Consider the following 144179-nt stretch of genomic DNA (forward strand, 5'->3'; position numbering starts at 1 on the left):
AGAAGGCTATCAATGGTACCAACTTGACTGTATTCACTGAGTACAAAACTAATTAATTTTTAAAAATGAGAAAAAAAGATATTTCCCTAGTGTACTACTTCCTCCAGCTAGACCCCACCTCTCAAATTAGCCCCACTAGACTAGGACATGAGCCTATGGGGAACATTTTGTATTTGAATTGTAACAGTTCTAGTCAACAGCCTAAGCACAATTATGACCACAATTGGAAAAAAATAATAGTGGTTCTCAAACACATGCTTCTTTTCAAAATGTTTCCTTTGCCCAACTTTCAGCTCCACAATTACCCAGGCCCAACATACACTTCCACTTAAATTTACATGTCTAGCTCTATACCTTACTCAGAGGTAGGAGGATCACCATGAGTTCGAGGCCACCCTGAGACTACATAGTAAATTCCAGGTCATCCTGAGCTAGAGTGAAACCCTACCAAAAAAAAAAAAAATTTAAAAAAAAATAAGCAAACCAGTGCCCAGATTCCCTCAAATACTTACAATCCCATCCCTCCTAGAGGAGGACTATCAAATAGTTAAACTAGCTTTTAGTCCTTTAGTCTCTGTAAATGTCTTTTGCTGTATAGTATTCCAAGATGGCTATAAAAGCATTAATTCTAATGAAGTATCAGAGTATTGATAATAGTGAGGGTAAGTTGTATGAAAATTATATAACATACAAAAATGTTAGACATGCTTCTTTTTGGGGATACAGCTGATTCAATGAGTTTTGGATGCCTGAAAATTTGATATAACTTTTTACCTTGGTCTCTTCCAGACATATTGTAAAATAACTTTACTGGGGAGAAGGGGTAGACTATATGAGGTAACAAATGGAAAAAAATATATAACCTAATTGATCATAAAGACTTAGTTTGGGTTTTTCTTGATTTTTGTTCCAAAACAGAAGCTTCTACATTCAAGATGAGTGAACATTTCTTGATTAAGTGCAGCAATGTGTTGGTAAACCAGCTCTCAAAACAAAACACATAAATGAACAGATACACACAAAGTTTCCAATTTTGGAAGTATTTGTCATTTTTTAAGGAGTCAATAATCTTACTAGGGCCATCTTCAAGCTCCCAAATATTTTACAGCTGGCTTGCTAAATTTCTAGCTTGTATAAACCAGTATATATCAACACTACCACCCCTTCTGGATGCCACCATGCCTGGTAGTTTGAAAGACAAAAGCCCTGATTCCTGATATCAGTGAGCCTATAATGTAACATAGGCACATATATATATATATATACACTTAGATTAATTGCCTTGATTTTTTTTCCCCAAGAGACTTTTATATGAGCCTGGGTACTTACTGTGATTTTGGGTCCATCAAGGTAAATACTGTTCCCCAAAGGTCTAATTCTCAAAGCCTAACAGGTTGACAATTTGTTAATAATGCAGTAATCATGACATCTCTAAATGTTATACCTTCTTATACCATCTCCCAACCCTACACTCCAATAAGGTTTACCATTTTTTCAACATTAAGGCATTTGTGGCTAGACATAACTAGTCTTTCAGATAGTTAAAAACCATTAGCAAAGAAATAAATTACACTCCCACAGAAATTCTTTTGATGGAACAAGATAAAATTGCTCTAGAATTTTGTATTATTTATGAACAAATCACAAGAGAAGAGGTCAGCAAATTGAGATTGGTGTAGGAGGAAGGATGGCATTGAGATGGTGTAGGGACCCCTGCCCAGAGTATGTACAGCATGTACTGAAAATGCTTGCTTGCTCCTAAGATCAGTGGGTAATCTCAGCTGTGGTCATGTGGTTCACTCAGCAGTGAGGTCAGTGAAGAAATCTGCACAGACTTCTGGCTTCAGGAATGGGTGATGTCTTTAAGGCTTAGACTTGTTTTGCAAGTAAATTTTCAGAGAAATTGTGGGCCAAAGGTAAGAATGAGTGAAGGGTGTATTTCATAAAACTTTCATGAAGAGGTAGTCATTGTCTGATGTCATGGTCTATAAAAACTCAAAAACAAACAAAACCAGAGAACATCATGCTCTGTGAAGTGCATTTGGAATTTGGCTGCCAGATTTTGCTTCTTTTAAATTGTGCTTAGCTATCTGGCTGTGGCCACATCTTCTCTTTTTCTCCACTACCACATTACCCCACCCACAGATGTGGACTATTCAGGGAGTCTAGAATCCTGACACCAGACAGGCTCATAAGCTGGTCCTCATACAGTCTTCTTACTGATGAATATCTGTAGACATTTTCCTACAGTTGCACCCTCATGCGTTCATAACTTTTATTGGTATCCCTTTAAGAAACTTTTAAGTGCTCTTTCGGATATGCATGGAAAAGTAGAAAAGTAGATGGTGTGGCTGTCTCTAGATGAGTGTGCCTAGATGCACCTCCTTCTCCTATCCCTCCATTCACATATTGCACTCCACGAGCTAAGCAGCCTCAGGTAACTTCTCTAGCCTTCTGAAGTTTTCCTCTCTCTGAAATGGGCATACATTAATGCTTAAATATTGTCTTTATTCAATTCAAATGCATTTGTAAAAGGTGGGGAATTCTTTCCATCCAAAAGGAATCTGCCCCATCTTGTCTTCCAGTAGACTCCATCAGCTGTGTGCCTCACTGTCATCACTAAATTAAAGCCTGTCTAAGCCAACTGATCATACCCATGCTCATTCATCATAGCCATCAAGGGCCTAACAATGTCCAGCAGAATGTCTTGCATGCTGGGATCTGTTTCTTTATGAGAGAGAGAGAGAGAGAATTGGCACACCAGCACCTTCTAGCCACTGTAATCAAACTCCAAATGCATGTGCCACCTTGTGCAAATATGCAACCTTGCATCACCTTGTGCATCTGGCTTACATGGGACCCAGAGAATCGAATATGGGTCCTTATGCTTCACAGGCAAGCACCTTAACTGCTAAGCAACCTTTCGAGTTGGCTCCCATGTTTCTTGATAAACACTGGATATGCAAGAAATAGCGACTGAATGGAAAGTGGGCACATGGTCACAGATCTGTGTGTTTTGTAAGAAATTGATGCCTAGACCAATGGTAGGCAACTGAGAGCTATTGAAAGCTCTTGCTCATCATTGAATGGCTTGTGTTCAGTCTGTTTGTGGTCAGGAAATAATTTAATCTTAAACTTATCCTTTGGATCTCCAGCATCCTGGATGGAGGAGGTGTCTCTAGGGGACAGATCCTGGAGTCCAGCCCTAAGGTATCACTGGGGGCAGATCTGAATTTAACCCCAAAGGTGGGCAGAGAAGCCTGAGCTCTGGTGGATCCCTGCTTGTGGCAGTTCATGCTTGCTGGTTTTTGGTGTTTGCTGGCTGGTGGTGGTTTCTCTCTCTGCTTGGATTGATGAATGGGAGCCAGCTTCTTCCACTATTGATGGAACGTCTCCTGGATCGATAAGCTTGAAATAAATCCCTTCCTACCATAAAACTTAAGTGGCTGGAGCTGAAGAGATGGCTTAGTGGTTAAGGCATTTGCCAAAAGCAACTTTCAGCATCAAAGTGCTTGTGAGTGAATAACACTAAAATGGCATTATGCTGTTCAACCCAGTGGGGACAGATATCGGTCAAAAATTCCTCAATCAGTGATTCCCAGTCAGGGCAGTTTTTCCTACCAGGGTATATTTGGCAATATCTGGAGAAATTTTTGGAGAACTGTTAGTGTATCTACTGGTAGGGACCAGGGATGATTATAAACAATCTGCAACAAATAGTATCAGACCCCATAATGTGCTTCAATGATGCGGACATTAGGAAAGCCTGCTTTAAATGATCAATTAGACAGACATTTCTTGCTGACATGTGACTTGACATGATTGAACTTCTCTGCAATAGTCTCACTGATTGACAGAATCACAGGATGTCAGGATTGAAAGGAGCACTAGGATTCATCAATACTGAGCTCTTTGCTTCATAAGAGGACCATGCGTGTTTTGAAAGGGAAACGAATGTTCTAAACCACACAGCTGGACAGTGGTCAGCCTGGACAAGAAGCCAGGTCCCCACTTCCCAGGCCATTCCCAAAGCCTGATCCCATTCCTCTTCCAAATGCCAGCCTCCCTTTAATTCCTTCCTACAGCTCCAGCACCAGACTAGGTTCCTCAGCTTGCTCCCCCTAGATCAGGTTTGCTTCCCAGCTCCTATCCATTAGGGCCTACATCAGTGACTTTTGCCACAACCATGAAACACTTACAGGATTTTTGTTCTTAAATACACTTTAATAAGCAAACTTTTTATCAGTACTATAAGCAGTAACCTATCATCTGACATATCTTTAAAAGATCTAACATTGTCCCAGGACAAATGAAAATGCTGTTCAGGGATGGAAGGATTGCTTACTGGTTAAGGCACTTGCCTGCAAAGCCAAAGGACCCAGATTTGATTCCCCAGTACCCACATAAAGCCAGATGTATAAGGTGGCTCAAGCATCTGGATTTAGTTTGCAGTAGCTAGAGGCCGTGGTGAGACCATTCTCTCTCTCTCTTTCTCTCTGTCTTGCTCCCTCTCTCTCTCTCTCTCTCTCTCTCTCTCTCTCTCACACACACACACACACACAATCACTCTAATTAATTAATTAAATAAAAATATTTTAAAAATTCTGTTCAATGTTACCTTGACACTGTTTTTCCTTTAGTTCTGTGAGTCTCAGTCTTGCCTCATTTTTGCTTAAAAAAAAGGTGGGGGAGGCACACAAGTGTAGGAGGTGTGCAAGACATGTTGGCATCCAACAGAGGCTTTCTTGGTTTTAAATTGATGCATTATTTTGGGTAGAATGATACTAAGAAAGAATTTAAAAGGGAATGTATTTCTGACCCTGAACTTCAAATTTATTTATTGCTATACCCATGTACCACTAAAAATAATCTTGTATTCCCCTAGCATTTTACTTACTTGGTAAATAAGTGAGAGAAAGAAAAATGAATTCTGGATTCTTCTTTTGTCTTCTAAACAGAACCATTGCAGAGATCATAGACTCTGCTTTGTTCCTGTGCCACATGCGATTAAGTAGGAAAATTAGGTGAGGAATCATCCACTGTGGTGCAAGCTCTCATCTCGCAAGATGGTAGGGTGAAGTGGAAGTCCACGCCCTGACCTTGTACTGTGGGTTGTGGGTTGAACTTGTGAATAGCATCACATTACTACTGTGATGGTTAGTTTTTTATGGCCAAGGGGAGATTAGCTTGAAAGCCTGACCTGATTATGGAGACCTTTAAAATCAGATACTTTTGCCGATTGCTGAACAGGAAATCAGACCAGTTAGCTAGGCACAACGTCAACATCCATGCTGTGCATAGCCATGGAAACTACATGGCTAGGAGTTACATTTTTTTTTAAGAACAGTTGTCAAGAAATTGGGAACTCCAATGCAAAGGAATGAATTCAAATAACCCCAGTAAGCTTGAAGAGGATCTTGAATGAAGCCTTGTGACACCCCCTAGAAACCATGAAGTAATCTTATGTTGTTATAAACTGATACCCATATGAGACTATATTACACAGCAAGAAAAATTAATATAAAAGGGTATAGAGGTGAATATGGCAGACTTCCTGGCATTATAAAAATTTATGTTCTAGCCGGGCGTGGTGGCGCACGCCTTTAATCCCAGCACTCGGGAGGCAGAGGTAGGAGGATCGCCAAGAGTTCGAGGCCTCCCTGAGATTACATAGTAAATTTCAGGTCAGCCTAAGCCAGAGTAAGACCCTACCTCGAAAAACCAAAAAAAAAAAAAAAAAAAAAAAAATTTATGTTCTAGTCCTCAAGAAAGACAAGATACATGTGTGATAATTAAGCTTGTATCTGTAAAAGACACAAATTAACTCAGGAAAAGTCTTAGAATTTCAGCAAGTAAAGAGATGAACCCAGCACAAGCATCTTGTGGAAAGATTCCTCAGTCTTGGACACAAGGCCATGTAGCTGTGGCATCCAGGCTCTGTGTCTACTAACCAACTGCAAGGGTTAAATTGCTCTGGTCCTCAATTTCCAGACCCAGGAAAGAGAAGACGCTAATAATATAGTTTCTGGTAGGAAGATCTAGTAGGGACAAGGCCCTGAAGACCGACCTTCCCGCCATGCTTATACTGCTTCCATATCTTGTTTGATACTGCAGCCAGTGTTAGTGGGGCTCTGGGCAGAAAGATCACACAGAGACCCACATGCTATATGTCTACATAGCTACAAGTTATAAAATGAGCCAAAAACTGTTAAATATAATGTTCTATTCTCCTATGTTGGCAAATAGACTATAATGATTTAAAAGCTGCTTCTTTCAGAGATAGGCTCATGTTGCCTTGCTCCAATTTGAGATTTGAGGAACATGTAAAGGGATATCTCTGCTACAGAGCTCCTCACAAGACCCACAGAGGCCCTAGTCACAACCACACAGAGGATCGCCTTCCCCCTTCCATCAGTCTTGCCCTCCCTATTTTTGTACTAGAGTGTCCCCCAAGAACATCAGGGAAATGTGTTGCCAAAGGAGTGAATCCAAGATAGCCACCCTGTCACCCCTGACTCACAGGACTCCCTGTAAGTGGTCCTTTCAATCTTCACCTTTAGCTCCTGGGTCCCGCATCCTGCCACTTGCTGGTACACATCTGATAGCTTCTAAGCCAGGAGTCATTCCTCGGGAGGGAAACATCATCTCTGTTACCTCTTTGTTTTTGTTTTGTTTTGTTGTATATTTGTTTACTTACAGTTCTGGGAACCAAACTTGGACCTTAGCATGCTAGGCAAGTGCTCAACCACTGAGCTATCTGCCCTCGGCCCCAGCTTGTACCTTCTTTCAGCAGTTTGCCAAAGGAGCTCCCCCTTTAGAGGACCAGCATTAAAGAGAAAAACATCTAATTATATACAAGGGGAGAGTCCATGTGTCATTTGCTGGCCAGGTTTGCTTGGAACTTTATTACCATACGTATCACTGTAGCCTATTATTTCTCAGCAGATTGGACAAGTTTCAAGGTTAATAAAAATGTTCTGGCAAATTGCTATTTTGAAAGTGATTGAAGGAAATGTCCCACTCAAAGCATATGTTTGACCTTTTGGGGGAGGAAAAGTAGAAAAATGCTTGTGGAAGCCTCCTGCCGCTTGAGATCTTTTGACAGCTCTAAATTGTTTGGTGAGTGTTGAGTTGCCTTAAGCACCACAGAGACCAGCATTTCCTTCCAGAGTCTCCCTCCACTTGGACTCATCACTTTAGATAATAATGATAATAATCATAACATAATAAGAAAGCTGTATTTTGTTGTCAGCTCCAGTGCTTTGTACTCCCTGTGCTTGCTCCTATTCTGTGTCCATGAGAACTCTTCTACTATGCAGAAGAGGAAATAGGTTTAGGAAAAGAACATAACTTGTCACAAATCAAAGCGTTTAAGAGGTGGAACCTGGGTGAACACTGAGGTCTGTCCTTCGGCAAACCACCCCAAGACTGCTTATCTAAAGGGGGCCACGGAGGCTCCAGTGGGGTCTTGTCCAGATCTCCAAAAGGCCACTTGTGCCTGCAGAGCAGACCACAACTGTGAGGGAACTCACAACCCTGTCAGGAGCTCTCAACCCATGAGTCTTGAGAGCTGGTGTGTAAAGATCTCAGCTCCTTGACCCCATAGGATGGGGAGGATTGTTTAGAAGCCTATGTGGGACTCCACCCAGCATTGTCCAAGCTGGTCTGATGATACATCTTGAGGCAGCCTTCTTTTCCTCCCTGAATCATGTTCCTATTACCTAAGACGCATCCTCTGTGTCTCCCATGTGATCTTCTTGCACTATATCTTTGGCTCAAAATAACTCCTGGAATGATCTCAAAAACTCCCTAGGACCAGCAGGACTGTGGAAGGACCAGGATTGAGCTGACTCATCCTGCTTTCCTGGTGACAACTGTGACTCTGGCTAATTCCAACCCCAGTTACTTAGGACCTAACATTAGTGATCTCAGGCTAGTTCTCATCTACTCCTGTGTCCTCAGGGAAATGATTTTTCTACGTAAAAATCTTCCCAAAGCAAAAGGAAGAGCATTTTTTTTTATACCCAGAAGCCACAAGCTTAAGATTTCCAGAGATGCTAAAGGGAATTCAAACCAGGGCCTCCAGGTTAGATTTCTTTCCAAATCCCACAAGGCAGTGTGCTACAGCAATCCATGGTCAAGTCCATTGTCTCTGTCCTTAGACTCTGGCTCCACAACTTAGAAGACTTGGGACCTTGGGCACTGTTCTTAACCTCTCAGTGGCTTTATGTCCTCAGTCATTAATCATGGCAATCATCCGTACTTTATAATGTGGCTGTGAGTGCAGCTCATGTCATAGAAAGTGTCGACACAATGGTACATAGTAAGTGCTGGTTAAGCATTTCCAGTTGCCATTATGATTAGCATACTAGGGAAGATATGACGGGACGAGCAGCATCAGGTGTTGGAGCTCACTTAGCTGTTATAGGATTCATTTTCGCATTTACAGGTCTACATTTGAATGGAGAGTTGATAGCAAATCATCCAAATGTGTGGGCTTGAGGGCACACTAGGCCACTTCCTGCCCGTACTTTGTACACAGTCATCCACGGGGCCCATCCCAGTGGAATCCAAGCCTGCTGGGAAAGTAAGCTGAGGAGGCACTTTCCTGAAATAGCATTTACGCCTTTCATCAAGATCCAAGACTCTCATCAATGCAAGGCTGCCATGACTAGGCTCCACCTCACCCATTCAACCTCTGATTACCCCCTTTCTTCTTTGGGGAGATTACTCTCCCTGGCACCCCTTTAGCATGGCATCCGTCCAATCCACCTTCTGCTATCTCCCACTGAAGACCTGCCTTACCTGAAAACTCTACCCTGAGGGGTCACTCAGACTTTTTCTTTCTGAACAAGGTTGTATTCAGCTTTCCCAGCTTCTCCCTGGTGCTTTGAGCCCTTGTTATCCTGTTCCTTTGGGGATCATCATCCACATTTGAGCAAGTTATTCCATTTTGTGTTAAAGAAAGGAAAGTGCTTTAGGTTTGTGTTCAAAAGGACTGGGCATATGCCTCTGTTCCCTCATAAAGACATACAACTTCCTGAGCCTGAATTTCCATGTCTGTTACCTATCACTCATTCAGAAGTGCCTAGAAATGGTACCCAGGAACACCCTCAGCCAATGAGAGAAGGATGTTGATGAGTCAACCCCCTGAGTCTATGCCTCTGGAACAACTCTGAGATCCTTTCTAGAGCAGGGCTCACAAACTTACTAAAAGGGCCACATAATAAACATTTTAAGCTTTGAGGGGATTATATGGATTTTGTCACAACTGTTCTACTCCAGATAATACATGAACAAAGGAGCATGGATGGCTCTGTCCCACTGCAAGTTTATTTACAAAAAATAGGCAAGTAGTCCCTCACACTTGTTCTAAAGTACGTCGCAGGATCTTCGGGATTGGACCCAATTGTCTTATGAGTCCTTTGATTTTTCTCAACACACCATTTCTTTCAGCCCTTCTCAGCCTCCCTATGCTACTCTGTAGCCACACTCGTAGGAATCTAGCCGAAACCCTGGTCTTGATTACACTGTGAGGGAAATCCAAACTGAGACCAATTTCTATGAAGGTCAAGTGTAAGGTGTCATGAAGCCATATGATAGGAAAATCATCCAGTCTCATGTATTACAAGTAGAGGGAACAGCATTTGCACAGCCCTGAACAGGAATCATGTATGCAAACCATAAGAAGATCCCAGCGGCTTGAGCAAGGGAGGATGTAGTAATAACAAAACCATGTGACCAGAGAGATGGGGCCAGATCCTAAGGGATCATGCTAAGGGCTTGGGTCTATTAGGTCCTTAAGTAGTGGGGTGGGGGTCACGGAAGCATTAGAGCAACTGAGTGGCATGCTCTGACACACAGGCCAAGACCAAGGCCTAAGGGGCCACCAGGAGCTCCATCTCCTGTCCCCAACTAATGACCTACTTCTTCCTGCTCTTCTCACCCCCATTTCCCTAAGAAATCAAAAGAATTACCCTAGAACAGATTCCTAAGCAGTTGAGTACCGTCCATCAACAGGGGATAGAGAGGAAAATAACCAATATAATATATAATAAAACAACTATAGAACAATCAAAGATCAGACCACGCAGGGATATTGCTTAGACTTGGGGAAGGTTTTACCGGTAATGTCACTGGATTCTTCCAACTCCCCCACAGTTATTCCAAAATGCCCTCTATGCCTCCCTATTTTGTATCCTAGTCTTGAAGAGCTGGTGTTACAGTCTTCAAAGGGAATCCTGGACAAATAGCTCCCTTTACAGCTCTCTCTCCTCACCGCTTCCATACCCAAAAAGGAAGGAACCACCCCCAGGGCTGCTCCTTTGACCCCTTGCTCCAGAGACCCTCCTGTTGGAATGCCAGTATGGGGGAACCCAGTGCCCTCTGCAGAGTTAACCCTGAGTACTACTGCATGTGGGCTAAGGGGAGGAGCACTCCCTTCCTCTCAGTATTTTGAGTGTGGAACAAATGCATACTGCCCAAGAGGTACTCTTAGAATTCTTGCATGGTGGGCTGGAGAGATGGCTTAGCGGTTAAGCACTTGCCTGTGAAGCCTAAGGACCCCAGTTCGAGGCTCGATTCCCCAGGACCCACATTAGCCAGATGCACAAGGGGGCGCACGCATCTGGAGTTTGTTTGCAGTGGCTGGAGGCCCTGGCGCGCCCATTGTCTCTCTCTCTCTCTCTCTCTCTCTCTCTCTCTCTCTCTCTCTCTCTCTGCTTCTTTCTCTCTCTCTGTCTGTTGCTCTCAAGTAAATAAATAAAATAAACAAAATAACTTTTTAAAAAAAGAATTCTTACATGGTCACCAGGTGAGACTTCTCAAGAGGCTTAGAGGGCCAGTCAGCCAGGTCCAGGTGGGAAGACTCCATCTATAACAACAACCAGGCCTTGCTGATACAGATTTTAACACAAATGGCTGGACTTTTCTGTGGCTAAAAACCACTCATCCACAAGCCACCTGCTGGCTAAGCATGCCAAGGTTTCCTTTCACTTTTGGCCTTCCCTGATATGTTGCCTGAATATATAGAGATGGTGATGGTGCATATGTGGTATTTAAATTTCTTTGGGTTGTTTTGAGGAAGCAGGCGAGGTAACACCAGGCTGACATATGTGTGGACCTGAAAGAAAAGTTAGTCCCAACAGCTCCCCATCCCAGAAATATTTGACTTCTGAAGTTGGGGAGTACACCCTTCCAACTTTTTCTTTTTTTTTCTTCCTGCTCTTCTGATTTATTTGTTTGTTTATTTATTATATATTTTTATGAGAGAAAGAAAGAGAACTAGCATGCCAGAGACTTGCTACTGCAAATGAACTCCAGACACATACCCTACTTTGTGTGTCTGGCTTTATGTGGGTACTAGGGAGTTGAACCCAGACTAGCAGACTTTGCAAGCAAGTGCCTTTAAACACTGAGCCATCTCCCTGACCTCTGCTCTTTTGTTTTGATGTTGTTAGTGTCTTTGGTTTTTGCTGGATTTTTGTTCTCTTGGGGGTTGTTGTTTTGTCTTGCTTTGCTTGACTTTGCTTTGTTTGGGTTAACCTGAGAAAGATATCACAATGTAACTCAAGCTTACCTCAAAATCACAATCCTCCTCAATCAGCCTTTGGAGTGCTGAGATTATAGATGAGAGCCACCACATCCTGCTAGTGTTTTCTTTTTCTTTCTTTCTTTCTTTGTTTTTCTTTCTTTCTCTTTTTCTACATTGGTGAACTGACTGCATTTCTAGGCCAAGTAGTTAGGGAATCAGAAATCTCATAGAGCCAGGAGCACCTCTTTGGCTAATGTTTCAGTTAGATTTCTTTTTGTTACAACTGACAGAAAATCCATCTCATGCCTGCTTAAGCAAAAAGGAAATTATTAGGTAAAGCCAACTGAGAAAACTGGGGGTCATGCTAGGAAAGCTTGGTTCTTTCTTTTTTTTAAAGTAAAAAATATATTATTTATGAGTTTAAGTCACATCATGATTTAAAAAGCAATTGTTTTATAAACAGAAAAAGGAATCAAAATATATTACTAGCAACAATGTTGAAATATTTTCTGACCTCCAATAGCAGATACATCTCATTGCAATGCAGTTATTCTTTTCCATTCTATTTCATTTTTCTTTTCTTGCACATATGTGTGTAGTATGTGTGGTGTGGTGCGATATGTGTGTTATATGTACATATATATGCCAATGCATGCACCCTTTGTGCCTGTGTGCAGAGGCCATAGGACAATGGCGGGTGTCCTCCTCAGTTGCTTCTCTGCATGTTTCTTTGAGACAGAGTCTCTCACTGGGCCCAGGGCTTCCCTTTCCACTCAGATTGGCTGACCAATGAGCATCACCAACTCTCTGGTTTCAATACTCTATAGGTCTAGGGATTACAAGTGTGCATGTCCATACCCAGATTTTTACACAAGTGCTAGCAATCAAACACAGGCAGTCTCTGGCCCTCATTTAAGAGAACCCACCCACGGAGCCATCTCCCCTAGTCCTAGTTCAATTTTTAATGTTAACAGTGAATTTATTTTCACTAATCACTAAGGGTCATTACTCATTGTTTGGAAATTACTCTTATTATCATGATTATTATTATTCTGTCCAAAGTTTCCTACTGAACTGTCTGGGGAGATGAGAAGGTGCCATGGAGACTCAATTTCCCTCATTCTCTATGTCACTCTTTGGCTCCACACAGGAGCAGATGTTGACAATTGTTCTGGCTCTTTCTATGTTAAGGACCCAGAGGTCTTAGTACAAACCTCATCATGTTTCCCTGGCTCTGTTCTAAGCATCCTCCCTGGGCCAACTCTAGTGACACAGGAATCGTATTTGTGGATGGGCCTAGGCAAGAGTCACATCCATGACCACACATGGAACTCTATCCAAGTACACATGTTAAGGGGGGAGGCAGAGCAGGATATGCTTCCAGAAGAAGAGTAAAGGGGGAAAGATGGCCTTTCCAGGGCTAGATCTAATCATGAACAAAAGTGGCAATTAGTTTATGATTGGCCAGTGGGAGTTGCTATCTCAAATGTGTACCTCCAGTTCACCAATGCCTAGAACAGAGTTCCAAGCTTTCCATCCCATGTAGAAGACAAAACTTAAGGAATAACTACTTCTTGAGAGAGAAGTAAACTAAGATGAAACTGTAAGATAAAAAAAAAGTTTCGATGGAAGTGTAAGGGGAAAAGGTTTTTATTTTGCTCTATTTAAGTTTCTATAACAGAAATACCATATGCTCAGCATATCAGAAATTATATAAGTTTACTTCTCACCTTTGTGGAGGCTCAGATGTCTAAGATCAAGTTGTTAGCATTTCAGGGATTGCTAAAGGCTTGCTTTCTCATAGAAGACCTCATGGTAACTTCATATAGTGGATGAGGTAGATGAGGTAGGGGATGGTTCTAAAGTATCTTTTTTAAATATATTTTATTATTTTTAATTTATTTATTTGACAGAGAAAGATGGGGAGAGAAAGAATGAAAGAGAGAGAATGGGCATGCCAGGGTCTCCAGCCACTGCAAACAAATTCCAGATGCATGACTCCCTTGTGCATCTGGCTAATGTGGGTCCTGAGAAATCGAACCTGGGTCCTTTGGTTTTGCAGGCAAATGCCTTAACCACTAAGCCATCCCTTCAGCGCAGGACACCATCATAAAAAGGCTTCAAGGATTAGGATTGTTACCCATGATTTTGGCAGAGGCACAAACTTTGAGATCAGAGAAACATCGTGGGAGGATTTGTGCAGCAGAGTAGAAGCCAGGCAGAAAAGAAAGAAACCAGGCCAAGAAGGAAAATGAAAGTTTACTTCCATCACACTTGGACCTAAAACTAACTCTATAGTATACTGCAGAAGCCACTGTATTATTTCAGTACTTTTATTTATTTATTACAAGCAGAAAGAGGAAAGATAGGAAGAGAGAATGGGTGCACCAGGGCCTCCAGTCACTGCAAATGAACTCCAGACACATGTTTCACTTTGTGCAACTGCCTTTGCGTGTGTACTAGGGAATTGAACCTAAGTTGTTAGGCTTTCCAGGCAAGTGTCTTAACCACTGAGCAATCTCTCTAGTCCTCAAGCCACCATATTTTAAGGAAAGTCCAAAAGGAGCTCCCACATTGTGCAAAGGAGGTCCTGTCTGCAGCTAGGAATGGAGGAAGAAATGGTGAATGCATTTCCTGTCCTCAGAAGAATTGCAACATACTTGCAAAACCAAGTATGTGCTACAAAACCTGTGCTAGCAGTAATGCAGGTTGAACTGTGAGAAATTTCTCCTAACATTGCCCACAGCACAGCTCAGCTCATGCAGCCATATACTGTAGCACTGTAAGGATGGCATCAAGTATTCATCCTCTGAGTAAACGCGAGGTAGTATTCCCCCACTTCTGTTCTATGGAGTAATAACACCTCAAGCCTTTCATAAGTGCTGTATAATGAAAAGCTCATTGAATTAAGGAGTTCATGAAATGCCCAGTTTAAAAGATCCTCTACTAAAGGACCAGATGCATGCGCCACTTTTGCATCCAGCTTATGTTGATTTTGGGGAATTGAAGCAGGGTCCTTTGGCTTTATAGGCATGTCTTAACTGCTAAGTCATCCCTCCAGCCCTTTGCAGTACTCTTGATGATAGTTACATATGAAAAAAGGCATACTGAGAAAAGCAGACTCACTGGAAAAGGACTAGCAGACATCTCTCCTTTAATGAGGCTTGCTTGTAGTCATTCAGCAAATCATTATTAGGCACTAACTGAGTCAGGCACCAGTCATCTGTTAGAAATATACTAGCTATACTAGTTAAGATAGTGAGATATATATTTTTTTCGAGGTAGGGTCTCACTCTAGCCCAGGATGACCTGGAATTCACTATGGAGTCTTAGGGTGGTCTTGAACTTGTGGCAATCCTCCTACCTCTGCCTCCCAAGTGCTGGGATTAAAGGCATGCACCACCGTACCCTGCTATGATAGTGAGATATATTTATTGTCTATGTTGCAGTCAGGTTGACATTTCTGGTAGAAATCACCCAACCAGGAGCAGCTTGTGGGAAAAAGAGGTTTATTTTGACTTACAAGGGGAAGCTCCACAATGGCAGGGAAAATTACAACATGAGCAGAGGATGGACATCACCCTCTGGCCAACATAAGGTGGACAATAGCAACAGGAGAGTGTGCCAATACTGGCTAGGGGAAACTGGCTATAACACCCATAAGCCCACCCCCAACAATACACCCAGAAGGCATTAATTCTCATTTCTCCATCAGCTGGGAACCTAGCATTCAAAACATCTAAGTTTATGGGGGACACCTGAACCAAACCACCACAGTCTATAAGAGAGAAGGTAAAATAGATATACTAGTTATCAGTAAAATGATGAGTTATTAGGGCTGGACAGATTGATCAGTGGTAATTGCTTGCTTGCAAAGGCTGCCAGCCTGGGTTCAATTCCCAAGCATGCAGGTAATCCAAATGCAAAAAGTGGTGCAAGCATCTGGCATCCATTTGCAGTAGTAAGAGACTCTGGAACATTTATACACATACATACATACATACATACATACATACATACATACATACATACACTAAATAAATTAAAAAATTTTAAAATAATGACATATACCAGTTATCAATAAGATAGTCAAGATTCATGCCATTGTTGCTCCTAAAGCTTTATTAAGAGAAAAGCCAAAATTAGAAGGATATAAAAGCCAAAAAAAAAAAAAAATACTCTAATCCAGTCCTGCAAATGCCCACAATTTTTGGACCTACAAAAATACCACTAGCATGTGACAATACTAAGAGCTGAAGTGACACTTTACAAAGTCAAATAACATACGGAAAGGAAGCTACACTTGGACCTGTGGAAAGCTTTAAAGACAGGCTTTATGGGACAGAAACATAGGACTTGAGACTTAAGAGATCAGAAGGCAACTGCCCATAGAAGTGAAATGACTATGAAGCCACACAGCTTAGTGGTGGCAAGTACTAAAGAGAACCCAGACTCCAGAGCTTTCATGCAGCAGAAGTGACAGCAGTTGACCTCTCCAGGGTTCTAGAGAGAGCTCTGGACCTCTTCAGAGTTAAACACCTTAGGAGAAGTAGACGCTAGCCACTTCTCCATGCAGCAGCTCCTGAGCATTTGGTAAGCCCTGTGCAGTGTGGAGTGTCTCAAAAGCTCACTGGTCTTAGCCAAAGAACAATCAAGTTTCTGAGATGTGTCTGCCCACAAGGCAGATTACACCTTGCACTTGAAGACAGGAGCTGGGACAGATGCCAAACCACTCTGCTCCTTCACATGGCACTTACAGGAGCTCTAGAAAATATAAAATGGATTCTTCTCTCAAAACACAAGGGCAATCATAACCGGAAAATTCTCATTTAGCTCAATTCAATCAACAGTACCAAAGGGGCGGGTCTCTGTTGGCTCTGCCACAAGCCAATTAAATAAAAAAAAAAACTATGGGAGATGCATAGATGGACATAGATACAACAGATGCACAGAGGCATACATATCTAAATGATGTGTGCAGCACCATAAATGCTGTAACCAACACCACAGAGACACCTTCATACTGAGATTTCTGTCTCATCACCTACCCAGGAGAGACCGCTATTGTCACTGGTAACAACATGGATTAACTTGGCCATTTTGTGTTCTATAGGAACTGTTATAATACTGTAGACTTTGGAGTGGTGCTTTCTTTTCATCATTAGGTTTGTGACATCTGTTCATGTTACATGTGGCTGTAGACTGCTCACACTCAATGCACCACACCACTCATGGGCCTATCCTACTGTTGATGGGCATTTGGATACTTTCCACTTCAGGCTGTGACAAATCATCCGTTCTCGTGTAAACACTTCAGTATTGTGTCTAACAACTATGCATATTGTTTGTCTGCATGCCCAGGAGGAGAACTTCTTTGTCATGGGAGGGTGTAAGTTCAGCTGAAGAAGATATTGTTGAACAGCTATTCAAAGTGGTTGCGTTAATTTAAAATTCTACTTTAGTGGCCCAGTTGAGTGATGTTATTTACAGACTTGGTATTTTCTGTCTTTTTCCTGCTAACCACTTGAATCATCAGGGTGGTATGTAAGTGGTATTGCATTACAATTTTACTTTCTGTCTCATAGAAGATTCATAAAATGTATTATTTTGTATTAATTGGCTCTTTTGTGAATTATCAGTTGAATTATCTTGGGCTTTCTTCCTTTTTTGTTTTGTCTTTGAGTTTTTATTTGTTTATTTTACTATTTTGTGGTGCTGGGGATCAAACTCAAACACAAGTTTATGTGTCTACACAAGTGATATGCCACCAAACTACAAGTTCATTATTTATCCTTCTATTAGATCTTCTTTATCTTCTACAAGACTCTAGAAGAGTTTTGGGTATATCATTAATAAGTGCCTTTATGGATATACAAAGTGAGGGCAGACTGTTCATTTTATTTTGCTAGATTTTCATTGTAGTTTTGGTTGGTTGATGGACATCCTCAATAAACTCTAATTTGTTAATTGTTTTCTTTCATGGACAATGACTTTTGCTTCAAAGGTTTCATGAGGGCCTAAAAGGGCCCTGCGAGAGCATGAGTTCAATCTCCAGCACCCACATAAAAGGCTGCACATGACCACTAACACCTGTATCCCTGGAGGAGGGACAGAGCAGATGGGCATGTTAGCTAGCTTAATTATGGCAAGCATTTCACAATACATACATAAAACAAATCATCACATTGTACACTTTCAAAGTTTTATTTATAAATTACACCTGAATAAAGCTGGAAATAGAAATGGGTGGGGAGGATGAGGCCAAATTTGCATTTCAATCTACTGATCTCCCAGCTTCTCACAGACATAAGGCCTCACAACTGAGTGTGGCCACCCCATCCTTGCATGCTTTGGTAATGTGACCAGGCATTTGGCATTCTGTTATCTTCTGAGGATGCCTTCCTTCTCTTATACACCTTCTGCTACTCTAGACTGCAATCCAGCACGTCTTTGTGTCCATAAAGAGGTCCAGATTCCTTCCCTACCACAATTAGCTTCTGTTTCTGTGCTAGCAACCACCTAACCATGTTGTATTCTAACGCCTCCCTCCTATAGACCAGGAGCTCCTCGAAGGAAGATCCTGCAGGTTATCCTGGTGATTCCACCATGCCTGGCTCAGATAAAGAACTCACTGTGCTTTGAGTTGATTACTATTAAATGAGTTGGAACAATAGGAATAGAGATAGATGAAAATGGACCATGGCATGTCTTAGAAAATAGAAAAGGTGATAAATAGAAGCTTCATGGAACATTGCCTATTTTAAATAGCAGGAAGCAGCTAAGTAAGTGGGACTGGCAAGAAGTGTCACAGGCAAAGGAGAAGGAGAAAAATGAAGAGAAGTGTTTTTGTTGTTTTTATCAAGCACAGAGTAACGTGTGCTGGACTTGTCCTGATTGCTATGAAACTGAACAAAATAGTGAAGATAGTCATTTTAAACAAATAAAACATAGTGCAGAAATATAAAAGAGGGGACATATGTGGGTTGAGTCCTGCATAGAATTCTGTATAGAGATAGTTTACTGACAATGTCAGGCAGGAGTGTCAGACCCAAGCAAAGCATGATGAGGAAACAGAGACCAGAATGTGAGACAGGTGGAGCAGCTGGGTTCTGCAAATGAAGCTCCTTCATAAATACAAATGCTCCAGAAGTTTCCGTGGAGAAGTTCTGTATCCTTGGTCAAATGATGGGCTAGGCTGATCAAGGCAAGGCTTCACAGGGCAGAGTACCTCCAGCGACATAAAGAGTGAAGTGTAGATTCTCAAGGGCACAGCAAGTTAATTGCAAAGACAAAGCTCAGCAGCCTTTAAAAGGAAGCAGTGTAATTCAACTGTCGTAGATCACATGATCTATCATCACGGTCCATGATAAGAAAAAAATGACTACATGCGTGGTGAGAAGAGGATGTGTGACAAATAATCAAGATGGAAGCCATAGAGTAGACCCCGACATGACTTAGATATTGCAATAAAAAAGGGAAAGACTGTAAATCCACTGTTACAAATATAGTCAAAGACTCAAATGAAAATATAGTTCATAATTCAATGGGGTAGAAACAGAAACTATAAAAAGAACTCATTTTGGGTTTGAGAGTCTGGATTAGTGGCAGACCACTTGCCTAGGAAGCACAGCACAATGGGCTCCATCTCCAGTGTCGGAGAAGAAAGAGGTACATGGAAGTTCCATACAATGGAAGTACAACATCTACATGTAAAGTTCACTGCATGGGCTACATGATAGACACAGGAGATAAAATGACCACTGACTTCTAAACCAGTAAATTCGTAGGCCAGGGAGATGGCTCATTAGTAAACACTGGTGGGACAAGTGTGAGGCACTGAGTTTAAATCCTAAGCAGCCATGTAAAAGCCAGGCGGCATGGTACATGCCTGTAATCCCAGTGCCAGGGAGGCAGAGACAAGAAGATGCCCAGGGCTTGCTGGACAACTAGCCTAGTGGGAGCTATGAGCTCCAGGGTCAGGGAGCAACCCTATCTCAAAACATAAAGTGTAAAGTGATTGAGGACAACATCTAACATTGACCTCTGGCACCACATGAACCTAAACACACAAGTGTACACACATTCACAGCACATACACTTAAATAAAATCAAACAGAGTAAATGCAATAATTCAATAAGATTACATGTTTTAATAGATAAGAAGTAAAAGAGCCTTGGTGATCTGGTGGATGGAGCAATAGCAGACAATGTGACTAGAGTAACAGAAAAAAGAAAAAAAGAGAGAGAAAGCTCAAGAATGGGGTTGAGACATTTAAGACATAGTAATGCAGACCGGAGAGATGGTTCAGTAGTTAAGGTGCTTTCCTGCAAAGCCAAATGACCATGGTTCAATTCCCCAGTACTCACGTAAAGCCAAGTGCACTAGATGGTGCATGCATCTGGACTTTGTTTGTAATGACTAGAGGCTCTGGTATGCCCATTATCTATCTCTATATTTGTGTGTGTGTCTGTGTGTGTAAATAGATAAATAAGTAAATTTTAAAAATAGTGATGATGTAAAAGCCTCAAAGTTTATGAAAAACCATCACAATTCAATTAAACCCCATGTAGGATAAATGGAGAAACCACAATGAAACAGATTATACATAATATCCTAAAAATTAAAAGAAAACAAACCCATGAAACACCCAGAGTAAAATGACACACATCACAGACAGAAATAATGATATTTCCTAGCCAACTTCTCAGGAAAAGCAGCAGTCACGTGGTGACAACAGAATACCATCTTCAGAGTGCTGAAAACAGCCATTGCCAACCCAGAGCTTGACATGCGGTAAAGCAGGTCCTTCAAACGCTGGGATGGAATAGACACTGGAGAATTTCAGAAACAAATGTGCAAAATGAGAAAAACAGAGATTTCTCACACCTGAATGAGCAACATGGGAGCTCAGATCTAGAAGAAATGAAATGGCGGACATGAAATTAAGTATAAAATATGCTTTTTCCTTCTTCCTCTTACTTTCATTAGAAATTAAAAGAGGGAACAAAGAAGGAATGTTGCAAAAGAACCACATACAATCAGAGAAATTAAGGATCACATCCCATCCCAGCTATTTGATGGGAAGCATATGAGCTGTTTCCTTCATCCACCACTGAGTTAGTAACACTTGGGTATGCATGGCAGCTTGAAAATTAACAAGATGAACCCTGAGAGCTTAGTATGATGTCGAAGGGCATGAAACCCTCAAGTGAGCCACCCCTGTGGTAGATATTGGGAGTTAACATTGGAAGGGTCAGAAATTCAAGTTCAGAACTGTCTTGTGTAATTCAAAAGCGAAAGTTTTAATAAAATTCCCTTTTTCATTTCTCTTTCTTTCTAAAACAAATATCACAGAAGTTCATAGTATCCATGTTGGTTTGATCACCTGATGTTTATATATGCACATAATTTCAGAAATCCCAGTACTATATGCTTCGTTTGAAAAACCTGCAGAAAGTGTGTACATGGATGTTAAAGTCTGTGAGCCTTTGTGGATATGACAAAAGTAACAGAGCTTTCCATGTTTTTCTTGAGCTTCAGTCCTCTGTTTAGCTATAAGCAATTGCTTTGCAGGGAAAGAAAGAGAAGGAGAGAGAGAGAGAGAGAGGACAGAGGAGGAGTAATGAAGGTAAAAGGGAGTAAAGACACTGTAGAAATGTAAAAACATTGTCTAATCAAGAGACTGTCCTTAACCCAGACGTGGTGGCACACGCCTTTAATCCCAGCCCTCAGGAGGCAGAGGTAGGAGGATCATCATGAGTTCAAGGCCACCCTGAGACTACATAGTGAATTCCAGGTCAGCCTGAACTAGAGTCAGACCCTACCTCAACACTGCCCCTCCAAAGAGAGAGATAGAGTCTGTCCTTGGGCTGAAAGATGGTGTAGTAGTTAAGTCACTTGTTTGCAAAGTCAAAGGACCTTGGTTTAATTCCTCAGGATCCACATAAGCCAGATTCACAAGGTGGTATATGTGTCTGGAGTTTGTTTGCAGTGGCTGGAGGCCCTGGCACACGAATTCTCTCTCCCTCCCTCCCTCCCTCTCTCTCTCTCTCTCTCTCTCTCTCTCTCTCTCTCTCTCTGTCTCTCTCTTTCTCTCTCTCTCACATACACGCAAATAAATAAATAAACAGATTAAAAAAGAGTCTCTTCTTGTTGCAATCATAAGGAAGGAAACAAATGAAATGGGAATAACTTTCCCAATGTGTAGCTTACTTCTATTAATGCAATAGGTTGACCCACATTCTTCCTGTTCATGAGGATTTTTGGCCATTTACCCTTCCTGGTTGTATTTACCTTTTCTTTACAAGTAGACTTTTCACTTTAAAATTTCTGGACAAACTATAAAAATAAGAATAGCTACTGAAAGACATTTTAAAACTAGTATTTCCTGCCACATTAGTTTCTGCCTTCATTGTATGCTCTATGTCCCATGTAGGGAGAGAGATTTTTCTCTGCCTATCATCTGTCCATCCATCCACCATCACCTATCTATCTCTATGTCTTTCCCACTGCTATAAACCTTCACTAATATCTATCACCACTACAAACCTTCAATTAATATCTGTATGCTACAGAATTCTTCTAAAAATAGAATTCCTAGTGGCTAGAGAGATGGCTTAGCAGTTAGACACTTGCCTAAAAAGCCTAATACCCAGGCTTGATAACATAGCACCCACATAAAGCCAGATGCACAAAGTGGCACATGCATGTGGAGTTTATTCATAGTGGCTAGAGGCCTTGCCATGCCCATTCTCTCTGTTTCTCTTCTCTCTATCTCTCTCTGCTTGCAAATAAATAAATTAAATATTTTTTTAAAAAAATTAGAGTTCCTGCCCCCCATAAATGAATATTCTTGGGCCCAATCCAGATCTACCCAAGAAGAAATGCTACAGGTGAGCTAGGGTTCTGCTGCTCAGGAGATCCATTGAACCATGAATTTTGGGAACTCTCTTTTTAAGACATTAGGGGGAAATGTGGTGCTCAGATATATTAAGAAAGTCACTGCAGTACAAATTATACTCAATTTGTAAATATTTGCATATTGTCTCAGATTTTCTTTGAGACAAGATATTTCTGAATAGCCTAGAGTAGCTTTGAACTATGTATTCTAGGCTAACCACCAACTCACCATCATCCTGTCTCAGCCTCCCTAGTGGTTGGATTACAGGCATACACCATGCTCAAGTATGTTATATATATATTTGAAGAAATACATACGCGCGCACACACACACACACACACACACACACACACACACACTGCACCTCCCAAGTGTGCCTCATTTTCCAAATATTTGACATAATGGATGACAATGTCACTCACTGATCATTTTCAGAGTTTAGTAATATAAACTTTGATTCTCTTAAAATTATTTTCAGTAGCAAGTGGAAGAAAACATTTTAGTAAATTTGAATTTAGGAAAACCTTAAAACCCAAAACCACAGATCTGGAGAGATTGCTTAGCGATTAAGGTGCTTGCCTGTGAAGCCTAAGGACCCATGTTCGACTCTCCAGGTCCCACATAAGCCATATGCACGGGGTGATGCAAGTGCACAAGGTTGCACATGCGCACAAGGTGGAGCATGTGTCTGGAGTTCAATTGCAGGGGCTGGAGGTCTGACATGCCAATTCTTTCTCCTCTCTCTCTCTCTCTCCCATAAAAGCATGTGCCACCATGTCCAGGAATAATAAAAAAAAAAAAAAAAAAAAACAGAACCACAGACTTCCAGAAATAATGATACATTTCTTTCTGGTGGAAGAATGAAGAATATATAGTTTACTACATTAACACTATATTTTTTCTTCCATTGACATTTGTTATTAATTAATTGCGCTTTTTCTAGAAAAGCAATAAAAAACAAACAACATAAAATGAAGGTGTCACCAAACAGTGCCATCCGTCAGGCACCATATTTTTTTCACTTTCAACAGATTTCTCCATCCATCAGATATGTTAATATTTATGGAGTGTTTATAGAAGAAATCCATTAGAATCAATAAATAATAAAGCTAATATCTCCTTTAAAAATAAATCAAGAACCTCATCATAAAATTGCCCATAATTTACTGCAACAATAAAAACATACCAAGAAAACAGAAAACATACATTATCATAGTCCATTGTTCAGAACATCTAACTTCCTTCAAAGTACTTTTTTTTCTCAGCAATGAAATAAAATGTTTTGGCAACTCCAACTTCTAGTAAGCTTTATTTTATGGTCAATCTAGGTAAGGCCATAAGTGATTAAATCTACATAGCAAGTCATGTTGAGATATTCTTTTCCACTGATTTGACCCTGAAGTATTAAATTTGACAAGTATAGTAATGCTCAGGATTATGGCCTCTATATTCCAAACTGAGGCTGAATTTCTTATTTTGTGAGGTTTTATCAAGCTTGGGTATTAGGATTATGAAAGCCCCTTGAAATAGATTGAAAAGTGTTTCTATCCTTAGGTAACACATTGATGGACTGTTCCTCAGCTTTATCCAAGTGATACAAATCTACTAGTTAAAAAATTTGTAAGACAGATTGAAAATATATTATTTTTTCTAATATGGAGAGACAAAAGAAATAGTTAAACCTTTAAGGAAAATATCTTTTGTTCATAGTGGAATACTGATAAAACAATAAAAATATTTCATTATATACTCACAGACCAAGTCTCTGGTTAGCTTTAGTTTTTCTTTATTCTGATTCAAAAAAAAAAATTTTTCTTTTTCTTTAGATTACTGAAGTCTCACTTTATTGATACTCATGTTCCCAGGAATAAAGGAGTTCTTTCTCTCTCTGTTCAGAACTCAATGTTTTCAAGCCTCTGCCTTAATAACCAACCTGTTCCAATCTCAGAGCTGATGTGATTAAATGTACTTGAGTTTGAGAGTCACATGGGTACAAAACAGATCATAATCTGGTCCCAAGTAGTCACTCTGTGAACACATATGATCTATTAATTGCTGAGAAAGAAAAGCAACATTAATATTAGCCAATGCTAACATTGTTTTGGTTTGGATTCTAAACTTTGATAAGAAGCTAGTCAAATTATTGCACAAATGCTTTGAACTAAATTTATTGCCTCGGGCAAAGTATAAGTTGTCTAGGATTTTTTTTTTAATTTTTATTTATTTATTTATTTGAGAGCGACAGACACAGAGAGAAAGACAGATAGAGGGAGAGAGAGAGAATGGGCACGCCAGGGCTTCCAGCCTCTGCAAACAAACTCCAGACACGTGCGCCCCCTAGTGCATCTGGCTAACGTGGGACCTGGGGAACCGAGCCTCGAACCGGGGTCCTTAGGCTTCACAGGCAAGCGCTTAACCGCTAAGCCATCTCTCCAGCCCTTGTCTAGGATTTTGAATGTGTCAAAACATTACTAGCAGTTGTTGTTGAAGTGAATTTCTATTAGACAACATATATTAGATGATTTTAAAGCATATATTATATTTTTTTAAAACCCATTCTGTCAGGGCTAGAAAGTTGGCTCAGCAGTTGAGCTACTTGCCTGCAAAGCCTAAGGACCCAGGTTCAATTCCCTAGTACCCATGTGAAGCAACAGATGCACTAAGTGGCTCATACATCTGGAGTTCATTTGCAGTGACTAGAGGCCCTAGCACACCCATTCATTTTTTTTCTCTCACTCTCCTTCTTTCTTTCTCATATACTCTCTCAAATAAATAATAAATAAATCCATTCTGCTAATCTCTTTTAATCAATATATTTAACTCATTTGTATATAAGGTAACTATTGATATATCATGAGTTCAGTCAATTCCAAATATGTTCATGAATGCAATTTCTAAGAACTATGTGAGGTGAACAGTGACAGGAAAGGATCTTCTGACCAAGCATGTAACCCTTCTGTGCTGAGTGGTAAATCAGACTATACAGTCTACCAACAGGGCTGGAGAGATGGCTTAGCGGTTAAGCGCTTGCCTGTGAAGCCTAAGGACCCCGGTTCGAGGCTCGGTTCCCCAGGTCCCACGTTAGCCAGATGCACAAGGGGGCGCATGCGTCTGGAGTTCGTTTGCAGAGGCTGGAAGCCCTGGCGCGCCCATTCTCTCTCTCTCCCTCTATCTGTCTTTCTCTCTGTGTCTGTCACTCTCAAATAAATTAAAAAAAAAAAAAAAAAGTCTACCAACAGAAAAGCCCTTACTATCCATGCCCTAGCATTACACTCTAGGCTTGCAGGATGGAGATGCTTTAAGAAACTCCAGATATGGACTAAGGATGTAGGTCAATAAGAGAACACATGTCTAGTATGCTTAAGTCTCTAGGTTCCATCTCCAGTACCACCCCAAAAGCAAAATGAAGCAATAAACCCCATTATTCCCATTAGTTTATCCATCGTAGGGAAGTCTGAATATATTATCCATTGTGTAAGTCACAAATGAAGTTTTATTTTATTTCAGTCCTCACACGAAAATTTTGTTGCCTGAGGGGTAAACATACATTTTTGTGGACATGAAAATAGTAATATTTCATTCTTTATTTTGACCTTCAGGAAACTCAATATCAATTTTTACCTTTAAGATTGTAAACTTATCATTGATTTGCCTCCCCAACCCTTTGTATTACTGTGGTTTACTTTCTATGCCATAAACACCATAAGACAGTTATTGCTTTATAAGTAATCAATAATTTTTGTGCACACATGCCCTTCCAAGAGTTCTTGGTTCCTTCTCAAAGTTCCATCCTTTCACCTGGAAACACTCCCCTTCTCTTCTTTCATCTGCTGAAATGCAACTGGAAGGTATCTAAGTTTTAGGTATCATGAAGAAAGAAGGTGTGAATATCTCTTGAAACATGTTTTCTTTTTTCTGTAGGTGAATGTCTGAGAGAGGTATTGCTAGATCTTATAAGTAATTAGGTTTAACACTCAAGAAAATACCAAAGTATTCTCTACAGCTGTAGAGTTTTACATTCCTGACAGTGACTATGAGCATTGCAGCTGCGTGATGCCCTCCCAGCCCTTGGTCATGTTAGTCTTCAATTTCAGCTACTTAGTGAGTGAGTAGTAATTTAGATTTCCATTTTCCTAACAAGTAACAATTGAGCAACTTCTCATATTTCTACCAGCCATTTGTGTGTGTGTACATACACACACACACACACACATACATACATACATACATACATACATACATACATACATATATACATACATACTTTTGCCCGTTTTTAGGAATTTTTGAGTTATTAGAGTTCTGTATATGTCTGTATCCAAGTCTCTTGCCAGATATAGTAGGATTATCTTCTGTCTGTGGCTTATCTTTCCTCTTCTATCATACCAACTTTTGGAGAGAAGTTTTTCCTTCACCTCTGAAGGATTTTTTTCTAGGAAGAATGGTGCTAAAACAGAAGGCTTTCCTTCCTTCTTACATGGTAAAGATATTACCCTATTGGCTTTTAACTCACCTGGCCTTTGCTGAGAACATGACCATATCCTTCTCCTGGTCCCTGAAAATGCTGAGTCTTTTCACTCTGCCAGCCTGTAAGAGTTTTCTTTTGATCTTTGATTCCAACAGGCTGACTACACTATGTCAAGGTACTATTTTCATTGTTGCAAGCTATCCATTTGGGGGATTGCTATGTTTCTTGGTGTTGATATCTATCTTACATACTAGGAAATTTTTAATTTTTGTTTATTTTTATTTATTAATTTGACAGTAACAGACAGACAAAGAGGCAGAGAGAGAGAGAGAGAAAGAGAATGGGCATATTAGGGTCTCCAGCCACTGCAAACAATCTCCAGATGCATGTGCCACCTTGTGCATCTGGCTTACGTGGGTACTGGGGAATCAAGCCTCAAACCAGGGCCTTAGGCTTCACAGACAAGTTCTTAACTGCTGAGTCATCTCTCCAGCCCCATATTGGAATATTCCTACTCAACAAAGACATCTTGACTATTTCTCCTCCATTTTCTCTTTCCCTTCCTTCTGAGTTTCCAATTACATTCATGTTAGACCATTTGAAAATGGTGTATGTGTCTGTTTATGGAAGCTAAGTTCCTGCTTTATTCTCTCTCTCTCTGTCACTTGCCCAATCGCTCATACTTTAACATTTATTTAAGTTTGTTTATCCTTTTTTGCTGCTACTAAGCTTGTTTGTTAAATTTCTGATTTCAAATATTATTTCATTCTAGAATATCCATTATTTCCCTTTTAGACATTTTACATTTCTACTGAAAGTCTCTCTTTCCATCCAGATTTCTCTATCTTACTTTTATTTAACACATCTATTGCCATTATTTTATGATATTTGTTTGCTAACTCCAATCATCCATGGGTCTGTTTCTATTGACTATTTTTTTTTTATTTGAGAGCGACAGACAGAGAGAGAGAGAGAAAGAGATTGAGAATGGGCACACCAGGGCTTCCAACCACTGCAGACGAACTCCAGACGCGTGCGCCCCCTTGTGCATCTGGCTAATGTGGGTCCTGGGGAACCGAGCCTCGAACAGGGGTCCTTAGGCTTCACAGGCAAGCGCTTAACCGCTAAGCCATCTCTCCAGCCCTCTATTGACTATTTTATTGCTGATTATTCACTTCTTTTTCCTCCTCTTCTTTGTGTGTAAATTGTGTATTACATACCACATGATCATATCAAAGAGTTTAGAGACTGTAGCTAACGTCCAGCATAATACGCTGCATTATCAGAAATGCTGGTTGGAGGGAGTACTACCTTGATTCAATCAGGAATGAGGACAGATATAACTGGATGGTGGCTAACTTACCTTTGGTCAACCTCTGACTGTAAATATCTTGAGGTAGAAACATGCCTCACGTTATTGTTAACTTTGTTAGTATTGTGCTACAGATGACTTCACTTTCTCTTCCCAGCCAGGCCACCAGGTACTCTGTTCATGACAAAAGTACCATAGAGGGATGTTAGTGCACAGAGATAACTATTTTCTGAATCCATCTCACCTTTTTTTAATGTTGTGTGTGAGCGTGTGTGTGTGTGTGTCTATGTCTGTGTCTGTGTCTGTGTGTGTGTGAGTGTGTATACACTTGTATGCTCATGCATGTGGAGGCAAGAGGTGAGGTGAGGCGATAACACCTACACATACTCAACAAACCTGTCAGCAACAAACCTCCTCAACAAAGACTCCATCTCCCAAAGGCTCCAACAGCTGAGGATTAAGTGTTAGGCTTAATCATAAACAAGTGAGAACATTCAAATGACCATAATAGGCTTCTTATCAGCATTAAAGTGTTAAGTGAGATAAAGTATACAGAGCTTCAGACCTGCAAACGGAGTTCACTAAAGAGCAGCTTGATATGATGGATGTGTAGATGAGTGATTGAGAGGCATTGGGGGTAATGGTATAGCTACTGAAGTCAGTCCAGCTGGGTTTTCAGCTGATCTGTACTTCCATTGCATCTTTATAACTCAGTTATAAAGTGTTTTCTTCTGCAAGATGGAAGAAATAATGAGTAAAATGTTCCTACTCCACAGCTATTATGTGAGTGAGACAGTTCCATTTTTGCAAAACATGTGTTGTGTGTACAGCAAGCACCAGTCATTTCCAATCTATTATAATGGTATGTCTTGCATTTAAGAGTGTGGTATCTTTAAAACACAAAACCATCCTTTTAAAATATTCCTATTCATTATACAAGAAGTTATTGACCACCATACATATTTAATAATCAAATAATCATTAGTCTTCCTCTAGCTTCAAAGCAAGCAAAAATAATTTAAAAACAATAAATTTCAGTTTAAAAGATATTTCCAAAGTTTGTAAAATGTATTATATATGGACTACTTATTTTTACCAAATACTGAAATTATATCAGGTCATTTGTACTGCTCCACTACTGTAAACACAAATGAAATCCCCTAGTGAACACTAAAATAACCACATTTCTCATCTTTACATTTACTCTCAGTGTTTATTTTACACCTGCCGCATCAGCACAGGAATATGTCACACCACAGGGGTTAGAGACACAAGCTTCGGCAGAAGTTAGCACAGTGAGTCTGAACATTGGCAAAATTACCCTGTTGACATGCAGCCTGTAGCTGAGTCCTCATGGGACTGGCTCCGCTGAACAACTAGGAGCTCTCGGAGTTACCTACATGCAGAATGCACTATTTATTAAAACACAGTGATAAAAAGTGCTAATTTGAAGCTTATATTTATATCATTAAACTCAACTGACATGATAGCTGTTATTTAGAACTTAGGCTAAGAAAAGATTTTCTTCTTTTCCCAGAGAGGAGCATTAATCACTGCTTTAGAATTTAGAAATTTAGAATTTTGGGGAAATGAAATGAAAATGAAAAACAACTTTTTGTCAATTTCACTGTTGTTTCAAATTATTCTTGAACATGAAGCCCTTTATGATGATCCTCTCCAAGATTCCCTTCCATCTCAACCCCTATAGCCCTAGTTTTCTCTATTTTAAAATGAATATCTGGCAAGAATTTAACTGTGGCAGTCTAGGGAATATCACAGGAAACATATGGCAAGCTCTGCCTGCCCTTAACAGGCTGCCACTGGGTTTTAGAATAACTTTTGCCCTCTTAGTATATGATGTTTGAAAATTATATGAGTATTATCAGACTGAATAGTTTTTGGAAAACACCTAGACATGTAAAATTGTGGGTTCTTTTTCTTTTGGTTTGTTTTGTTTTTGAGACAGGTTCTCACTATGTAGCAGCACAGACTGACTTTGAACTCATAATCTTCCTGTCTCAACTTGCTAAAATGATGGCTTGGAAGGGGTTTCTCTAGAGATGTGGTTTGTTCAGTGTTACAAAGCTCTTTTACAAATATCCTGCTCTACCTGAAAAGAACTTTCTATCCTGATTTACATTATTTTCCCATGTAATGAAATATTGAACACCAATATGGCATTCTAAATAGATTATAGGACCATATATGATGGCAAAAGAATGGCTTAGTTTAAAAAGCACAGGAAGTAATATTCATTCATTTTTATTTGTTGATAAACTCATGGGTCACAGTTGCTAGTGCTTTAAAAAATTGCAAAACCTTTCCTGGCTCAGGGAAAATACCTAGGAATAATGCAGCCATTGAACTTAACAAATGTTCTTCTTTCCTTGGCTGCCTCTCATTAAACATTCTCACTTATTTCTATTAAAATTTTTAAAAGACGTCTTTCATACTCTTTGCTGGTAGTTACATTAAATACTTCTATTAGTTTTTAGTGTCTCATTTTACTTCCTTCACTTTTCTCATTAATGAAGATAGCTGAGAAAAATGAATTCAACAACTTACTGTCCACTGTAGATTCTGCTAATAATAAATTGTATTTGGTTTTTGCACCACTCAATATCTTGATGATAATCTTTAAAACAAGATTTGATTAGAAAAAGTCTTTACATGTGATATCTCAGTTAAGATTGAAGATCTCAAAGAAGACTTTGGCAACATACATGGATGTGGTAACAGTTAAGAGAGCAGCTTTAGATCAACTTCATTTATGCTTATATTTTAACCTTGTCAATGTTGATAATCATTTAAAGCAATTTAAGTGGATATAGCTGGTTAATGTAAGTGGGCTAGGGTGGGTACTGGAGAGACAACTTGATGGGTTAAGTGTGTGCCTCGTAAGTTTGAAGACCTGAGTTCAATTCCCCAGAACCCATGTAAAAAATGTTATCCCATGTAATCCCAAGTAGAAATAGGGCTGGCTGGCCAACAGTCATGCCTAATTGGTTGAGTTCCAGGACAATAGCGGACCATGTTAACAATGAAGATGGCACACCTGAGGAACAGTCTCTGTCCTTCTTCCCTGCTGGTATGGAGGTGTGACACCCTGCTTTCTGCTCCTGCCCTGCTGTCCCTGCCAAGGATAATGCTAGAAAGAACCTTTTGGTTGTGCCCTGCCTGTTCCAAAGTGCTTTCTCTTCCTGCTTTTATGTTATCTCCTTCCATTCTGGACAAAAAATTTCAGAGATGCCCTGGATTCCAAAGTGCTAGAAATTGCATGGGGAATGAACAGCACAGCTGTCTGGTTGAGGGCCACTGCTTGTCTGTTAACTATTCACTTAATTGTTCTTCAGCACATCCATGACACAGAGAGAGGGGAGACATTTCCTTGTTTGCACAAGGCCTTGGAGAAACAGAGCTTGAAGCACATGGGCAATATCAGCCTAGCCATAGGGAGAAAAGAAAGCTTTTTATTTAGTTAGTTTTTCATTCGTCAAAGACATGAATGGATGTGGTGTTCCATCATGCTGACGGAAAGGAATGACGCCAAAGATGGAAGCAATGACTTCAGGTGTGGCTAGAACAAGGCAGCACAATATGGACTCCATCTTCGTTACATTTGTTACATCTCATTTCAGGTAGAACCCCCTTGTCACACTCCAGGCTGACATTCCACCATCTGCAATCTACAAGAAAGAACATGTATGCTGGTCAGAAGAGGACTGGAGTCCCTGTGGCTCAGTGCTAATGTCCCAACATGTCTGCCCACTCACCCCTCAAATGATGAGCAGAGAGGTGTTAACATCTCCCATGGTCAGTCTGAATTATGAGTCTGCCCTGACACCACAGGGTGGAGTTACTCCACTTGAATTACATGAGTTGAGTGAGAAGAGGTCCTACTCTGTGCAGAAAAAAAAAAAAAATCAAACAGAATTTATACAAGTCAAATACAAAACAAAAACAAGGGGCTGAGGAGATAGCATGGTGGGGCAAAGTATTTGCTATGTAAATGTGAGGACGTGAGCTCAGATTTTCACATTTAGCCAGATACTGTAGGATGAGTGTCTGTAATCTCAACATGCCCATGGCAAATTGGGAGATGAAGACAGGAGAACCCTTGGAAACTCACAGACTAGCAGGTCTGCCACGCACAGCTGCAAACAAGACAGCCTGTCTCTGACAAGGTAGAAGACCTGGTCTGATGCTTTCAGTTGTCCTCTGACCATGCACCCCACATGAGTACTCACACACATACACACAAAGATTATTTTTCATATAAAAATGATGTCTGCCCCAATTGTTATCTCCATTGCCAACTGTACCAACCATCACTCAGTCCTCCGGGGACCCATCCTGCTGGACACGTCACTCCAGTGAGCATCTTCTACACAATTTCTCCCCCACAGCGTCATCCGTGGATCACACTACATCAGAAAACAGGCAGAGGGCTGTGCAGCAGCGCCCTATGGCTCAATCCTCCAGTGCCACGTGAGTATTTACCACTCTGAAGGTCTGAGCCTCACCTTCTACATCGTGGGGCACGAGTCATTCATATGGTGGCACATTTCCTGTGAGCATCACCACTGCTTTAGCTCCAGCTGTGAAGCACACAGGAATGCTGATCACAGAAAGCAGTGCTGTTAGAGGCATCACATTGGCTCTTTTGCTTTTTTCAAGACAGCTTCCAAACCAATCATGATTCACAGGGATTTCCAAGTAAAGAAGGTCTGGGTACTTCAATAGTCACCTTGTCAGCGCATCCACAGAACTCTCATTGGATTGTGCAATGCCTTTTCTATAGCAATTGTGTCATTCTTTTTTCTCCCCAATAATTTTTTAAATCATTATTGTTATTATTATTATTATTATTATTATTATTAACAACATACTTTGAATGGATACATCATGTGTTGGTACTGTCTTTTTCCTCGACCCTGCCCCCTTTTCACTGGGGAGTGGGATTGCAGGTATTCCTTATGGGGCTCTGGAATATTCATTTTGGGAGCAGCAGTCCTTTTTTTGTTGGGGGGAGGAAATGCCTCTGGGATGATGTCTCAACCTATGACTCTTACAATCTTTCTTCCCCTTCTTATACCAAATTCCCTGAGCTGTGTGGATGAGTTTTAAGTCTACTTCAGTGATAAGATCTTAGGAGCCTCTGGATCTCTGCTTTGGTAACTATTGAGTGTCCTCAGCATCTGTCTCCCTCACCTTGACACTGATTATCAGGTCAGCATGGAAGCAGCAGTGCTGCACATCTCCCCAACTCCTCTATGGTTTCAGCTGTGACTTGGCTAAAGTGCAAGGGATAGTTTATCTCTATGAGTCTTGCTACCTTCTGAAAAAGAACAGATTTTCCAATGTAGAGTGAAATCAGCAGAGTTTGAATGGGATAAGCATTATTGATGTAGGGAGAACTTGATGTATGTAATCCCTCTTTTAGCCAAAGATTAGTGAGAGTTTGACACTGGAGAACATAATCTTTGTCTCCATAGGTTTCTGGCCTAATTCCCAATTCCAGATATGGGTTCCTTTTTACTGAGCAGATCTCTTAGCCAATCGGAAAGCTATTGGTTACCCACCAAGGCTGTGTGCCACTATTGCACTGGCATGTATTCTGTCAGGATATTTGCTTCTGGGTAGCTTAGACCCCTGATTGCTCAGTCCGTTGTTGGCCACTTTCCCCTAGAAGCTCCTGTAGTGCTTTCCAGCAGTAGATAGGCTAACTATCTGGAGACCGGCTCTCTTCTGGATTCCAGTCAGGTCTCTCCATGGAGTGTGTTTAGCAGCATATGGTGTCTTCAACAATAGGGTCTTGATTTGGGGACCTGGTATTTCTCTCTGATTGAAAGTTTATTGTGGGTAGCAACCAATTTCTTGTATTGGGAGTTACATACCAGAGAGCAAAAAAAAAAAAAAAATTTAAGCTTAGGCTTTATCCCAGGGACCTTCTTTTCAGGTATCCCCTCCCCTTTACTCCTCTTTAGGGTTATATCTTTTAATCTATTTCCAGGGATAAAGGTTTCTATTATACCAGTTCATTTTGGATTTATTTTTATTTTTATTTTTTCCCACCTTCCCCTTCCCCTCCCCAATTCCCTGCCATTCCTATTATCTGGGCCCTTAGTTGCCTGTCAGGTGTGTCAGAAATTCAGGATGATCCAGGTTAGGAACTGCACATAAGTGAGACCATGCAGCCATGTGTGTCTTTCTGTGACTGTATGAGTTCACTGAGTATGATCTCTTCCAAGTCTGTCCATTTTTCTACAGATTTCATTGTATCATATTTTTCTTACTGCTGAGTAGAATTGCGCTGTGTAAATTTACCACAGCTGATTCCAGCTCTTAGGTATAATGAATTGATTCCAGCTCTTAGGTATAATGAATTGAGCAGCTATAAGCATGGTTGACCAAATATCTCTGTTTTGATGCATGGACCATTTAGGATAAATGCCCAGTAAGTGAATAACTAGTTCTGTTGGTAGCTTTTCTGTTCATTCTTTCAGGAGTCTCCATCTTGATTTATATAGTGGTGGTACAAGTTTACATTCCTACCAAGAGTGGATGAAGGTTCCTCTTTCTCCATATCCTCACCAATATTTGTTGCTATTAGATTTTTTAATGTTTGCCATCATTACTGGAATAAGGTGGGATCTCATAGTTGTTTTAATTTGCATTTCCCTAATTGTTAGGTATGTTGAACATTTTCTTAAGTGTGTGTTAGCCACTTGTATTTCTCCCTCTGATAACACCCTATTCAGTTATCTGCCCCCTTTTAGGATGTGTTGCTTGATTCTTTTATTGGTTAGCTTTTTAGGTTCTCCGTAGATTCTAGATATTAGGATTCTCTCAGTGGTACAGCTGACAAAGATTTTCTCACATTCAGTAAGTAAACTGTTGGCTCTGCTTATGGTATGTTTGTCTATGCAAAAGCTTCTTAGCTTCATGAGATCACATTGGTTGAGTGATTTTTAGCTTTTCTGGTCTACTGGGGTTTTGTTCAGGAAATCTTTCCACACTCCTATATTGTGAAGAGTTCCTCCTATTTGTTTCTTCCCATAGGAGAAGAATGAGTTTCAGGTCTTATATTGAGGTCTTTAATCCATTTGGACTTGATTTTTGTGTATGAGTGGGTCTAGTTTCATTCTTATACAAATGGTTATCCAATTTGTCCAACACCATTTGTTGAAGATGCTGTTTTTTTTTCTCCAATCTATTTTATTGGCAACTTTGTCAAAGATCAAATAGCTATAGTTACTTGACCTAAGATCCAGGCCTTCAATTATGTTCCATTTGTATGTTTCCTTTTTGTTTTTTATGTAGTACCATGCTATTTTTATTTTTACTATGGGTTTATAATATAGCTTTAGATTGGGCATGGTAATACCTCCAGAGATGTTTCTTTTATCGAGGATATGTTTGGTAACCTGAGACCTACTGCCATTCCATATGAATTTTGAGATCATTGTTTTTCTAACTCTGTGAAAAATGGTGCAGGTCACTTTATTTGTATTGCAATGAATCTTTATATTTCTTTTGGTAGAATTGCTATTTTCACAATATTAATTCTACCTACCCAGGAGCATAAGAAGTCTTTCCATCTTCTCAAGTCTTCCTTGATTTCTTTATTGAATATTTTAGTGTTTTCATTACATAGATCTTTTACATCCTTGGTTAGTGTTATTCCAAGGTATTTAATTTTTTTGTTGCTATTGAAAATAGGACAGCCTCACTGATTTCTTACTCTGTATATTTGTCCTTTGCATATAGAAAAGCTACTGGTTTTGGGTGTTGGTTTTGTATCTTGCCACTTTACTGAAGGAATTAATCAGCTTAACAAGTTTTGAGATGGAGACTTTTGGGTCACTTATGCACAGGATCATGTCATCTACAAATAGGGCTGACTTGACTTCTTCCTTTCCAATTTGAATCGCTTTTATTTCTTTTTCCTGTCTTATTGCTTGGGGTAGTACTTCTAGGACTGTGTTGAAGAGCAGGGATGAAAGTGGGCCCCCCTGTCTTATTCCTGATCTCAGTGGGAAATCCTTGAGTGTTTCCCCACTAAGTATTATTTGGGTATTGGGTGCTTTATATATAGCCTTTATTGTGTTGAGATATACACCATCAACGCCTATTCTTTCCAGCATTTTGATCATGAAATGGTGTTGTATTTTGTCAAAGACCTTCTCTGCAACAATTGAGATGATCATATGGTTCTTATGGTTAAGTCTATTTATGTGGTGCATTACATTGACTAATTTCTATATGTTGGATCATCCCTGCTTCATGGGCATAAAGTCTACATGATCAAAGTGGATAATGCTTTTGATATGTTGTTTAAATCAGTTTGTGAGGATTTTGTTCAGGATCTTTACATCTAAATTTATCAGGGATATAGGCCTATAGTTTTTTTATATCTCTGTCTGGTTTTGGTGATGGTTAGGGTCATGTTAGGTTCATAAAAGGAGTTGAGGATGATTTCCAAGTCTCTGATTATGTGAAGCCATTTGAGAAAAATTGGTTTCAGTTCTTCAATGAAGTTTTGATAGAATTTGACTAAGAAGCCATCTGATTCTGGACTTTTCTTTTTTGGGGAGATTTTTGATTACCTTTTCATTCTCCATGGATGTGATAGGTTTGTTTAATCTGCCCTGAGTTTAGATTTGGTAGGTAGTATATGGCTAGGAATTCATCCTTTCTTCCCAATGATCCAACTTTATGGACAAGAGATTTGGAATTATGACCTGATAATTATTCCAATTTTATTGACATCTGCTATGACCTCTCCTTTTTCATTTCTGATTTTATTAAAGAACCTCTCAATCTCTCTCTCTCTCTCTCTCTCTCTCTCCCTCCCTCTTTGCTTGATCAAATTGGACAGGGGTTTATCAATCTTATTTGTTTTTCAAAGAACCAGCTCTTCATCAATTTAATTTTTTTTCTTAGTTTCCAGTTCTTTAATTTCCGCTCTGATCTTGATTATTTACTTCATCTAGAGCTTTTAGGGTTGGATTCTTCTGTTTTTTCAATGCCTTTAGGTGGAAAGTTAGGTTACTAATTTTGGATCTCTTGGTTTTTTTTTTTTTTGTGAAAGTACTTGGCACTATGAATTTTCCCCTTTGGAATGCCTTCATTGTGCACCATAAGTTTTGGTAAAGTATATATTCATTATCATTCAGTTCTATGAATTTTACAATTTCTGCCACAACCCATTCATTGTTTAAAAGTGTGTGTTTAAAAGGGACTTCAGGTCAAGATGGCATCTGCTTAACCACACCTCACCTCCTGGGGAAGGAAAGGCAAGACCTTTAGGAATCATTGGGTTTTTCATGGATTTGCAGATTCTAATAGACCTCTGGTGGGAGGGCATGGAGGAGCAAATCTGATGCCTCCCATGCTCTCGGATAGCCCACCAGTCTACCAGTCCCCTCAAGCAACTGTCCCAGCCATAATCCCAACCCCAGGTTAATCCTGCATGAACTGCAGGCTAAGTGGACCCAGACCAGCAGGCCAGCACACTCCATATGCAAATGCTACCCCACTTGCTGTCCCACTTGCAGCCACCCCCCACCCCATGGCAGATGCAGGCCAGAACACTAGCATTATTCCAGGGGACCTCCACACATGTACACTGTCACACTCACTGCCCCCCTCCCCCCATGCACAGACCCAGGCTAGCAGGCTAGCATTCACCAAGGGGACCTCCACGCAAGAATGCCATCCCACTCACCACCACCCCATACCCCTGTGTGAGACTCAGGCCAGCAGGCTAGTGTTCCCCCAGGGGACATCAATGCATAAACACCATCCCACTTGCTGTCGCCCCCGCCCCCCTTGTGCAGACCCAGGCTAGTAGGTTAGCATTCCCTTCTTCCTAGGCTTTCCTGCCCCGGGGACCTACATGTTCCTGCTGAGCATCACCCGACGCTCTGCAGTCCCACATCCCTGCCCTGCCTGGTCACAGGACCCAGCAGTCCCATCTACCCCCTGCTACAGAGTTTCAATGGACCTTCTATCCCATCCCCTCACCCCTCAGCATTACAGAACCATCACAAATACCTATCCTCCTCCACCCACCCCCTGTATCCCAGCAGCAAAACCAGTCTGCTTTGTCACATTCCTCCTGACCCCTGTCCCCTTGGGTCACCTGATCATGCAGTCCCATACCCTGAATCACCGAACAACAAGATCTTTCATCAGGCCCCCAGGTCCCCACCAGAACCTCATGGGCTCCTTCCCTTTGAGCTGTCAGGCCCCACTGCCATCAGAAGCCTAGTCAGAACAAACAAAAGGGAATAATCACTGAAGATACTTCAAGGGTAGACTCCAGCTTCCATTTAAATTAAATAAAATGCCTACACTGTGATGAGCAGACCACAGTGCAAAAGGAATAGCATGAAAAATCAAATTCAGACCCAGCTGTGGTGGTGCATTCCTTTAATCCCAGCACTCAGAAGGCAGAGGTAGGTGGATTGTGGTGAGTTCAAGGCCACCCTGATACTACAAAGTGAATTCCAGGTCAGCCTCAGCTAGAGTGAGACCTTACCTTGAAAAAAAAAAACAAAATATAAAATATAAAATCAAACTCAAGTAAACCCAACAAGATTGCTCAGTCCCACAATGGATGTCTGTAACAAAAAACATAGAAAAGACAATAGGATCAGAACTCCAAAATGAAGATGCAAGCTATGCAACCCTGGCTAAGCAAATAACAGAACTTTCAGAAATCAACAAAGGGCTGATACTTGTATTAATGCTGTCCTTGCTAGAATAGACCTAATAGAAAAGAACAAAGAAGGGTTCCAAAAACAGTTAAGTGATCTGAAGGAGAGCAACAAAAAAGAGGACCTCAATAACCAACTGACTAAGCTCAATGAAGACATAAATAAATGCAAGAATGAATTCCAAGAAGCATAAAGAAAATCAGAAAATGATGTGAAAAGGGAACTCAACAGAGGGATGGAAAGTATACATAAAAAAAACAGTAGAAAATACAAACCAAATTGAACAAGCTTCCAGATGGAAAGAAACAATAAAGATCAGAGCAGAAAATAATGAACTGGAATCTGAGAAATAATTAAGAGAATGAAACAAAGAGCTTTTTTTTTTTTAAGAATGACAGATCTCTGTCAGAGTACTTGATGACCCACCAAAGGTTAGAGGTAAGACCCTATTGCTGAAGACACCATATGCAGCTGACACATAAAATGGAATGGCATGGCTGGAAGCCATGAGAGAATCAGTTCCCAGACAGTCAGCATGTCTAGTGCCAGAAGGTGCTACATGGGCAACTGGGGGAAATGACCAATATCTGTCCAAGCAACTCATGGTCCAACCTACTTAGCAGCAAATAATCTGGTATGATGCCCACACAAGTGCAATAGTGGAACACAGCCATGGTGGGGAATCAACTGCTCTTGATTCATCTAACTGATCCCCTCAGTGGTATGAGACCCATAGCTGGCGCTGGGAAACAAGTCAGAACCATATCCAAACATAAGCCCACTCTCCAATATCAAGCCACCATCAATCATGGGATACAAGAGGGCCTACACCTATTAAACTCTCTATAAAAAAGTAGGGGCTATCTCATTTGTCCTGGTGCTAACTTACTCTCTGTTATTGAATCTGCTTCTCTTTTTCAGATAGATGCAGATGCTAAGGAGAGAGCTACCCCATCATACCTCAAAAGGGCCCCAGCTGAAACTAAGGAAAATTGGTGAAACAAGCAAGGGTGCTGCTTTCCTGATGAAGCAGTTACCAGCACAAGGGGGAAGAAGACCAACACAGAGAAAAATCAATGCCTATCAAATCAGAGAGCCAGAGCCCCAGAGGCCCCCAACACCTCATCACTGAAGCAGACAAAAAAATGAACCCAACATGGCTCAGGGAAATTTTGTGGAAGAGGGGGTGGAAAGAATGTCAGAGCCACATGTTGGATCATGATATGCAGAGACATTTATAGTACCAATAACTGTGGGCAAACTCCACAATGCACAACCCATATACCTCAACAAGGAGAGGCCAATGGGGAGGGGGTAGGTCACGGAAGAGCCTAATAATGGTATCAAACTGACTGTACTTGCAGAATAGAAAACTAATAAAATAAATAAATAAATACTAAAAAGAGCTGGTTTTTTAAAAAGTAAACAAGATTGATAAACCCCTGGCCAATTTGATTCAGCAAAAAAAAGAGGTGCTTCAAATTAACAAAATTAGAAATGAAAAAGGAGAGATCACAAAACACATAATTGAAATTAGGAGAATCATCTGAGCTTATTTCAAAAACCTCTATGCCACACAACTGGATAATATGGAGGAAATGGATGAATTCCTAGATACATACCAACTACCAAAGCTAAACTCAAAGCAGATTAATCTCCTAAATAAAACTATCACACCCACTGAGATTGAAAAGGTAACCAAAAACATCCCCCAAAAGAAGAGTCTAGGACCAGTTGATTTCTCAGCTGAATTCTATCAAGCATTCATGGAAGAACTGAAACCAATTTTTCTGAAACTGTGCCACATAATTAGAACACAGGGAAAGCTCCCCAACTCCTTTTATAAAGCTAGTATCACCCTAATACCAAAACCAGGCAAAGATGTCACAAGAAAAGAAAACTATAGGCCTATTTCACTGATGAACAGAGACACAAAGATCTTGAACAAAATCCTCACAAACCAAATTCAACAACATCTCAAAAGTGTTATCCACCTTCATCCCAGGAATGCAGGGGTCATTCGCCATACAGAAATTTGTCAATGTACTACACCACATAAATAAGGTTAAACACAAAAACCACATGATAATTTCAATAGATACAGAACAGGCCTTTGACAAAATATAACCTCACTTCATGATCAAAACATTAGAGAGAATAGGCATGTATGGTTTATATCCAAACATAATAAAGGCTATATATAAAGCTCCTAAAACACAAATAATACTTAATGAGGAGAGATTGAAGGAATTCCCATTGACATCAGGAACAAGACAGGGGTGTCTGCTCACACCTTTGCTCTTCAACATAGTACTGGAAGTCCTAGCTCAAACACTAAGACAGGAGAAAGAAAAAGGATACAAATTGGAAAGGAAAAAGTTAAGTTAGCCCTATGATTCTATACATAAAAGACCTGAGAACCTCCATCTCAAAACTCTTAAAGGTGATTAACTCCTTCAGCAAAGTAGCAGGATACAAAACCAATGCACAAAAATCAATAACCTATCTATATGCAAAAGACAAAGATACAGTGAAAGAAATAAGCAACATTGTCCCATTTTAATAGCAAAAAGTAAAAATAAAATACCTTGGAATAATATTAACCAAGAATGTGAAAGACCTATACAATGAAAACATAAAAACACTCAAGAAAGAAATTGAGGAGGACTTGAGAAAATGGAAAGACTGCCCTTACTCCTGGATAGGCAGAATTAACATTGTGAAAATGGCAATCTTACCAAAGGCAAGATTTAATGCAATACCAATAAAAATCCCAACATTTTTCTTCACAGAGATAGAAGAAATGATCTCAAAATTCACATGGAATGAAAGAAAGCCTTGGATATTCAAGCATATCCTTAGCAAAAGAAACACCTCTGGAGGTATCACCATACCTGATTTAAAGCTATATTACAAAGCCATAGTAATAAAGATAAAAACATGGTACTGGCATGAAAACAGGAGTATAGACCAATGGAACAGAATCGAGGATCCGGACTTTGTGTCAGGTAACTATAGCTACTTGATAAAGGCCCTAACAATGTGGGCTGGCAAAAAAGATAGCATCTGCAACAAATGGTGCTTGACAAACTGCATAACCATATGCAGGAAAATGAAACTTGATCTACAGATCTCACCATATACAAAAATCAAGTCCAAATGGATCAAAGACCTTACTATAAGACCAGAAACTCTGCTACTACAGGAAGAAACAATAGGAGGGACTTTCCATGATATAGGAATGGGAAAAGACTTCCTGAACAAAACCCCCATAGCTCAGGAACTTAAACAATTACTCAAACATTGGGATTTCATGAAACTGAAAAGTTTCTTCACAGATAAACATATAAAAGGCAGAGCCAATAGATTACCCACAGAATAGGAGAAATGTTTTGCAGGCTATACAACTGACAGAAGCCTAATTTCTAGAATCTACAAAGAACTCAAAAAACTAAACAATCAAAAGTCAAACAGCCCACTCACAAAAGGGGGCATAGAACTATACAGACAGTTCTCAGAGGAAGAAATACAAATGGCAAACACACACTTAAGAAAATGTTCATCATCCGCAATCATCAGGGAAATGCAATGAAAACAACTATAAGATTCCACCTTACCCCAGTAAGAATAGCAAACATTAAAAATCAAATGAAAACAAATGCTGCAGAGGATGTGAATAAATAGGAACCGTCTTTCACTGTTGGTGGGAATGTATGATGGTACAACCACTATGGAAAGCAATATAGACTCCTAAAAAAGGTTGACTATAGAGTTACCGACAGACCCAGTTATTCCCTTACTGTGCATTTACCCCAAAAGCTTCATGCCTCCATTCAGAGAGATTTTCTCAACCATGTTTATTACTGCTCAATTCATAATAGCTAAGAGCTGGAATCAACCCAGATGTCCATCATTAGACGAATGGATAATGAGGATCTGGTATATCTACACATGGAATTCTATACAGCAGTAAGGAAAAATAACACAATGAAATTTGAAGAAAAATGGTTGAACTTTGAACAGATCATTCACAGTGAACTCACCCAATCACAGAAAGATAATCATCGCCTGATCTCACTCATCTGTGGCTCCTAACATGAATCTACCTAAGATGCTGATGTACCTAATGAGCATCTCAAGGAGCAGACAATAGGGTGGGTGGGGTGGGAGAGGAAAGTAAGGGTGTGGGGAGACACAAAACTGGACCCAAAGGGCAGCGGTAACATAAAATTCTATATCATAAAAGACAGACAAAATTGTTGAACCTTCATCCAGGCCTTAGAAAGAACACCTGAATCACAGGGCCCTGGAGAGGGCATGATAAAGACTAACCTTAATCTTCTCCTGTTTCTCTCTCTCTCCATCCCTCTCTCTCCATCCCTCTCTCTCCCACCCTCTCCCTCTTCTCTCTCTTTTATATTACCCATCTTTTTCTTTCTTCTTTTCCCTTGGTGCTGGCCTGTAACTCCCAGTACCTCCCTGTGATTAACATCCACAATGAGCTGTTGATCAGAGAGACCTACAAGTTTTCCCAAAAGAAGACAGATTTCTGTAAGAGTACTTGATGACCCGCCAAAGGTTAATGGTAAGACCCTACTGCTGAAGACACCATATGCTGTTGGTATGGACCATGGAGTGACCTGGCTAGAATCTGAAAGAGTGTCAATCCCCAGACAGTTAGCTTATCTAGTGCCAGAAGGTGCTACATGAGCAACTGGGGGAAAATGACCAATATCTGTCCAAGCAACTCATGGTCTAAGCTACTCAGCAGTAAACAATCTGGTGTGATGCTCACACAAGTGTAATAGTAGCACACAGCCATGGTGGGTAACCAACTGGTCTTGATTTGGATAATGGATACACTCAGTGGAATGAACCCAACATGGCTCAGGGAAATTCATGGGGGTGGGGGGCAGAAAGATTGTTAGAGCCACATGTTGGAACAGTATGCACAGAGACATTGCCTCCTCCCCATAACTGATGGCTAACCCAAAAATGCACAACCCACATTCTCCAACGAGGAGGGTCCCATGTTGGGGGAGGATATGGAGGAGGCTAATGATGATACCAATATGGCTGTATACACACTGTGTACATAATTAATAATAAAAATAAATAAATAAGTGTATTGTTCAGTCCAGGAGCTGGTAGAGTTCCTGATATGTCCCTTGTTGTTAATTTCTAGATTTAAAACATTGTGATCTGATATGATGCAGGAGTTAATTCAATTTTCCTGAATTTATGTAGGCATGCTTTATGGCCTAATATATGATCTATTTTGGAAAAGGTTCCCTGGGATTATAAGAAGAATGTGTGTTCTATAGAGCTGGGTGGAAAGTTCTGTAGATGTCTGTTAGGTCTAGTTTATCTATGGTGATGTTGAGCTCTATTATTTTCCTGTTGATTTTCTGCTTGGATAATTTGTCTATTGATGATAGTAAAGTATTATAGTATCCAAATATGATGGTGTTGGTATTTATTTCTGTTTTGTTGTCAAGTAGGCTTTGTTTTATAAACTGTGGTGCACCTGTGTTTCACACATATAGATTTATGATTGTGATTTCCTCATGTTGGATCATTTCCTTGATGAGTAAAAAGTGATCTTCTTTGTCCTTTTTGATTGCTTTTTTTTCAAATCTATTTCATCAGATATTAATACAGCAAGACTTGCTTGTTTCTTATTTCCATTTGTTTGGAATATCATTTCCATCCTTTCACCCTGACGAGGAGTCTGTCTTTAGTGGTGAGGTGGGTTTCTTAAAGACAGCAGATAGATGGGTCCATATTTTTTCTCTTTTGATCCACCCTATTAACTTGTGTCTTTTGATCGGTGAGTTAAGACCATTAACATTTAAGGTTTTAACTGTGAGGTTTGATTAACCCTGCTATGATTGGGTGCTTTATGGAATTTGGTGCTTTCTTGTGTTTTGTACTTGTATGAGCCTGCTCTAGTTTTGGTTATTGTGCTTTTCTTTTTTTTTTTTTTTAATTTAATTTATTAGTTTTCTTTTCAGTAAATACAGGCAGTTTGGTACCATTATTTAGGCTCATCTGTGATCTACCCCCTCCCATTAGACCCTCCTTGTTATTGAAAATGGGTCGTGCATTGTGGAGTTAGCCCCCAGTTATTAGTATAATAAATGTCTCTGAAAATCATGACCCAACATGTAACTCTGACATTCTTTCCGCCCCCTCTTCCGCAAGATTTCCCTGAGCCATGTTGGGTTCATTTTTGGTCTGCTTCAGTGCTGAGGTGTTGGGGGCCTCTGAGGCTCTGGCTCTCTGATTTGGTAGGAGTTGATTTTTCTCTGCACTGATCTCCTTCCCCTTTGTGCTGGTATCCAGTTCACAGGAAAACATCACCCTTGCTTATTTCGCCAGTTGTCCTTAGTTTCAGTTGGGCCCCTTCTGAGGTATGTTGGGGCAGCTCTCTTCTTAGGATCTGCATCTATCTGGAAAAGAGAAGCAGATTCTCCAACGGAGAGTAAGTTAGCACCCAGAAAATTGAGATAACACTTACTTTTTTGATAGACAGTTTGATAGGTATAAGCCCTCTTATACCCCGTGATTGATGGTAGCTTGATATTGTAGAGTGGGCTTGTGTTTGGGTATGGTTCTGACTTGTTTCCCAGCTCCAGCTAAGGGTCTAGTACCACTGAGTGGATCAGTTAGCCAAATCAAGAGCAATTGATTCCTCACCATGGCTGTGTACCACTATTGCACTTGTGTGGGTATCACATCCGGTTAATTGTTGCTACTTAGGTTAAACAATGTGTTGCTTGGACAGATCTTGGTCGCTTCCCCCAGTCGCCTATGTATGTGCTTTTCTTTTTATAGGCACTTTTGGCTGTTCTGTGAGGAGTATTCCCTGAAGTATTCTCTGTAGGTTTGGCTTTGTGTTCATTTAATATAGTTGACTTTTTTTTCATGAAGTTTGTCTTTCACCATCTATTATGAGTGATACTTCCACTGAGTCCAACACCTTGGGTAGGAAGCCATTTGAAGTGTTCCATTCTAGGCCCTTCAGGATTTCAGGGTTTACGTTGGAAAATCTGAGGTAATTCTGATGCAATTGACTTTGTATGTAGTGAGTTGTTTCTCTCTTGCTGTTTTTAGCATCCTCTCTTTGTTTTCTTCTTTTCTTCAATTTTTTTTTATTAACAACTTCTATGATTATAAAAAAATATCCCATGGTAATACTCTCCCTCCACCCCACTTTCCCCTTTGGAACTCCATTCTCTATCATATAGCCTCCCCATCTCACTCAGTCTCTTGTTTATTTTGATGTCATGATCTTTTCCTCCTATTATGATGGTCTTGTGTATGTAGTTTCAGGCACTGTGAGGTCATGGATATCTGGGTCATTTTGTATCTGGGGGGAGCATATTGTAAAGAGCCCTACCCTTCCTTTGGCTCTTACATTCTCTCTGCCACCTCTTCCACATGAGACCCTGAGCCTTGGAAGGTGTGATAGAGATATTGCAGTACTGAGCAGTCCTGTCATTTCTTTCTATCACCATGATGCCTTCTGAGTCATCCCAAAGTCATTCCCAACTAAAAAGAGAAGATTCTCTAACAAAAGTAAGAGCAGAATTAATATAAAAGTATGAACATTAAGAGAAGTGCTTACTGGTCAGTTTGATAAGCATAGTATATACATTTACCAGACAGCAGCAGATGTTATACCCCTAGAGATCATGACTACCCCTGTTTTAAGTTTTCAGGATCAAGGATGTATTTCATCCCATGGAATGAGCCTCAAGTCCAATTAGAGGGCAGTTGGCTTCCACGATGACAGTCATGCCACTATTGCACCCATTGGCTCATTTGGCCTGGCTGGCAAAATTTAAAGCTTGCAGTGTCCACTGTTGAGTATCTTTACTGGTGATTTCTCTTTCTCCCTTTGAACTGCATGCAAAATGGCTTCTTCCAGCTTTCTGTCAGCTGGTCTACATGGAGGAGGTTATCAGCTCAGTTCCAGCAGGATTTCTCAGTGGCCTTGCAGTACAAGTATGTGGAGTTTTCAGTAATGGAGTCTTACCATGTATTTCTGGTGGGAAATAAGGGCCTCAGCAATGGCCTATAATATTTTGGGGGCATCAGGGACCTACCTGGCCAACAACTCACTGAAAGGTATACCATCCCTGGCACTGAAAGATTTCTAGAAACAATCTATGGCTCCTGAATGTTCCATTGTCCAAAAAAGTAGGTTTCTATATGATATATTTATATCCTCTTGGATTTTTTTTTAATTTTTTTTTAATTTATTTATTTGAGAGCGACAGACACAGAGAGAAAGACAGATAGAGGGAGAGAGAGAATGGGCGCGCCAGGGCTTCCAGCCTCTGCAAACGAACTCCAGATGCGTGCGCCCCCTTGTGCATCTGGCTAACGTGGGACCTGGGGAACCGAGCCTCGAACCAGGGTCCTTAGGCTTCACAGGCAAGCGCTTAACCGCTAAGCCATCTCTCCAGCCCCCTCTTGGATTTTTATTAGCCCTCCCTCCACCTTTCTGTTACTAAATCTCTTCCCTTGACCTTACTTGGGCCTTTTCACCCCCATTAATTAATGCTTACATATATACGATACCATCCTATTAAGTATCCCCACTTCCTTTCTCTTCCCTTTATATCTCTTTTCTAGATTACTGGCCTTTGCTATTGAGTTTTCTTCCTACTCACACAGAAGTCCACTCATCTGTAGCTAGGATCCTCATATGAGAGAGAACATGTGACGCTTGGCTTTCTGGGCCTGGGTTACTCACTTACTATAATCCTTTCCAGATCCATCATTTTCCTGAAAATTTCATAACTTCATTTTTCTTTGCCACTGTGTAGAACTCCATTGTATAAATGTTCCATATCATCATTATCCACTCATCAGTTTAGGGACATCTAGGCTGGTTCCATTTCTCAGCTATTGTGAATTGAGTGCCAATAAACATGGTTCAGCAAGTATCTGTAAGGTAATGAGATGAGTCCTTAGGATATATGCCTAGGAGTGCTATATCTGGGTCATATGGTAGATCTATTTTTAGCTGTCTTAGAAACATCCACACTGATTTCCACAATGGCTGGACCAGATTGCATTCCCACCAACAGTGTAGAAGGGTTCCTCTTTTACCACATCCTTGCCAGTATTTATGGTCATTTGTTTTCATGATGGTAGCCAATCTAAAAGGAGTGAGATAGAATCTCAATGTAATTTTAATCTGCATTTACCTGATGACTAGGGATGTAGAATATTTTTTAGATGCTTATATGCCATTTATATTTCTTCTTCTGAGACTCTCTGTTTAGTTCTATTGTCTGTTTTAATTGGCTTGTTTAATTTCTTATTATTAATTTTTTTAGTTCTTTGTATATCCTAGATATTAATCCTCTATCAGATGTATAGCTGGCAAAGATTTTTTTTTCCCATTCTGTAGGTTGACTCTTTGCTTTATTCACAGTGTCCTTTGCCATACAAAATATTTGTAATTTTATGAGGTCCAAGCAGTTAATCTGTGGTTTTATTGCCTGAGCAATTGGGGTTATATTCAGAAACTCATTGCCAAGACCAATATGTTGAAGGGTTTCCCCTACTTTTTATTCTAGTAATTTCAGATCTGATGTTAAGGTCTTTAATCAATTTGGACTTAATTCTTGTGCATGGAGAGAGATAATAATCTATATTCATCTTTCTACAGATACATATCCAGTTTTTCCAGCACTATTTGCTGAAGAGGCTGTCTTTTCTCCAATGCATATTTTTGGCATTTTTATCAAATATCAGGTGGCTATACCTACCTGGACTCTGGGATTTATTTTGGCTTACAGGCTCGAGGGGAAGCTCCATGATGGCAGGGGAAAACGATGGCATGAGCAGAGGGTGGACATCACCCCCTGGCCAACATAAGATGGGACACAGCAACAGGAGGGTGTGCCAAATACTGGCATGGGGAAACTGGCTTTAATACCCATAAGACCGCCCCCAACAATACACTCCCTCCAGGAGGCATTAATTCCCAAATATCCATCAGCTGGAAACCTAGCATTTAGAACACCTAAGTTTATGGGGGACACCTGAATCAAACCACCACAAAGGAAATCATCCATTTCTTTCAGATTTTCATACTTGGTGGAGCATGTGTTTGTATAGTATGTCCCTATGATTTTTTTGAACTTCTCTGGTATCTGTTGTGATGTTTTTCATCTCTAATTTTATTAATTTGTGTCTCTTCTTTCTTTTGGTCAGATTTGCTAAGGGTTTATCAATCTTGTTTATCCTTTCAAAGAACCAACTCTTTGTTTCATTGATTCTTTTGATATTTTTTTGTTTCCTTTTCATTTATTTCTACCCTAATCTTTATTATTTCTTATTTCTTCCCATCTACTGATTTTTGGTTTGCCTTGTTCTTCTTTTTCCAAGGCTATAAGGTAAAGCATTAGGTCATTTATTTGTGACCTTTCTAATTTCTTAATATAGGCTCTTGAAGCTATAAATTTACCTCTTAGGATTGCCTTCATTGTGTCCCAAAGGTTTTGGTATATTGTGCTCTCATTATCATTTGACCCTATGAATTTTTTGATTTCCTTCTTGATTTCTTCATTGACCCATGCAATATTTAGTAATGTATTATTTAGTTTCCATGATTTTGTGTATGCTCTATAGCTTTTCTTGCTATTGATTTGTAGTTTGATTCCACTGTGGTCGGATAGAATGCATGGAATTTTTTCAGTTTTCGTGTATTTGTTAAGATTTGCTTTGTGTCCTAATATACGGTCTCTTTTAGAGAATGTTCCATGTGCTGCTGAAAAGAATGTATATTCTGCAGCATTTGGATGAAATGTCCTGTATATATCTGTTAGGTACATTTCTTCTATGACCTCATTTAATCTACATGCCTCTCTGTTGATTTTTTGCCAGAATGACCTGTCAACTGATGAGAGTGGTGTTGAAATCACCCACTGCCACGGTGTATTGTCTTATGTATGACCTTAGTTCTAATAGCATTTGTTTGATGAATTTGGGAGCCTCCATGTTAGGTGCATGTATGTTTAGGATTATAATGTCTTCCTGTTGGAGTGTGCCTTTAATCAATATAAAATGACCTGCCTTATCTTTCTTAACTAGTGTTGGACTGAAGTCTACCTTGTCAGGTATTAGTATAGCAACCCCTGCTTGCTTTCTAGGCCCATTTGCTTGAAACACCATTTTCCAACCTTTCACCCTAAGGTAGTGTCCTTCCTTTGTAGAAAGGTGAGTTTCTTAGAGGCAACAAATTGAAGGATCCTGTTTTTTGACCTAATCTGCAAACCTATGTCTTTTGGTAGGGACATTGAAGCCGTTGATATTAAGAGATACTATTGAAAGGTGTGTATTTACTTTTGCCATTTTTTTTTTTTAGTTCTTTCGATTTTACCTTTGCTCTCTTGTATTAACTAGTATTTAAGTATTGTTTGTTTTTTCCAGGTTACTTATATGTGTGCTTTTCTTTCTCTTTAGCATGGAGGATTCTTTCAAGTATTTGCTGTAAAGCTGGTTTTGTCTTCAAATATTCTTTTAGCCTGCTTTTGTTTTGGAATGGCCTTGTTTTTCCATCTATTTGAATGGATAGCTTTGCAGGATAAAGTAACCTTGGTTGTTATCTTTCAAAACTTGGAATACATCACTCCAAGCCCTTCTGGCTTTTAAAGTTTGTGTTGAGTAATCTGCTGTGATCCTGATGGACTTACCTTTGTAGATAACTTGATTTTTCTCTCAAACTGCTTTCAATATATACTATGGTGAGGAGAGGTGCTTTCCAGGTTTTATCTGGTTTGTGTTCTAAATGATTCCTGAATCTGCATTGGCACCTCTTCCCCAATTTGGAGGAAGTTTTCTTCTATAATTTTGTTGAAAATGCCTACTATGCCTTTAGAGTGAAATTCTTCTCCTTCTACTATACCCTGAATTCTTATGTTTGATCTTTTCATAGTTTCCCAAATATCTTGAAATTCCCATTCATAGTTTCCTATTAGTTTTTCTTTCTCTTTGTTGGACTGTATTAGATCTGCCATCTAGTCTTCTAGTTAAGATATTCTGTCCTCTCCTTCATCCATTTTACTGGTGAGATTTTCTACAGAGCTTTTTATTTCATTAACTGTGTTCTTCATTGCTAGTAATGCTGACTGATTTTTCTTTATTATTTTTATTTCCTTATTTATGTCTTGTATTGACCTCTTTATTTCATTAAATTTGTGTCCTGTGCCTTCTTTGATTCCTTTGATTTCCTCTTTCATTCCTTTGATTTCCTCTTTGACTTCTTTGAGCATGTTTATAATCATTCTTTTGAAATCATTCTCAGGCATTTCCTCTAACTCATTCTCACTGGAGGTCATTTCTGACGCATTAATACTTTTTGGTGGATTTATATTGTCTTGATTTTTGGTATTTCTTGTGTATGATGTATATATTTTTGCATCGTGGGTTAATTTAATGCTTGAATTTTCTAGTTAGCTGCAGTATTATTAGATGTATCAATCAATCTGATGTTATATATCTTCAGGGTAGGAGCTTAAGATGCTAGGTGTGGCTCTCAAGACTCTCAGAGTATTTATAAAGTGAGCCTAGGTGTTGGGTTTGCCTGCTATGAGAATATTCAAGTAGGCTGAGTGGAACAAAATACAGGCAGATTCTAAAATTTAACTAAACATTGTACACTTTCAATGAAAAACAGCACAGATTATTTATCAAGAGTAGGTATTATGACAACCAGATCCTCTAACAGTATCACTGTCCCTTAGGGTGTGTGGTAACCCACACCCTTAATCTTGTCAACAAGGAGGTTAAGATTTTGGGTCTGTTGAAGGTTCCAAGTCAGCTTGTGACCAAGTGAGACCCTTCCCTAAGATACAACAGAAGAGGAAATAAGGCCACTATAAATCAAGAAGCAACAACTAACAAGCCCAAAATATATCTTATTTAAGAATGGAAAATCTGACCACCCATCAGATTTAACATATTATTTATCCTAGTATGGAAGGTGCAATTAGCACTTCCAGTTCAGGCCTATATACCAGGCTTATTTGGTGGGTACTGACCTGGTATAATCCCAGTTATCTTTTGGGATGATTTTGGTCTCAGTTATGCTTCCCTCCTGCTTGGGTCCCTCTTTGGTGCACTGTGGGTTCAAGTACGCTGGCTGGGTCATTGGATTGCTGCTCTGGTCACCAGTGCTGGGTGCTGTGAGCTCCCTTCCGCTGGTCTCTGGTGCTTGCTGGTGCTTGCACTGGTGGTGGGGGAGGGGAGGCTGTGGATGGTGACTATAATTCTCCCACTGGTACACATGATCCTTTACCTCGTGATCTGCTCCTCCATTGTTCACTGCAGTTCTCCACATTTCTTGAGTTTATGAAGAGCTCCAGTGTGGGTGGAAAATCCCCTCACCTGGCTTTTCCTGAAGCTCAAGCTAGGCCTTGCAGCTGTGGCCCTGTTGACCTGGAGCCACTTCTGCCTGCCTGTGTGGGCTCTGGATGCTATGTATCTTTCCTACTTCTCTGCTGCCATTGGTAATTTCTTATACATCTCACTTTTTAGTAGAAGAGTGTATTTTTGCTGTGTGTTTTTTTTCTTTTCTTTTCTCTTTTGGCTTTTTCTCCCCTAGGCTGCTTTGGCATGGTTCCTATACTGCCATTTTAACTGGAAGTTTTGTTTTCATTTTTAAGAGTTTTTACTATAATGTGTCTTGCAAAGTTTCTTTGGTCCTGTCTGTTTGGTATTCTGTGGGTTTCTTGTACCTAGGTGGGCCTCTATTTTGAGTGATTGGGAATTTTTTTCTTCAATAATTTTGTTGAATATAGTCTCTATGCCTCCGGCCTGGATTTTCTCTCCTTCTGGTATACCCATGCTCTGGATGTCTCATTGTTTTAGGGTATCCTACAATTCCCTTATATTCTGTTCACTTTAATTTTTTGAACTTAGCAACATTTTTGGCCTTCTGGTCAATTTCTTCTGTCTTTTCTTCCAGCTCAAAGTTTCTGTCTTCCACATGAGTAACTTTCATAGTGAGGGGTTCTAGAGAGGTTTTTAAAAGCTCTATTTGATTTTTTTTCTTTTGTGTTATTTTGCATTGTATCCATCTGCTTTTTGAGGTATGATTTCAGTTCAAGGTCTGATTTTCTTGATACTTCCTGGAATTCATTCTTGCATTTGATCAAGACTTCACTAAGCTAAATCTTCTGGTTATTGAGATCTTCCATTTGTTACTTACCTTCAATTCATTTATATCTTTTTTGAGGCTCCTATGATATTCTTCAATTAAGCTAAGCCTAGTGTCAAAAGCTGAGGGCTGGAGAGATGGCTTAGCAGTTAAGCACTTGCCTGTGAAGCCTGAGGACCCCGTTTCAAGGCTTGACTCCCCAGGACCCATGTTAGCCAATGCACAAGGGGGTGCATGCATCTGGAGTTTGTTTGCAGTGGCTGGAAGCCCTGCTGTGCCCATTCTCTCTCTCTCCCTCTCTCTCTCTTTTCTCTTTCTCTCTCTGTCTGTCTGTCACTCTCAAATAAAAATAAAGCTGAGTGTTCTAAGAGACAATTCTGCTCAAGTTTATTCATGTTATCATTGGTGTTTTAATGGCTTACTTCCAATTTAGAAATTTTTTTTTTTAATCAGGGTCACATTGGATTTTGTATTTTCATTTTGGGACCCAATTTCTGTTAATTTCTCTATGATTTCATTGGAGGCTTCCATTGTGAGACTAGGCATCCTTGGTGAAGTTCTCTGTTTTCTGAATTAATTTTTATTTATTTATTTATTTGTATTGTGATTTATCCATCTTGGGCAAATGTTTTATTCTATTGAAGGGGAAGCAAGCATTTGTCCTTGTAGGATCTTCAGTGGGTGTTCTGTTTTAAATGTGAATCAAACTGGTGTATGATGGAATTATAATAACAGATGGACAGATTGTAATTACATTGAAGGTACCTGGGAATCTAGGAGGTAGGGAACCGGGAGCTCTGGCCAACTCACTCTACTTGCATGTACTCTTCAGCACACAGGGCTCAGGGGTGGGGAACCAGGATCTGGGAAGCTAGAGAGCCAGTGGCAAGAGGCCAGCTTTTACAGTGGCCCCCATGTACTATCTGACTCAGGGGAATAGGGATTTTGGGACCCAGGGGTCCTTCAGTCAGGAAGGTAAAGCAAGGAGCCTGCTTCCACAGCAAGCTTTCAGGGTCCAGGCAGTCCCAAGCCAGCAGCAGGGGAGCCAACTGGGACCAGGGTACTGGGACAAGGCGGGGGACCACAGAGATCTGGGCTACTCACTTGGCATACACCTGACAGACTGGTGTCATTCTTCAGTAATGGCTCCAACAAATGCAGTGATTTGAAGCAATGAGTTGTACTGTGAACTCTTTTCTGGGGAAGGACTAATGAGTGCATCCCCCCCCCACAGGCCGGGCACTCTCTGACTGATTAAAGGCTGGTCCCACCAGAGTTCATCTTGACCAATCAATGATTTAATTGGGTTTCCTTACACAGCACAGGTGAAGAGTTACTTACAGGAGCTTGCAGATCCCAAAGCAGCCATAGCATACATCTAGAAAACCTCATACAAGCCTGGATGACTACCTCCTTGTAGCTGCATAGATGACTCTTGGTCTTCTATCCTCTGTGTATTCTACCTTCTCCTGAGGCCGCAAGACCTTGTTCAGCATTAGAGACCTTGTGCATCATTGTATATAGCTGGAACAAGGACACCTGAGATCTCAGGTAAGGGTCTGATGACCCTCTCTACCTACCTTCCTCCTTCTGTGAGGGAATTTCAACAGACCCAATTTCATTAGTTGCATGTGTTTCTGATAAAGTTGGCAATAGTGGGTTTACTCAGAGGACCTCATCACACAACAGTTAGTAGGAATGAAATCAAGCAATGTGAAGTGGTGGGGACTATGGTGAGCTAGAAGGAATATTCTTCAATATAAAGAAATAGCCACTACTCAGGTCTAGTTGGATATGGCCATGAAAGAATTAAGGACCTCTGTTTCCAATCAACTGATGGTTTTTCTTTGTTCATTTGGGGGTTTTGTTTGTTTTGTTTTGTTTCGTTTTTTGAGGTAGAGTCTTGCTCCAGCTAAGGCTGGCGTTGAGCTCACAGTGATCCTCCTATGTCAGCCTCCCAAATGCTGGAATTAAAGGTGTGTACCACCACTCCCAGCTTCAACTGATGTTTTTAATTATATATATTTAATTCTGTATATTTGCTGATTCAGGGGTAGGCACAAGGCACACCAAACTACATCTTCAGGTCACGTTTATCATTCTGCAACCATTGTTCTCTCTGCCTGGCCCTTCACCGAGAGCACATACTCCTGGAAGTGGATGAGAGAGGAGCATTTTTCTGCAAACTTAAAGCACTTGCAGAAGATGAAACTCATGGCAAGCAGTCAATTCCAAATGAGAACCAAAGTGAGACTGCTGACAAACACTGGGAGCTCAGCCGGCGCTGCACCAGCAGTGGCATGGGCCAAGGTACCCACTTCAGTCTGCTCCTCAAGGATGTCACATGGCCTCCCCAAAACTTTTATATAACCAAATATTGTGATTCTGGAGAAGCTGCCTTTCCAAGTCTGACAAGGTAATTTAAGTAAGTCACTGAAATAGTCCCCATGAGGCAAGGCCTTCCTGCCTGGCAGATGTAGCAGGACCAGAAACTTTGATTAAAACCCTCCTCCCACTGAAACTACTCATGGCACCAAACACAGTTTCCCCATCCTTCTTCCATTTCACAGAGAAAGTCTCTAATCTACACATAGTAAGGTAGGCTCCCCTTATCTGTGAGAAATAAGTTCCAAGAACCCCAGTTGATTCCTGAAAACAAAAATAGTCCTAAACTCTACATATAACCAACTTTTTAACTATGTGCACAAATCTATGATATAATGCCTATAATCTCACCCCTCAGGAGGCTGAGGCAGGAGGATTGTGAGTTAAATGACAGCCTGGGATATGACACCGAGACCCTGTATCTTAAAAAAAAGTATTATTCAAGTATAACAACAATGACTAATAATAAAATAAATCAATTATAATCATATTGTATAATATAAGGTACTTAAAACTCCATTTTTTTTTATTTATTGGAGAGAGAGGCAGAGAGAGAGTGTGTGGGTGAGAGAGAGAGAGAGAAGAGAACTGACGCCCCAGGGCCTCTAGCCCTGCAAATGAACTCTAGATGCATATACCACCTTGTACATTTATGTGGATTCTGGAGAATTGAACCTGGGTCCTTTGGCTTTGCTGGCAAGCACCTTAACTGCTATGCCATCTCTCCAGCCCCCAAACTCAATATTTATTGCTGGAGTTTTCCATTTAATACTTGCAGATCTCAGAAAGTAAAAACACAGATAAGTGGGTACAACCACACACATCAATGAGATTTACATGATTTTTGCAAATCTCTGAAGCAATTGTGCTATTTCCCAATTGCAGAAGAGAGACCTGACTTTACCTGTCAAAAGCACATTTAGGAAGGTAAACATGTTTACCCAACTATGACAAGGCAACCTAACATGGCACTGGGATAGCCTACCTCTGAAAGGGACCAGGTACTCATTTAAGTGACAAAGGTTTTAAGTGCACATTGATCAAACATTATTGGAGAATAACTTAAATGGAAAAGGTACATAAAATCAATATTGGATTGATTACTTTGAGCCAATAACTGGCAGAACCTGAGACTGAAACCAAACTTATGCCTGCTGCTCCTCTCCTATCTTTAGGTTTGGGAAATTCACATGGGTACAACTCTTTGTTGTTTTTAAGGGTGTCCAAGCTGGCACCAGGTCTCTGGGTGACAGCCATCCAGCTCCTCTCCTCCACTGCTGCTGAGGACCTTCTCTGCCCCTTGAATTTCATGTAGCTACCTGTCCCTCTGCTTCCACTTTGAGAAGAAACAAACAGAACAGGCTAAAGAAGCTGGGAGCAAGTGTAGTACAGTCAAAGTTCTGATACTGTCCAGTGGGGAAAAGTATGAAAACAGGCATGGATGATGAAGGAGGAGGAAAGAGAGTAACCATGACCTAAGAGTGGGAAAGAGCTAATTCTTAGTTTATGTTAGCAGCACAGATATGCTCATTCTTTCTCCTGATTTACTCTTCCTTATTTATGCTCTGTGCTTTAGTTGCTATATCATTTGATTGTCAAAACAGCACCACAATCACCAGATATATTTATACTGATGACATGTCTCCATGGAGATAAATGACCATCATGGCATGGTCCAGTTGGAAGAGTCTTGAGATGCCATTGATCTTATGCTTTTTACAAATGTGCAAAGTGATGATGCTCAGAGAGAATATGTGGTCTGCCCAACTCCAAGGGCAAGTATTTGCAGTCTCTGAATACATACTTCCAATTCTGCAGCACCCTATTCTTGTTAAGTGAAGCTGCCCAAGCAAGCTTTCTGTACTTGACCTTGTGGCTGACACTACCCAGGACTGCATTCAGCAAGATGGTCTTTCTAGCCTCTCAAGAGATAAAGGGGAAAAATTGGGTCTAAGAAAGGATTTTCAAGAGGACTTTGAAGTCATAAAAGTCTGAAGTAAATGACAGATGGACAAGAAACATAAATTAACCACATGCCTTAAGCATGAGCTGTCAAGAATGTCCCTCCTTATTCAATATCACATCTCTAATGCTGATAAAGTTTAGCCAAGGATGGACACCCAGTAGGCTGAGATTAATGAATTGGCCAAGATTATGTATAATTGACCTATTCATTGTTCCTATGCAGATGGTTCTGCTAAGTATGTGAAAACAATTTGTTCTTCTAAGTAGGCTATATATTCCCTACCCTCAATCTTGTTTACACTATTAATTTGCTTAGCAAACCCTTCTACCATATCTAGTACAAAGGTAAGCTATAGGCAGCCTGAGTGTCTGAATTATTCATACATTCTAAATTAGCGTGGTCCAGATTAATGAGGTTTTACTCTACTTTTCATCCTCAACTACCTTCCCTTGGGGCTAGAGTCATCGCTTCCTTCTCTTTCCATCCTTATTATCATAAGCTATATCCCCAGGTGATACCCAGCTAAAGGTTACAGTCTCCGCAGGGCTGCTCCAGGGACATAAGGAAAAGAAAGAGAAACATAATGGAGCCCCACACATCCTGTTACCCCATCCTTGCTTCAAACTCTTTTCAGCAAGTACCTTTGGAAAGCTGACAACCAGCTTAATTTCTTTTTTTTTTTTTTCTTTCCATATGCAATATGTTTTTGGAGGCACTTGAACACCATGAGGCCATTAGAAAGAAAGAAAGGCTTACGGAGGCTCTCCAAAGGGACCCTTTGGTCATGTACTACATGCAGGGAAATTTAGAAGGACAGCTTCATGAGAGAGTGCTGAGGGCTCGCTGGCTCACCCTTGCGCCCGACTCTGGGGTTACACCATACACACATATTTTGATGTTGTCTTCCACGCACAATACATTAATGATAACACCCTTCTGAAAACTAGCTACAGGAAAGGATCTCTCTCTCTCTTCCATTCTGCCAATGTCATCTTTAGGGTGTAATAATTACACTTTTTGGTCGGTGCAATCTATGACAAATAAAACAAAACACTACTACAACAACAAGACAAGCCACCATGTTTATATGTTTATCCAAGGTGAGTCAGTAGGCGTGAGCCCAGCGAGGGCGCGGGCACTGCAGAGGAGAGCAGAGAGCCCGCGGCCACGCGCACGCTCCTTCCGCTTTACTGCCTAATTCCCTCATGGCGCCATCTGATCAGTTCTTGAATGTCCCCTGTGTCTTCGACTTAACAATTGAGCCTGGTAGGCCATTCCACACATTTGTGATTCTCCGCATGAAAAAAAAAAAAAAATGCTTCCTGACATCTGTTCTGAATTTGTTTCTCTTTAATTTCCATTTATGCTCCCTTATCCTAACATCTGTGTCATTCTGAAAACAGTAACTCAGACTGACGTTATCTGTGCCATTTACAATTTTATATTCCCCAGCTAGAAGTTCCTCTTAACCGTGTCGTGGATGTGGAATGCGGTGATGTTCAATCCAGCGAGAGGGGGCTCAGCTGTGATTTCAGAGGGCTCTGCAGATATGTCAGCCCTCAGTACTGTCCCAACATACTTTCAGAAGAGAAGGCAGGGGTAAAACCTGGATCAACACTGCCTTTCAGCTAGAACCCTTTCTTTCTGCCCAGGCCTCTCCTTTGACTAATCAGTGCAAATGTGGACATGACTATCAGTAACTTGACATTTATCCACCAAATTTTCTGCATCACTTTCCAGAGAGACTGAGCACATAGGATTCTTCACCCACTCAAGAAACAGCTGATGACTGAGGGGATTGAACAAAAGAAGGTAGCTTGGTGGAGATAAATTCAAAGCCAATCCTACAGAAATCCATCCCCTCTGAACATCATATGCATATTAGAGTTGCTATTTAGATACTCAAAACTTGTTCCCAAATCTACAGTTCCCAACCTTCAGATAAGTCTCTTTATAGTGAACTTGGGAGGTCATTGATCTAAATAGTTCTTTTCGTTGTTGTTGTTTGTTAGGTTTTTTGTTTGTTTGTTTTGTTTTGTTTTTTTAGGTAGGGTCTCGCTATAGCCCGAGCTGACCTGGAATTCATGATGTAATCTTAGGGTGGCCTCAAACTCATGGTGATCTTCCTACTTCTGCCTCCTGAGTGCTCAGATTAAAGGCGTGAGGCACCACACCCAGCTCCTAAATATTTTTTTGATATTTTATTTATTTGAGAGAGAAATAAGCAGAAAGAGAGAGAGAGATATCGGGCATGCCAGGGACTCCAGCCACTGCAAGCAAACTCCAGACACATGGGCCACCTTGTGCATCTGGCTTTATGTGGGTACTAGTGAATCAAATCCGGGTCCTTTGGCATTGCCGGCAAGTGCCTTAACCACTAAGCCATCTCTCCAGCTCTCACTGATTTAAATTCTTACCATGACAAGAGGAGTCAACTTTCCATACAATGTCATATTTTTGGTCTGTGGTTCTCATTTCTACCCTTCCAGTTTTTATCTCTTTCTCTAAGCTTAAAAGCAGTCCTATGAAGTGTATTCTGAGAGCCAGGTGCTCCACTAAGAGTTTTAGGGACTTTAAAAAAATAATGCAGCTATCCAATCAACAAATTTCTCATCTGTTACACAACTACTCTGGGCCAGACAGACATTGTGTGCTAGCCATATGCTCAGAGGCAAAGAGGGAAAGTAAGCATAGCTTCTACCACCATGGGACTTAATGTCTAGTGAAGGAGTCAAAACTCAAAGCAAAATAGAAAAGCCAGTCAAATTAATATCTAATTCCACATTGTGCTCAGTGCTAGGAAGGCAAGATACGGGTGCTATGAGAGTGACTCACTTTAGACTGAGTGATCAAAGAGCAGTCATCTAGCAGTTATCTTCTTGTTGCTAGGGCAAAACACCTGACCAAGAGCAGCTGATGGGAGGAAAGGGTTTATTTTGACTTATAGTCGCAAGGGGAAGTTTCATCATAGCGAGGAAAGTATGGCAGAGCAGAGGCTAGGCATCACATCTTGTCACAGAAGCAGGAAGGAAGTAGTCTGAGTGAGCCAGCTCAGCATACCCAGTGGATTAGACTAATAAACCTAATGTCTGCTCCCAGTGGCTCACATCATCCAGCAAAGATCTAGCTCCTAAAAGCTCCACTTACTAGGGACTAAGTATGAGGCTTAATCATGAACACTTGTGACTCTGGGGACCAGTCTACATTCAAGCTACCACAAATCATAAAATGTAATATCTAATAAATATGGAGCAAAGCCATGGACATCATGAATTCTGAGTTGGTCAAGTGTACATGTTTCTACAAGTCACATGTCCATGGAGGAGCAACAACAAGAAATCAGAGAGCAACCTTGAACATCACAGTGGACATAGATACTGGACTAATACACTGGACTCATGGGAATAGAGAAGCAAGCCAAAGTTCTGATTTTTGCTTGCTTTCCACTGTGCAATAATTTGTAAAGCATTGCATTCAAGCTCAAAGAAGGAAGAGCTTGTGAAGTCTGCACAGTTCAGGAGAGGCTTCAAAAAAGAGAAGGGAGGTAGGCAGGGCTGTGGGAACCCAGGCCATCTCTCTTCTAGTCAAGGACACCACATCTCTTGCTTTAACAAAAGCTACAACCAGCCTTCTGCTGTCATTTGGGAAGCCAGGGGAAAATGAGTAAAATGTAAATTTGGCTATGTCTCCTCACTGTTTAAACCCATACGTGGAGCACGCTGTCTTCAGGGGGAAGGCTTTCAGACACCTCCATGACCCAGCCCTGCACACCAATCTAGCCGCATCTCTCAAAAGTCTCCTGTTTACCTCATAACTGTATGCTCCACTTGCACCAACTTCCTGTAGTCCCATGATAGCTGTATAATACACTATTTGAAGATGTTGCCCCTTCCACTCTTCAGTCCTTCACCCCCCACTTGACTACCTCCAGCTCCTCCTTTGGGAGCAAGTGATGAAATCATTACCCTGGGGAAGCCACCACTGAGCCTCCTCCAGGGGAGGAACCTGGTGGCCTTTGCAGCATGCTCCTACAAATGTGGTCCTCTGGCACCATCCTGTCACTGTTTGTCTCTCCCCTGCATTCCTTCATCATAAGCTCTGTGAAAGCAGAACCAGCATAGGCCTTGTCTGCAGCTGGTTCCCAAAGGTCTTCTTCATTTATCTGTTTACTTGTTTGTTTATAATTTCATACATGTAAATAATTCTGATCACATTCACTCCCAATAGCCTTGTATATCCCCTTTCCCCACTGAACTCATTTGTTTTTCTTCTCAATGAGTCCCCTTACTTTCATGACACAATTTAGCTAGGGTTGTTTGCATGAGCATGGGGTGGTGGGGTTACTTACTAGAACATAAGTAGCAGAACAGTCGCTACAGCACTGAAACAAATGACTGCCTCTCTACAGCACTCATTACCTGCTAGTTCCTCATGCAAGGGTGGCATCTCATGAGCCTTTCTCCCAGCCCTGACGGAATAATGCTGGGTCCAGTCTTATGCAGGTCCTGTGTAGGTAACAGCTGCTATGAGTTCATGAGTGTAGAGGCCATGGCATGTTCAAAAAACAGCGTTCCACAATACTTCTCCCAGCCTCCACTTCTTACGTTCTTTCCACCCTTTGTTTGGCCATGTCCCTTGAGCCTTGGAGGGAGGGCGATATAAATGCCCCATTAGCTCTGAGCAGTCAATCATCACTTACTCCCAGAGATTTGACCCATTGTGAGTCTCTACATGAACCACCCACTGCAAGAAGCTTCTCTGACCAACACTGAGAGCAGCACTAATCTATGGGCATAAACATAAATATTAAAAGGTATTTTAATTAACTACTTTGTTTGCATGCATGTACATGCATGTGTAAGTGTGCCTGGCTCTCAGATAATCGTGCCACTTTTTGCATCTCGCTTTTACATGGGTGGCTGGGGAATTGAACTTAGGCTAGAAGGCTTTGAAATCACACACTTTTAACCTCTGGGCCCATCTCTGTAACCTAGAAGACAATTTGACATTAAGTCCATTTATAAAACTACAGCAGCAGACTCCCTCCTTGGGCTTGTTACCTCCTCAGCCACAGACTTTTAACCGTGTGTACAGTATCATGCATGCAATGTCTCTAATCAAAAAATGGTTGCTTAACCCCAGTCATGCCACTATTGCACAGTGGGCACATTTTACCTGGCAGATTAATAACATGTGGGGTCCACAGCTGGGTAAGACTGTTGATTACTTTTCTCCCCACAGCAGCCTTCATAGTACCTTCCTACACTATGAGTGCTAGCCAACAGGGAGGAAGCTTCCATCCAGCTCAATTACCGTTTGATTTTCCTATGTTCTACAACTGAAGTGTGTACTATCTTCAGCAATAGGGACTTCTCGCTTAATTGTTGGGCAGCCAAATACAGTAGCAATAAGCTACTCAGGTACATATTATTAGGAGCTTCTCACAGATCTTCATAAAAGTAATAAATGAGGCTGGGGAAATGGCTTAGTAGTCAAAGGCACTTGCTTGCAAAACCTGCTGGCACAGATTCAATTCCCCAACATGCACATAAAGCTGGATGCACAAAATGACATGTGCGTCTAGAGTTTATTTTCAGGGGCAAGAGCCCCTGGTACACTCATAGTCACATTCTCGTTCTCCCTCTCTCTTTCTTTTTCTCTGTAGTTAAAGGTGCTTGCTTGAAAAAAAAAAAAAAAAAAAAACTGCCAGCCCAGGTTGATCCAGGCTCAGATCCCTAGTACCATTAACATCCCCAGTACCCACATAAAGTCAGATGCACAAAGGGGGGACACATGCATCTGGAGTGTGTTTGCAATTGCAAGAGGCCCTGGAATATCCATTCTCTATCTATCTATCTATCTATCTATCTATCTATCTATCTATCTATCTATCTACCTACCTACCTACCTATCTATCTATCCGTCCATCTGTCTCCCCTCTATCTCTCTCTTCCCCTCTGTCTCCTGGCAAATAAATTTTTCAAGTAATGAGTGAGTAACGATGAAATTGCTGAACCTTGTTGCTGAGCTGAAAATGTCTCTGTCCAGTGGAATTAGAACCTCCCCAGAAAGATGCTCTTGCCCTCACCCATGGACTAACACCAAGCTCTGCCCTTGAAAGCATCTCTGTCTGGAGAGGAACAAGCTTCTCTGGTAGAAAACAGCCCAAAGTAGAGAGTGCTCAGAAAATGGAGCCCATGAAGAAATGGTTCAACAGTTAAGGTGATTTGCCTGCAAAGCCTGCTGCTCTGGGTTTAATTCCCTGCATCCACGTAAGTCCAGAAGCACAAAGTGGCGCATGCATCTGGAGCTCATTTACAGCAGCAAGGGGCCTTGGTATACCCATACTGTCTCACTCTCCGCGTCTTCCTTCCTTTCCTTCCTTCTCTCTTTGTCTTTCTCTGTATGTTGGCAAATGAATGTTTTTAAAAACTGAAAAGAAAAAAAGAAAAAGAAAATGGAGCCCAGAGTTATGCTTATCACCATCCAGGAAGAAGTTATGAAGCAGGGTGTCTCAGCATTTCTCACAATGACGCCAGTCTTGACATCAGAATGTTCACAAACAGCACAGCTGTCTCTCTTCCCCTCCCCATCCCAAATTATGATGAACACGCTGCATCAGGACTCCATTTCCCCCTCTTGGTATTATTTATGGGGCATTGCTCTTGAATAAAGAATCTACTATTATGGAGAAAACCACTACATGTTCAAAAAAAAAATTTTTTTTCTGCATTTGGTGTATGGACCCTGTTTTGTAACCAACCTCCAGTTTGTGAGTAATAGGTAAGTTTCTTTCATGTTTATATCATGCTAAAGCTTATTCAGATGTGATAACATTTTTGCTGCTGTATCTTGGCAACATGATTTATTCTGCAAATGCTCAGTGTTACCGTCTCACAAAGCTGTACCATCTGGGTTGAATTAATAGGCTACCCAGAGAAATAAATGAGAATGGTCTCCCATAATTAACATGTAGGTAAAGTATATTTAACAGATTATTATAATTAATATGTCAGTTACTGATTTCATGCTAAATAGAATTGTGAACACAAGATATTAAGATTAGTTACCCTCTCTTGTGTGTGCCTCAAAAAAATAATAAAAAAATGCAATGGGGAAAGAAATGAGGGCACAGAGTTCAGTATCAATAAAATTGACCTTAACATTAGGCATATCAGATACCAAAACTCTAAGCAAACAGTGACAATGTCAGGCATTATGAACTGGGAGCTCCAAATTACCGGTTTTATAAATTCAGAATAGATACAAGAGATGTCCAGAATACCCCAGATGTGACCTGCAAAAGCAGGAGACCGGGCTTCATTTATACGCAGCTGAATGCTCCTACCAAAGGGAGGGGGGGAGGAGGAGAGGGGGAGTAAAGACAAAGAAAGAACCAGATTTTCTCCTAATGTCAGCCTGAGTTCCCTGCTGCTCAGCACTGTATGCAAAATGCCTGCGCAAGTGAGAAAAGCCACGAAGGAGACCTAGAGACATGGGAATTTAGGGGCATAGGCATCCAAGCTGGCCCTTCAGGGGTAGGTAGAGTTTTGTATTGTCACTGGATAGCACTGGATAGGTCATGGGGAATCAGGTAGCAGGAGGAGATGGCTTATATCCTTTGGCTTGTTTTTCATTAGAAATTGCACTTCTTCCTAAGGTTCTGGAGAAAGGAAAGATTCACCTTGGTGAAGATTCCCATAGGGGTGCTAAAACGCACGGTAAACTCACCCATCCTCAGAAGCCCTCCATTGGATACCAGTTCACCCAGTTTTCTTGAGAGAGATGCACATGGGCTTCATGTAACATGTTTCCAGTGTGTTTGTGTAATCAAATCAGGAAGATGAATTTGTTTGCATGTCTCCATGTTTTCTTAGTCACTGACAGGAAGTGCTTTCCTGGACCATCCTCCTCCTCTTGGCTCCTCTCACTACTCTAGAATTAGAAATCCTTTAGGAATGTCCATACTTTCCCACTGTCCTTGAACTACTAGGCAAGGATTAAAATTATAATTTTAGAGGCTGGAGAGATGACTCAGCAGTAAAAGACTCTTGCTTGCAAAGTCTAACAGCCTGGGTCCGATTCTGCAGTGCACACGGAAAGCCAAATGCATAGGTGGCGAATGAGTCTGCAGTTTATTTGCAGCTGCCAGAGGCCCTGACATACCCATTCTTTCTCTCTCACTCTCACTCTCACTATCTCTCTCTCTTTCTCTCTCTCTCTGCAAATACTATCATTTTGGACTCAACAAGCATATCCAAGTCACCTGCTTTGCTGAGGAAAATTACAAGACCATCACAAATGAGGCCACACTTCTGAGGACAATTCTGCCAATATACTCTATGGGTCCCATCTCTACCCAGCAGAGAGCAGTGAGAGGTGGCCTGCCCAGTGTCTGCTTCCAGGCCACCCTAATGTAATTGCTAAAAAAAAAATTGATCCAGAGATCTCTCAAGCTGAGCCTCCTCTAGAAGGTCCCTGAGGACAGAGTATAGCCCATTTCCAAAACAATCAGGCCATCTGAGAAGTGACAGAGTCAAACAAAATGTGTCTCCCAAGAACTGATTTTGTTTAGCCTTTGGGGACAGAATGACAAGAAGCATTTCTATTGCCTTTCTTTTTCAGTAGTACAAAGGGGAGGAAATATTGCCTTAGCCAGGGAAATGGGGATGATTATTGGAAAGATAAACCATCAGATTAGCTAGGGGCAGAGGGGAAAAGAAGGGGAAGGAGGGGGGAGGGGAAAGGAAAGGAAAAAAAACAGAATTTTGTTGGAATGGTTTCAGAAAAAACTCAAGGATGCTATCACACAAAGGATTCTTAATTTTAGCATTCTGACATGAAATGAACTAAATATCCAGCTTTCTGTTTCCCTCTGGGGCATAGGGGTCTCTGTTTCTCTGCAGTGTGACCTACCCTGTTCCATCTGCCCATGGGCTCAGACATGGTTCCACCCTTTTGATATCTCCCAAATGAGGTGACCTCAAAAGACTCACTCTAAGCAACTTGAGTTCTGATGCTACATTCCCAGGTCCCCAGGAGAGTGGGGTACCCAGAATGAAGGGTTCAGTTCTGAACCAGTCACATGTGTCTGCAGTAAGAGGGTCTCAGCCACCTCAGTATGGGTGGAAGAAACAACTGCACAGAAAGGAGAGAAGGATAAAAATGATTACCATCATTTGGTTTAATTTTCTACCCTAATAACTCTATTGGTATAACCATTACAATGTGAGATGTTATTTGTTTTTCTAAATGAAAGTGGTCTTTGCCCTATCTTGAGCAGATTAGTTCTGGTTTCTAAAACACCTTTTATAAAGTATACTTTTCATTTAAAGTATTCTGAGAGGCAGAGGTGATATGATGGAGAGTGGAGTTTCAAAGGGGAAAATGGGGGAAGGGAGGGAATTACCACGGGATAGTGTTTATAATCATGGAAGTTGTCAATAAAAATTAATGAGTTAGCCGAGCGTGCGCACGCCTTTAATCCCAGCACTCGGGAGGCAGAGGTAGGAGGATCGCCAAGAGTTCAAGGCCATCCTGAGACTACATAGTGAATTCCAGGTCAGCCTGAGCCAGAGTGAGACCCTACCTCAAAAAAAAAAAAAAAATTAATGAGTTAATTAATTAAAGTACTCTCAGAGCATGCAGCCACACTGTACAGGAGGGTATAGCAACCATTGTGGTGCTGGGATCACCATAAGTACAGTTGTTTATGGTGATATACTGTTTCTATAACTCTAGACACAGTGTTTGGCTCATGTCAGATGCTTAAATACACACACACACACACACACACACACACACACACACACACACACAAAGGAGTCGTTGAAGGAATGAACCAAATAAGGTTTTGTGAAAGCTCTATGTCACCTGCCACATCCTGGGTCACTTTTCTGATAGGCTCCCCTCACATTCTTGCCAGCCAGTGGTTTGTGACTGTGGCCTTAGGCATCACCAAGGGTACACCAGTTGCTGCCTGGTTAGGCAGCAGCTCCCTGGCCCAGCTGATGTCTGCAGGTGCACAGCATGTGCTCAGGCGGGAGATGTGCACAGCTTGGGAAACTGGTTCCAAATCTGCCACAATAAATATCAGCCCTGGAGTGCTCCCAGGAAGACGGGGCTCAGATGAGCTTGTGAATATAAAGAAGACCCCAGGGGGAATGTGACAACCAGGGAAACCACAGAGGCACGTTCAGTTCCCCTGCGCACAGAACAAGAGCCAAACCCAGCAAGCCCTAGGATATTTATTTCCTGGGACTCCCTTAATAATGCCAAAAACTGTCTCTTATGCATTAACTCTAGCACAGAGATGTCATTCTGCTCCTAAGGATGTGCTTCATCAAAATATCCAGTCATGTGAGCAAGAATATAAGTACAAGGGCATTAGCTGCTGCAGAATTTAATTTTTGTTAAATAGAAGCCAAGGAGGTGTCCATCATTTAAGGAAGAAATATTTGCAACCATCTCTGTGGATTAGATGCAGATGTCAAAAGCACTGTAGTACATCTCCATATGCAATAGATCTGTCCATGCAGTAGATCTATATATGTATGTAGCAGGTCTGTCTATGTAGCAAATCTATATATGTACTAGATCTGTCTATGTGGTAGATCTACATATGTAGTAGATCTGTGTATGTAGTAGAACTATGAATGTAGATATATATGAATATATGTAGTAGGTCTACATATGTTCCACTAACATGAAAGGTGCCAAGATGTATGATTTTTTAAGTAACCTATAAAAAGCGATGTGACTGTAGTTAACAATACAATATTATATGGTTAAGCTGCATTCTAAGTGGGGAGAGAAAGAGAAAGACAATGGGAAGGAGGGAGATTAGGAAGGAAGGGGAAAAGGAAGGAAGGGAGGGAAGAAGGAATGAAGGGAATAAAGGAAGGAGGTGGGGAAGAAAGAAGAGAGGGAGAAAGGACAGAAGGATACTGAATAAGCCAATCAGCTTTCTTATGATTGATTTATACTGTATACATGTATCAAAACACTGCTTGAAACCTTCAGTATATGAAATTTTTATTTTTGATTGTAGCAAAGTGTATATTTGTTAAGGAAAGGTTTTAGAAAACAATATATAGCCCCTTAAGACTGATTTTTTCTGAAAAAGGAGACTGCTGTAGCCAGAGCCACCAAGGAAACATTCGAGCTAAATCTATCCATAACTTTTTATTTGCATATTAAGTCTTTATGCACATTTTCCCTTTTCAATTCTGCAAAATTTGTAAAAATAAGAAAAATGAAAACAATAAAAATGCATTAACCACACTCTCCATAAAGAAAACCTGAGTTTCAGATACTAAGTAATCTATTAGAAAGTGTATGTCTAACTTAGGATCTGAATCAATTTAATCTCATATTCACTACAGGAAAGGATGGGACCAAACTGAATCATAATGGATTTAAGCTGAATGTAAGGACGCCAACCATGATGGAATACTCATAATTGTGAACCGTTAATAATTTGTGCAGTAAAGTGATTCAGAACATTACCTCTTTTGTATTTTAGGCTTGAATGCAGATTTTGCCCAACCCTGAGCAAGCTATATAACTTTTCCATCTTGGGACCATAATGACTTCTACTCCAGAGGGTCACTGTAAAACTACAGTAAGATACTACCTGTTAAGTATGGTTACTGGGGCACAGTAAATCTTCAAAACTTACCCAGCAAAATATAGATTAGTCACAAGAGATATTCTGAAATGTCAATAATAAATCTATAAATAATCCTTAATGTTTGATCTGGAACCACTAAGGACTCATGATTGGGTATCTATAATTCTGTGACCCTCCCAGAATTTCCTGGAAATCTTTGTGAGAAAAAGCATGTGGATTCTTTCATAGGGGAAAACTTTATCACATCCTCACAGATACTTCCAAAGGCTGAGGATACATGGTCGGAGAGTACCTCTTCCCATGGACAAGGATAACCTTTGCTCAGAACATCCACACTAAGTTTTCTGAGCTCTGCTTCCTTAACCTTGATGGCTACCCTTTTTCACTAGAGCGGAGTCTGTTCTGGATCGCCTAACCAGTCAGTCTTACTAAGTTAAAATACATCTAGCTTAATAACAGATTGAAAACCCCATAATACCTTTTGTTACTGAATTGACCAGTTTGGCTGAATGGACCAGCTGGACTCTGAACAAGGTGAGTAAGGTGGGACAATTTCAAGTTTAAGTGACAGAATGCTGACACAGTCTGGCTGAGTAAGAACAGAGCTTGTACATGGATGCAAGTCCAGGAGTACTCATTTTCACCAGGTGCTCACACAGTATCACCAGGAATCTGTCTCTATCCTCCACTGCTTTATGGTGAAGTGGCTTCAGTCTCAGGCGATCAGGTGGCAGCGATGAAGTTCCACAGCTCTGAGCAAAAACAAGAGCTCTTCTTTTCCTGGTGTCAGCCAGCATCCAGAATGAAATCCAACTGCACACCCTGGTCATTGGTTCACCGCGAAAACCAATCGACATGGGCAAGGAAAGAGCTGGACAGCTCTGATTGGTTGGCTAGGAACTCACCTTCGCTGCTAGAGATGGAGTTATCGGTGCAGAAATACATAGCTTAAGAGTGTGCCAATCATGGTTTCTCAGGGAAAACTGGAGTGCTGTTATCAAAAGAAAGGGGAATGGGGCTGGAGAGATGGCTTAGTGGTTAAGTGCTTGCCTGGGAAGCTTAAGGACCCCGGTTCAAGGCTCGATTTCCCAGGACCCATGTTAGCCAGATGCACAAAGGGGCGCACGTGTCTGGAGTTCCTTTGCAGGGGCTGGAGGCCCTGTGTGCCCATTCTCTCTATCTGTCTGTCTGTCTGTCTGTCTCTCTCTCTCTCTCTCTCTCTCTCTCTCTCTCTCTTTCTATTGCTCTCAAATAAATAAAAAAAATAAAATAAAATAAAAAATTTTTTTAAAGAAGGGGGAATGGATATTGGACTGGATAGCTATGTGCTAACCTATGATTAATCATCTCACAGACATCCTTGTGTTGCTTTATCCAAAACACAATGGCCAGTCTTCTCTCAAGATAACGGCCAGACCCAATCACCATCCTGCAGCAGCGCGCCGCAAGTCCAGGAGAAAGCCGTCCAAGAAGAGGGGTGGCAGCAGATAGCCGCATACACACAGCTTCTCCCACTTCACATCCTCAGTAAGCTCTCCACTGTGGTTTTCAAGGCTCGTGTGAGTCTGTCAGAAGGGAAGGATTAACATGTATTTTGATTTCTGTTGAAAACACGTTGTTTCAGAAATAAAGTTGGCATGGCAGGCATCCTGGTTGATTTAATCTCTGACACAAGAAACTATTTATAGCATCACAGCCTTCCTAATGTTTAAAAACTCAAGTATTACAAGCCTGCTGTGCTTTTCCTGCGAAGCACAGAGTAAACGGCACTAAGTGACTAATACCACCTGGCCCACAGCTCTGATGTGATCCACAATCAAACACAGCTTTCCTCCTCTCCCTACGTGTGAACTTCCCTCTGCTGGGGCTGGAGGCAACTCGCAGGATGGTTCCTGTGCCCAGGAACTCATCCTAGGAATGGTATATCCATGACAGGAAGGGACTCCCTCTGGGTTCCCTTCCAATCTCCTCTAGACCTCTCTTCCAAGCCTCTCCTGAATGAAGAAGTATTGAGTCAGCTGAGACCGCCCATGCTACATTTTCCCCAAGACAATCCTTTCCTGCAGCAGCTGCTCCCCTCGGACTCCTGGCAAGAGCTTGCTTGGACACCAGTGCTGCTATCAAGGTGCTCAGGACAAGTGACTTGGTGACTGCTCAGACTTAAATGGGACCTCTGTGTCACCCTCTCCAAGGCCTGGGGAACGTGGCAGAAGAGAAGATGGGAAGAATGTAAGAGCTGAGGATGTAGAGGAGTAGTGTGGGGCGCCGTCTTCAGAACGTGGCTTGCTGTTGCAGTCATGAATTCACAGCTGCTGTGGTTTCCTGCACAAAACCGGGCTCATCAACATTCCATCGTGGCTGGGGGAGGGACTATGAGGCCCCAACCGTCTCGAAGGAGCTCTGAGCAGTCAGTGGTTGCTGGGGGATACAGAGGCATGCTCTTCAGTGGTGTGGCCATGGGGAAGTTGCCCATACTCCCTACCCAAGTTCATGCAAGAAACCCTAATTAAACTCAGTGGACATCCCCAAAACAGACATGAAAGGAGGGGCCTACCAGGAGTGAAAGAGGGGGTCATGGGGATGAAGACAATTCAAGTACATTATATGCATCGTGAAATTTTCAAAAAATTGTATCGATAAATAAGAATGTATTTGGAAAAATATAATGTTAAGACAATCTAAGCTATTTTCCTCATCTTCTCAGTCAGGGTGAGTCTCAAACAATACATTGCCCCCCCCCATAACTAAATCCACTAAACACAGATCTTAATGACAAGGATGTAGGGTAATTTAAGCATGCAAGTCTGTCTTCATGTCACAGGATTTACTTAAATTAAAATTTAAGTTGTTCTGGAGATATGTAAAACAGCTAGTCATTGATATCTGTGAGGACAGAGGATCCAAATGACAGCTGCAAGACAAACATTTGATATGAATTTATAGGCAAGATCAGCCTCCTCAGTGCTAGAACCCAGAATCTATAAGCAATGTGCTTTTATATGTCAATTAAAGATGGTCTTTCTATTTCTTCCTTCCTTCCTTTCTTCCTTCCTTCCTTCCTTCCTTCCTTCCTTCCTTCCTTCCTTTCTTTTTTTAAATCTCAATGTCAGATATTATAATTCTGATGTTTAACCAGAAAACAGTCCACATGCACTTGATATATATATATATATATATATATATATATATATATATATATATATATGAGACAGAGAGAGGGAGAGAGAGAAAACAGGCATGTCAGGTCCTCTAGCCACTGCAAACGAACTCCAGATACTTGTGCCATCTTGTGCATCTGGCTTACATGGGGTCTATGGAATCTAATCTGGGTGCTTAGGCTTTGCAGGTAAGGGCCTTAACTGCTGATCCATTTTTTTCCAGCCCCTGCATGCATTAGCTCAAACTGTCACAACTCTTTCTAGAATTTTGCCATAAGAAATTCCATAGCAGGACTTTTCTGGTACATATATACATATATATATCGGTTAGAATCTTGCTCCCTACTCCTGATCACAAGCATGGTTATAAGAAAGTCCTCATCAGAGGAAGAAATTCTTAAAGTTGGACCAAGACCACAGGAAGAGAGGCAAGATGACTCCTGTGAACTGCTATGGTGCTCTGACAGTGGTCACACTTATGAGCCAAAAAGCCGGACAAGTAGTCTGAGAAGCTCAAGACTTCTTCTAGGGATAAATTTTAACATGAGGACAAAAACAAAAAGGTAGCACTGTGCTAACAGGTCACAGAACAGTATCTTGGTCCTAGAGGTAAAACTGAGCTTGAATTCCCAATGCACTAGCTACGTCCCCATGAGCAAGTCATTGTCCTCATTGAACCTCGGTTTCCTGATCTGTGTGATGGGAATACTAATATCATCTGATTCATGGTTTCTTCCTCCATAAAAAGAGGATGATGACCACACATTGTATCTTAATAAAGATACATAGCTCATTCCTGCCTGCCCTTCTGGACACCTTTCCCAGTAACTTCAGGAAATGTAGTTCTCTCTTCTGTGCCTCAATTTTGTTATCTATAATATGGGGACTGTGGTAACCCTCTACCATGTGGTTGTGCTGACTGATTGAGTTAGCTAATAGTTCTTGCATCTATCCTATGCCACATCTACTTCTAAGAGCTTTCAAGTAGAAAGGCATTCACAGGGGAGAAATTGGTGGCACAGAGTGGTCAGGTGACATGGCCAAGGTCACAGGCTTAATATGCAACTTCCAACCATATGGATCCAGAGCCTGAATGTACTTCAACTCTGCTGTCTTTTGTGACACCTGCGAAGCAATTATCATTACACTGCATTCATGCCAAACATCCAGTAAATGTTAGTTGTTAGCCCTTCTTTATAGGGTTACTGTGGAGACAAATGAAAGGTATGCCTTCAAGTATTTGGGTAGTTCTAGATACAACATCAACAGAAGACAGCAGTGAAAATAGCATGGATACAATCCAGACACCTGAAATGACAGCTACCTAGTTATATGTCCTAAACTTGGGACTAGGAAACCAAATCCAGGTGCCATCTGCTTTTGTAAGTCAAGTTTTATTGGAATGCAGCCAGGCATATGTGTTTACTTATTGTCTATAGCTGACTGCAACCTGCAATGTTAGGAAAGTGTATGGCTTATAAAGAAAATATATAATAATAGCCCTTTGCAGGATGCATTTTCTGAATACTGTTTATATTTTTTAAATAAGTAATTTATTTATTTAAAAGAGGAAAAGGCAGATAGAGAGAGAATGGGCACACCAGGGCCTTCAGCCACTGCAAATGAACTCCACACACATGTGCCACCTTGTGCATCCAGCTTGGCCTGGGAACTGGGGAATCAAACCTGTGTCCTTTGGCTTTGCCAGCAGGCACACTAACCACTAAGCAATCTCTCCAGCTCTCATGTATACATTTTAAATAGAGTTCCTGAGCCCAATCATGGAAGACACAATGCAAATATATGCATACATATATACATATACATACTTACATATATATATATATATATATATATATATATATATATATATATATAATATAATCTTGGGCATTAGAATGAAGAACAGCAAAAATAGCAGACCCCACCCAAGTGCTTATGCTATGTGCAGCAACAGTAAAGCAACTGATGTACATAATCTTCATAACCAGCCCCTAAAAGTAGAATCATTCCCATTTCAGAGATGGGCTCAGAGAAATGAAGGCCTTAAAGCTGGAGAGCGGGAAAGCAGAGAAATCAGGATTAAAGGTAAGATCCCAAGCTCTTGACTATAACCCCTCCTTCCTCCTGCCTCCAGGTTTTGAAGCCAGATTCGACCCATTGCTAGCCAAAGAGGGGAAGGAAATTGAGTCCTCACTCTGACTCAGGGTGACTGTAGGAAAAAAATAAACCCTTGTTTTTTCTGTGATTCCTAAGCACCTTCTCAGTCGCCTTTCCCTTTCCCCCATGTCTTCCTTTTTTCCAAAGAGAAAGTGTGGGCCTGACCCCCACACATGTGTATTTATACGCGCACGCGCGCGCGCACACACACACACAGAGAGTGCTCAGTGTTGCATTTAAAACAAAGATGGATTAAAACAATGGAACAGACAAGAAATAAATATGTAGGTAGGTGAGGCTTTGCTTTGTTTTGTTTCCTCCAGGTTTGCACTTCAGAATCACTCTAGCCAGTTGTCAAACGTGAACTAGGGTAGATTTCCCCTCCTGCCCCTTTCTCTGCCTTCTGCACAAGCCACGGTGTGTGCTCTGTTTTTCTTGGCACTGCTACTGAGGAGAAAGAAATCCATCCGTTTCATTAGCTCTTTGCAAACCGATGTGGGATCGTGTTGGCGAGGTGAAGAGGTCACTAAGAGTCATTTATCATTTTCGATGAGGCATAATGAACTCCTCGAAGTTGGGCTGTAATTTAATTGTCGGCTACTTAATTAAGAAGAAGGAAGCCAGTTCCAACATACTGAAGGAAGGTGTTGTTTTTGAAACATAGATCTTATTTGTACTCCATAGGTGACAGAAAAACTGCTTCTAGTCAATCTTTCTCTCCTCCTCTTTCCCAATGCAATGTTTATTTTGTGCTCAGTGGAGTCTGGATTTTCCTCCCTAAACTGACTCATCCCCTCAGTCAATGGCACCACCACCATCCACCCAAGTGCCCAGACCCCAAATGAAGAAGTCAACCTGGAGTCCTCCCTCCCCACAGCCTCACCAGCAAACCCTTTGGCAGACCGCATTAGCTGACAAGTCCTCGCACCGATCTAAGCCATCGCTCACTGGGGTCACATCAGCGCTGGTCAGGGTCCTCCTTGCTCCCATGTTCCGCTCTTCCCAAGTGCGGACAATCAACATCAGCTGATGCCGTTTGAATTAATTACCTACTGCACCAAAATGTAGCCACTTAGCACATATAATCTCGGCAGTTTCTATGAACCTGGAGCTTAAGTGCTGGTGGCTCTGAGCCAGTCTCCTGAAAATGGAGTCAGGAGGCCACAGCTCTTCAGTCATGGGAGGCCCCGCCTACCACAGGGCTCATGCACCAGGCTGGCGACAGGAGGCCCCCATGTCGCTCCTCTCCCCATACTGCCTGCACGCCCTGGTGGCTCAGCAGCTTGCCACTTCACAAGGGGCAAGGCAAGAACCCCAACACATTTGCAGCCTGAGAGTCACACTGCCATTCTCTTAATAGCCTCTTAATTCCAGGTATACCTTATTCAATATTAAGGGTACGTATAGAAGGAAGCCAGGACCTCTTGGAGATCCCCTTGGATTGGACACCGGCTATTGAATGACACCTTCACTTAAATCCCTTCTTAGAATAAAATCTACTCTGTTACAAAGATTTTCTGAGCCTTGTACAATCTGGCCTCCACTTTCCTCCCAACTTCCCATTTAGTTCCAACTACTATGGACACCTCTCACACCTCAAGCATGCTCCTGCCTCAGGCCCTTATCACTTGAAGTTCTAGTTTGGAATGTTCTTCCAGATTTCCACATGACTGACTCCTTGTCACTTCGATCAAGAAGCAAATGTAACCTTCAGAGAAGCCTACCCATGAGCCCCTCCCCATCCCCCTAGCAAGACGTCAAGAAAGGAAGTGATAGCATCTTAGAATACTATGGGCTGTAATGATTATGTGGCAACTTGAGCTGAGACCTTATCCTGATCTGTTACTCTAATGGGAATGAACTTTTTGCCTAGACCCCCAGATGTGTGGTTGTTTAGGGGTTTGAATCAGATAGTCCCCTTATACTCATGTGCTCTGAATACTTAGTCCCCAGCTGATGGCAGTTTAGGAAGTGGAGCCTTGCTGGGGAAGTGTGTTGTTGGGGGCAGGCTTAGGGGTATAATAGCCAGCTCCCCCTTGTCACAGCTCTGCTCACCCTCCTGCTGCTGCTCTCTACCTGCTGTGGCAGAGGTGATGCCCATCCTCTCCTCATGCCATGCTTTCTCTGCCAGTGTGAAGTTTCCCCCTCAAGACTGTAAACCAAAACAAATCCCTTCCTCCCATCAGCTGCTGCTGCTTGTCAGGTGTTTTGTCCCCACAACAAGAAGGTCATGGCAACAGGTCCCCTCCCATGTACCACCTGTGCGCAGCGATGAAAACCCTCCGCCCACTGCAGCCCACACGCTTCTCTCAGCAGAAATCTCTGTGCTGCTGAGCCTGGATCCCAGCTTCTCCAGTGACAGAGGCAGGACAGTCTGAGGATTACAATTCACAAGACCTTGTCAAAAAAAAAAAAAAAAGAAAGAAAGAAAGAAAGAAAGAAAGAAAGCAAGCAAGCAAGCAAGCAAGCAAGCAGGCAGGAAGGGGCTGAGGACTGAGTCTGTAGCTAGTACTAGCGTACTTTGCTTAGCATAAGTGAGGCTCTGACGTTAATTCCCAACACATACATATACATTTCTACTAAGAAGGATAAAATCCTTATGTCCACTTCAAAAGTTAGGAACTGAGGCATGACTGGGATGCCACAGCAACTAAATAATATAAGCCAGATTGAAATTCTGCTTTATGAGAGCTACCCCTGCACCTTAACTCTACATCCCATGACTTGCATGCCGCCCATGGTATTGCATTGCATTTTTCTCAATAATTTTGTGTTAACATAATAGAGCATTTCTCATCTCGACAAACAGTTACTGAGTGTTTGCCATGTGCCCAGCACCACGACAGCTGATCTGGAGAGTTTGGTAGCATGCCGCGGCCCTAGCTATGTAAGTACTTGCAGCGTGTTGGCTTGATAGCATAAACTGGAGGGAGTCACTTCTCCAGCGTTGAGATGAGTGAGAGCATCGCTGAGGGAGTCAGAATTTGAATCAAGCATGGAAGAAAAGACGGGAGAAGGAGGTCTTTTAAGCAAGAGGAGTTGAGGCCAGAAAAGTCAGGAAATAGTAAAGTGGCCAGTTGGAATGGAACTGAGTACACATGAATGAATGTGAGTGGTGTAAAGTTTTAAATCCGATGTAAAAAAATAAAGAAGGAAATGGTATGAAAGGGTAATTAGATGATTAACATGGCCAGTGTCAATAAATGTTTGCCGAGTGAAAGAATGAGCTGTGATTGGAACTGGGCCTGCCCAAGAAAATTGCCCTGGGTAATTACCTGGTCACCCCTCCTGCCTGCTCCCAACGAAAATTACACATTCTGGATTATGTAAATAAAGTGTCTAGGTAGTTTCAGATTTTTCTCACAGTTCAAAAGAAACAAACCCTTCCTGAATATTTAATCTTTGAGCAGAATCCAGGAAGTGGCCTTGTTCACCTACTAACTTGGTTAAGGTAGATAGCTTTTCTAAGCTCTTCTATAAAATATGGATAACAGTATTCCATTTAGAAGGCAATTGTGGGGATTACTTTATATATAATTTATATTATTCTTATTATTTTTTGTGGCACTAGGAGTCAAACCACAGGCCTTGTACATACTAGATGTGCCCTACTGCTGGGCTGCCTCCCCAACCTATAATATCCACAATGTGAAGACACTAAAATATTAGCATTCCCTCTACAACCTGGACAGTTCATTCTGTAAGGGAGATTATTCAGAGGGGGGAATAGTAAAGGAGAATGGGAACACAGTAGGTGTGGTGCTGCCTAGGTTTGGATATGATTTGGCTACTCAAATCTCCAGACTAACAGCTCACATTTTTCCTATACTCTGCTCCTGTATTAGTCAGCATTCTCTAGAGGCACAGAACTGCTAGAATGAATTAGTTTAAAAAGAAATTTATTGGATTAGTTTATGGTAGTCCAATAGCAGTTGCAGGCCCGAGAATCAAAGAATCCAGTAGCTGCTCAGCCCATGTGGCCAGATACCTCAGCAGTCCCCATCCAGCACTGAAGGCCTGGAGGCTTCCTGAGGAGCCACTGGGTTTCAATCCACATGGGTCTTCAGTTGATGCTGGTCTTCAATCCATGCTGAAAGGCAGTAAGCAGCTCCAGCAGCCAAGAATAAAAAAGGAAGGGAGGGAGGGAGGGAGGGAGGGAGGGAGGGAGGGAGGGAGGAGGCTCTTTTACCCCCAGAAATTCCTTATATAAAGCCCCCTCTGACAGGGACAGTCCCCTCTGGGGGAAGGACTTCCTCCTTCAGTTAATCCTTCCTGGAAACAACCTCAGAGACCCACCTAAAAGGGATTTCTGTGGATTACTAAACAGATCAAATTGACAACACCTTAACTATGACAACTCCCTTCCTCATTTCAATCATATAGGTCCCACTTTCCTGGCAGAATTACTGTAGAAACTTATCCTAAAACAAATTGGGCTAGTGCTAGTAGCCAAACATTGCCTTTCCCTATTGCATTTGACACAAACTGGATCTGTTAGTGCTCTTCCTGTGTAAGTTTGGAACCTGAACTTGACAATTTCAGTTCCTCCCATCTGAAAGCTCCTATCCCATGGAAGCAGTGGCTTTCCAGTAAAGATAGTGTGAATCTCAGTAGCCAAGCTATAGAATCTACCCAGTTGCCCATCAATAGATGAATGCATAAAGAAAATGTGACACACATAAACAGTGAAATATTATCCAGCCATACAGAAGAATGAAAAAACATCCTTTGCATGAAAATTGGTGGAAATCATCATGGTAAGTAAAATAAGTCAGACTCAGAAAGACAAGTATGCAGAATCTAGATTTTAAAAAAAAGACAGGGCTGGAGGAATGGCTTAGCAGTTAAGGTGTTTGCCTGCAAAGCCAAAGGACCCAGGTTCAATTCCCCAGGACCCACATTAGACAGATGCACACACATCTGAAGTTCGTTTGCAGTGGCTGGAAGTCCTGGTACACCCAATCTCTCCCCCCCCCCATACTTCTCTCTCTCTCCCTTTGTCAAGTAAATAAATAAAAATAAATAAACTGTTTAAAAAGACAAACAAATTCATTTGAAAACACAAATAATGAAACATAATTCTTTATATGCTAATAATCAAAAATAAAGACGGGGGCTGTAGAGATGGCTTAGTGGTTAAGCCCTTGCCTGTGAAGCCTAACGACCCCAGTTCGAGGCTCGGTTCCCCAGGTCCCACGTTAGCCAGATGCACAAGGGGGCGCACGCGTCTGGAATCCGTTTGCAGTGGCTGGAGGCCCTGGCGCGCCCATTCTCTATCCTTCTCTCTATCTGCCTCTTTGTCTGTCGCTCTCAAACAAATAAATAAAAGTATTTTTTAAAAAAAGTTAAAAAAAAAATAAAGACATAAAGGTAGAAAAGGGAACCAAAAAAAAGGGTGCAAAAGCGGAAGCAAGGATAAAGGCAGTGACTACTGGAAATGAAAGTGTGACTCTTCACATCTAAGTAGTGACAAGGAATGAGAGACCATCATCGAAAGTAGCTCTAGTCCCATCTGTGGCAAGTCACAAAAGACAGCACCCTGCCCTTCAGTCTGAGAACCCATGAGATTCAAGCATCCCTTTCTTACAAGCAAATGCAAATAGAGTTTCTGTGCAACCAAAAAAAAAAAAAAAAAAAAAACAGAAACAAAAACAATAAAAAAAAGAAAAACCATCTGCTCCAAAATGAAGAGAAACATGAGCTTGTCATGTGTGAAGAACAACGAAGAGGCTGACTTCACTGAGATAACAGACTTAATTCAGGAACCAAAACTGTGAGCAGTGCCAGCATGGAGCAGTGGTGAGGCTTGGGCCACTGAAGCAGCATGGTGGACGTGGGCAGTTGGGACGGGCAGGTTGGAGAAGTGGACATCTATGATGCATAGTAGAAGGTGGAGGCTGGAGGCAGGAAACTGCTGAGGAAACTTTTGGGAATGAGACTATGGTGGCTTGAATATAAAATGTCCCCAAACACTCAATCCTGCATTTGAATACTGAGTCCTCAGCTGGTGGTGCTGGTCAAGGGAAGGCGGTGGAACTCTGAAGAGGCGGAGCTTGGCAAGAGGAAGTACATCACTGGGAGCAAGTCGTCACGTGGTGGAGCCTCAGCCCGCTGGTGTTTTCTCTTTACTCCCTGCTGATGAGACGAAATGATGTCCGCTTCCCACTTCCTCTATGCCTTGCCTCTCCCCCCAAAACTGTAAGCCAAAATACGCCCTTCCCCCCCAGTAAGCTGCTTCTAATGATTTGGCACCCCCCCGGAATGAGAAAGTAACTAACACAAAGGCAGACAGATTCTTTTGCACTTTCCTTCAGACAGCCATGCAGAGTCACCAGGCTTTATCTTGTTGGCACAAGAGCTCCAAAGGTTGCTTGCCTCCACCTTTGCAATTCCACTTGACAATGGCCTCATTAGAGAAAAAGCTCTATCGCCAGTACATCAATAACTAGATGTGTAATTAACTTAGTTTCCCAACCCCGGGGTTGAGGCAGCGGGGAAGGCTGAGAATATAAACTCTCAATCCCCTAGTGGGAGCTTTTACTGATGTGTCTTCCTCTGGTGGGTGTCACACTGACAGCATAGCTAAATGAAGCTTCATTTGACAGTCCCAACAATCCATTGTTAATGATGTGCCATTGTTATCATTTGCATTTGGTAAATGCAGTTATTTTCCCCTTGCCATTGGCTCTCCACTAGCTTTCTACTCTGGGTTCCTGGATCCCTGTGTTCTTTGGTGGGCAAGTTTCCTTTCCAACACCACAAATACCATCTCTGCTATTGGGACACAACAGTTAAATAATGTGAAATTGCACTGATGCCGGTGAAATAAAAGTGAGTTTTACAAAACCGAGTTCCTTCCCTGCACATAATAACAGTAAATTTCTAGGGTCCTATAGTGTAATATCCATTAGATTTATTATGTTGCAATTCCCAGTCCCACTAGTTCTGCCTGAGGGTGAGTCTATTACATTTCATCACAGTTTCATTTTCTCCTACAGATGAGAAATGGGAATGCGATCGCAGTTATGTAGCATGCATGTGTTAAATCTGATCTCTAATAAAATCAAACACATCACAACTCAGAGCACTTTAGCACAGTGTCGGCAAAATGAAACACCATCTGTCATCATGTAGAGATTGCCTTATTATAACACAAAATCAAACTGCTCAGTGTGAACATTGTTCCTTAATAAATGGGTAAATGAAAACTGATAATTATGATCTTATTTATTTTAAATGATTACTTAAAGCCACCAAAAGCACAATGTAATTTGTCAATTAGACACTCTGGACCCCATAACAGCATATACAGCAAACACCCCTTAGTGAAACTAGTAAACGGATTTGGAGAGAAACAAAGGGGAAGAGTTGAGAGGAACTTTCCAGAAGTGCATACCAGGTACAAGTACAAGTCCATACAAGGAAGAGAACGCCAAGTTTAAGAAACCATGTTAGTCCTCACAACATGTCTTTGGTCTCTACGCTGCAAACACCTGATGCTTTCACTCAGAAAAATAGCAACAGCTTCCAATGTGTAGGGGACATAGTGACCCACACAGTGTTGGTCCCCGAAGAGGCACATTTGAAGCTGTACTCTTATTTGCAACTGTTGGAAGCAGGAAGGGTCTAATTTAGCTTGATCTCTCATTTGGCTAGAACAGTGTTAGCTTAGGGTATGTCATTTCAGAAAAAAAAAAATGAATATTAGAGAGAGAGAGAAAATAGACATTATGGGAGAGGAGAGTGCAAAAATGGAAGCAAGGATAAAGGCAATGACAATTAGAAATCAGCCATGATAAGAAGGGTTTGCTTTTCCTAGCACTAGAGATTGAGGAAGGAAGATTGTGAGTTCAAGGCCAGCTTGAGCTACATAGGGGAACTCTGTTTCAAAGAGATGAGAGAAAGAAAGAGAGAAGAGAAAGAAGAGAGGAGAGAGGGGAAAGATAAAGAGAAGAGAGAAGAAAGAAGAGAATAGAGAAAAAGAAGAGAGGAGAGGAGATTGCTAATGTGCCATGGATTATGTCTTCCTCATATTGCTACCTATCGTCCTAATTATCTGCTCTGATAAAATCACAATCATTCCTGGAATCTTACAGGACATGTCTGCAAGCCCAAGAAACTGTACAGACACTTCTCATCCTCCTGATAAGACATGAGTGTGCTACACAGGAATAATAGCCCTGGAATCTTCCTTTGGCACAGCATCCCGTTTTTCAGAGACTTGCCAATGCTACAAATTCTCTTTGTCCCCAAGAAATTGACAAAAAGGCTTACAGATCTCCCCTAGACTCTCAGGCTTCCCTTAAGATCTATGGCAAGGACTTAAATCAAGATTGAAAAGAACATATATCAAGGGGTGGTCTGGATTAGGTATACCCCATAGACTCATATATTCTGGATGCGCGGCCCCAAGCTAGTGGCAATTTGGGAAATGGGTCCTTGCTAAAGGAGGCAGGTTTTGGGGGAGTATTCTTGTGGATTTTGTAGTCAGCTTCCCCTTCCTGGTGTTCCACTCACTCTCCTGCTACTGTTGATCACCAGATGTTGGCCAGGAGATGATGCCCGGCTTCTACCCATGTCTAGTTTTCCTCTGCCATCATGGAGCTTCCTCTCAAGATAAGCCAAAATAAGCCCTTTCCTCCCACAAGCAGCAATGCAAAGCTAACTGCAATACATAATTATACTGCCATCTTGCCACACCCTGCCTCTAGTACTTTAAAGGGCAGTTTCATGGAGAACGTGTCCTAATTGCCATCTCATATGATTTGGTTATCTGATTTCAAGGACACCCTATAGGATGATTTCACCTTTAATATTTAATTCCACTAGATAAATAGTTTTGGAGCTCTTGCCATATTTAAATCAATGAAGTTTGTGTCTTTATGCAATCCAGGTATAGCGAAGAAACCTGTAATAAGGATGGGAATCTGTATCATGGAGGTAGTTACACTGCAAATCCTTGCAGAGCCTGAAGGAGGCAAGGAGCAGATCTACTTGGAGGCTGGGAGACAAAGCTCATTGAAGAGATGGCACCTGGGGTGGACTTTGAAGGACTTCAAGGCATAAAGATGTTGAGGCAGAAGAGCGATGTGGCATGCGGAACCCTAAGATAGGCCTGTAGTATAATGGAGAACTTGTCTGCTTTTTTCTTGAGCTCCTTGCTGAGTATTTTAAAGCCTCTTGGGATTTCCTCAAGGGAATGTGTTGGCTTTGTAATGAGGTAACTGTCAGGTCCCTAGAGAGAATGGGATGAGGATTGGTCACCAGAAAAAAATAAATAAATAAAAGTACATGATTCAATGGCTGAAACTTGGGATCAGCCTGAAACTATCACCTCCTGAGAAGCAGGGAAGGCTGAAGACTGACTTCAATCATGTGGCCAGTGATGCAAGCAATTGTGATATGTGGGTTAGAGGGATGGCTCAGGGGTAAGTGTGCTTCTTGCACAAGCAAAGAGGTCCCATGGGGACCTGAAATCACCTGAGTTCTAATCTTCAGATCCTACATAAACAGATGGGGGTAGCCACAACCTCAGTCCCACAAAGTGAATTGCCCAGGCTCACAAAAAAAAAAAAAAAAAAAAAAACAGCAAGCCCTGGTATCATTAAGAGATGCTGAGGGACTAAGGAAATGGCTTAGCATTTACAGCATTGGCCTTGGAAGCCTAAGGACCCGCGTTCAATTCACCAGGACCCACAAAAGCCAGATGCACAAGGGGGCACATGTGTCTGGAGTTCGTATGTACTGGCTAGAGGCCCTGGCATTCCCATTCTCTCTTTCTCTCTATCAGTCTCTTTCTCTCTAATAAATAAATAAGATATTTTTTTTTAAAAAGAGAGAGACTCTAGTTCCAAAATGAGATCAGACAGAAGAGTGACGGAGTGGGACAGCCCATGTTCTGCTCAGAGCACAGGTGAGCTCCTGCCACTACAGGCAAGAGCACGAGTGCTGCAAAGGCACATACATGTGCATACTGCACATACACTACACCACGCTACACACACATATACAAAGAATTGTGGTATGTTATGAAACCCCACCAAAAACTCTGGACATGATGGCTTAATGGAGCTTACGGGGAGGTGAATAATGAATGTGTCTGGGGAAGGCCATGCATTTGACCACATCAGGAAAAGGAAGTGGAGGCTCTATGCTTCCCCAAGATCTAATCCTTTATAATAAAGCTATAATTAGATGTATGATCCTGTTCTGTGAGCCATTTCAATGAATTATTGAATTGGGTACTATAGAAGTCCTTGAATTTAAGCAAGCCAATGAGTAGGGTGGGTGGCCTCAGGTCTCACTTCGAGCCACTCAAAGTGGGGGTCAGTCTTATGAAGGACTTTGCCTTTAACTTGTGGAGATGATCTTCAGTGGGCCTGACCTGCTAAAAGGGGTGGGGTTATTCCTGGCTGAAGACTTGGAAGCATGAGATTCAACAGGAGGGATGGTTTTCCACTGCTAGTTTTGACAATGGAGGGGCCCATGTGGGAAGGAAACGTGGCAGTCTCGGGAGAACAGCCCCTAGTGGATACCTACCAAGGAAATAGGGATGTCCTTGTTGTAGCCTCAATAACTGGAATCTGCCCTGCCACATGACAGCAGACCTTGAGTTCAAGATGACTGCACTTTCATTTCTGTGCATGACTGGCACTCTCATTTCTGGCTTGTGACACTCCAACCTAAGAACCAAGCCATGACTTGACAGCCAGTCTGCAGAACCATGGGCTAATGTGGGTTTTGCCTCAAGTCGCTGACTTTGGGGTAATTTATTACACTCAAATAAAAGAGGCCCTGGCGAAGGATGTGCATGAACTACACCAGCATTCTTTGTTTTCTCTGCCCCATTTCTCTGATTATCTAAGATCTTTCCCATTACCTCATAGATCACTTACATCCTTACAGTCATCATGGGAGCAGCCATTTTTAGCGATGAGACCTGCCCCAGACACAACAGATCCATTCAGGAGTGAGATTTAAATGTACCAACTAGAGAGCTTCTCTGGAACTTTAAACCTGAAGTTCAGAAGGTGACTAGCACAATGAACTGCAAAATGATAATGAGAGAATTACCTGCTATGAGTGGTAGGAAGGAAGTCAGCCCACAGAGAGAAGCCAAGATAAGCAAGACCACAGCCATGTTTGAGCTCTGGGCAAGTGATTTCTTAACACCTGCTTATAAGTTGTAAGAGACACTAAGCTATCTTTTATATCAAGTTCTTTCTTTACTTATGCCAAATCAAGTTGGGTTCCTTTCTGGTGGAATGAAAACTGTCCTAACTAACAAAGCAGTGACAACTATGTTTCATAGTTCTCTGATATCTGTTGGGTCAAGACTAAATGCCTATTGTAATGTTACCTTTCTATGGGATATTTTCATTAAGTACTCCAAAGACAGTGTGTCACACACCTTGACACTATTTGTCTTACAGACAGTGTTTCCACAGGATGCAGAATAGTAGATTTATTCAATTAATCCAGCAAATAATCTGTTGTAGGTTTTTTGTTTGTTTTTTAAAAAAGAATTTAGCCAAACTTGGTTTGCTGAACCTGTGTTGTAGAATATTGTCCTCTGGGCATGATATAGCCATTGTCCTTCTGAATGCTCAGCAACTATGATGATGTGGTGGTTTGATTCAAGTGTCCCCCATAAGCTTAGGTGTTCTGAATGCTAGGTTCCCAGCTGATGGAGATTTGGGAATTAACGCCTCCTGGAGGAGTGTATTGTTGGGAGCGGGCTTGTAGGTGTTATAGCCAGTTTCTGTCTTACCAGTGTTTGGCACACTCTCCTGTTGCTATTGTCCACCTTATGTTGGCCAGAGGGTGATGTCCACCCTCTGTTCATGCCATCATTTTCCCTGCCATTGTGGAGCTTCCCCTCAAGCCTGTAAGCCAAAATAAACCTATTTTTTTCCGACATACTGCTCTTCGTTGGGTCATTTCTACCAGCAATGTGAACCGGACTGCAACAGATGACCTGCACAAGAGTGGGCCAATTTTATTCAGTCATGGAGGAGGGAAGAGCTCGTGAGGCCTCGCCCCCTCCCCAGGGATGGGATATATAGGCAGTTAAGGCTACTGGAGGGAGGCTTTTCTTCAAGGGTTTAGTCACCCATAAGTTGACCTATTCCAGGAAGTAACGCCAATCAAGTTCATTGGTTTATTAAACTAGATGTGGGTGGAGGAATCATTTCCTTAGACTGTTATTTGTGCCCTATCTGGGGTGAATAGACATATGTCTTTCCAGGGAGAGTTCATTCAACTGACCTTATAGATAAACCTCAAACATGTTATTGAAACAAAGATTTGCTTGAATTAAGACACAGAGGAACTTCATAGGATTAAAAATGGACTGTCAGGGTTCCAGGGGCTAGTCTTTCTCTATATTCCCCTCATTCATCCAAAACACTGAATACAGTCTCTCCTGGACAGTCAGTACTTGACTATGCTGCCATGGATCTCCTTACTGGGGAATGGGGAAGTAGGGTCAGCCCTACCCGATCCAGATTCAAAAAGACGGATTCCCAGAAGTGTTTGAGGCTCCCAAAAGAGGAAGAAAGAATTAGGAAGGGGGGAGAAGCACTTCTGTAGGCAGATAAAATGAAAATTAGAGAAGGGATGTGGCTTGCCCCAGGCCACACAGCTCAAACTTCTTGTCAAAGTCTGGTATTTTGGTAGCTACAGATATCCTCCTTCCCTGGCAGTTCACCTGCTCTTCAAACAATCCCCACAATGTTCCTAAACCTCTTTTGCTCACAGCTCCCTTGGAGCCTCAAGGAACCACTGCTCATGGGGCCTCTAGACCATATATTTAATTAGGTCCAGTCAACTAACATTTGCATTCTAACAACTTAGGAATAACGTGAAAAAGCAACACAAAGAATTTTAAAGAAAAATATATTTGTATTTTACTCTTTAATATTCACAGGCACTTGTCAGACAGTGTAAAAATTCTCAAACCTCAAAAATAGCCTATACCAAAAAAAAAAAAAAAAAAAAAGCCTATACCCTATAACCCTTACTTTATTTTGCGTTCTGCATCAAAGTTCACAAACTTATTGCTTTTTTGAAAAAAATTATTTATTTATTTGCAAGTTGAGAAGGGGAGAGAGACTGGGTACACAGGGATTCTTGGTGTTGCAAATGAACTCCAGACATATATGCCACTTTTTGTATCTGGCATTATATGGGTACTGGAGAATCAAATCCAGGCCATAAGGCTTTGAAAGCAAGAGCCTTTAATCACTGAACCATCTCTTCGGTGCAACCCCTTGCTTTTGATCCCAGTTACTATCCTAACTACATAGATGATAAATGATACATAGATAGAAACATAATAGATGATAGATAGATAGATAGATAGACAGATGCATAGCACAAAGCTATGAAAGAAAGAAATTTAGTATTATCTAATAATGCCTGTGAGCAGTTTATACAGTGAGATGCCAACTATCATTGGTTTGCTTCAAAAATATCAAGGACTGATTGAATACATAAACAAATATCCCATGGTGCAGAATTAGCTGTAATATCCCAGTGTATCTTGCCATGAGGTTTGGGAATCATAGCCTTAGTTAGTACAAGGAACATGCTGCACCAGGTCTAGAATCTCTGCACTCAGGGGGGCTGAGGCAGGAGGATCAAAAGTTCAAGACCAACCTGGGCAACAAAGTGATATACTGTGTTAAAATTTTTAAAAAGGGAAAAAGATGAAATGCCCCACCTCCTGACCCTCACCAGGGTAGCCTAGAGTGACCTTCAGCAGCAGGTGGGTCCACAGACCCCAGCAAGATGCCAACAGACAAGGTACCTTGTTCATAGGTGAGAGGAGGGATGACACCTCTAATTGTAAAGAGGTGGAGTAACCATCTTTGGCCTCTTCTTAAAGACAATGGGACCACATGTCTACTGTCCCTAAAGAAGAGCTGGAACTATTTATTTTATTTCAGATGCTTGCCTATCCTTGATGAAGTTCCTATTTTATTGTGCTGCTATGGGATGGGATCTCATTATACTCAAAGCACTTGCACTACAGATTCCTTCAGAAAACAAAGTAAAAGCCCATCAGATTAAGTTTTTCCTCTGAAATATAAACTAATACTATTTGTGTCCCCTTGACCCTGTCCATTGACCTGGAAACCCAGAAGCTAGTGGCCTCAACCTGGTTGTGACACCCTCTTGTTGTTCAATGCTGTATAAATGCACCCACCCATGACCAACCCCCTCTCTATTTTTCCTACTTGTTAAAAAATATAAAGGGAAAGACAGAGATTTCAAAATCAATTTAGGATTATCAATGTTTAAGTTTGTTAAAAACATAAAATAGAAGCTATAATCTATCATCCGTATTATAATATAAAGGTAATTTTGCTATAAAAAATCTAGAGACAATATCTCAAAGTAGCTTCAATTTAAAAGTTGATTTTTGGGCTGGAAGAGATGGCTTAGTGGTTAAGATGCTTTCTGGTAAGGCCAAAGAACTCAGGTTTTATTCCCCAGTACCCACGTAAAGCTAGATGCACATGGTGGCATATGCATCTGAAGTTCGTTTGCAGTGGCTAGAAGCCTGGGTGTGCCCAATCTCCCTTTCTCTCTTTTCTCTCTCTCGCTCCCTCTCTCATAAATAAATAGATAAATAAATAAATAAATAAATAAATAAGTGGGATACCTCTCTGAGAGTTAATTCTTAGTCAGGGAGGTCCCTGAGACCACCCCCCAAAACAATATAGACTACTACCAGTACTCTTGACTGCCCACCAAAACTAGACGGTAAGTTCCTGTTGCTGAAGATTTCACATAGTTCAGTTGTAGAACACTAAAAAATCAAGTTGATGAGCTGGAGAGATTGCTTAGTGGTTAAGGCAATTGCCTGTGAAGCCAAAGAACCCAGGTTCAATTCTCCAGGACCCACGTAAGCCAGATGCACAAAGGGGCACATGCATGTGGAGTTTGTTTACAGTGGCTAAAGACCCTGGCACACCCATTTTCTCTCTGTCTCTCTCTCTTCTATCTATCTCTCTCTGCCTGCAAATAAATAAATATTTTTTTTTAAAAAATCAAGTTGAAATTAAGCTGGAAATCTCCACCCTGCTGGCTAACTGTCACAATGCTAGAAAGTACTATGTAGAGTACTAAGAAGAAAAGTTATCAACAGTCTTACCCAACAGTCGATTCATCTGCCAGCAAGGCAAGCAAGATGTATCTACTGATGCAATAATGTCATGACTGTTATGGGGTAACCAACAGTTTTCTGCCTGTATTTGAGGCCTGCTCCATGGGAAGGAATTCATACCTAGTACTAAAAAGTTAGTCAAAGGCTGGAGAGATGACTTAGTGGTTAAGCACTTGCCTGTGAAGCCTAAGAACCCTGGTTAGAGGCTCAATTCCCCAGGACCCATGTTTGCCAGATGCACAGGGGGCACATGTGTCTGGCGTTCATTTTCAGTGACTTGAGGCCCCAGCGTGCCCATTCTCTCTCTCTCTTTCTCTCTTTCTCTCCCTCTGCCTCTTTCTCTGTCTGTTGCTCTCAAATAAATAAATAAAAATAAACACACACAAAAACTTAGTCAAATGCCCATGGCAGGGAGGGTCATAAGCCCTAAGAAGAGAGCTACCACTTTTGTTTGGTGAAATGGATATGTTGTGCCCATAAAAATACCCACTAGAGATTTATTTTTATGGCCATAGGTTGGTGCTATCTCTTCTTTGGTCAGAAAAGCTTTTTGCAGATGCCAGTGACTAGTGGGGAAACATAAAACTAATCAAAATAAGTGAGTGCTGGGTGCTCAGTACTAAATGAGATATCTCTAAATTTAGAGTCCAGAGTACTAACCATTACACCATTGAACACTTTTGTAAATGCAACATCTCTACCACCTTCTCCAAGGCTCAGGAAACATCATGAAAGAAGGAACAGAAAGAATTAAGAACCAGATGATGAGGAAATGTGTCTTGGAACACTGATATCAAGTATCCATTACATTTATAACCTCACAACAGCCCTCGCTAACTGCACCTGCATCCCATAATACTGGCCCATCAACATTTCTACATTCATTCTGGAGGAAGGGAAAAGAGACATTAAAATAGAAGAGGGACAAATTAGAAAGAAGAGTTTCAGTGAAGAAGGCACAGGATTGGAAAAAAAAAAAAAAAACAGAAGGCACTAGGAAGAGACTGTGATCCAAATACATTCTGCACTTTTGTAAAAATTCCCAATAAAATTTTCTTGTATAAAGTTTATTTCTTTGCTTTATTAGATAAACTTACTGTGTGTGTGTGTGTGTGTGTGTGTGTGTGTGTGTGTGTGTGTGTGTGTGTGGTGTGCTGGGAATCAAAGCAGAGGCTTACATCTGCTAGGCAAGTGTTCTACCACTGAGCCATGCCCCCAGCTTGCTCATCCAGCTTACCATGTTTCTTCAGACTGATGAAAATTTCATCATAAGCACCAGCTGAAAAGAGTGTCTTGCATACAAAAATTGGTTTTTAATAAGAAGTAAAAGAAAGAAAGATAGAAAGAAAGAAAAGGAGAGAAAAGAAGAAAGAAGAGAAAGAAGGAAGGAAAGGAAGGGAAAAGGAAGGAAGGAAGGAAGGAAGGAAGGAAGGAAGGAAGGAAGGAAGGAAGGAAGGAAGGAAGGAAGGAAGGAAAGGAGTCCTGAACACTCCTCCCAGCCCTGCCTTTGCACATGCCCACAAGGACTTCACTTTCTAAACATGAATATCTACATCTGACAAATGGGCACAAAAATTCCTGCTTCATTTACTTCCCAGGATTATTAGGAATGCAAACTGAAAAAAATAATGCATATGGAGGTGCTTTTTAAAAAGAAAGGGAAGATGATGGTAACATCCCAGTATCATCTTCCAGAACCTTGATGCTCCATCCTGATTCAAGGCTGCAATTATGGACCTCCAAGTTTTTCTCTAACTCTCTGGCTTTGACTGGTTTAATTTAGACCCTGAACATTAGTTTAACAAAGTGCTTTCATGTTTATTATATTGGATTAGCAAATTACAAGCTATCATATGAGGCTTTTGAGAACACCCAGACAAATGGCCTACACACAGGGAACCCTCATAGACTCACCATATGGGCTTCATTTATTAAAGCTTTGGACCCGGAGCTTGGGGAGAGCCAACCTCTTTACAGAGAGACTCCTGAGGATTGGTTGCTAGGAAGCTACAAAAGCTAGTGTTTTTAATGAGATTTAAAGTATCATAAATTATATATTATTTTCTGCACTTAGGACATTCATAGCTCTTTGGTTTATTTTGTATTTCATTTTGCATTGGTGACATATAATCCCTTTATATACAAAATGCCTTGCATAAGAATTCCCTTAGAAATTAGAGCAAAATTACATTTTGAAAAAAAATCTTTTTCTCTCCTTAAAATAAAAGTTCATATTGCTTTGTCTCCTGTATGTCCAAAGCAGGCAATGGCTAAGAATTTATTTTCTCTATCTTAAAAAAAATTAATCCCAGCCTCTCCCAAAAAATAATTACTCCAGTGAATACTGTGAGATGGGGCCAGAGCTGTTGTTAATAAGAATTTTCATAATTCCATTTTCTGATGAGTTAATGTGGTTCTGCAGGCTTAATTCCACAGATAATTACAGAGGTAACATTTAAAAACCCTGTTTAGTCACTACCCTTCCTCGACTCCCTTCAGTTTTCAACATTAAATAAAGAGGCAGACATTTTACAAAAGAAACTCATAAACTATTTGGTTTAACTGCCCATCTTCAAGGAGGCTGGTCATTATGCAAATAGGGTGCCTGCAATTGGCTGGCAGAGGCTGCCCTGCTCCTTCACCTGCATAATAAAAGAAGCCCTGGTCTGTGCTAGGGGACTTGGGCACATTTCTGCTGGAAGTGGCCACCTATAAGACAAATGAAGACAGAGTGGTTTTCGATTAAGAAATTGTTTTTGGAAGTGATCTTTTGTGAAATGAAATTTTAACATCTTTGGAAAATAAGGGTTCCTAGACAAGGTTGCCCTTTTTTGTGTCCCTGGAGGGCTTTTTCCTGGATTATCCTGTGCTTTTTCACTCTGTGCCTCAAATATGTTACAGAGACATTGGAACTTCTTGGCCATTGCATTTAATAGGCTCTATTTTTTCACTTTTAACAAAAATCAAGGGCTCTAACAATTTTCAATTGATCAAGTACAACAAAAGTTGAGGAACATTTCTAAGTGAAGATGCAGTGGGTGAAGGAGGTGGGGGGTACCCAAGGCAACAACTAGAGACCTCATCACCCTTCCTCGCTGCTCCCTATGGCCCTGCTCAGAGCCCTGTCTGTTTCAGGTGGCAAGGGTTGATTGCTTGCTCTCTGGACTGGAGTAGCTCCCAGCTGACCAATCAGAAAGCTAGGCCTCTGTTAGCATCTGGATCCTACATTCCCTCTGCTCATCTCATGTGCAAAATGTCCTTTCTGACTGCATGTTGCTTTCGGTGGACTGCACTAAAGTGGGACTGTGTATAAATGCAGACATGTCACCTGAAGTGTGTGTGTGTGTGTGTGTGTGTGTGTGTGTGTGTGTGTGTCTGTGTCTATATGTATGATAATATCCTATACTAGAACCATTCTAGTGGTTGTATATATGTGTGTTACTTTCTTGTCTTTCCTATGTTTTCTGCTGCATAACTCAGGGACTGTCCTGATTTGTAAATGAAGACACTGATTGCACAGTCCCTTTCAAGCTCATATGTTGAGTCATGTATGAATGCCTGACTCATCGCAGGGACAAGATAAAAATAAGGAGCCATATGGATAAGGAAACAGAGTAAATCTTAATCCTGCAACTCAGCAACATTAAGGCCATAGGAGAGCTTGAAGATCTCCCAAAATGTTCTTGTACAAGGATTATTTGAAAGAAGTAGTCCATTTGGTGGGGAGGGCATGGAAATGATAGGGGACCTATGATCTACTTCAGGGCTTTAGCTAAGACACAAGAGTTCCAGGGTAATAAGCCAGAAGGAAGTAGAGCTGAGATTGAAACTCCCATGCTGTGGTAGGTAGTTTGGATGAGAAATGTCCTCTGTTGCACTCAACTTCATGTTGCTGGCCCAAAGAACGTGACCCAGAGCAGATTGTGGGAGGCAAGGGTTTATTTTGGCTTATAGACTCGAGGGGAAGCTCCGTGATGGCAGGGGAAATGATGGCATAAGCAGAGGGTGGCCATCACCTCTTGAACAACATCAGGTAGACAGTAGTAGCAGGAGAGTGTGCCTAACACTGATAAGGAGAAGCTGGCTATAACATCCATAAGCCCTCCCCCAACAATACACTGCCTCCAGGAGGCTTCAATTCCCAAATTGTCACCAGCTGGGGACCCTGCATTCAGAACATAGTTTATGGGGGACACCTGAATCAAACCACCACATCCACTTATCACCTCATGTGTTTGTGATGAAACCAATTACTCAAACACCAGCAGGGAGAGCCTTTGGGAGGTGGAGCCTTGTTGAAGGAGGTGTGTCACTGAGAAGTGGACATTGAGGTTTATTAATCTAGTCCTTCTGGGTGTTCCCTGCCTCACCCACTCTTGCTGCTACCTTATGGCTGATGTACCAAGATGTGATGCCCAGCCTCTCCCCTGCCATGCTTTCCCCGCCATGATGAAGTTTCCTCTCAAAGTCACAGTAAACCCTTTGCTCCCATCAGCTGCTTTTGGTCAGGTGTCTTGTCCCAGCAATGAGAAAGTAACTGCCACACACATCTCCAACCTAGAGAGTCCTTTCTACCAAATGTTGCACTATCTTTAATTTGTGATAATTCCCCATCTGACCCTTAAATAGGGGCTCATTCATTGCAATTTGCCTGGAATCTTCCATGTTTATGGTTGATGTCTCTGTATAACTATCAGCAACACCCCTCTTGTTCTTGTACGTGTATGTCCTGAACTCCACAGTAGTATTCTTTACTGTCATGTTATTCAACGTGAACGTGGCACTTGCCCCGCTCTTGAACTCGTAGCACCAGCTTGGTGAAACAGTTTGACCTCTGTGTTCATCACAGAGGACTGACCCAAATGTTCAATCATGGGCTGACCTTGTCTCTTGGTCTCACTCATGGTCTGGAGGCAAAACCTGGGGTCTAGCCGTCCAGCGTGGGAACGGAATTGGAAGTCATAAAATGCCATGTAGAGAAAGACCAGAGCTGTAGAGCGGGAGCCCACGCTGACCTCAGGGCAAGAAAGCCTCTCTGCTGCTGAAGGGAAGAGTACTGTGCCCATAAAACAGCATTCGTCCTCAGAGGCAGCCTTCTCTTATTCAACTACAATTAGCATGTGCCAGCAACCAAGCGACACTTGAGAAAACAGAGATTACTCAGGTGTCATCTTGTGTTTCTGAAAAGTTCACCGTCTAGTTGTGGGACAGAGGGCAGGGCTTGTGGGCTACACTGTCAACTCATTTTGTCGTTTTTAATCTTTTCCAGAGAACAGGCTGTATAGTAGGCACTCAATAATCTTTTTTTATACATGCCTATGTAAAGTAATGCACCTGTTCATTTTCCCTCTATAGTTATCTACCCTTCATCTCTTCAAATATTGAATTATGTTATTACAGCAGGAAGGTTGGAGAGGCAAAAGTATAGTAGATAAAAGCGCTTGCCATGCAAGCACAAGGACCTGAGAAGGCCTGATTCTCCCTGAGTTAAGCATCCCAGCACCCACCCACATAAACAGCTGGGAGTGACCATGCACACCTGGAACCCCAGCCTTGTTGGGAGCAGAGAAAAGTCTGGGGCTCACAAGTCAACTAGTTTGACTGAAAACTTTCAGGCTCAGTGAGAGACTCCTTCTTAAGGAAATACAGGGATGAGCACACACACACGTGCATCTACCACACACACTCCACCACACATACACACAATGTGAATCTACCACACATACACACACTCATGCATCTGCCACACATACTCACCCCCCCACATACACACGTGCATATACCATGCACACTCCACCAAACACATACTTACACTCAAAGAGTTCCAGTCTAGAGACAGTTACTGGATTTGAATCTGACTCTGCCATCTGTTAGCTATACTCTGTTCCTCTGTGCCTCAGTTTCCTATTCAAAAATGAGTATAATAACAGCAGCCACCTCGTAGCAGCAAAAGGATTAATCAGTCAGTATATGCTAATCACCTAACCCAGTGACTAGTGACAGTATTGTGCTACTTGGTGATAAACTCCAGCTCTCTTGGAGTAAAAGAAAGACCCTGATGTGTGGCCTGTGTTTGCTTCACTGGTGTAAAGGCTTCCACCACCAATGTGATGTCACCACAGGTGGAGGAAAGAGAACTGAACAATTGACTCTTCAAGGCAGCATGCCATTGATTGACACTTCATGAGGCAATGTACATGAAAGCATTTCCTTACCTTCGTGCATGTGAGTGAGTTTACTCTATTAACCAATTATTTTTTCTGTTTGGCTCCCCATTGTGTTTAACAGAACAGTGAAGACATGGGATCAATATTCTAAGTAATTATACACAGAGGCCAACTACACTCATTGAATTGGGCTAAACACTGAGGAATGAGAGAGGTGCCCGGTACTGCTCACCATGCAAGCTGCTGTCAAGTTTCTTTAGGATGATGTCATGACCATAACTACTACCGCTTTAAAGGGCTTATTGCACTGCAGGAAGTCTACCAGGTTTCTTTCAATAGAAGTTTCCATTGTATCCATACAATAAATTTGACATTGTGAACCCCAGTTTGCAGATAAGGAAACTTAGGTTCTAAGCAGTCAATAACATGCTCTTATTCCACAACTATTAAGTGGTAAAGCCAAGACTAGCTCCCTTAACTGCCTCAGCACACCTTAGGCTGCACTGTCATTCTCCTAGTGACTTGGTGCCGTGGTTTAAATGTAAAATGACCCATTGACTTATGTGTTTGAATGCTTAGTCCCCAGATGGTGGCGCTGTTCAGAAAGGTTGTGGTAGCTACTCTGCGCATGAAGATGATGAGTTCCCAACGTCCAGAGAGGATAGCCAAAATGGACATGCGCCTGAGTGAAAAGCCAGAGCAATGAGGAAAGGAACAAAAAGCTTGTACCAGTAAGTAGCGCAGACAGCCAGGCAAAAGGCTCTGTGTTCTCCTGGAGCTCCCTTATACACAGTCTCCATGGGAATCACTGCTCACTGTGGAGGAAGAACTTCCTAGCTCAGTTAATCCTCCCTGGAAACACCCTCAGGGACAGGCCCAAGAAGCACGTCTCTTACTTGATTCCTAATCTGATCAAGTTGACAGCAGAGTTTAACTACTTGCCATTCATTTGCTGAGAACTTACTGTGTCCCTACTATTAGAAGAACATTTTGCCGCATGCATGAGAGGAGGCCATGGCAAATGGCACAGAAGAGGCCCTCCCTCCTGGAGCTTAGATATGAGCAATAGAGACAGGTAACACACAGAAAAGCAACCGATGGTGGAAAAGGGTAGGTAGATTCACCTATTCTCCCTTGAGTTTGCTATGCTCTTAATCTTCTATCTTTTCGCATGAGCAATTGCTTGGGTTAGAATGCGCTTCCACAACCAGCTCCCTCCCACCTGTTGGGTATCTGCCCACTTCATTACCCTTCAAGATTCAGCCCATATGTTGCTTCATCAGGAAACTGTCCCTATTTTGCCATACAACTTGGTTGTCTATCATCATATCACCTCCATCTTACTTTGCCTAAGCCAAAATTGATATGTAATGAATGTTTGCTTACTGAAAGAACAAATTAATGAATGGATTTCTCCCTTTTTTTAAACCAGATTCCTTAGGCTTTGAGTCATGGGCATAGAGAGAAGAAACTATACCTGAGTGTTATCTTAGATCCTGAAGTTGTTAGGAAGATGTTGTGTGCTTCGTTAACCAGCCATTGAGAATGGATGCTGACACAGAGCAAATTCTCCAGTGACCAGTGTGTTTGTGTCACATGCAGAAATACATACATTAAGCTAGAAAAATCATACTGAGTTCTTTTTGTTTCTTTGTTTCAGGATTTCTTAGAATATCTAAAATGCTATTTTACATTATGGCCCTTAACGATAAGGCTTTCTGCAATTGACCGAAACATGTCTGATCAACAGACCCTTTTGTTCTCAGCATATCTGTGGTGGTTTGAATGTCAAATGTCCCCCACAGACTCACATGTTTGAATACTTGGTCTTCAGCTGGTGGCAATGTTTGAGAAGTTTGTGGGACCACTGGGTGTCAAGTCTTGTTAAAGGAAGTGTGTCACTGTGTGAAGGGCAGCCCAGCTTGCCATATTATACCTGCTTCCACATGGCTGATGTGAAGATATGCACCAGCTGTCTGCTCCTGTCATGTTTTCTAGCCATGGTCACTTCCCATCAAAGCTATAAACTGAAATAAGCCCTTCCCCTCCATAAGGAGCTTCTAGTTGGATATTTTGTCCCAATAATAAGAAAGTAACTGCGGGCTGGAGAGATAGCTTAGCAGTTAAGCGCTTGCCTTTGAAGCCTAAGGACCCCAGTTTGAGTCTCGATTCCCCAGGACCCACATTAGCCAGATGCACAAGGGGGTACATGTGTCTGGAGTTCATTTGCAGTGGCTGGAAGCCCTGGCGTGCCCATTCTCTCTCTCTCTCTATCTGCCTCTTTCTCTCTCTGTCACTCTCAAATAAATGAATAGAAAGTATATATTAAAAAAAGAAAGTAACTGCACAATATCCCCTCAACAGATAAATGTCCTAAAGAAAATATCAATACCTTGCAAAACAGGTATTTTTCTGACTGGTCCATTTAACTTACCTTAAAACAAGAAAATCAACAGTACTTTGCCATGAAGTTGTGTACCAGCAGGAAGACACACTGTTCCCAGGCCTCCTCAACTGCTAAACCATGGGAAGAGTACATGTCGCAGAGCCGGATGAGAAATACCTTCTACAGACGAGAGGCATGGAGGCCTTATTTTCTGCCTTTCTCCCTTTCTGTCTTTATCTCTCAATCTATACAATACAGTGAAGAAAGCAATGCCTTCGTAATTGAGAAAACGGCCTATCAATCAATGCTTGTTAAAACAAATGTACAAAAATGGGAATCTCTGAGGACCCGAATGAGTAGCACCAAGGCTGCTTCTGGATATGTGAGAAATGAAATCAGAGTAGACAATAGGCCATTTGGGAGAAGAAAAGAGTTTTTTTTCTAGCACAATGCTTTACATTGTTTTCTAAAACACAAAGAATGCAATAAAATACACGTGAATGTGTGATTTTACATGCAGACATGAATAGTCACCTTACGCTATCGCGTGAGAACATAAAATTGACAAGGGTTTTCTTTTCAGCCCAGGTCTCTGTAGCTCAGTTGATGACTAATCTTACAGATTAAATCCGATCACTGGATTATTGATATTAATTCTTTCTTTGGGTTGACAGCTGTAAGATGGAAATGTCATAGGAAACACGCTGAAATCGACTGAGCCCAATTAAGCAGGCAGGACTTAAGCCAGCACAGAAGATACATCAATCACAGTTCATAATTTTAGTCCTAAATCAGAATATTTTTAAAACCTGAGAGAGTAAGTTTGAAACACTATATTAGTAACAAGATCATCTTGAATGATGATTTAAGCCATGCTCCATTGTTCTAAACTTAATCTGTCAACAAGGAGTGAAAATTTCCTTAAGCACTTTTAAAGAACCAAGAAATGTTCAAGGATGGAAGAGGCTTTAGCGTCTTCAGTATTTTAAGCCCTGCTTTTAAAGTTAAAGCTTTTAGTTAAACAGGGACAAGTCTAAGCTGGCAATTTGCAAACAGGCTCATTCTGCACCCATTCATTAGTGTGCTGATTAGAATCCCAATGTGGAGACTGGGGCAAGTTAAAGTCAACTCATTTATGGAAATGCTCATAAGTTTAGCAAATCGTTGTTCAAATAGAAACATTCCAAGATCATAGAATGTGCAGAAAGATTGTAAGCAGTCAGGGGTAAAGAAGCACACAGCTCCTGCCACAAAGTTGCCCAGAATTAAGTGATTAAAAGCTAAACTCAGAAGAAGGGAAAGAAGGATGTTCAGCATTAATAAATGGTAGAAGTGACAGATGCCAGCAAGGGTGGTCAGCACTTATGGACAGAGAGCAAGAGAGGGAACAATGGAAGAAATAAGGATGGTGATGAGACTAATAGGTAGCAGTTACTGCTTTATATTTGTTTCAAGCTTCATATGGTGGAAGAGAAACACTTCTTGCAAGAGAGATACTCATTTTAAGTGAATCAGAAGGAAACCAAATGAAAATTAAGAACTGTGGAAGAAATGCATGTATTATATCAGAGAAGAAGAAGATGAAGAAAACTTCGCAGAGGGAAGAAAGACTCCGTGTGAAATATTTAAGAGGAAACTAGGGTTAAGAATATGATACCAGGATTAAAGAGAAAACTCAGTGGTTAAGGCGCTTGCCTACAAGGCCCCAAGTTCTATTCCCACTACCCACAGAAAGCAAGATAAACATGGTGCTACATGCATCTGGAGTTCATTTGCAGTGGTTGGAGGCCCTGGAGCACCCATTCTCTCTCCCTCTCTTTTTCTTTCTCTCTTTGCTTTTCACTCTCTTTCAAATAAATAAATAAAATGTTTAAAATAATATGATAATAAATGCTTTTTTATAGACACCACTTTTTTCAATGTCAAGAATAAAAAACATTATTTAAAAAAAAAAAACATAAATAGGCAGGCATGGTGTTGCATGCCTATAATTCCAGCACTGAACAGGCTGATGATCATGGCTTTGAGGTCAGCATGGGCTATACTGTGAGTTCAAGACCAGGCTACAACACAGTTGTGTCAAAAACCCAAGGGCTAGGAATGTAGCTCAGTGGTAGAATGTATGCTTAGCACGTACACGGCCCTAGGTTCTATCTTCAATGTTGAAAACAAACAAAACAAAAGAAAACAAAAAATACTATCTGAAGGAGTAATGAGAAAAAAATCATTATGGACAGAAGAGACACATTTCCCAAGATAACAATTATATAAGGCATTTAAGTTAAAATTTTTATGAGACAGTGGATGATAGGAAAAGATTACAGGTGCTCATGTGTAAAAGAGGACTTGTGAAAGAGCCAAGGGTATCTGAGAAGGTTTTGAGAATTTCTCTTCTCCTTAGGAGAGTATGCATCTAACTGATGCCAGTCTTCCCCGTTTCTATAACCTATGCTTCTAGTACGTCTCCCAGGATGCCTGCAACTGGGCTACGACAGGTCAAGGGACAGATGCCATGCAGACCAAGGTTCTACCACAATGGGTACAAGCAGAAGTGAGGTATTAAGCCTTAAGGCTTTGCTGTTTTTTGTTTAGTTGAGACAATGTCATGAAGTTGCTAGGTAAGCCCAGGCTAGCCTCAAACTCACCAATCCTTCTGCTTCAGCTTCCGGGATGCTGGGATTACAGGTATATGTTAGCATGCTTAGCTTGAAATTTATATTCCATTAGGGGTTTTGTTCGTTTATTTCATTTTTTTTTTTAATACTAGAGACCAAAACCAAGCCTCCCTCACTCTAGGCAAGTGCTCTACCACTGAGCCACATAATCATCCCAAATCTTTGATCATTCAGTCCCCCCCCGCCCCCCATGAACATGGAGCTTCTTATGTCTTCTACCTTTTCCACTAGAATCTGAGTGCCATGAGCTGCCAGGGCTGCCAGCAGTTTCATGTCAGCTGGGGATGAATGCCTTGCATCAGGAGACCAGGGGGCTTCAGAGTCACCCTCCATGCTTTCCTGTCCCTTGCTCTTCCAGTTCAACTTCCTCTGCCTGACCCTATTTCTCCTCTCCCTCCCCCCAACAAGTGCAATGACCTAGTTACATCAGTAATTTAATCGACCAAGTTCTGGGGACCCAGGACTTTTCAGAACTGGGCTAATAATGAAAATCACACTGAAACACAGACAACAAAGTAGTGAAGTGATGTACCCTTCTTGTTTTGTTTGCTAAAAATGTCCTTGATTTCCCTCTATTAACTGAATATTAGCATATCTAACACAGAGAATACCTTCTAAATTACTCACTGGTGTAAGGGATAATGTAGTGTGTGAGATGAATGAAATACTCAACTTTGCAAAGCATCCCGAATACTTCTTTCAGAAATGATCCACTATTTTCTTAGCTTGAATAGTCATTTCATTCCAACCTTAGTGACTACTAAAACAGTTTAATGTTATTAGAATATCATCAAGTTTCATTATGTTTAATAAGAGAGGGTGACAAGTGATAATTTTAAATACATTCTCACCAAAATTAAAATCACAAGTTGTAAAATTAATCCTAGAAATGTCACTTATAATGTGATGTAATTTCGGTCTCCTTAAACTTATTCTCACTAACTGCTCCAGTGTAGAAAGCATAGCAATAAAATTTTAAATATGGCAAAGAAGCTAAAATTCTCAAATACACATCTTCATTCTTGGTAGTGAAAGTGGTTTGTCTCAATTTATTTGCCACTTTAAATGGATTATCTAAGAGAAATCAATTGGCATGGGCAGATGTCTCATGGTCTATTCACCATTCAGGGTATACAGACAACAGTAGTAGCAGGCACAGTATGACCCAAGATACATACCCGAGATATTCAAAGACATCTCATTTCCTCCCATCCCCAAAACTAACACACTTAGAGGGCAACCTAGAAAAATATAAAGTTAAATATGATTCGTGTTTATTTATTCATTCATATCCTGTCAAAGGTGGATATGAGATTCCTTTTAAAAACACATAAAGTATAACAGACTAAACTCAGATGAAAGAAAGTGAATAGGTGAACATTTGGCTGAAATTAATTGTACTATAAATGAAGCAGGGATCTAGCTTCCTAAGAGGCAAAGCAAAAAAGAACACACACTTGCCACTTGCCCTCTCTCTCTCTCTCTCTCTCTCTCTCTCTCTCTCTCTCACACACACACACACACACACACACACACAGGGAGAGAGAGAGAGAGAGAGAGAGGCATCAGTTGTTTAGAGGAAGCCAAGCTTTTCTGGAAAGAAAACTCGAGTTACATGTAAAGGAATGCTGGGACGTTTCCTTGACAACATCATGCCTTCATCTATTGGAGTGTGAAGTCCATGCGATGCTGCAAAAGGCAGGGTGGCAACATCGGGGCCAGAGCCACCTGGGCTAAGCAGGCTGCTGTCTAATCCGTATCTCCCGGGAGCTAATTGTCGGACTGGGGCCTCTGAGGAGTCCAGTTTGAATTACAGCCCGCATGTGGATAGTCACATGGTTTGCAAAGTATTGGGAATACACAAAGAAAGAGGCAGCCCGGAAGCAGTGTTCAAGAAGGAAGTGGAGTTGGTTAGACTAAGGAAGCAGAGGAGCAGGCCGCAGGTCAGGTCCAGCCTGCCGTTCTAGCCTGTGCATCTTTTCAAAATTTCAAATGGGTGCTCATAGTTAAAAACCCAGGTTCTCCACTTCTCAGAAAAACCAAACCCAAAACCATTGGAAGTTTGTCAACACGAAGCCCACCCTCCTCCATGGGGCAGGGGAACAGCAAGGGTGAGCTGCAAACTCTTCTTATTGAAGGCAAGTTGGTCTCAGACACCACAAGGCCATTTCACTTACCCAATTTGTCTTCCTAGCCCTGCGGACAATTCAAAGAGTAAGTGAAGGAACTACATATTGGTTAAAACCATTTTGAGGGCTGGAGAGATGGCTTAGTGGTTAAGCGCTTGCCTGTGAAGCCTAAGGACCCTGGTTCGAGTCTTGGTTCCCCAGGACCCAACTTAGCCAGATGCACAAGGGGCACACGAGTCTGGAGTTCGTTTGCAGTTCCTGGAAGCCCTGGCGCGCCCATTCTCTCTCTCTGTGCCTCTTTCTCTCTGTCACTCTCAAATAAATGAGTAAAATAAACAAAAAGATTAAAAAAAAACATTTTGAAATTGGCCTAAGGCTATTGCTGAGTATAAATTTCTTGTGTAACATGAGTGAACCTGTGAGTTCAATCCCCAGTGCCATAAGTCCACAAACACACACACACACACACACACACACACACACACACACACACACACACACACTGTGGCTACTCATGGAGACATGAGACATGTGAACAGACATCTCTTCACCCCTACATAGGGCACCAACAACAGACCAAAGAAACAATGACACACCAAAGTCCATCCCAGTAAACCAATGAGTTTATTGGGTTTGCTTACAGAACTAATGGTGAGGGGTTACTTACAAGGGCATGAGTGATTCACAGGAGGCTGCATCACCAAAATGTCCATGACTCACAGAAACTGCATCTTTGGAACTCCCTACACAATTCGAAGGCAGCTCTACTGTTAAGAGTCTCTCCTCCCTAGCAGTTGGCTGTGGCTGCTATAACCTTGGGAAAGAATCCCATGGATCTATCTCATAGATCACAAGTTTCCTGTGACTTGATTGTTATTGACTTCCTGAGTCTCATGAGCATGCCCCTCCTTCTAGGATGGACTGTTTTAAGTCAAAGGAACTTGTTACACAACACACACATTAGAAAAAATAGTTGGGCATGTGGCTCACATGTAATCTCAACCCTGGGGGCAGAAGCAAAATGATCAAAACTTCAAGCTCTATACTGGAGAAATGGCTCAGTGGTAAAAGGCACTTGTTTACAAAGCCTGATGTCTGGGGTTCAGTATCCCAGTAACCCATGTAAAGTCAGATGGACAAAATGGCACAGGTGTCTGGAGTACTTGTACACAGGCAAAAGGCCCCTGTGCACATATACTCCACTCTCTCCCTCTCTCTCTCTCTTATATAAGCAAACAGACAAATAAATAAATAATTTTGAAAGCTTGAGCTGAACAGGAGCTACATAGTGATCGTCTATTTTAAAAGGGAAAGGAGGGCTAGAGAGATGGCTCGGCAGTTAAAGGTGCTTGCTTGCAAAGCCTGATGGCCTGGTTTTGATTGCCCAGTACCCACATCAATCCAGATGCACAAAGTGGTGGATGTATCTGGAATTTGGTTGCAGTGGCAGGAGGCCCTGGCATGCCCATACTCACTCTCTTTGTCTCTCTCTCTCTGTCTCTATCCATCTATCTATCTCAAATAAATAAAATTATTTTTAAAAGGAGGGAGAAGATAGCTTGGCTAATGCAAAAGTATAAAATATCATGACATCTTGGGCAGGCTGGAGTATAGGGTACATATAGGAAGGATGAGGAAAATGCCAAAATGTCCAGTAAAAGCCGGACCATATTGAAGATAGACTCATAGAGTAAATCTGTCACACCTGCTCTTTGACCCATAGGGTCCCTGTACTTCACTTGCTGAGAAAAGTTTAGGATCTAGTTGCTGCTGAGGTTGTAGATCATGAATACTGAAAATGGACTAAGTACTTACCATGCCCCTCTGTCAGGTGCTTCCTGATTTCTTAGCATCCAAAGACCCACATCTCTATCTCTTTTCTGCAACAGGAAGTGTTCCACACTTAACTGCAATCATCATGAGGCATCCTCGGAAGTTGAGGTCCCTTGGATATTCCTTCTGCACCTGGAGCGCTGAACTATGGCAAACCCTCCCCACTACTCTCTGAAGTTATAGCATTCAGTACAGACTCTACCCTCCAATGAAGACTCCATTTTCATTACACCTGAGTCATACTCTGCCTTGGAGTCTCTTGCAGCCCTTCGAGTGTGGTGTCTTGTATCACAATTATTTGTGTATACATCTGTTCCCTATTGATGGTTCAGGTCTTAGGAGAGGTATGCAAAAATGACTTCTGGAATGCAAGAATATATCTTCTTTTTGATATTCTTTTGCATTCTACTCACTATGACTGCACCCCCTTTCCATCCGTATGCCATCATCATTCACCCTCTACATGGGCCAGAAACAGGGCTAACACTGCAGTCAGATTCCAAAACATAGCAAATTGTTCTGATCTCAAGGAACTCAATTCCAGAAGATAGATAGATAGATAGATAGATAGATAGATAGATAGATAGATAGATATGTCAAGTATATATATAGATATATATGTCATATAGAGAGAGATATATGTCATATATATTATATATATGTTATATATATAAATATATATATGCCATATTTTTTTAAACATATCAGGAAAGGGCACCATGAACAGGTAGTATTTTAGCTGAGACCCAAATAAATTATGAACAGAAAGCCAACCATGGGAACATCTGAGGGTAAAGCAGTAAAGAACAAAGACACAGGCCCCAAGGAAGATCAAGGCTAGCACGTTCACTGGGCAGAAGCGAGGACGCTGGACAGCAGCACATGAGAGAGAGAACAGGATGTGAAGCCAGAGAGGTGAGAACTCCAGTGCCCTCAGGATGCTCAGGGTCAGGGTTTAGCAAACTATAGCCCCTAGGCCAAATCCAACGTACAGTGTCTGTATGGTCAGTGAGATAGGTAGGAGCTTTACATTTTTAATTTAATTTTTATTTTTATTTATTTATTTATTCGAGAGTGACAGACAGAGAGAGAAAGAGGCAGGGAGAAAGAGAGAGAGAATGGGTGCACCAGGGCTTCCAGCCACTGCATACAAACTCCCCCTTGTGCATCTGGCTAACATGGGCCCTGGGGAATCGAGCCTTGAACCGGGGTCCTTAGGCTTCACAGGCAAGTGCTTAACCACTAAGCCATCTCCCCCGCCCGGCTTTTACATTTTTAATTGGTTGAGAGAAAATTGGTGGGAAAAAAATTCATGGTTCATACAGCTTACATAAAGTTCAAATGTCAGGACTTACTGAGACACATTCCTATACATATGGGTCTCCTGGTTTTCATACTTGGACATCAGTGTTTGAATATCTGCAAAGAACACCATCTGGCCCACAAAACCTAAGATATTTACCGTCTGGTCCTTTGTAGACAAAGTTTGCACAGGCAGCAAGTCTGCCATAACCTTCCTAAGGCCCATTCCTTCTTTCTGTGTCAGGCATGTTGGCCTTTGGCACACACGACAACTTACGTCTTACCGTGGAAGAGTTTAAATTCCCATAAAGGTGAGTCAATCGTGGGTGAGAAGGAAGACAGTTTTGAGGTCAAGGGCTTACTGGAAATCATTTCCCATGTCTTCTTCCCACTCATCCAAGACACCTGGCCCCATCTTTATCAACTCACAAGAAGAAAGAGCTGTGCCCTGAAAAGTGCTCCTTATAGAAACATAGCCAATCAGCAAAATCCAAAGGCTCTGAAATATGTTGAGTCAATCTTTTTTTTTTTTTTCCCAGAGTGAAAACCAAAAAGGAAGATGAAGTCCTTAGAAACAAGATATTATTTAGCAAGCGATGGAAAGTGTTCTCACTGCACTAATGAGTCATTAAGTGAGGCGTTTGGGAACTGGGAGGCGCTATAATTAGGTTATCTGTATTTTTAACACAAGAAAAATAATCCAAAGCGGCACTAACCAATGCAGCTGTATGGAAGGGGGACAGCTCTCTGCGAGTCTCCTAACAGAGGGGAATCATTTTTAACAACGCAGAGCTCGGCTTAGCAGTTAATTGAACAAAATACTTAAGAACCGTTGGTAACCATCCTCAACTGCCTCCTGGCTTCACCATAACTAGAGAGCAGTACCCCATTCCAAAACATGGATAGCAGTTTAGAGGGAGTGGAAGCAGAAAATTTGATCATAACAAAAGGCGAACAGAAATGAAGTGAGTGATGGGTTAGGAATTTCACATAATTAAATTGTCAAAGGCCACAAAAAGAATGTGGAAATCAAGGGATATCACCATCATGGGGGAGATGTGAGAAGGGATTTAGTTACCAATACATTTCTGAGGAAGATGAAGAAAAAAATAGATGTCCAGATTGCTCATTTTTGGCCTAATGAATAAATCATTCTGCCCCCCCATCTTACCCCCAATGCACCTGCTACTTTGAAAAGGCCTTCCATACCCACCCAACATAAATGCCTCACAATGGCTCCAACAAGCCTGGAGACCCGCCAAGGAAAATTACCACTCTTCAACCAAGATAAACATCATATTACTTCATTACCCTTTTAAAACATATGCAAATTAAATCCATTATTCTTTTTTCACCCAGAAATGAAGTTCGTTTGGCTGGAATTCAGCGATTCCTTTTGTTGCAGTTGACCATGAATGGATGAACTTCATGTAGATGGTGCCCACTCCCCATCTTTGAATCAAACATTAATACCATTTGACAGTAACAAATAACACTTACCACAATAGGGATAGAATAATGATTTTCCCACTCAGCTGGCTCATCAGAGCCTATCAGCTGACAACTGCACAAATGAGATTAGCATAACAGCTGCCTATGACAAATGTATCTAAATCCTTCTAATGCTAACTAGTGCTTTGATCTCCCTATCAAGTTGGTGCCAAAACCCAAATCCATTTCTGCAAAATACATCTTGTTTATGATAGATACATATGTATGTCCCAGCACTGTGTGCAATCCCAAGACATTCTTAATTAAGGAGCTTGGAATATTGATGGAAAATTGTCACCACTGGGCTTGGTACTTCCTTCTGACTTTGCTGTGTATTTTAAGAAATTTACCATCAAAATGGTTTGCCTTCCCATACATGCTCTTGAGTCACTCCCCAGAATCTAATGAGGTCCTATTCTGATGTTTTCAAATGAAAATAATTACCATGGCTTCACTCTGATTATTGCTTTTCAGAGGTATCAGGTTCATAAAAATTTAACTCAACTCTAAGTAACATAAGCCCCAGTCCTTTACTTCCTATTATACTGTCACCATGAAACACAGACTTGTTCTTTGTTTCAGAATGCAAATGGGGTTTGAGATCAAACCTGAACTATAAAGTCTTCATTGATCCTCCTCAACAGCCCACAGTACTGATAGGGTAATATGAGGAACAGTGAATACATACTTAGATATTTGGGGAACCCAGGTCTCTGTGATATGCTATTTCTATATGAACTTGAGGTTGAAGGAAGATTTAAAAAAAAAAAAAAAGTCCAGTGTCTAGGGAATAACACATTGACCACTAGGGAAATTAGGTTGTAAGCAGTTAGATTTTACCCTTAAGAAAAGACAGGCAATTTAAAGATCAGAGCTAACATATGAATGTGGGCCTGATTAGTTTATCATAGTACACACTAAAGAGAAAAGGTCATAGTTGCTACTTTCTATGGGAAGCATTTTAACACATTCATATTTCAACATTAAAACAAATCAGTCAGGCTATAGTCATTTATTTATAGTATATATTTTTGGCAGGGACCTGCCATGCAGTCTTCTAGGAGCTAGGACATAACAGAAATCAGATAAACAAGGTTCTTGCCCTCATAGGAGATACATTCTAGGTAGCCAGTGTCAACAGTTGTTGAAAAGTAACTGAATAGTAGTGAAGAAAGGCAAGTGTATTTCAGATCATTCACTGGGTGAGACCTGGGCAGATTCCCACACTTGTTCATATATAGGTGCAGCCACAAATAAGAATAGATGTAAGTCTATTAGGCCAAGGCAAGTGATTTAATCTGCATTTGAGAAAATTTAAGGCTGAGGTTGAATTCCTCTCCAATTAATAATGCTCAATATGAAATAGCTGGGATTATTTCTTCATTCATCTATTCAATAAATGGGCTCATCAGTCACTCTGTGCTAAGGAGACAAAGGTGAGAGAGACAGTCTCAGATGTCTATGGTATGCCATTCTTACAGTGGGATCATGACACAGTCATGTTACAAAAGTGAAATCTACTATGCTGAGGAAGACTAGACAAAACCTTCATGAAGAGATGGTATGTAAGCGGAGAAGTAAGGACATAGGCTGGTCCAATACAAAGGATATGTGAGATAAAGGTAGACTGGATAACAACAGCAGAAGGCACATATGTCAGAGCAAAAGTTTTCACCAAGATCCAATTATGAAAGTCTTGCCATTCATACTAGATCCCACTGAAGTTGTCATAAAGTTGATTGTCAGTGGCTGGGCATGTGGTTGTGTATGTTGGCCCTTGATATAAACCATCTTAATTCCATTGAATAAGATACATAGTCCAACTATGAATGAGCAAAATCCACAAGTACTATAAAGGCAATATTTTTCTCTCTTGTTTACAGGGATGAAAGGTGTCTCAATGGAATCTAACCACAAAAGATAGATATTTGACCAACATTGGTTGACTAACAATTATATCAGTGGTTCCACTGTAAAGGTCTCAGAAAATCTGTACTTGCAAATGTCATTGTCTAATGTTGGAATAAATAATGTGGGCCACACAAGTAAATTCTGCTATTTTTAAAACCAGGATACCATGGGCTAACAAGATATGAAAGGTTTTTGTAAGCATCACTGATTTTGCCACAGCTTTATCACTGTGTATTTTCTCAATCTCCAGGAACAAAAAAAGATTACCATAAAATTCACATTAAATATAGGAGTTTTAATACTGGAGAAAAATGAGAAACTTCTAGTCTATATGGTGCAAATGTTATATAAAAATAATCAATTCTGTGTTATCGTTCTTACAGAGCTAATGATTCATGGCACAGCTGGTCCACTTTGCTTCACAAAATCCCATTTTTTTTATTAACAGCTTCCATGATTATAAAAAATATTCCATGGTAATAGCCTCCCTCCCCCCACTTTCCCCTTTGAAACTCCATTCTCCATCATCTCCCCTCCCCATCTCAATCAGTCTCTCTTTTATTTTGATGTCATGATCTTTTTCTCCTCTTATGATGGTCCTTTGTAGGTAGTGTCAGGCACTGTGAGGTCATGGATATCCAGGCCATTTTCCATCTGGGGGGAGCACGTTGTAAGCAGTCCTACCCTTCCTTTGGCTCTTACATTCTTTCTGCTACATCTTCTGTATTAGACCCGGAGCCTTGGAAGGTGTGATAGAGATATTACAGTACCAAGCACTCCGGTCACTTCTTTCCAGCACCATGATACCTTCTGAGTCATCCCAAGGTCACTGCCATCTGAAAAGAGAAGTAGAATTCCATTTTTAATGTGACACTTCTGTCTAATCCATGTCAATGTGTTACATGTTCATACTTAAAAAACAAAGTCATGAAATCAATAAATTCTAGGCCTTAAAAAATGTGTACATCTTGTGCTGAAGAGATATCTTAGCAGTTAAGGTGCTTGCCTGCAAAGCTTAAGGACCCAAGTTCGATTCCCCAGGACCCATGTAAACCAGATGCATAAGGTAGTGTATGCTTCTGCAGTTAGTTTGCAATGACTAGAGGCCCTGATGTACCCATTCCCTCCCTCTGTCTCTCTCATTCTCATTCTCTCTCTCTCTCTCTCTCTCTCTCCATATAGATATATATATATATGTATATATATATATATATATATAATAAATTAATTAAATTAATTTTTTTAAAACCTAGTTTAAAAAATGTGTGCACCTTCATTTCAGCCTTCATTAAAATTTCTGACCAAGTTTTTGATTTGTGGGATTCTTGTTTATGTGTGTGTTTTGTTTTGTTTTGCATTCCCAGAACTAGCTATGTGCTTGGCACTTAGATAAGTGCTATGGAAGATATAGACAGACAGTTAGATAGACAGATAGATAGATAGATAGATGGATGGATGGATGGATGGATGGATGGATGGATGGATGGATGGATGGATTTGCATTATGGGGGATTGAACTTAGAACCTTGAGCATGCTAGGTACATACTCTGCCACTGAGCTACATCCCTAGCAACATAATAATTTTTAAGTTATGCTTTGTCATGTCAAAGAATGTAACTAAAAAGACAAGATTTCTGTCCAAATTCCAATACAAGACAAGAAAGGCCAAGCACTATGAAAAAGGTGGATATCATGAATGGGAAAATTGTTACAAATCCTAATAGCACAAAACACTGGGGGTGGGGGGACACATGGAAGGTGAGGCTGGGACACTGGGCTATGCCTGGCAGACATGTGGATCACAGAGGTTAGATTGGATGAGCTTCAGGGAGCAGGACAAGCCAGTTTAGAAGGAGTGAGTAGATGATCTTGACTGACAGTCAGTAGCTTGGACAGAACCATCATCCAGCTTTGACTTCTCTTTGTTTTTATCGTAGGAAATCTATAACAAGGCTAGCACAACCTTCTTTGATGCCAGCTTCTTGTGTCTTTCTGTCCCATTGTTCTTTTTATTTCTTCTTTAATTATGATAAACACATAAAATTTATCAAGTCAATTGTGAAATGTACAGTTCAGAAGTGTTAACTACATTCACATTGTCTCTAGGAGATTTTCATCTTGTTAAACTGAAAAGCCTGTGTCCATTAAACATCTGTTTCTTCCTTCCTCTACTCTTACCTCCAACCTGTTTATAGTCACTTCTACCTCAGATAAGTGAAACTGTATAGTTTTTGTCCTTCTATGAATGGTTTATTTCATTTAGCAAAATGTCCTCAAGTCCATCCATGTTGTAACACATGATGGGACTTCATGCCATTTTAAAATTCAATAAAAGCTAGGTGTGGTAGCACATGCCTTTAATCTCAGCACTCTGGAGGCAGAGGTAGGAGGACCGATGTGAGTTCAAGGCCACCTTGAGACTATATAGTGAATTCTAGGTCAGCGTGAGACCCTACCTCAAAAAACTAAAAAAAAAAAAAAAAAAAAAAAGTTCAATACTATTCCCACATGCCTATATACCGTATTGTCTATCCATTCATTGACAGACATTAACTACGCTGCTGGATGCGGCTTCTAGGAACATGGGTGTGCCATCATCCACTTTTGTAGTGGAGGAAATGATAACCTCATAGACATACGGCCACCAAGATGGAAGGGATTTTCACCTCACTTGAACTCATATAGCCTATTAACTAATAACAAATGAACAGAACATATTAAAAGGTACAACTGATTGTTGATCTGACCCATCTGACTTGAAATCCTGTGGAGAAGATCCCATCCCACAGCCATCCCTCATCCTGACTCTCCCAACCACAGCTGTGGGCACTTCCTGGATAGCATCCTGTTCTGTCCCTCCTGACCTCCAGTCCAGTGGAACTGGATTTGTATAATGTCATGGTCCCTTTTTCAAAAGTGATCCTCAGGCTGGAGAGATGGCTTAGCAGTGAAAGCACTTGCCTGAGAAGCCTAAGGACCCAGGTTTGATTCCCTATTAGCCACGTAAGCTAGATGCACAAGGTATCACATGTGTCTGTAGTTCATTTGCAGTGGCTGGAGGCCCTGGCATGCCTAACCACACTCTCATATTCTCTCTCTGCTCCTCCTCTCCCCTCTCTCTCTCCAATAATTAAATAAATGAAATATTTTTAAAGTGATTCTCTGAGCTGATTGGTTGGTCGGTTAGCTTCTTCTCCAACCAGTACTGTCAGTGTACATTATTTAATTTTGATGTACTAAAGCATGTGGTCTGTAACCAGAATGCCTGACTTCAGAATCTTGGGATGCCAAGAAAATTTTAAGTAGAATTATCACAAGGTTCAACTTCCTAGAAAAACCAATTTCTGTGACAAACTTCAAAATAAAAAAAAATAAAATAAAATAAAAACCTTTAGTTGTCATCCTGTGGTTTTTTGGGGTTAATAAAAGTCAACTCAGAATTAAGCATGCAACATCTAAGTGACTCCCTTAATTGCTTTTCAGAGATCAAATATCAACTTCAAGACACCATTTCTATGTAAACCCTCTAAAATTACATGTCTGAAAGCCCTTGACACTCCCTTTTCCCTCCTAAATTCACTTTTGTTGGTCCTTCTACATATGCTTCATGATGATGATGATGATGATGATGATGATGATGATGATGTCAATCTTCATAGTCCTTTTCAGTTGGGAATTTTTCCCACTTACCCTGTTTACTGGTTTAATCTCCTTCTACCTCCAGACTACTTGGTGAGGTCAAAGATTATGACTTCATCCTCAAGTGAAATCTCTCTTCTCTCCTGTATTCCTAGGCCTGGCACACAGCATTCAATAAACATTGCTTGAATGATGAGCTACAATCTGAAGGTAATCGTAGTCAACATTGTGAAATTTCTAAAAACTCCCCTGACCACAAGCCTGAAGCCCTGGCAGCCATATTTGGAGCATATAGTCTCCTGTGGCTGCCCAGGACAGGCCATGACCCTCACAGGACTCATAAGGCAGCCTGCAGCCCCCCACCCCCAAAAAAAAAACTTAACTGAATCGGAACTGCCAGATGCATTAATGAGCTGCATGAAGTAGCTCAGGATGGAGGTGGTCAGGTCAAGAGGGAAATGGGAAACAAGCAGCAAGGAGGGCAGATCTCAAGCCAGAGAGTGATGGTGTTACACGGAGAAAGGCCGAGAAGCCAGGGGGCCCTGAATTCTCATCACCCAAAGAATCACTGCCTGAGTTCTGGATGATTTTCCAAGCCCCTTGGAGACTGTGGCACACACCCCTGTGTACCTGTGATGAATTCCTTTCCTCGCCTAAGCCAGCTTGCTGTGAGCCTCTATCCCTTACTACAACAGCTCCGAGATAATGACGTAAAACATTTCCTGGGGTGGATGACAAATGTGTTTGCATTCGTCAAAGTGATTTTTCAATGGTTCTGTGGTCAGATAAATGGTTTTGTCGTGGACTTTGGCGCTTCGTTTAGAATCTCGTGGAGCCAAGGTTCGCTCAGCAGTTTGAAGACCGGGATTTTATGTGGCTTCCTCAGAGGTAAGATAGAGAATACTTTCAGGCCAGCCCTCCATCAAATGGGCATCCTCTTGATATAACTAGAGTTGCTATTTTGCTGGCTGTGAACAGAAGATAAAGCAAATGAAGAAACTGTTTTCGATGATGAAACTTTGAACCAGGGTGAAGAGGCCCAACCTGCAAGTCAGGCCTGCAGAGGGCCAGCCGTAGGACTCTGTCTGTGGACGGGTTGCCACCACTTTTACAGGCTGTGAAATAATTAATGCTGGCCAATCCAACAAATCCAGAAAAAAAAAAATCAGGAAAAATGACTTTGATCACTAATGAGCCTTATTCAATAATAATCACTGATGGAGTCCCTGAAAACATCTGAAGTGACCAGTGAGTTGTTTTCTGTTTGCGTTTTATTTCTGTTTGTAGACTTCCAGTGAGTATTCAGTTCCTTGACTTTTGCAGTTGAAAACTATTCAAACGTTAAAAGGGCCTAGGGTGGACCTGAGTGACAGGGCGCTTGCCTAGCATATGGAAGGCCCTGGGTTTGACTCCAACACCTCTAACAAAAATCCTAGGAATATAAACTTGTACACATGTTAAAAGTGTAAAAAATAAGTAACAGTGGTAATGTAGTCTCTTTTAATGCTACATACTCAGGGAGTGCAATATAACTAGAGAACAGTTGGTTTGTAGTCCAATTATTTAACCAACTCTGTTCGTAAGAGAGAAATTTGGCTTAGTCATAAAACTAATCAAACTACATGACACGTGTATGGCTGTAGAACAATTGTGTTTCGAATATGTAGCAAATGTGCCTGGAAAGTAGGAGAATAAGAGAAAATAATTTCAAGAAATACAGGAAATACATGCCGGCATTAAGCTTTCTCATTTTTTTTTTCTTTTTTCATTTCAGTCTTACATAAGATTCACTCAGACAATTGGGTTTGTGTGTAAATACAATCAACTGGTTCTCATTGCAAAGACTCTGTCCCCACTCTTTGGCTAATAATATTTCCCTTTTTGTCCTACCTCATTACTTCACACTTTCCTCGCTGTTCTAAGCTAAGTAATTTCTCTCTCCTCTCTGTCGGCACCTTTACAAATATTTGCAAATGGTTACTGTGCCTCATCCTGGTACTTATCAGGCAGCAAAAACCTGTCAGTGTCTTTAATGCCTAGTACGTCTTAACTGGTTTTCTCTTCTACAATTTCAGCTGTCTAATACATTAAGGTAATTATCTAATGCACTCCTCTACAGCACAATGTTGAGTTCAGAATTCATTTTATTTTCCCTGGCACATTCCGTCTTGGATGACATTGATCTCTGAGGTTATCAGTGCCATCACAAGTGAATGGGGAGGACCCACTGCTCAGTCCTGTGTCCTCAGGAGACCTTGATCATGAGATTTAATGGATAGTTGGGCCCAACCTCACCCACTATGTGGCCTTGGACAAGTTACTACATATATAGATCTCGTTTGCTTAAAAGAAGCTTTCAAATAGATTATCCTTAAGGTGTCTTCTAAATCCATGATTGTAAAGCTAACCTGTATTTTTAGAGTATCCTTTTCAAGACCCTGCCTATATTTCTAACAAAGCTTGTATTGTCCTTTCTGTTCAACTTTTCCATTCATTACTGGCTAAATTCATCCCAGTGAGACTCTGAGATAAGGATGTGAGACCAAGTAGCTCATATGGGAAGAAATGATAAGGAATTGAGGAAGAGAGGCTATGAAGCAAAGGAAGCCAGTAACAGGTACATTATCAAACAGCTTATCACAATCAGCAAGTTGAATCCCCACCAAGGACTTCTGGGAGACAGAGGAAAGTACTGTACCCACCTTGAGTTATCCCTCTGAGGGAGAGTGGTCGCCCATTAACCCATTCACGACAGCTCAAGAACAGATTCTGGCTGGGGCTGGAGAGATGGCTTGGAAGTTAAGCACTTACCTGTGAAGCCTAAGGACCTCATTAGAGGCTCAAATGCCCAGGACCCACGTAAGCCAGATGCACAAGGGGGCACATACATCTGGAGTTCGATTGCAGTGGCTGAAGGCCCTGGTGTGCCCATTCTTTCTCTATCTACCTGCCTCTTTCTCTCTCTCTCTCTCTCTGTTGCTTGCAAATAAATAAATAAAAATTAAAAATAAGAAAAAGAACAGCTCCTGGGCATCAACTCCCTATCACCTCCAACCTAATATCAACATACATACAACATGCAACAACATAGTGGCATACCCACTATGCCAGAAAAGGCCACCACTGTATGTGGGAGCATGGGTTCAGTGCCCAGTGAATATGGGTAGGGTACTGTATTAGTTACTTTATCTGTTGCTGCCACCAACTACCTGACAAGAAGCAGTTAAGCAAGGGTTTAATTTCTGCTTACAGTTCCTGGGGTTGTAGTATATCATAGCCGGGAAGGCATGGCACCAGTGGCAGGAAGCTGGCTGGTCACAATGCATCTATAGTCAAAGAGAGAAAGAGGAAAAAAAACAACAGGAAGTGGGGCCAGGCTATAAAGTTCAAGCTCCCTCCATGCTGATGCACTTCCTCCATCAAGGCTCCACCTCTACGTGTCCCACATCCCTCCCAAACAGCACCCCTCACTGGACACCAAGTGCTCCAACACATGCACCCACAGGAAACCATTCTCATTTAAATCATGACAGACACCAGCAGCCCACCCCTCCACTGTTTACTAAAATCCAGATTTTCCAGGCATTCTTCTAGCTCTTGTCATCCTTTCCTCTTAGTGCCTCTAACAATCCATTTGGACTCAAAGCCTTGGTCTGGCAATACTTTCTGAGTCAATATTCTTCCCTAGACATCTTGATTCCATAGCTCTCCTGACTACTGTGTCAACCCACCATATCTGTTCCCATCAATCATTCTTCACACTTCATATAAGTTATTCTAATTTATTTTACATTGTCCAACTGTGCTTGGCTGTAAACTGTACTTGGGTAGGGATCTTGTGGATTTTATTTACCAATGCAAAGCCCATGTCCCACTAATGAATGGCTGCTTCTATGTTATTTACACCTAAGTGAACTTTTAAAAGTCCAAAGTTGGCAAAGGTGACCCATTTATTGATAACAAATGAAAATGTTTTGGTGAGGCAGAGAGAAAGTGTTCTGATGTTCTACTGGAAAGTACTCGCTGTGGTGGTCCCCTGAAGGAGACTCTAGGGGTGCTAGGGCTTATGTGACTTACTGAAGACAGCAGCAGACACAAGCAAGGGATTAAACATGTTGAAGACTCAGAGGATGGGATTTCAGTCTTAGCCCTCTATGCTTGAGGCACTAATGGTGACTCTCTGGGCATCCCACATGTCTTCTCTTTTTTTGTGGTTTTTAATTTTTTTCAATTAAAATCATAATGAAAAAATCAGATGATTTCATAACTATAACCTAAACCTCCAATAGATTTTCAGTCTATTAATTGAGATACATAAAATGTCTCTTGCATATTTATAGGTACTCAGAATTTATTTTTTTTTAATGTTTAAAATATAATGGCTGGACCACAAATGTGATATATGAAATCCTTCTAACTGAATCCATTTCTTCACCTGAAAAAAAAAAAAAGAAAACATATGACATGATGTGATGCAATGTGACATGACATGGTATGATATGACAAGAAGATGCTTCACCTTTGTAATGTATTTACTCAAAACTCATAGCCCTAGTCTATGAAAACAAATCAAGATAAACTCAAAATGAGAAACATTATACAAAATGCTTGAGTAGTACACTTCAACACTGTCAAGATCATGAAAAACAAAGAAAGACAGAGAAGATTACAGATAAGAAAACAAAGAAAAGATATAAACTAAATGTCATGTGGTATGGCTTTTCATTTGATTGTTTTTTGTAGTGCTGGAAATTGAACTCAGAACTTTGGGCATGTTAGGCAAGCATCTGACCACTGAGTTACATTCCTAGCCACAGAATCTTGAATAGGATCCTAGGTTAGAAAGTGGCACATTAGTGATAGAAAAAAAAAAGTTACAAAATTTGAATAAAGTCTAGCATTTAGTTAAAAGTAATGTGCCAACATTAATTTCTTTATTATGGAAAACACATTATTGGATATCTAACATGTTAACATTTTGGTAATAAGTATATAGGAGCTCAATTACCTTAGCAAATTTTCTGCAAATCTAAAATTATTCAAGAATAAAAATGCTATTTTTAGCTCAATGACCAGATCCCTTCACTATTAGTGTGAACATAAAAAACTTATATAACCTCCTTTAGCTTCTCCTAACCCATCAGCTTAAGTACATTCCATCTTTTCAGATATTTTATTGCAGATAAAGAAGCTTGAAATTAACTACTTACTATCAAAACTTGCAGTTAGAACATCTAGCTTGGGGCACATAATAGGAAATAAATAAATGATCCTGCCAAACTCAGTGTTATTTTTTTACCACTTTCCATAGACTTCATTACATTGATGTCTTTAAAAAATAATTTCCAAAATATCTTTTACTGGGCTAGAAGGAGTGCTTAGCAGTTAAGGCACTTGCCTGTGAAGCCTAAGGATCCAGGTTCAATTCCCAAGGATCCATGCAAGCCAGATGCACAAGGGGGCATATGTGTCTGGAGTTCAATTACAGTGGGTGGAGGCCCTAGTAGGCCCATTCTCTCTCTATCTGCCTCTCTCTCTCCCTCTCTCCCTCTCTCCAATAAACAAATGTGTGTGTGTGTGTGTGTGTGTGTGTGTGTGTGTGTGTGTGTGTGTATTCATATATATATTTGGTTTTTCAAGGTAGGGTCTCACTCTAGCTCAGGCTGACCTGGAATTCACTATGTAGTCTCAGCATAGCCTTGAACTCATGGTGTACTCCTACCTCTGCCTCCCAAGTACTGGGATTAAAGGTGTAGTCCACCATACCCAAGCTAAAAATATTTTTTTTAATGGTTTAAAAATATATTTTACTTAAGCTGAAATTTTATTGCAAAGTTTGAGATCTGGGCATCAGCAGCATTTATTGAGTCCCTTGATACTAAACAACCATTGCCATTAACACTAACAATCAACTAAATTGCAACAAATCTTGTCCAAATATCATGTAGATGGCATATGGGCTGTGGAAGTTCTTAGTAAGATTCATCCAGCTTTTCCTTGAAGACAGCAAGTGCAAGATCCACTCACGCTTTCCATGTACTTATGGATCCTATAATTCATTGTCTAGATGAAATGGACTGCTTCAGAAAACTTAGAGACTGCAACCTTCACTTTCCAAATTGTGTAGCTAGCAGATTTCATTTACAGTATATTGCAACAAGTCCCTGGGAGTTTCCTCCGGAGCCCATAAATCAGAATCAGTTAAGAAAAATGTTCAAGAGAATTTCCCACTTCTGCAGATAGACAAGGTTGAGAAATATCAGAGGTAGAGTTATATAGTGTGAAATGACACTTTCTAAAGGGCTCTTTTGAGCAATTTATTAAGAATTTGTCAAAGACATGCCAAGTACTCATCAGTGAATTAGACATGTATTATAATACTTACTGTATCATTTGAAGATCATGAGGCTTATCACTTACATCCTATTTAACATGCTCAAAACATTTTCGGTTCTAATTAAATATCCTCCCATGTGGATATGTGTAGAGAAATAACCATTTACAGGGGGACACACAAATAAAAAATACCCATCAAAGAAGTCTTGGGAACTGGAGCATGGTATTAAATATGTACGCAAATGCATACTATCTTGAATTTTAGCCAGAAGTCTAAGCTGGTTCCCCAAACAACCATTTGGAGTTCAATCTTTTCATCAAAATGTGCCTTTGTGATTTTTTTCCTAAAGTTTTAGCTGCCCTAGACAGAATCTTTTGAGGTTTACACTAATTATGTGGAGCAAGCAGAGAAACCAAATGATGCTGTTTTCCCACATAGGAGGCTTGTCCTTTCCAAATCTAGCTGAATATAGGTTCAGCCCATTTCATTGCATGATTTACTTTTCTTTATGTTTTCAATTTTTTCTCAGAGACACACTGTGTTCCATTGGGATAAACATTTGGGGAGATAGAACAACCAGAGAGTCCACCTTCACGAGTAATCATTTTCTACCTGAAAATATGAAGCATGCTTGCAGAATCTTGATTTTAAAAAGAAAAATAATGTATGTCATAAAAGCAGAACAGGGCCTACTGGGTAGGGGAAGGAGACTAATGGGAAAGGGAAAAGAGAGGATAATGGTGGGGGAAACAAGACAAAAACGTTTTCTCTCATGTGAGGGATCAAAACTTAAAAGCAGGGCTGGAGAGATGGCTTAGCGGTTAAGCGCTTGCCTGTGAAGTCTAAGGACCCTGGTTCAAGGCTTGATTCCCCAGGACCCACCTTAGCCAGATGCACAAGGGGGCACACGCGTCTGGAGTTCGTTTGCAGTGGCTGGAAGCCCTGGCGTGCCCATTCTCTGTCTCTCTCCCTATCTGCTTCTTTCTCTGTCACTCTCAAAAATAAATAAATAAAAATGAACAACAACCAAAAAAAACTTAAAAGCATATATAAGATATGAATGCAGAAGTGGGTCTATCCAAAGAGAGGAAAGGAACAATGGGGGTACAAGAGAAGGTAACGAGGGGCTGGGAAGATGGTTGAGCAGGTAAAAGCACCTCTCCCACAAGCGGTGTGGCCACACATGTCCATAACCTAAGTCCTTTGAGGATCAGAGACTGGAGAATCATTTGAGCTCATGAAAATGGCAAACTCTGGAGTCACCAAGAGCTTTCGTCTAAAGGAAACATATGGATAAGTCACAGAGGGAGGACACCTGAAATTCTCCTCCAGCCTCCACACATGTGCCTGTGGGGTGCATGTACACACATGCATATAAAACCCACACACCACACTGTACATGCTACACATACACATGAGCACGCATGCACGCACACACTCACACACAAATAAAATAGAGTCTGGAGAGATGGCTCACCGGTTAAGGAGTTTGCCTACAAAAATAATATAAATAGGCTTGGACCCTGCAAGCTTGCTGCGGAAGCAGGCCCCTTGATCCACCTTCCTGATTAAAGGGCCCCTGTGTCCCTAATTCCTGGATCCTCTGCTCAAGGGGGTGCGTGCAGAAATCTGTTTTTCTTTTTCAGAAAGTACCAAGACCGGAGGAGATAAACTACCCCTCCCACTTCAGCCAAGCCTCAGCTGAAACCACAGAGGAGTTGGGGTGAGGAACATAAGAGCTGCTTCCATGCTGAACCTGATAATTAGCACCAGGGGGTAGGAGACAGACCTGAGAACTCTCAACGCCTACCAAAGCAGAGATCCAGAGACTCCTAAGAGCTCATCACTGAAGTAGACTTAAAACTCACCCACCACGGCTCAGTAAATTTGGGGGAAGAGGGGACAGAAAGATTGTAAGAGACACAGGTTGAGACATCATGCCCAGAGGCATTCCCTTCCCCTCAAAATAACTGACTGCTGCTCCCACAGCATAAACCACAACCCCATGGGGAATACCTGCAACCCCACTGAGGAGCATCCCATCTCCAGTGGGGTACCAACATATGATGTATCCTTATGAAATATGTTGTTAAAAATGGTACTAATAATAAACATAAAAAAATTTTAAAAAGAAAATAAACACTAACAAATACAAGTGAGGTTATAGGGAAAATGGAACCTTTATACATTTTTTGTGATCATGTAAATTAGTCTAGCCACTGTGGAAATTCAATATGGAAATACTTCAATAAACTGAAAATAGAACTAAAAAAATAATAAAATAAAATAAATAAATAACAAGTAATGAGGGAGAGGTTATAGAAAATACAATTCTATACATGTAGGAAATTGTCATAATGATCCCCATTATGTTATATGCCAATTTTAAAAAATAAATTTTTTCAAATAGTGAGAAAAATAAAGAAATATGACATAAAGATATTTGGCTTCAAGATGATGGACATAAAAATTTAAATTTAGCCACTCACTGAGGCACTCTAATTTTAATGCTCAAACTATGAGCCTCAATGGTAGATAAGATGGGTGGCAAACCCAAAAACATACCAATGTGTATTCTTTGATCCACACATAGGCTTCTAGGAGTCTGTCCACCACTTACACTATGCTCACAGTAGATATACAAGTGTGTTTGTTACAACACTGCCCAGAAGAAAAATGTGAAATGTTCCAAGATGGCTTTCTTTAGATAGGGAAATATATAATTACACCTGTCTTATACCATTTGAACTGTTCTAACAAAACATCAATTGAATGTCTTATCAGCAATAGAAATTTATTACTGGAAGCCTATGATCTGGGTGCTAGCATGGTAAATATTTAGTGAGAATCTTGTTCCACATTTCAGTATGACCCATCCTGGCTGCATCCTTACACAATAAAAATGATGACAAAGTTGCCCTATGGAGCCTCTTTTTTAAATATTTCACTTATGAGACAGAGAGAGAGAAAGAGGGGGGGAGGGGGGAGAGAGGGAGGCAGATAGAGAAAGGATGGGCATGCCAGGGCCTCTAGCCACTGCAAATGAACTCCAGATGCATCCACTACTATGAGCATTCTGGCTTATGTGGGTACTGGGGAATTGAATGTGGGTCCTTGGGCTTCATAGGCAAGTGCCTTAACCACTAAGCCATCTCTCCAGGCCACAGAGCCTCTCTTATAAGGGTACAGCTCTCATTCATAAGGGTTCTAACTTGCTCATGACCTAAGAATCTCCCAAAGGCCTCATCTCCTAATATGAGGGTTCATGTTCCAACATATGAATTTGGGGCAGGTAGCAAATTCAGTCTACTGCTTACAACCCTAGAAAAGAGTAAGATAGAACTGATGTCACATCATCCATCTAGTTATATAAGTGTCCCATTGCTTTAGAGAGTCAGCCATCATGCTTTATCCAGAACAGCAAGGATGTAGCATTTGTTTGCCAGAAACTACATGACTTAGAGGGTGATAGAGAAATACTTATGAGCAACAGAGTGAAATGATCATGGTTCAATATCAACTCTATCTTTCATGTGACCTCGGTGTAGCTGGCTCTATCTATGATTCTCATGTTTATTATCTATAAAATGTAAATGTGATTAACAACATCCCTTCTTCAAAGAGAATTAGATGAGATGATAAAACAAACCAAGACACATGCCACGCCCACAACTGTCACCTACTATTATGATAAACAGCTAACGGGAACCTAGAACCATGTCACTCCAATGTAGCTCATAGAGAGATGGCAGTAGCATCTCCTGAGAGTTTGGTGGAATGCACAATCTCAGGTGCCACACAGGTCTATTAAGTCAGAGCCTGCATTGTTAACAAGGTCCCAGCTGATGGATATTGTAGTGGGAAGGTCTCAAGATTCTGTGTTTCAAACAAGACTTGGGAAGATGCTGCTACTTCTGTACTGCCTTAAAGCATCTGCAATCCCACCCCTCTCAAGTAACAGAGAAAGAAATGAGTTCTTGAAAGGTTCACTGTTCATATTAATCCATAGTAAATCTGGGACTCAGATCCAGTGATCCTTACTCTGAACAAGAGGTTTGGGTTGCACATTGTCAGAAGAGTGCTGTTCTCCAAGAGCACCATGGACGACTTGAATGGATTGCCTGCCTGAGTCTGCAATTCTGTGATCACGTCAAGGTGAGACCCTAAGTGGTTGTTTTAATGAATGCAATGTTACAACTCACACAGAGTCACTGTTGTACCTAGCAAATTCATAATTAGAGGTAATTTTGCACCTGCTGTCATGGGAAGATGGCATTTCCTTTAATTTAGCTTGATGCCTTGATTATACTGTGGGAGCAGCCCTAGACAAGGCAATCTCTCATTCCACCCCTGCAGAAACACACACCCTCTACTTGGTGGTTATGATTAATAAAGCCATTTAGTATCCTTGGAATCACCTGCCACCCATTCTAATTGTACTGCAGCTCTCTCCCATGGGGTGAGAGTGATGGCCATCATCCACCCTGTTGCGGAAATGGCAAGGGGCACCTGGGTTCTTTTTAGGGGAAACCATCCCAAGTCCATCACCAAATTAAAGATGAGGTCAGGAATCACAATGGTTAGGGACACTCAAAACAGCAGCCCCCAGATTAAGAAAATATAAGGGCAAGAACAGGAAACCAATGGGGAAACAGACTCATTGAACTGACTGAATCTCAGACCATCCAATCAGGTTCACAAGAAAATACTATTTCTCTGTAACGGAATCTACTTTCTAAGAACACACAGATTCTGGAATTTTGCTGACATCCCATCTGATGCTAACCATCAATCTCCGATGCACATGACTATGTCCTCTCCTGTCTGCACCTATAGTATTCTCCCCTGGTTCATGGCTGCTTGGTGGCTGTGAGATAACCCAGGCTTCTTCCTACTGCTCTGTACCAGCTTAGGAAGAAGAGGCTCAGTGAAAGTGAAACCTGCCCCCTAGGCTCACCCCCAAACCACCACTGTGTTCCAAGTGCCATGCTGGGGGGATGTGCTTGATGGCTTGAGTGTCCACTCCAAAGCTTATGCTGAAATTTGGGACCCCTGTGGCAGCATCAGTAAGTGGGGACCTTTAAGAGATGATAAAGTCATTACAGGTTCTGATCTCACAGATGGATTGATGCTATTACCACAGGAGTAGGCGCCTGAAAAAAAAAAAAAAAAAACAGTGAGTTCCACCCCTTTTTCTCTCTTTTTCTCACACATGCTTGTTTTGCCCTTGTGTCTTAACATAGCCCAGAGGTCACTGGTCAGTGTTATACTTCTTGTAATTACCTTCTCATTGCTGGGGCAAAACACATGATGAAAAGCAGCTGATGGGAGTCTCAACAGGAAGCTCTTTGATGGCAGGAGAAAGCATGGCATGCTCAGGGGCTGGACAGCACCTCTGCCACAGCAGGTGGACATAAGCAACAAGATAGTGAGCCAAGTTCTGGAAAGGGGGAACTGGCTATAACACCCATAAGCCCACCCACAATAACACAGCTCCTCCTGTAAGGCTCCAAAATTGCCACCAGCTAGGGACCAAGCTTTCAAAACACATGAGTTTATGGAGAACAACTGTTTCACACCACAATACTCTTAGCCTTTCTAGCCTCTACATCCATGACCTAAAGAAACTTATATTGTTTATAAATTTCCTAGTCTGTGATATACTGTTGTCACATTCTGTTACAGCAACAGAATATGGACTAAGACAAAGTAACACAGTGGGGTTTTGTCCTCAATATTCAAGCCCAGGCTTAGCTGAGGCCAAGACACTCCCTAACCAAGACTCTTTAGTTTACCCGCAGAGTTGGTCACAATGGGGGGAGTGTTGGGCTCTGGCTACTTAACTGATGCATGCAACCTATTGGGCATTGTACTAAAGAAGAGGATCAGGACTAGGAGTTAGGGACGGTACATGTGTGATCTGGGACAAGTTCCTTAGCCTATTTAACAGTCCTTCTTCCATCCACACTCAGCCTGGCATTCTTTTCAATGGTCTAGTGTACTGCACTAAGAGCACAAACCATTCTTCATTCTGATGAAATATTAGATTATTTCTACCTTGTCTTAGGTTACACAAACATAGCAGACATTCTTCAGAAGCTATCTGCTCAGTCACCTAATCATCAACATTTGGGGCAGTGTGAGGTCACATAACTAAAGAGTAGAAGCCCCCCACGACTTCATTCCATGAATGACATACCTTCCCTCTGCTGCCTCTTTGGAGGGTGAATACCACAAAGCTCAATGAAACACACCTCGAAGCTGGACGACTCAGGACCATATCTGGTCGTGTGGCCTTGAGCAAGTTCCTTGACCTCTCCTAGCTTTCATTTCCTTGCCTATAAAATAAAAATAGGGGCTGGAGAGATGGCTTAGCGGTTAAGTGCTTGCCTGTGAAGCCTAAGGACCCCGGTTCAAGGCTCGGTTCCCCAGGTCCCACGTTAGCCAGATGCACAAGGGGGCGCACGCATCTGGAGTTCGTTTGCAGTGGCTGGAAGCCCTGGCGCGCCCATTCTATCTCTCTCCCTCTATCTATCTTTCTCCCTGTGTCTGTCGCTCTCAAATAAATAAATAAAAAATGAACAAAAAAAAATTAAAATAAAAATAGTACCTACTTCACAAGGTATTGTAAAGCCTAAAGAGGATGCTATAATAAAACATGTGGTCAGCAGTTACCTTGCTGTTGCTGAGACAAAATACCCAAGCAGAAGCTTATGGGAGAAAGGGTTTATTTCAGCTCATAGTATTAAAGAGAAATTTCATCATGGTTAAGAAAACATGGCACATGCAGATTGCCAGCACAGCATCACGTCTTGTCACATCATCTGTGAGGAAGCAGCAAGAGAGAGCTGAGCTAGCACTGGAAAAGGGACTGAACCATGAAAAGCCCAAGGCCCACCCCCACTAACACACCTCTTCCAGCAAGGCTCCACCAGTGGATATCAAGTATGAAATTTGATCACAACACATGAGACTATGGGGGACATCTACATAAAAACTACAACATGTAAAGTGTTTAGCACTGTGCTTGGCTATTAGGAAAGTGTAAAAAAAAATGATGTTGGTAATGATGATGACTGTGTTAGTTATTTTTTGTTCCTATGACAAATACATGACTGAAACAACTTAGAGGGAGAAAGGATATATTTTTGGCTCACTTTTAGGAGTTTCAGTTAGCTCCTATGCAATGGGCCTATGGTGAGATAGAATATCATGCTGATGGGAGCATGTGAAAAAGGAGGCTGCCTGCCTCATGGAAGGGAGGCAGAAAGGAGACAGAACGAGAGAGGGGGAAGGTAGAGGAAAAAGAAAAAGAGGGGAAGGGAAGGGAGGGGAAGGGAGTAGAAGGACCAGTAACAAGATATCCTTTTCAAAATCATATCCAAGTATCTTACTTCCTCCATATAAGTCCCTACCACCTACTTTCCATCACCTCCCAATAATTTTGTCAAGTTACAAATCCACCAATGGATTAACCCACTGATGAAGGCAGAGCCTTCATGGTGCAATCACTGCCCCAAAACCCCACATTTGCATTAGGGAACAAATCTTTAACACAGGAGCCTTTGTTGGGCAGACACTTTATACCCAAACCCTAACAATGATGGTGACATTGGCTTGGGTGGTGTGGTGGTTTGAATGTAAAATGACCCTCACACGCTGATGGGTTTGAATATTGAATTCCCAGCTGATGACAGCTTTTGGTAAAGATTTGGAGAGATGGCTCAGCATCAGGTGGAGCCTTGCTGGAGGAAGTGGATCACTGGGAATGGGCCTTGAGATTTCACAGTCCACCCCTGCTTGCTGTTCTTTCTCCTTGTCCTGCCTTCCAGGGACTGCAGCGTCCACTCCAGCCCACCAGGCCTTCCCTGCCATGATGGACTGTCCCACCTAGAGCTGCATGCTGAATTAAACCCTTTACCTTCCAGAAGCTGCTTCCATTAGGTCTCTTGTCACACCTATGAGAAAATAACTGATAGAGATGGTTAAAAAAAAAAAAAAAAAGAGGACCTAGGGAGATGGCTCAGCAGTTAAATGTACTTGCTTGGAAAACCTACTGGCTTTGGTTTGATTCCCTAGTGCCCAAGTATAGCCAGATGCAAAAAGTGGTACAAGCAACTAGAATGTTGTTTTTTTTTTTTTTTTTTTTTTGGCAATAGCAAGTGTCCCTAATGTGCCCTTACACACACACAAACTCCCTCTCTCTCTTTCTCTCTCTCCCTCTCTCCCTCTCTCTCTCTCTCTCTTTCTCTCTCTCTCTCTCTCTCTCACACACACACACACATAGATAAAAACATGTTTTAAAAAGAACTGTAAGGCTGGAGAGATTGCTTCGTGGTTAAGGCATTTGCCTTCAAATCCAAAGTACCCAGGTTCAATTCCCCAGGAACCACATAAGCCAAGGTGCTGCATGCATCTGGAGTTCACTTACAGTGGCTGAAGATACTGGAGTACCCATTCTCTCTCTCTCTCTCTCTCTCTCTCTCTCTCTCTCTCTCTCTCTCTCTTTCTCTCTCTCTCTACCATCTCTTTCTCCCTTGTTCTCAAATAAATTAAATAAATAAATAAATTTTAAAGTACTATAATTCTTTTAATCTTATTAAAAGAAAACAATTTAGAAAGGAAGGATATATCATTCATGAACACTCTTCAGAAGTAGCGTGCACCTACTCAAAAGTAGGTTTGATGAATGACACCTGAAGAAGAAAGGATAAACTTCCCATCCCCAGCACAGTCACAATTTCTGCCTGTGTTTCCTCCCCTCCAGAAAAAAAAAAAAAAATTAAACAAAAAACAGGAGCCCACCTGGGGGAACTCAGAGAGACTTGGCAATATTCTGAAAAGGCAAATTACTACTCAGGTGTGTTAAATTCGTGATAACCTGCTAGTGTAAACACATAGAGTCAATATGAATTCCCAATGAAATGTAATTAACTGTAAGCTATTTTAGTAAATGTGAGATTTCATTATACAGGGGGAAAAAAGGCATGATGACTTGAAGCCAAAACACTCTCCAAAAGGATGTATGTTATTTTGGGTTTGGGACTTGCTTTATAAGTCCAAATAATAAGAGGTCAAGTGGCAAATTATGGAAAACATAATTACAGGGCAGCATATTTTTGTCAATTTTTTGATGTTGCTTTTTTTTAAAGATCTTGCTTTCGTTCTATTTGCTTCTCATGAGGTTCAAATGACAAGTGAAGCTGAGTATTAAGACAATCATTTCCCCAAGCCCAGAGGACAGACTCAGCATGTTGTACATGAAGCGCTTGAAACCAACTGGTGTTAAGAGGGTTTTTAATTACTCGGCTTTGGATTCAGGTATCACTTTCCTGGCAAAATGGCAAGGGAAGAAGCCTTTGTTAACTGGATCGGATAACTTCCCCACCACCAGCCGCAGGATCAGAGCCATCTTGCCTCACAGGAGAAGCTATTTTAAACAAGCTCATTAGGGAAGGCTGGGAGAAGAGCTATTTAGAGTTCCCTGAGGCCCTTGGGAGTAAGAGGAGGGGAAAGTAGATAACTCTCATGAATAGCCAACATCTCCCCCCGCTCCCCATCAAAATTCTGCTGTGCAAACTATGCTGAAGTAAAAGATGAGAGAAGAATAGTCAAGAGTAGAAGCATTGGAGTTCATCCTAAGGACTGGAGCCCCAACCATAGTGCTCTGTTTTGGATGTTCCCAGAAAAACTAATGTGATATAATCAACCCTGTGAGTTATTAAGAGGGTGAAAACTTATGCACATGGTGATACACACCTGTAATCTCAGCACATGGAAAGCAGAGGCAGAAGGATCACAAGTCCAAGGCCAACCTGAGCTACATTCCAACAACTTGTCTCAAAAAAGAGAAAAAGACAGTGTGGCTCAATAGTAGAACATTTGCTGCGCAAGGTCATGTGTTCAATCACCATCTCACTCCAACAACAGAGGGTGAACACTTTATCTGAACATAGTGTTTGAAGATGAGATCTTTGGAGAGAATTAATCCTTGAGTCCGAAGCCCTAATCCAATGGCAATATGGCTTTGAAGCAAGAGTTGAGACCTAAGCTAAAACACTGTTCCTCTCACTTTGTGATGCTTTGTCCTTCTCAGCAGTTTCCACCAGCAAATGTACTTTACAAGATGCCACCACCAGTTTTGAACTTCATAACTTTCCTAAGTGTGTCAAATTCTTTATAAATTGCTTAGCCTGTTGTATTCAGCTATAGCAACAGAAAATGGACTAAGACACCCATCTGGGTCACATGCAAGGTTAGGTGAATTCTTTGAGGACTTTAGACTCCCTTTATCTTCCTGTGTATAGGATATATTAATATCATTTATCCGACAGTATTATATGAAGAAGGATAAGTATCTTGGCATAGTGCTTAGTGTTCAGGAAGTGCTCAGAAGAGACTATTATTTAGTTTTATAATGATACCCCTCTCTCTTCTAACTACTAATGCAGTGTTGCACAGCAACCTCATTCTCGTCTTATAGTAAATCATCCTTCATCCAGTGTCTTCAGTCATGCTCACCTTCATCATTGGCCTCTGCAAGGAGGGCCTCATAGTCACATAAGCCCTGGTCATCTTACATTTTGGCTCAAATGTCTGCCATTCCACCTCAAACCACAGGTGTAAGCTTCCTTTACATTTCTTGCTCATTCTTTTAGTATCACAGACTTCCTTTTCTGAAATCTAAATATGTTACAGTGAAAATTCCAGAAAAAAACATAAATTTTAAATTGCATGCCATTGTTAGTGTAATTAAATCTTATCTTGTCCTATTGCATCCTACCCAAGATGTGATGCCTCTCTTTGTCTTGTGTATACAGAGTGTATATGGTACCCTGCCACTAATGACGTAAGAGTTTCCTTGTTTATCAGACCAACTTTTGGAGTATCACATGCAATTCCATTTGTTGTGGTCAGCTCCACATTACAGGAACATCTAACCAGACACAGTTTATTGGAGGAAGGGATTTGTTTCAAGTTTACAGATCCAGGGGAAGTTTCATCAATGGTCGAAGAAGTTAGCTCCCTTTCATCAATCCAAACGGAGAGAAATCCCACCAGCCAGGACAAACACCAGAGATCAAAACTGCTCTCCACATACCTTGGGGCTGGAGTAAAGATCCCCCCACTTGCAAACACAACTGGACCCCAGAATCTGCCCCCAGTGACATCTCTTCCAGCAGACTTCTGGAGACTTAAGGGGGAAGCTTTAACCTTAAGCAAAAATACCTGAGGCTGTGGGGGACATACATTCATAGTCAAACTGCCACACTACTGCTCAAGTAATTCTGTGTGGTAGTCTAACATGATCTTGCAAAGCCTACATTATTCACCTCCCTTCATCTCAGGTAGGTATTATATCATCTCACAGCATTATCATCAGAAGGGTGAGTTAAGTATAATAGGACATAACTTTGATTAGAGCATGTTTGTTATAAGTGTTGTCTTCTTATTATTGTTAATTTCTTACCATAAACAAATAAATATAAATATATAAATAAATAAATTAAAAATTCATAAATAAAACATTATCAAAAGAATATGTTGGGGGCTAGAGAAATGGTGAAGGGTTTAAGGCACTTGCCTGCAAAGCCTGAGGACCCAGGTTCAATTCCCCAGTACCCATGTAAGCCAGATGCACAAGGTAGCACATGTGTCTGGAGTTAGTTTGCAGTGGCTAGAGGCCCTGGTGTGCCCATGTTCTCTCTCTCTCTCCAATAAATAAATAAGTAAAAAGTATATATGCATATGGAACCATAGTATATATGATATTCAGTACTATCTGAGGCTTTGGGCATCTTCTGAGTGTCTCAGAACATCTCCCCTAACAGGTAAGAGAGGCTGGCAGGCACAGCAGTACCTGTGCTGAGAACACAAAGGGCATTGGCACACTCAGAAGCTCAGCAAAGTGTTGCAGTCTAGAAATCCTGAAAGAGACAAGCTCAAGGTGCCAGCAGGGCTTAGGCTTAGTTTCAGAGGGAGAGGAGGGGACAACAGCAGCCTAAGAGAAGGGCCATCTTTGTGGGCATGTTACCTCTGCAGTCAGAGGGCCCCAGGCTCAAAAGGTTCTACATTTGCTTTAATATTCTGCTCCAGCCACCTTGAAAATTCTTCATTCATTTTCATTTTGCTCTGAGCCCCACAAATCATATAGCTGTATCTGCAAAAAATAGGAGAGAAAGAGAGAGAGAGAGAGAGAGAGAGAGAGAGAGTCTGTGTGTGTGTGTGTGTGTGTGTGTGTGATGGCTTCTTATCTTGGTTCTCCAACATTCTGTGACCTTGCATTAATTCACCACTTCATCTACATATTTTTTTTTTATTTATTTGCTAGCAGAGACAGAGAGAGAGGGAGAGGAGACATACAGAGAAAATGGCTGCACCAGAGCTTCCAGCCACTGGAAATGAACTCCAGATGCATGTACCACTGTGCATCTGACTTGATGTGTGTACTAGGAAATCAAACTCTGGTCCTTAGGTTTTGCAGGCAAATACCTGAGCCACTGAGCCATCTCTCCAGCCTGTCCCCATGCATTTTAAAGATTGGCATATATGCTAGGCTCTGTATACTTGTCTATAAAATAGTAGTTGTGGTGATGTCTGTCAAGGGCTGTTCTGAGGGACCAGAGCCTGCATTAACACACATAGCACTAGGAGAACATACGGTGAATGCCCAATAAATACCAGTCTTATTAGTAAAAGGTTAAAAAAAAGATGAAGGATTGGGGTATAAAGGAAAATTACAGTTACCAGTAGACAAAGAATGAAGGTTTGCTTAAAAAAGGACCACATAATACTAAATGGTGAAAAGATTGAAGCATTTACACTAAAATCAGGAACAAGGCAGGGTGCCCACTGTCCCCACTTTTATTTATTTAATATAGTACTAGAAATCTTAGTTATAGCAATAAGGAAAGAGGCACACATAAAAAGGATAGAAATTGGAAAGGAAGAGATCAAATTATCATTATTTGTAGATTATATGATTCTATACATAAAGGACTCTAAAGACTCTACCAGCAAACTTTTAGAGCAAAGGTTAATCAAAGTTGACTAACATTATGATGTTATGAATAAGCCATATGGAAACCTACATTTTTGGATAATGGTGTACCCAGAAGCCATAGTTTGTCATTAGAAAAATTTCAGTGTCAGGGACCTTCCAGTGGGTTGTTGGCCAGTGAGCCAAATGCCCTGATGCCCCCAAAACATTACAGGCCATTGCCAAGGCTCTTGGTTTCCCTTCAGAAATAGATGGTAAGACCCTATTGCTAAAGACTCCACATGCTTGGGCTGCATGGTCATTGAGAAATCTTGCTGGAGCTTAGCTGAAAACCTCCTCTCTATAGACCAGCTGAAAGAAAGCTGGAAAAAGCTATGCTGCGTGCAGCCCCATGGGAGAAAGAAGCCATCAGCAGTGAAAACAGTGGACACTTTGTAAGCCTTAAGTCTGGTCAGCCAGGCCAAGTGACCCAATGGATGAAATAATGGCATGTCTGTTATGAGAGAAACCAACTGCTCTCTAACTGGAGTGGGAGTCTAATCCATGGGAGGGTACGCATGCCTGGAACTGAACACATAATCAAAAGCCTATGGCAGGTGAGGTCATGAGCCCTAGGAGTGTAACGCTTGCTCTTGTCTAGCTAAATGCATATATTATGCTCACCAAACTTCCCTGTAAGCATTTTTCTTTAAATTCATACCTGTATATTAATGCAATTCTCACTTTTGGTTAAAGAAACTTCTCTTTTCAGATGGCAGTGACCACCACGTTGACCCAAACAGCACCATAGTGCTGAGAAGGAACAGAGGAGTATTCAGCACTAAAACACTTCTATCACACCCTCCAAGGCTCAGGATCCATTGTGGAAGAGGTGGTGGAAAGAATGTAAGAGCCACAGGAAGGGTAGAACTGCTTGCAATGCAATCATTCAGACAGAAATAGGCCCTGATATCCATGACCTTGCAGTGTCTTGTACTCCCTTCACAAGACCCTCATAATAGAAAGAAAAGATGATAACATCAAAATGAAAGAGAGATTGGGCTGGAGTGATTGCTCAATGGTTAAGGCACTTGCCTAAGAAGCCTAAGGACCCAGGTTTGATTCCCCAGTACCAAAGTAAGCCAGATGCACAAGCTGGCACAACCACCTGGAGTTCATTTGCAGTAGCTAGAGTCCCTGGTGTGCCCATTCTCTCTCTTTCTCTCCCCATGTCCCTCTCTCATAAATAAATAAATAAGTAAATATTTTTAAAAATAAATAAAGGAGAGATTAATTGAGAGAGGGAGGAGATATGCTGGACAGTAGATTTGTGAATGGGAAAGTCAGGGAGGGGAGGGAATTATCATGGTTATTATCTATAATTATGGAAGTTGTCAATAAAAAAGTTTTAAAAATAAGGGCTGGAGAGATGGCTTATTGGTTAAGTGCTTGTTTATGAAGCCTAAGGACCCTGGTACGAGGCTCAATTCCCCAGAACCCACATAAGCCAGATGCACAAGGTGGCTCATGCGCCTGGAGTTCATTTGCAGTGGCTGGAGGCCCTGGTACATCCAATCTCTCTCCCTCTCTCTGCCTTTTGTCTCTCTGTCTGTCACTCTGAAATAACTTTTAAATATTTTAATTTTTTATCTTTTAAACATAAATATTTTTATTGATATCTGTCACTCTGGAATAAATTTTAAATTTTTTTAAATTTTTTATCTTTTAATTATAAATATTTTTATTGACAGCTTCCATATTTATAGACAATAAGCCGTGATAATTTCCTCCCCTCCCCCACTTTCTCCTTCACAAACCCACACTCTATCACATCCCCTCCTTCTCTCCATTAGTCTGTTTTATTTTGATGTCATCTTTTCTTCCTATTATGAGGGTCTTGTGTATTATCGTGGTTATTGTCTATAATTATGGAAGTTGTCAATAAAAAAGTTTAAATAATAAATATTTTTAAATGGAAAAAAATCACTATTAATTTTGTAACCCTGGGAGATATAAAACCTAATTAAAAAGGTATGTTGAACATAAATACAGGAGTGACTCCTGTCCTGCTGAGGGTACCATTACGTGTTGGCGTGGATGGAGGCAGAATCCCTTCCCTGCACCACAGGCTGTAAGGTGGTCATACTGTGTCAGAGAAACAAGAAGCAGGAGGGTAAGAGGATAAGGAGGGAGCCACATGTTCTCCCGTGGAGAAGCCCAGAAGAACTCTTGAGATTAGAGGATGTTCCAGGAAGAACAATCTGGAGTTTGAAAATAGAAAATGTACAGCCAAGCTAAAAACTGCCACCAATGTATTTTGCTCAAACATGGTCAATCCAAACACTGAGGGTGGTCACAGGGAGCGTGACTGAAGCTTACTAGCACCCTAGGATGTCATAAAGCCCAGAGGTGAAGAGTCAGACATAAATGGTGGAGAATATAGCTCAGTAATACAGTGTTTGCCTTGTATGTGCATAACCCTGGGTTCACTAAAAAAAAAAAAAAAAAAAAAGGAAGAATAAATCTATTTAAGCTGGGTGTGGTAGCACATACCTGTGATCCCAGCTGGCCTACATAGTAAGATCCTGATTCAAAAAGAAGAAAATTTTAATTCTTTTTCTTTTTTTAATTTTTGCAAGTGCATTTGTGGGTGGTATGTATGCATCTTTGCATATTTCTATGAGTCTGGGCTGTGCACACATGCACACGTGTGTGTGTGTGTGTGTGTGTGTGTGTGTGTGTGTGTGTGTATTTGTGCATGTATTTGGAGGCCAGAGGCTAACATTAATGTCTTCCTAAATTGTTCTCCATCATAGTCATTGAAATAGGATCTCGAGCTTGGCAATTCAGCTAGACCAGCTGGCCAGCATACCCCAAGGATCTGTCTGCCTACAGAGCACTGGGATTACAGGTATGTGCCACGGAGCCCAACATTCATAAGATATGGTCCTCATGCAGCTCGACAGCCTCCTTACTGACTGAATCATCTTCCCACCCCTTCCACTTTGGATTCTAACTCATCTTTGGTAAGTGACTCAATGTCTCTAAGCCTCAACTTGCCTCATTTGGAAAATAGGAATGCTAACCATGCTCTTTAGGAATAGTATGAGATTAACATAATATATTCAAAAGACAAATTCACTAGCATCCATAAACATACCACAAATGGAATCCCCATGTCAGCTCTAGTATCCCCGTGACCATCTTCCTCCTGCCCTCCAGGCAAATGCTCACTGGCTAATAAAACTTCCCCAGGGAGTATAAATCTTTCTAACAAGGCAAATCACAGATTAGCCGCTGCCTAGCCGTGAACTTGGACAACATACATGCATAGCCTGTCTGGGTCTGCCTAAATTCCTGTATCTGTAAGGTGAGGCCCACATCAGTACTTCCCTCATTGGGCTTTTCTGAGAACTGAATGAGTTTATTGCATGCAAAACACTTGGATAGTACTCAGGAGATCTGGCTATATTCTACTTTGTTTTATTTTCCCACATAACTCGTGCATTCATTCAACTCTCATAATATAAGGGAGAAGGTTAAAAAAAATCACCCCTCTGATTAGAGCTCCTCTCTCTTCCATTAAGTAAAAAGTCAATGTCCCCTTCAAAGGACACCAGATTGGAGAAAGTTACTGTTAGCAATTGGTGAGCATTCTTGTAGATACTTCTAAAATGGAAGTATAAATAGAGATCTCCTACACAGATTATCTCAGTCTACAATATATTGTAGCCATCATTCATATCAATGCTACCAATTCCTTCTTGTCCCTCTGCAGTGGCTCATTATATCCCATGGCTTCAGGGTACCATACTTCATTGAACACGTCTGCTATCTGTGGAATTTAGTTAGTTTCCAACTTTCTGAGATACCCATCATTACTCTAAATCTATCTATGTAAAATTATTCTTTAAGATGAAATTTAAAATATAAGATGTCTGGGTGAAGGGATATTAACATTTAAAGCAGAAATAGTAGTATATTACCAAAATGCTCACACAAAAGAAGTGTCTTATTTTATTTTATTCATTTTATCTGCCTTTCTAATCTTATAGCTCTGATCACACTTCACCATGGGTGATATTTCCTTCCTATTGGTATTGGTTCTCTAGGGCTGTAATAACAAATATCACAGACTGGTGGCTCAAACAATAGAAATTCACTTCCCACAGCTCTGGGCTACAAGGCCAAGGCCAAGGAGACAGCAAGATGAATTCCTTCTGCAGAAGACCTTCTTGGGTTATGGATGTCTGTCTTTTCGTAGATCTTTACATAGTAGGAGTCTGCGTTCTAATCTCTTTCTTACAATGACCGTAGTCATTTTGTATTAGGGCCCAAATGACCTCATTTTACTGTAATCACCTGTTTAGAGAACCCTGTGAATCTTTGAGGGGCATGAATCAGATCACAACACTATCTCTGTGCCTAATCCAAAAAGAAACTGTCCAGTGGTTTCCTGTAAATTAAGTTGGTGAATCTAACCAGCATCACATGGCTATCATCTGCAGCTCAGAGCTCTGTCCATAGAACAAGATGGGCACCAGTCAAAGCTCTGGGCTGGAATGCCAACTCTGCCACCTAATAGCTCTGTAACCTCATGCCCGTTGCCTGCCCTCTCTGGACTGTTTAGTCACCTGTAGTCACAAAATGATGTTTGCTTGAAAGGATTATTCAGGAGCTCAGCTGAAAACCCAAGTGAATGTGCTTCGTAAGAGAAAGGTATGGCTTGAATGCTCCCTGCAGTTCCTCCCATTACCACACTGGCACAGCAGCCCCACCCCACTTTGGCCTCTTCAGAGATTACCAGTAAGAGGCATGCTTCCTATGCAAACAGTCTCCAAAGGCAATTAAGGACCCCCGTTCCCTCCCCAGTGCTTTGTGAAACCTGACATGTTCCATGCTTCTAGGAACATTAGCCATGACTTGGTGTGACACTGTCCCAGAAGGGACCGATTGGCTTTAGGGTAGTGGACGATGACTTCATTGGGCAGGTCATTAATCATAATTATGAAATAATGAAATGGCTGTCAATTTGCCCATGGCTAATAACACGTAGTTAGTGAGAAGGCCTTTTATTCCTCACAGAGGAAATGGATGGCAGAGGATCCTGTTTCTGGGAGTCTTACACGTCTTGGATGGCTGAAGTGCTTTGGCCAGTAGAAGTCACTTGACTCTTGGCTGGATGCCTCAGCAGCACTCTATGAGCCGTGCAATAGCCTCTCTGAAATGCACCGCTGCTCCTGTCTTATTGCTTAATTAATCCACTTCTAATTGATATGGCCGTGCATGGCCATGGCTGCTTCCCTGTTATGAAAGCCCATAAAAATGTATTTGGCTCTGTAACGGGACTTTTGAAACAATGTCAAGAACATGAACTTCTAAAATGACATCATACTTTCTCAAGAAATGTGAGTCCCGTCACTTTGGCCAAATATTATCCTGACATCTAATAAAAATGTCTAGGTCCACAGAAAGCCTGATTATATTTCAAGGGATTTATATTGCGGGGAGGCGGGGAAGAGAAGAGATGGAAGGAGGGAGGGACTACCTGGAGATTGGACATTGCTGCTCTCTTTGCACCCTCCCTTAGTAAAAACGTTTCTTATTCCTTCCCTCATTCATATCATTATACTCACTGAAGTCTCCAACAGCTTCCTGATGGAGTACGTTGCTGTATCATCCTGGATATTTTATGAGGAGTGTTCTAAAAACACACTGACACAAGGTCAAATCCCAGATCTGTGACTCCCAATGAGCAACAAATGTTCCTTTTTGCAAAATTTGATCCTCTCAGATGTTAAAATATCCAAATGCATGGAATAGGTTAGGCCAGCACTGGGAACAAAGTATTTACAAAATTAATTACATGTCATCAAAATCATCTTCAGAAAACCCTCTGAGCCACTCTGTCTCTAAACCTCTCCCCTATAGCCCTCAGACACATTCAAGTCTCAAACCTGTAGAAAGATAGTCTAAATCAAGTGCAGACAACATGTGGCCCATGGAATGGAGAGATGGCTTAGCTGTTAAGCACTTGCCTGCAAAGCCTAGGGACCCAGGTTTGATCCCCCAGTACACACATAAGCCAGATGCACAAAGTGGCACATGCATTTGGAGTTTGTTTGCACTGGGTAAAGGCCCTGGTGTGCCCATTCTCTATCTCTCTCTTTCTCTCTCTCTCTCTCTCTCTCTCTCATAAATAAATAAAATTTTAAAAATATGGTCCATGAACCAAATTCAACCCACACAAATGGGTTAAGTCCATCCTTACTATAATGTCTATGGCCTTTCTCAGCCACTGCATCAGAGCCCAATGGTAGCAACAGAGCCTGTATGGCCCCCACCCAGCGAGACATGTTCCCAATCTGGCACTTTATGGGAAGGTTTGCTGGCTCCTGGTCCAGTACAAATGCCCATTGCACCTTCTCATCGATCCCTAGTAGCAGGTGTGGAAGGACAGAGGATCCTACAGCATGCCTCTGGCCTGTTGTGTGGTCTCCATTCAATTGTAACGTTCAACTTCTACAGGCTCAATTAGGATTAACGAGCTTGTTTGTTGCTGGGAGAATTAAAATCTTGGTACATACTTTGTACAGGGAGTTAGGTTTTAATCCAAGAGTGACTGCACTTGGAATTTGATGGTGCCCCTTTCTCCCAAACCAGAATTGCAAGTGAGGGATGCAGGGAGATGTCATAACAGAAACAAGGTTTGAGAGAGTTCTAGGGCCACACTGGGTCCCCCAACACACACATCGGAACTGGTGGAGTGAAGGATTCAAATAGATTCCCTAGGACAAACACATTAGGCCTGCCCATATCCAAGACACCTCAGCACCTTTGAGAAACTGGCTTTGCACTCAGCTCAGTAATTCAAACTGAGTTCCCAATTCCATCCCTGACTCCTTAGGCACCTCTAGGACCCCCGTTCCTCCTTTAGACCAGGAGCCTCTGTCCCCCATGAGCTCATCTCCAAGGGGCACATTCTGAAAAGGCCAGGGCAACAAACCCCAAAGATCAGCACAGCCACTTCATGTACCCTCCCAGACCATGGCTGAGGCTAACGCTTCCTTAAAGCACATTGTTCACGTTCCAAAACCTTTGAAGAATGTTTCCACTCCCACGTGTCATCACAGCATTAACACTTGAGGTCATCTAACATTGTCACTTTCTCGTCATGAGAAGACAACCCAGAGGATGGCTATTGAGGCTTCACTTAGCTTTCTTTTCCACAAGGAGGGAGGCTATGTGTAAACACTACCCTGCCCAGCCCAGTGCTCAGGGTGGGAAGGAGAAGAAACACAGGGCACCTGAGACCTTGGTGGCTGTCGTGTCAAAGCTGGAGCAAAGACTGATGGCTCACCCTCTTGGTTTGCCTCATGATGTCCTGGGCGCCTTCCCATGCACCCCTACCCCACCCCTTCAAAGCCTATCCTTGACAATGGAGTGAGCTCAGAACCCTTCCTCTGCATTTCCCATCCCCACCATGGGGAGCCCTTGCCCTCTATCTATTGTTAAACTGGTCATTGGGGTACTTTCTACGTCCATACATACCTTTCTTGTAGAGTGTTTAATATTTTTCCTTTACACTGCCTTCTCAAAAATAATTTAAAAGTTTACTTTATAAAGAGCATTGTCAAGCTGCCTTCTAAATGCCCATATTTGTTCCCATCGATGAGTTCTGCTTGAAGCCTTGGTCACTAAGAGTTCTTGCTACTATGGTCAATGGTTAATGAGGAGATGCAGACCTGACAACACAGCTGAGAAGTGACGACTGTGTGCTTAGTGTCAAACAGGACATCTAAACCACCCCTTCTCAGAGAACTTCATGGACAAGGGGTCAGAAGGAATGTAAGATCAGGAAGATGGGGAGAAGTCTGCAAAACACTGTCTTCTAGACCATAGATAGCCATGATACTCATCAATTCACAGCAGCTCTGGTTTCCTGCACAAGCGTGAACCTGTGACTACTTCACTATCAATGGGGAAGTACACATGAATCCCCAGACCTCACAGGGTAGCCAATGGAGGCTAATGGCTGCTGGGAGACAGGAGTCAAGGTGCACTGGTGAGGTAGCCACTGGCAAGTTGCCGGTTCCATCATAAATAACCTTCCACCCCAGACCATGCAAGCAACCCTAATTTAACTCAATGGGTAAAAACAAAAGAGGCATGCAAGTAAGATGGATATAAATGAGAATGTAAAGGGGTGTTAATGAGAGGGGGATAATATAGGGTAATTCTGGGGGTATAAGATTGAAATAAATTTTATACATGTATGAAAATGAAAAAATAAAATAAAGAACTTTTGTATCTCTAACATTCACAAACAGGCCTATTTGCCTCAGGGAAAAAAAGCAGTTAAACAAAAAAAAATATATATATATATATATATTTATATATATATATAACAGGGCTGGAGAGATGGCTTAGTGGTGAAGGTGCTTGCCTGCAAAGCCAAAGGACCCAGGTTCAATTCCTCAGGACCCACATAAGCCAGATGCACAAGGTTTAGAGCTCGTTTGCAGTGGCTGAAGGCCCTGGAGTGCCCATTCTCTCTATCTGCCTCTCTCATTCTCATAAATAAAATAAATGATTTTTTTAAAAACATACATATAATAAAATAAATAGTGATCTGATAATGCAACAGCCCACTTAGAGGCACTCAAAGTTAAACTAACCCCACCCCCATATTGCATTAAGATCTGACCACATTTTAGTGTACCACCTATGGTAGACATTTGCATTTTTATAGGAGATCCCTGGAACATAATGCCTACCCCATAGAAATGAAAAGTGGGAATGCTAGGTACCTAGCAAGGCTGAAAGCATAGAGCATAGGCAGCAACCTTAGTCAACTCTGAGTAATGCAGGCCAAACACTGAAGAGTGGGGTCCTGGCTCCCTAGTGGATGGAGGGGACAGTAACCCACTTTTACAGGGACTCCTGCTTGCTTTGTGCTTCATTGCTTTCCCAAGTGAAACCACCTTACCTTGCTGCTCCTGGGGTCCCTGTCATTACAAATGACTGGTGTAGGTGTGAGCCATGAAACAATCTAAAAGTTGTCTGCTGAACAGATGTTCCTGTCTTACCTGCTGACTAGCAGGGCTGGCCTGAGACAAAATGGAACAACAGTAATGTGTTTGTGTGTGTGTGTGTGTGTGTGTGTGTGTGTGTGTGTCCCATGCCTTTCATGCCCTGTCTTGTGTTCTTCCTAGGAGTTGAGAGTCACCTCAGCCTCTCAGGGTTCTGTCTTCCCATGATGCATCAGTGAGCCTTTTCTTCCTCTCTCCCTGTGTAATTGACAGACTTGATCCATTTTCCTGCTCCAGGTAACACAATTAGACCATCGCTGGCCATGCTGAGCAGCATGACTTCACATCCTTCCTGGGCAGCTTGGCAAAGAAAGGGTCTTCACTTTTCTGTCGTGTGATTAATCACTCCCTCGATGACTGACAGTGGGAACATTCATCTCCTTCAGAGAAAAACACCACTTGTACCCAGCAGGTGTCATCTTGTCACCATGTCCCAAAAGACAGTGACAAAAGAGTCAGCCTTTAGTATATTTCAGTGTCTGGACTTGCCAGTATACTCATGAGTAATTTTTCCAGTTATACAGATATATCCAGAGACCATACTCTTAGTGCTGAAATGAGATGCTCATGAGGAGAAAAGAAATGGGAATGGGTTCGGAGCGCACACTAGAAAGCAGGACCTGCCGCCTGCCATGTGACTTTCAATAATGGAATTATAGTGACTCCAAGTCCCCACTTTCCAAAGTTATCAAAAATTTGATCTTGGGCTGGAGAGATGGCTTAGCTGTTAAGCACTTGCCTGTGAAGCCTAAGGACCCCGGTTCGAGGCTTGATTCCCCCCAAGACCCACATAAGCCAGATGCACAAAGTGGCACATGTGTCTGGAGTTTGTTTGCAGTGGCTGGAGGCCCTGATGTGCCTGCTCTCTCTCTTCCTCTCTGTCTCTTTCTCTCTCTGTCTGTCGCTCTCAAATAAATAAATAAAAATCAATTTTGCTTGGTATAGTGGTATATGTCTTTAATCCCAGCACTCGGGAGTCTGAGTTAAAAGGATTGGCATAAGTTCAAGGCCAGCCTGGGGCTACAGAATGAGTTCCAGGTCAGCCTGGGATAGAGTAAGAACCTACCTCAAAAAGAAAAAAAAAAAAAGTTTAATCTTTTCCTGGAGTTTCTCACCTTATATTATTAGGGATCCCCAAACAGATCACCTGGCCTCTGAGTCAGCTTCTAGGTGTTATCTGTTACCACATTCCAGGTTCAAGTGTAACCTTGAGGATGTGACGATTTCATCTACTCCCAGTTGCCCAGAAGCCCTTCTCACTCCTAATCTGCCTCTCATAGCTAGACTGCAAAGAGTTCAAGAAGTCCAAAGAAATACTCCAAATACTGCCTCTAATCTCAGTACCCAGCTTCCATTCCCACCATTGCTAAAACAGCAATGGCCGAAGATGGGCTCAGGCTATATGGTGACTCAACTGCTATGGTAGTTTGAGTGTAGAATGCCCCAGTAACCTCATGGATTTTGAATGCATGGTTCTCAACTGGCAATTTGGCAAGTGGAGCAGCCCTGCTGGGAGAGTTGTATTGATGGGTGGTGGCCTTGGGGGTAATATAGCCCAGCTTCCCTCTTGCCAGAATTCATCAACTCATTCTTGCTTCTTTCTGCCAGCTGCTGTGACAAGGCACAATAGCCAGACTCTGCTCTACCGTCCTTTCCCTACCGTCATGAGGCTTCCTCTTGAGAATATAAGCCAAAATAAACCATCTCCTTCCCACTGCTGCTTTTGCTAGGGTGTTTTGTCCCAGCACTGTAAAGGTAGCTATGCCTGCCCAGGCCTGAGCCTTGCAGCTCTGAGCCATCAGTCTCTAATCCACACACAGGTGGCTGCTTTCCCCAAAGCTCATGGGAGATCAGGTACCTAGGGTCAGGAAGGTGGCCCCCATCACCCATTCACACAGTGCCAAAACATTAGTCAGGTCCTCCCAGTTGGTCCAGCAGCTATCCCATCAGCCCTCTACCATAGGCAATAAAAATACACACAGAGAGAAAGAGACATATACTTCACAACAACGCTTCAGCTAGTGACAGACTAGTGTACAGCAGTCACCCCACAAGTTTATAATGGACTGAAAAGCTCCTATTGCTTAATGATGTCATAGTGTGAGACATTGCTCCCAAATTAATGGAGATGCTGGTAAAAACAAAACCACTATACCACGGCCATATGTGCTGCTGCACACCTTTAATCCCAGCACTTGGGAGGTAGAGGTAGGAGGATTGCATGAGTTCAAAGCCACCCTGAGACTACTGAGTAAATTCTAGGTCACCCTGGGCTAGAGCGAGACCCTGCCTTGGAAGACAAACAAACAAACAAAAGTAAGGTATGTAATCATGTGCAGTACATCACACTGGAATCATACTTGATAATAAATTACTATGTTTTCCAAAAAATAATTATAAAACAGCCCCAGAGCTAGAGGGTTTGCTCAGTGGATAAGTGCATGTCCTATGCAAGTTCAAATGTCCAGATCCCATATAAATAATGGAGCACAGTCACACATAACTGTAATGCCAGTCCCACGGGGGTTCTGAGAATCATTAGAACCCCAGAAGATCCAGAATCAGTAAAAAGAGGGAGAGAGAGAGAAAAAAAAAAAAAAAGACCAGGGAAGATGAGCAATTGATGAGGACATGCAAAGTTCCA

The sequence above is a fragment of the Jaculus jaculus genome, chromosome 1 (assembly GCF_020740685.1).
Source record: "Jaculus jaculus isolate mJacJac1 chromosome 1, mJacJac1.mat.Y.cur, whole genome shotgun sequence".
Taxonomy (NCBI): domain Eukaryota; kingdom Metazoa; phylum Chordata; class Mammalia; order Rodentia; family Dipodidae; genus Jaculus; species Jaculus jaculus.